This window comes from Lytechinus pictus, chromosome 4 (assembly GCF_037042905.1).
Source record: "Lytechinus pictus isolate F3 Inbred chromosome 4, Lp3.0, whole genome shotgun sequence".
Taxonomy (NCBI): Eukaryota; Metazoa; Echinodermata; class Echinoidea; order Temnopleuroida; family Toxopneustidae; genus Lytechinus; species Lytechinus pictus.
This window is the reverse complement of record NC_087248.1, coordinates 3713719-3857897: the sequence shown is the minus strand read 5'-3', so window position 1 is coordinate 3857897 and position 144179 is coordinate 3713719. Positions and strand designations below refer to the sequence as shown.

General features: G+C 36.2%; 7 protein-coding genes across 9 annotated transcripts in view; 4 read left to right on the top strand and 3 right to left on the bottom strand.

The window, feature by feature from the left end:
• Positions 1–28734, bottom strand: part of LOC129259694 (WD and tetratricopeptide repeats protein 1-like) — a 39008-nt gene extending 10274 nt beyond the window's left edge. Inside the window, exons 1-8 of the mRNA XM_064098100.1 lie at positions 28364–28734; positions 20026–20139; positions 12540–12623; positions 12138–12184; positions 3058–3169; positions 2129–2320; positions 1066–1198; positions 214–381 (exon numbers count right to left, since the gene is read on the bottom strand). Coding sequence (XP_063954170.1) covers positions 214–381; positions 1066–1198; positions 2129–2320; positions 3058–3169; positions 12138–12184; positions 12540–12623; positions 20026–20079 — 790 coding nt within the window. The 5' untranslated portion in view covers positions 20080–20139; positions 28364–28734. The remainder of the gene's footprint in view (positions 1–213; positions 382–1065; positions 1199–2128; positions 2321–3057; positions 3170–12137; positions 12185–12539; positions 12624–20025; positions 20140–28363) is intronic.
• A 4892-nt stretch (positions 28735–33626) lies between these two features.
• On the top strand, positions 33627–41234 carry LOC129258551 (protein jagged-1-like). The gene is made up of 5 exons (XM_054896806.2): positions 33627–33822; positions 34560–34745; positions 35328–35467; positions 37013–38930; positions 39397–41234. The coding sequence occupies exons 2-4, from the start codon at positions 34573–34575 to the stop codon at positions 37153–37155; spliced, it is 456 nt and encodes a 151-aa protein (XP_054752781.2). The 5' UTR covers positions 33627–33822; positions 34560–34572; the 3' UTR covers positions 37156–38930; positions 39397–41234.
• A 10942-nt stretch (positions 41235–52176) lies between these two features.
• On the top strand, positions 52177–65599 carry LOC129259166 (caspase-3-like). 3 transcript variants are annotated; one of them, XM_054897466.2, is made up of 6 exons: positions 52177–52570; positions 58698–59004; positions 59214–59491; positions 59887–60062; positions 62346–62490; positions 63243–65599. In XM_054897466.2, exons 1-6 carry the CDS (start codon positions 52423–52425, stop codon positions 63479–63481), a joined length of 1293 nt encoding a protein of 430 aa, XP_054753441.2. In that variant the 5' UTR covers positions 52177–52422; the 3' UTR covers positions 63482–65599. The 3 variants fall into 3 exon arrangements, with proteins under 3 accessions (XP_054753441.2, XP_063954167.1, XP_063954168.1); XM_064098097.1 differs by lacking the exon at positions 52177–52570 and adding an exon at positions 58251–58324; XM_064098098.1 differs by lacking the exon at positions 52177–52570 and adding an exon at positions 58252–58409.
• A 1894-nt stretch (positions 65600–67493) lies between these two features.
• Positions 67494–80589, top strand: LOC135153947 (DNA polymerase zeta catalytic subunit-like). Its single transcript, XM_064098901.1, has 8 exons — positions 67494–67662; positions 75346–75526; positions 76084–76270; positions 77384–77458; positions 78132–78213; positions 78848–78971; positions 79574–79780; positions 80465–80589. Exons 2-8 carry the CDS (start codon positions 75388–75390, stop codon positions 80587–80589), a joined length of 939 nt encoding a protein of 312 aa, XP_063954971.1. The 5' UTR covers positions 67494–67662; positions 75346–75387.
• On the bottom strand, positions 69528–70529 carry LOC135153949 (uncharacterized). Its single transcript, XM_064098903.1, has one exon. The coding sequence runs from the start codon at positions 70527–70529 to the stop codon at positions 69528–69530; it is 1002 nt and encodes a 333-aa protein (XP_063954973.1).
• A 9636-nt stretch (positions 80590–90225) lies between the features above and the next one.
• On the top strand, positions 90226–118856 carry LOC129259167 (serine/arginine repetitive matrix protein 2-like). The gene is made up of 26 exons (XM_064098900.1): positions 90226–90256; positions 90778–90871; positions 91450–91583; positions 92458–92574; positions 93230–93358; positions 93766–93883; positions 95656–95777; positions 98502–102837; positions 103697–104654; positions 105827–105955; positions 106180–106574; positions 107127–107242; positions 107811–107929; positions 108295–108413; positions 109282–109423; positions 110151–110395; positions 111061–111204; positions 111702–111771; positions 112272–112379; positions 113039–113148; positions 113830–113944; positions 114715–114852; positions 115472–115662; positions 115959–116256; positions 116663–116824; positions 117309–118856. The coding sequence occupies exons 1-26, from the start codon at positions 90226–90228 to the stop codon at positions 117462–117464; spliced, it is 8796 nt and encodes a 2931-aa protein (XP_063954970.1). The 3' UTR covers positions 117465–118856.
• Positions 118857–124049: 5193 nt separating this feature from the next.
• LOC129258553 (L-xylulose reductase-like) lies at positions 124050–133515 on the bottom strand. The gene is made up of 9 exons (XM_054896810.2): positions 133330–133515; positions 131808–131947; positions 131344–131436; positions 130519–130657; positions 129852–129892; positions 129448–129517; positions 128475–128511; positions 127756–127819; positions 124050–126566 (listed from the first exon to the last, which is right to left on the bottom strand). The coding sequence occupies exons 1-9, from the start codon at positions 133391–133393 to the stop codon at positions 126399–126401; spliced, it is 816 nt and encodes a 271-aa protein (XP_054752785.2). The 5' UTR covers positions 133394–133515; the 3' UTR covers positions 124050–126398.
• Positions 133516–144179: the final 10664 nt, after the last annotated feature.

Genomic DNA, 144179 nt, shown 5'->3' with positions numbered 1-144179 from the left:
AAAGTAAAAAAATATATATATAATTTTGCTATAATTGTAGTGATATTCATCAGCACTGATTCACAAAAAATAAATAAACCACAATGCCATAATATCACAATGTATACATTACTTCTTTTGCCCGATACAAGTATAAATTAAGTGAACAAAGAAGCCTAGAAACTCACTCACATATTTCACTTATCATGATCATTGAATCCTAAACCTTCTCACCTGCTATGAAATATTGCACACATCCCCTTGGCACTTCACCATGGTCATCTGGTTCAGGGGCCGGGGTCCTCCACGCTGACCTCAGGACCTCTTCTCTTGAGAAGTGAACGGCATGAGGGTTCAACATTCTAATGTCGTAAAGCCTAATGAATGGATCACTGGCCCCAACTAAAAGAGAATAGAAATCAGGAAAATATTTTTAAAACAGCATTGATCAAGGTGGCAAATTATAAGTAATAAGATATAGTTTTATAATATTGTAGTCTTTGCTGGTTATAGTGACAAAAAAAGAAAGTCTTGAAATGAACTGATTGAAAGCCCCACCACAATAGAACACAGATCAAACATGGGAAAATATAAAATTGCATCATTCAAGGGAAAAATTGTAGAGTTTGTGCTGATAATAGTGAAAGTTGTGTCATAAAATAAGCCAATGGGCAATTCCATAACACAATCAGCCTTTTTGTATATATATCCAACTTCTCTCCATCTCCATTCTTACTTCACTTCATTAACTCCTCATGCCCTGATTTTTTAATGGAGATAATACAACCTTTCATATCAACTACAAAACTGAGACCAATCACTTCAAGGAAAATCCCACATATAGAATTCAGGACAAATCCTTTATTGAATTGCCAATAATTAGCCCTTTATATTTATATGTCCGATCCCTACTTTTCTTAATTTTTTCTTTCCTTTATCAACGACTCATGCCATGATAACTTGAGAGCATTACACTTTTTCATATCAAGCACAGAGTGGAATGTAATCATTTCAAGAATGTCCCGCAAAGAAGATGTTGGATGTAAATACACTGTACATAAAGGAAATCAAGTTTGAATTCATTACCTGCTAGCTGTTCAGGTCTGTATGGGTTGATTGCAAGGCACTTGCATTCCCCATGTTTGCCAGTGTAATAGTTGAGATTAATAAGAACATTGTTACAGCTATCACTACACAGGTGGGGAGATCTCAGATCAAACTGCCTGAAATTCAACAACAATAAAACAAGAAACAGATAAAAAGACAAGTTTATATCCAGTTCAACAAAGGTGTAGCATACATGCCATACAGTGACTATGCAGACTAACGGGGTAATCACATATCACATGTTTGGTTTGCCCCTCAAGTTGGATGGAATAAGAACCCTATATTTGATTGTGGGGATTTTTTACCTGATTGCTAAGAAAGCATTAATGCTTGTAAGCAAGCAACCAGAGGACCGACGGCTTAAGGTCCTCTCCGAAGGACCTGGTAATGAGGATTAGTGCCTTACCAAAGGGCACTAGCGCACCAAGTGTGAATCGAACCCGGGTCACCAGAATACGAATCCCCCGCTCTACCGACTGAGCTATCGCGCCTCCTCAGAATTTTGTCTATTTAATTTCAATGTGTTTTGACAAGGCACGTATTGCTATGGTAGGCAAGCCCTATAAAAATATATTGCAAATCGTTGTAAGCTACTAAAAGCCAACTTGCCAACTTCTATAATAAAGGGTTTTCATTGCATCCCACTTCAGAGACAAACTGCAATGAACCACAATCTAAACCAACAAAGTGTGATCTCCCTTTAAGAATGATTCTACATCTTTTTACTAGTCTATCATGAATCATATATACATCGAGCCAATTTAATTCTCTGTATACATGTATATGCAGCCAAAGGGCTAGAGTTCATTGATATGAACAAAATGTTAATTTTGATTCTTATCAACAAGGTAGCAGTAATATTGAGCAAGAAGTCCAAACCGGGTTGCTAAAGGACCATTGTCTGTGATAGCTGTTCATAGATTTTTGTAATTATTCTCCATTCAGTCACATCATGCATAATAGGCACAATGCCTTGTCCAAAATATTTTCTTCTGTGGATTCACAAAATTTCCAAAATAAAATGAAAGAGAAACAAAACTACATGCCTTATCGTCCCATCTTCTCCTGCACTCCAGAACATGTAGGGAAGATTGGGCACCACTGCAAGTCTTTTGACACGACCTGCATGGCAGCTAAAGGCATAGGTAGTCTCACCCCTAGGCACGTTGTGAACCCGGACTTTGCAGTCAGCAGCACCGGTGGCTATGGTCTCATCTTGAGAGTTTGGCAAGAACTGTCAATGAAACAATGGAAGATTTCTTTATTGAAAGATCATATTGCATCACCTCAACTGCATTTCCACTGATAAATATCATTTATGGAGATTGGCTTTTAATATAAGGCTCTGCCTTTCTGCCTCTCCTAATACTTTTATTTGTACATTTGTATTACTTGTTCTAAATGCTTCCCATATCCCTATCTCTATATTCCTTTATATGAGTGAATATATTTTGTTATGTTTTTAATAAAAGTATTGCATAAATGAAATGAAATATAAATTGGGCTGCAGCAATTTCTTGCACATATGCCAAAGACAATCTTAGTCAATGATTAGATAACTCATTGATTAAAATTTCATGTATAAAAAATAAAAAATTGCTAGACATGAACATAGAAACCATCACAACTTTCACTTGAATATCAAACTAAATTACTTTCTTGTACATATGCCTGGTGTTGATTCCAATGTTTAATGCAAGGAGGGCGAGAGTTTTAGCAACAACCAAATTAAGTGACAGATTAATAATGCTTTGATAAGAAATTACAAGCTGATGTCAAAATGTTGCACATCTATTAATTTGAAACAAGTGGAAGACCTCCGGCAGTCTTGCCTACATTACATGATTCATATAGCAGCAGTGCTGACTTTAAAAACAGCTATTAAATAATCATTCACAAAAGAACCACTTAGCAACAGCAACGAAAATGTCTCCCCAAAACAACATGATATCATACTGACTTGTTACTTACTTTAAGAGAGAAGATATTTCCAAGGTGACCAGTACGGATAGTTGTTAATTTTCTCCTTCTGTGGGGATCCCAGATCATAGCAGTAAGATCATCTGAACCACTTCCTAACAATCTAAAATTGAAAAAAAAAAGATAATGATAATCATATTTTCTAATGTATGAATTATGAATTACTGTCATGTTAAAAATTGATTTTCCAATGTAAATTAGGGTGTTAGTATTATTCAAGTTTATGTTCAGTACCAAGAATGTCTGCAACCTGCCAAGTGTCATTATCTATATTTTATTCATAATTATACACTGACTTATAATGGGTTAAAAAGAATCATATTTCATCAAGAGAAGCTAAACCTATTCATAATAATAATCTTCATCAAATGTCATGGAAACTATTAAACAAATTTCACAAGAATTTTGTCTAATGTACAAATGAAGTGACAGATTTAATGATTTGAAAAGAAATTACAAGCTGATGTCAAATTCTTGCACATCTATTAGATTGAAACAAGTGGAACGCCTCCGGCAGTCTGGCCTGCATTACGCGATTCATATAGCAACAGTGCTGACTTTGAAAACAGCTATTGAATACTTATTTACAAAAGAAAACACTCCATTGATAATAAAATACTATGTCCGTTGACTCAACAAGACCTTTGATCATAATCATGTGACCTAAGACGGGTGCAAAACATACTCGATAACCCTTACATGTATGTCTATGTTTCATGAACTACTTGTTTAGATCCATAAAGTTTATAAGTTATGGTGCCAATTCATTAGATACCCCCAACACGGCCAAAGTTCATTGACTTTTTAATAAATGACCTTTGATCTTCGTCATGTGACCTGAAACACACACAGGATCAGGGATACATATCGTTCTTGTATCACACAACTCATTTTCACCTGTGATGACCTTGCCAACCGACTTGACAAAGGCGAACAGCACGACATGATCCTTTTAGATTTTTCGAAGGCTTTTGATGAAGTCCTTCACCACCGACTTCTATACAAACTGAAGTTCTACAGCATTCGTCTTACTACCCTGCGCTGGATTCAAGACCTCCTCCACAACAGAACTCAAAGGGTAGTCGTCAATGTATGTACCTCAAATACTATCCCTGTCTTGTCAGGCGTGCCACAAGGCAGTGTCCTCGGCCCTCACCTGTTTCTACTCTACATCAATGATCTGCCTGATTGCATTTCATCTCAGACAACAACCAAACTGTTTGCCGATGACTGCCTACTCTACCGCAAGATCCAATCTCATGATGATGCCAACAAACTTCAAGAGGATCTTGACTCCTTGCAGAAGTGGGAGTCAGACTGGCTTATGAAATTCAATCCTCAGAAGTGTCAAACTATCTCAGTAACCAACAAGTGGAAACCACTAAACATGACATACTCCATTCATGATCAACCTTTACAAAAGGTCAGCTCAGCAAAATACCTTGGTGTTCATATTCATCAGAACATGAAGTGGAACCACCATATTAGCATGGTCACCAAGAAGGCCAACTCTACATGTGCCTTCTTGCAACGTAACCAGCACTCATGCCCAAGAAGCGTCAAGGTTCTATGTTACAATCTCTCCTCAAACCTGTCCTGGAATATGGATGTAAAGTGTGGGACCCCTTCACCAAGGACAACACCCAGAAGCTGGAGATGGAGCAGCGACGATATGCTAGATTCACCATTGGAGACCATCATCGCACTAGTAGTGTCACTGATATGCTACGACAGCTACAGTGGCCCACCCTTGAAAAGAGAAGAGCCCAGTTCAAGGTGGTGATGGTTTATCGCTTGGTAAACACAATTGTTGATGTACCAACGGTACAGTACTTCAACCAGGCTGCTACTTCCACCTCGCTTTGTGGTCATCAGATGAGGTTACACGTCCCACATGTTCGCACTGTTACTTATCAGAAAACTTTTATTCCTGATGCCATTAGACTGTGGAATATTCTCCCTGCCATTGTAGTCCAGTAGATATGTGAAAAAGATGCTCGAATCTGGCAGAAAGTGTGAAATTTGGCATACAGAGGTATTTTTGGACGCTGATTTCAAAAATTGCCGGCCCCAAGCGATTTGACCATCAGGTCGGCCGCCATTTTGAAATCCAAGATGGCCGCCATGAAAAATCATTAAATGTCGATATCTTGAGTTTTACATGACATGTGACACTGAGATTTGGCATATAGGGGTATTTTGAGGCACTGATTTCAAATATTGCCGGCCCCCAGCAATTTGACTATTTGGTCGGCGGCAAAATGGCCGCCATCTTGAAATCCAAGATGGCCGCCATGATATATTATTGCAATCATTTTCTCGAGTTTTATATGAACTGCGGTATTGAAATTTGGCATATAGGCTTAATTTGGGGTGCTGATTTCAAATATTGCCGGCCCCAAGTGATTTGACCATCGGGTCGGCCGCCATTTTGAAATCCAAGATGGCCGCCATGAGAAATCATTAATGTCATTTTCTTGAGTTTTACATGACGTGTGACACTGAAATTTGGCATATAGGGGTATTTTTTGGCACTGATTTCAAATATCGCCGGCCCCCAGCAATTTGACCATTTGGTCGGCGGCTATATGGCCGCCATTTTGAAATCCAAGATGGCTGCCATGAAAAATCATTAAATGTCATTTTCTTGAGTTTTACATGATATGTGACACTGAAATTTGGCATGTAGGGGTATTTTGAGGCACTGATTTCAAATATTGCCAGCCCCCAGCAATTTGACCTCCAGGTCAGCGATAAAACGGCCTCCATCTTAAAATCCAAGATGGCCGCCATGAAATATCGTTGCAATAATTTTTTTTAGTTTTATATGAACTCTGGCCCTGAAAGTTGTCATAAAGGCATATATTTAGGCACTGATTATTGTCAGACCCCTGTTTGGTTGCCATTTTGAAATACAAGATGGCCGCCATGAAATATAATTTGCTCAAGTCTTACGTATGGCCTGTAACACTTTGAATTTGGAGAAAAACTTGATCTTTGCATCCTTGATCAATGAAAAAAACATAATAAATAGATGCTATTTTGAATTCCAATATGGTTACCAAGTTTTAATGATGTACAACATTATAATGGTGAGTAAAACCCATTGTATTGGCACTGAAAACAAATCCAACACAACCACATCTTTGTCCGTTGCAAAGATTATAATACTTTTGCACCCTTAAATGCTGATATAGATGTTACGTAAGTATGAAGCACCATAAATACACAAACCAGCTAGCTTCTTCTGCAGTTACACATTTGAAGTGGCTTTGGTTGAATAATAACCATCCGGAACAATCATTTTCTATTGAGAGGCTGTAAAATATTTCTTTGAGTTTTATATGATCTGCAGTATAGCACTTTGACATATCGACGGATTGCGGGGTGCTTATTTCAAATATTGCTGGCCCTCAGCGATCTGATCCCCTGAGTCAGAAACAAAATGTCAGCCATCTTGAAATCCAAGATGGCTGCCATGAAAAAAGATCATTGAAAAAAATCACTTTATCTAGTATCACGTAATGTATTATTTTAAAATTTGGCATCTAGGGATATTGAAATTTCCCCAGTAATCTGTCCAATAGATATGCTGCAAAATGGCCACCATCTTGAAATCTAGAGAGGATCGACTGTCATGAAAATTCATTGAAATCATTTTCTTGGTTTTAAATAATTTGAGGCACTGCATTTTAGACAAACAGGCAGGTTTTTGGCCTGCTGATTTCAGAATATTGCTCCAATAATTGTGATATTTTATTACAAATCGACATGAAGAAAACTGCTCCAGACTTGAAGTACTGATGTTTATATAGTGGTATGATCATGATGATGATGAAATTTATATTAATAATGGATGATCATAATACATATTTTATTGTTCAAAATAAAATTCAGTAACAGAAATGCTCTGAAAATGTATTTTGCCCATACCCTGTAGATCGTGAGCCCGGCAGCAACTTAGCAGCGCCACATCGGACGTTGCTCTATCCCTTAAAAAGGGAAGTACACCCCGGAAAAAGTTTATTGTAAAAACACAAGAAAATATGATATAAAAAAGATATTGGTAAATCCATCAAAGATATTAGAATTTTAAGTTTTTGATTTGTGACGTCATATACTGTACGAGCAGCTGCCCCATTGTGTTGTGTGATATAAAATGCATAAATGGTTCATCATGGGTAATTTTTTTTTCTTTCTGGAGCAGGTGTGAAATCATTTGTATGTTTATATACCAAGGGTTCAATAAAAAACATTTTCATTTTTTTGAGGAGGCTACATTTCATTGATTTTTATTCTATAAGAAACATGGGGGAACTGCTTGCATCTGACGTCACAAATATACCAAATGAAATTCCAATAGCTTTTTAAATATTTGATGGAATTTCCTCAAACCTTCAATATTTTTGTCATTATTCTGTTATTGTTTCAAAAAACTATTTGTCAGGGTGAACTTCCCCTTTAATTCTTTGACCGCCAAACAGGGTAGAAGCAACTCCCCTCTTTTAACATCTTTTGGTCTGATGCTGTCGGAGCTTGATCTCCCGATTGTGAGGCAAACATGCTCCCATTCCCGACCTTTCGTTGGAAGAACGCGAACGCTTATTTACGACGTTAGTTGATTTTGGAAGAGACTTTTGGGCCTGTCGTCATGGTCTTAAAACTCTGTCCTGCAATGCAAATTGTGTGACATGAGATTTTTTTTTCGTTTCGCATCTGGAACGGAAAAATTAAATTTGCGTTTCGTGTGCAAAATTCTGGTTGCTAATATGGTAACAGCGATATATCCGATTAAGGACGACTTTCCAAATCCACATTTTGGTTCCTCCAAGAGCTCGAGAAGCCGCCCGGGGGGCCCACTTCCATTGAAGAGTGGATACCAGGCGCAACCACGCGTAAAAAGGGAAAGAGTGGGTAAGTACGTTACGTATAGGCCTATGTAACGTTATAAAGGTGTCAAAATGATGATTAAAATACTGAAAAAAGGGATATATTTCCAATACTTGTAGGGTTTCACAAGCCAAATAATTGTTAAAAGATGTATTTTCATAATCTGGAAAAGACTTGCTTCCCTTGTTTAGGGTACTTTTCGAAACCCCATGGTCGTGCCTGGTATCCACTCATCAATGGAAGTGGTCCCCCCGGAATTTGAATCTAATCCCCATTTTTGGGAAAGTAAAACATAATGCCCATTACATCTTGTGCTAGAGGCTTATCGTTTGTGTAGAAGGAGTAAACAAAAGAAACAAAAGAAGCCCGCATGTTCAAACGTATTGCATACGCTGTGTACATATCAACGCATGCGAAATGGGTTCAGCTGGAGAGGTGATCTGACCCATGGAATCAATTGCCAGTCATCCACCAATAATCCACATTAAATGCAATATCGATTCGATGGACTGTAATATCTACGCCTTAATTCAGTAAGTTTTTCCTCACTCAATATGTACTTGATTTGTTTGAAAAACCACTTCCTCATCCATGTCATATTCTATTTTAGGTCCTGCATTTCGAATATCTCCAGCCATCAGTCGTAATACATGCATGTATGGTGCGGGTGTCGCGGGAAAGAATTTTGCACACGAAAAGCAGATCTGTAGGGCCTGTAACCCCCCTGTAACACAAATCTAAGCATTGATTATAGAGCAGTTTTCTCAAATTTGATTCTATTGACTATAATGTACAATCAATCTTAAAAATCAAGTGTATGATTAAGCGTCAACTTTTGTGTTAGGGGACCCTAATATTAGCGTCCGTGAGGATTGCGAAAGGTGGCAAGTAATTCCTGGAGATTTGTAAGATTCACTGTCAACCGCCTAGCATATAATCGATTGATAGCAATAATAAATGGATTACCATCAGTTATACCATACATTAATTTTGATTCGTGCTATCATATTGTACTTATTCCCCCCCCCCCAATAATCAATATTTAGAACTAAGCTAGGTAATCATGTCCTTTGTGTCATGATGGGTCATATGGGAATTTAAAATGGCAGATAAAGTGTGTTATGTGTTATATGTTCATTATCTATCCATATTAGAAATTAACATACAATACAAGTTTTTGCTTCATAATACCAATTTACAGTGTCACAGGTAATGTAGAATTCAGGAAAACATTTTTGAAAGATATTTCGTAGTAGCCATCTTAGATTTCAAAGTGGCGGTCATTTTCAGCTGACCCGGTGGATCAATCACTGGGGCAGCAATATTCTAGAACCAGCAGGCCAAAACCTGCCTGTATGTCTAAAATGCAGTGCCTCAAATCATTTAAAACTCAAGAAAATGATTTTAGTGAATTTTCATGACAGTCGATCCTCTCTAGATTTCAAGATGGTGGCCATTTTGCAGCATATCTATTGCGGACAGATTACTGGGGGAAAATTTCAATACCCCAAGATGCCAAATTTCAAAATAATACCTACGTTATAATTATGATACTTGATTTTTTTTTTTATGATTTTTTTTTATGGCAGCCATCTTGGATTTCAAGATGGCTGCCATTTTGCAGCTGAGGTATCACGGGCCTAAAACATTTCCCATAGACTCGTGTGTTAAAGAGGCGCTCAAAAAAAATAAAAAGGGATGAAATTCGAGAATTGATAGTTTATTTTATTTATTTATTTATTTATTTATTTATTTATTTATTTATTTCTGCATGTCATGACAATGTACATAGTGTGACCATCACAAAATTGATTACGTTAAATTTTACATAATACTAATGTATAATTATGATGATTAACATAACATTAACATACTGATTATAACAAGGTTGCAGACATGCAGTGGTATGACAAAATAAGCAGATGCTTGAGCTGTTGTCAGACCTTTGGATATATGAAATACATACATGAATATAAAAACAATACTGAAAAGTCAAAACTAACGATTACACAAAGAGGGGAAAAAAAAACAAAAAAACTAACAAACAAACAAAGAAAACCAAATAACAAATTATTATGTTCCACAACTATTTACAAATATTTACAAGGAGTGTGTGAGGCGTAATAATAATTGAAATTATATCAATATTTAAGTTTACTACCTGTCCAGTGGATAGGATATATGTCTGACATTCCATATCTGACCAGAAAAGGGTACCTCGACCAGCTCATTTTAAAAATAAATTGGCATTTATGAAGACTACACCTGAAAGGATCAAATTAATCACTTGAGACAGTAAAATGGCAATACTTCTCCCGCCAGTATAAAAATAGTTCCAAAGTGGTGATATATCTTCCCAATTTGAAAAAAGGAAGTTCAGTAAAGTTACCCTCCCTAGAATCAGTGTTAGATTATCAATCATTTTAATTCATTTTTGTCAATCAGCAATATCAAAATTAAAAATTGAGAATTAAATGGGTTGGCTCGAATGAATATCTTTGGCGCGTTTAACCCTGACTCAGGGGATCAGATCACTGAGGGCCAGCAATATTTGAAATAAGCTCCCCACACTACTTCTATATGTCAAAGTGCAATACCGTAGATCATATAAAACGCAACGAAATAATTGCAATATTTCTATGGCAGCCAGCTTCGAATTCAAGATGATGGCCATTTTTCCGCCGACCAATACTGTCAGATTGCTTGGAGCCAGCAATTTTTTTAATGAACTCACCCAGATACTGATATACTACAAATTTCAGTGGCACATGTTATGTAAAATTCAAGAAAATGAGTTCAATGATTGTTCATGGCGGCCATCTTGGATTTCAAATGGCGGCTGATCCTATGGTCAAATCGCTTGAGGCCGGGAATATTTGAAATCAGCGCCCCAAATTAAGCCTATATGCCAAATTTCAATACCGCAGTGCATATAAAACTCGAGAAAATGATTGCAATAATATATCATGGTGGCCATCTTGGATTTCAAGATGGCGGCCATTTTGCCGCCGGCCAAATGGTCTAATTGCTGGGGGCTGGCAATATTTGAAATCAGTGCCTAAAAATACCCCAACATACCAAATTCTAGTGTCACATGTCATGTAAAACTCAAGAAAATGACATTAATGATTTCTCATGGCGGCCATCTTGGATTTCAAAATGGCAGCCAACCCGATGGTCAAATCACTTGGGGCCGGCAATATTTGAAATCAGCACCCGAATTAAGCCTATATGCCAAATTTCAGTGTCACATATCATGTAAAACTCAAGAAAATTACATTTAATGATTTTTCATGGTGGCCATCTTGGATTTCAAGATGGCGGCTATTTTGCCGCCGACCAAATGGTCAAATTGCTGGGGGCCGGCAATATTTGAAATCAGTGCCTCAAAATACCCCTATATGTAAAATCTCAGTGTCACATGTCATGTAAAACTCAAGAAATTGACATTTAATGATTTTTCATGGCGGCCATCTTGGATTTCAAAATGGCGGCCGACCCGATGGTCAAATCGCTTGGGGCCGGCAATTTTTTTAATCAGCGCCCAAAAATACCCATGTATGCCAAATTTCACACTTTCTGCCAGATCCGAGCATCTTGGCCATTTTTTGTCACATAACCGCTTTACTATTACAGTTAACTGCACTTCAGTAGCCAGCTTCAAGGCTAAGGTGCAGAAAATCCAATTGCGCTAAGACTGCGCTGATTCTTTTTAACCGCACGTAGAATAGATCTTCCACAGCACTGTACATACTCCTGCACAATTCTACAAGTACCATGATACACCAACCTGGTGGACTGTACTTTAACGGATGATGATGATGATACATGGTTAATCTTACCTCCAAGTCTGTTGATCCTAAATGACCTTTGACCTTGGTCACGTTAGCTGGAACTCTAGCAGGATGTTCAGTAATACTTGATTACTCTTGTATGTCCAAGTTTCATGAACTAGGTCCATATACTTTCTAAGTTATGATGACATTTAAAAACTTAACCTTGGTTAAAATTTCAATATTGACGACGCCGCCACTGTTGGAAAAGCGGCACCTATAGTCTCGCACTGCTATGCAAGCGAGACCAAATTAGATATTCAAGATGTAACTTAAGTATTGAAAAGACCTCAATATGCAAGGATATGTTGGTAAAGCTGTCAATATTTCATGTTTTGTAATACTTACGATCCTGATTCATTCCATTCTAAACAGTTCACACATCCATTGTGACCCTGAAAAAATACAAAAATTAAAGTCATCACATAAGAATACATGTATCTGCAAGCATTATTTAACATACTCATTAAGAGTCAAAACTTTTTAAAGAATGTGTTATTATTTTCACTTGGTGTACACTAGCAGGTACTCATCATTTTGACACATGATTTGCAGAAAGAAAATCATAATTTGATCTACATGACTAATACTGAACATACAGTAGTCAGTTTTTCAAGTAGCGATCCAAAAAGTTCTCTGAATAGCTTTGCACCTCCTTCATGTGTGTATCAAGATGAATTACAACTTGTTTGGTGAACTTATCCTAAAAGACTAAATAAAAGAAATACATGGATTTCAATAGACTCCTACCTCTAACTCATGTTCCAAGCCAAGTCTATTGATGAGTGTTTCTTCTACATGATGAATCTGTTGAAATCTCCTTACAGAAATATCCTACAATCAGAAACAAGAATGAAAAACATTAAAAATCACTCAAAATATGAGAAAGGGCATCAATCTATAAAATACAGGTCACACTTTATCAATGAAAAATTTGAAAAAAATAATTCATTATTTTGTCAGGTAAAGGGGGGAAAATTATCTTTAGTAGAGCGGATTAGCTCCAAAAATCACAACAATTGTGCAAATTTTGACTAAAGCATGAAACTTTCACAAGTATTAGTATATGCCGTAAGATTTATTTTAAAGATGGGAGGTAAATTTATGAATGCCATTTTCGGCCGTTGCCATGGCAACGGATTAATTTCTCAAAAATAACATACATTCCCATGTAAATGGTAAATAAACATGATATAGATGACCAAAATGATAATTTTCAGGCTTTCAATTGAATACATATGAAATTTAGAAATATTCAAGATCACCAAGATAGTTCCAATTGGTCCGTTGCCATGGCAACGGCTTGTTTTTCCCCAGGAAAATGAAATTTTTGATTAAAAAAACGTTGTAGAATATGATTTATCTCTAATTTTCCCTAATTTTATAGTGTTAAACAAAGATATTTTGGTTGCTAAATATATCAATTACATCTCAAGCCATTGCCATGGCAACCCAATAACATCTAATTTACAAAAATAACATGGTTGACAAGACAATGGAAAGGTGGAAAATACAATAAGAATTGACTTGATCTGTATGCTTAAGTTTTGACCCCCTCATTTGAACAAAAAATACAGAAAGTGTTCTGCAGGAGTTCTTAAAAAGATAAAAAATTATGTTGCCTTGGTAATGCTTGAATCAAACTAAAAAAAAAACAATATTGCAAAGTGTCCGTTGCCATGGCAACAGCTTATTTCCCTCTAGAAAGGTAAAAATACTGATAAAAATGTAGAATACATGTATGATCATCATTCCACTTTCAATAATTTTAAGGTACTAATCGAGATATGTTTGTGACTAAATTTATAAATATAACATCTTAAGCCATTGCCATGGCAACCAGATAACATCTAATTTAAAAAAAAACCATGGATGACAAGGTTATGGACAGGTGAAAAATACAATGAAAATTCACTTAATGTACATGCATATTAAAGGTTTGACCTACTCAATCAATTTAGGGGAAATAATACAGTGAGTGATCTGCATGAACTAATTAGAATGATAAACGTTTATGTTGCCTTGGTAATACTTGAATTCAACGATAAATATCAATGTTGCAAATGACCGGTTGCCATAGCAACGGCTCATTTACCCAAGAAAGTACCAGTTTTTATTAGAAAAAGGACTGTAGAATCTGATTTTTCTTTCATTTCCCCTAATTTTAGGGTAAGAATGGATATGTTTGCTGTTAACATACAAATGACGTCAAAAGCCATTGTCATGGCAACCAAATAACATCTAATTTGAAAAAAAATAACATGGTTGACATAATAATGGACAAAGCGCGAGCAGAAAATTTTTATATACGTTTTGAACTGGTACCTGTACCTGAACTGGTACCTGGACTGCTTGCACTTAGCCATGGAGGCGTTACATATTTCATCAATCAAAAAATGCGAGCGCGACGCAAGACCTGAACATTTCTAAAGAAAGAATGGACAATTTTAATCAATTTTTGTAATCGTGAACAGGATAGCTATATAACTCATCAATTGATGCGAGCGCGAAGCGCGAGCGGAAAAAAAAATCGAGATTTAGACTTAAAAATGGGCCACTCTGTTCATGTTTTGTAAACAGCCATAGGCTGATCGAGGGCTTTTTACCGTGATTAAATAAAATAAATCAATCAAAATCAATGTTTTGTAAATAATGAAAAGGATAAGTAATAGGGGGTCTTCCTACATTAATAATGCGAGCACAAAAGCGCGAGCAGAAAAATTTTGATATTGTGATCTGAAACTGGATAATGATTTGAATAGAGAACAAGTTAAGTATTTGAATAAACATGCGCGCGCGTGTTTCATATTTAGACCTAGAATCTAGGCATTCTAAATACATCTTTAATCATGAAAATCATGAAACTTTGATATTCCGATCCGAAAAAAGAGTCAATTACAGCTTTATATTTCAAGCACTTTGTAGGAAAATTGTAAGGTGGATATGGATCGCACTTAATTTTTTTTTTTCATTATTATTACTTTGAGTTTTGACATAGGACCGGGACATCCTTACGACATGTCATGAAAATGATGACTGTCTTCCTATTCCTCTTGCCAAGCGCGAGATGAAACAAAAGGGACAATTTAATTATTAAATTAATATCATATTTATTAATGCCTAATGAGGGCGCGAAATCTGATGATATTATGGCATAAAAACTGGACATTTCACTTTTGTAATTAGGAATAGGATGCATCAGTTAATATATATTTAACCATTTATGCGAGCGCAAATCGCAAGCTAAAACTTTTGATAAACTGTCATGAAAAGGGGATTTTAAGGAGTTTGTTGTATAATCAATATTGAAACATACATAACTCGCCAATCAAAATGCCAGCGTGCAGCGCTAGCTGATACGTCTTGACAATCAGACCTGAAAAGGGATATTTTGAAAACTTTATGGAATACACGAAAATAATAGGTACCTGATAAATCAAAATTTGCAAGCACGCAGCGCAAGCAGCAAATGTTGATACAATTATTCAGATCATAAAACTGACATTTTACAGAGCCCTTAAAAAAAAAATTGTAAATCACACAAAATAATGAAAGATCGATTTCCGAGGTGAAATATGTTCTGTATATTGACTTCCAAACTTGATATTTGAGCTCCATATTGAACAAGATATGTAAATCACCTAACAGGCAATGCGAGCGCGAAGCGCGAGCGAAAATTTTATATAGTGGCACGAAAGATCCTTTTTATTTTCCAAGTCTGCCCCTCATCTTATGTTATGCACTCGTCGTCCTTCTCTTCTTTTTATCCTTTCTTTTCCCTCCTTTTTTCCTTTTTCCTTCTGGAGTGCTTAAAATTATTTTCAACCAGAAAGAGGGTATTTTTGATCGTATATTTTTTTCATTTTGGGTATAGTATTCGTAAAATAATCATATTTCATCCATCTCTTTCTCCATCACTTTCTCCGTATTTTTCTTGGTAATGATTTTTTGGTGGGAGTAGGGTTGCAAAATTCCCGGGGATTTTCTTGATGGAAACTTTCCATGGGAATAAACGGGACTTTTGTGGGAATTTTGGAATTTTCGGAAATTTTCAGGAATTTTTAAGAAAGGATGGGAATTTTCAAAAAGTAACAATTTCCTGATATTCATCTGCAGGAATTGAAAGGCGTATCCGGGCAGATGATGCTTGATAGTGCTTTGCCATCAAATTTCAAGCCAAGTATTATGCTAAAACAGTCAGACAAGGCATAATTTTTATGATTTCCATGTAAAAATTTGATTTACTGTACTTACTTTGATTAGGAGTTTAAGACCATGTCAACTCCTCAAATAGACTTAAGATTTTGATTTATCAACCCCTATAATCCCCTTATATATTGATATGATGAACAGCTTTAAAGCACAAATCACCCCAAGATGCTTTCTTCAAAGTGGCCGCCTGCGAATACTTTGAACGAAATTGTCCAGCATCAAAATTATAGTTTCGGGAATTCATTTGAGCCCAAAAAGTCTGATGTGATTTTTGTAGGTCTTATTTCGATGCCATGTATAATGAAAAAAGATGGTGCTTATCATTGAGCATATTTATGTTCAGCACCCCCAAATAAGGGAAAAGGAAATAAAATAAACAGATTTTTATCAAAATTTGTACTTTTCTGGGGCCATTTGCAACACTGATATTTATCATTATGTTCAAGCACTACCAAAACAACAGTAATTTTTATCATCCTAATGAAATAATGCATAACACTTAATGTGACTTTTGTTCAAAATTAAAAGAGTAGGTCAAACCTTACGCATATTAAGTTAATTTTATTGTATTTTCCGCTTGTCCATTATCTCGTCAGCCATGTTATTTTTTGGTAGATTAAATGTTATAATGTTATTGCCATGGCAATACCTGAAGATGTTATTTATACATTTAACAACAAAAATGTTTGGCACCCTAAACTTAGTGGAAATAAATACAAAATAAGATTCTACTAGGGTATTTTTTTTATCAAAGATGGTATATTCCGGGGAATAAAGTGATCCTTTGCCATGGCAACGGAACACACATTTGCAAACATTCATATCATTAAATTCAAGCATTACCAAGGCAACATCAGTTTTTATCATGCTAATGAACTCATGCAGAACACTTACTGTAATTTTTGTTCAAAACTTAATGACTGGTCAAACATTATGTAGATTAAGTAATTTTTACATTCCACTTGTTCATTATCATTTAAACCGTATTATTTTTTTGGTTTTATAAATTATATCTTAATTGGTTGCCATGGCAATGGCTAAAGATGTTATCTATGTATTAACAACAAGCATATATATGCTTAGCACCCTAAAATTAGGGGAAATGAAAGAAAAATCAGATTTTACAATGTTTTTGTTTATCAAAGCTGCTGATACTTTTCTGGGGAAAATGAGCTGTTGCCATGGCAACGGGACATTTGAAACACTAATATTTATTAATAAATTCAAGTATTACCAAGGCAACATCAATCTATTATTCTAATGAACTCATCCAGAATACTTAGTGATTTTTTTGTTCAAAATTAGATGACTGGCCAAACCTTTCGCACATTGAGATATTTGTAATTGTATTTTCCACCTGTCCATAATCTTGTCATCCAAATTATTATTTTTTGTAAATTAGATATTATTTGGTTGCCATGGCAATAGCTTCAGATGTTATTTATACATTTTGCATCAAACATTTCTATGTTCAGCACACTAAGATTAGGGGAAATGCAAGAAAAATCAGATTCTACAGTCCTTTTTCTAATAAAAACTGGTACTTTCTTGGGTAAATGAGCCGTTGCTATGGCAACCGGTCATTTGCAACATTGATATTTATCGTTGAATTCAAGTATTACCAAGGCAACATAAACGTTTATCATTCTAATTAGTTCATGCAGATCACTCACTGTATTATTTCCCCTAAATTGATTGAGTAGGTCAAACCTTATGCATGTACATTAAGTGAATTTTCATTGTATTTTTCACCTGTCCATAACCTTGTCATCCATGGTTTTTTTTTAATTAGATGTTATCTGGTTGCCATGGCAATGGCTTAAGATGTTATATTTATAAATTTAGTCACAAACATATCTCGATTAGTACCTTTAAATTATTGAAAGTGGAATGATGATCATACATGTATTCTACATTTTATCAGTATTTTTACCTTTCTAGAGGGAAATAAGCTGTTGCCATGGCAACGGGCACTTTGCAATATTGTTTTTTTTAAGTTTAATTCAAGCATTACCAAGGCAACATAATTTTTTATCTTTTTAAGAACTCCTGCAGAACACTTTCTGTATTTTTTGTTCAAATGAGAGGGGTAAAACTTAAGCATACAGATCAAGTCAATTCTTATTGTATTTTCCACCTGTCCATTGTCTTGTCAACCATGTTATTTTTGTAAATTAGATGTTATTGGGTTGCCATGGCAATGGCTTGAGATGTAATTGATATATTTAGCAACCAAAATATCTTTGTTTAACACTATAAAATTAGGGGAAATTAGAGATAAATCATATTCTACAACGTTTTTTTAATCAAAAATTTCATTTTCCTGGGGAAAAACAAGCCGTTGCCATGGCAACGGACCAATTGGAACTATCTTGGTGATCTTGAATATTTCTAAATTTCATATGTATTCAATTGAAAGCCTGAAAATTATCATTTTGGTCATCTATATCATGTTTATTTACCATTTACATGGGAATGTATGTTATTTTTGAGAAATTAATCCGTTGCCATGGCAACGGCCGAAAATGGCATTTATAAATTTACCTCCCATCTTTAAAATAAATCTTACGGCATATACTAATACTTGTGAAAGTTTCATGCTTTAGTCATAATTTGCACAATTGTTCGGCTAATCCGCTCTACTACTTGGCATCTCACTACAATATCTTTTTTTTTTAATAATGAATGCTCATGTCCACTGTTGAGAATGTGGTCTGTGAAAAAATCTTGTTCTTATTTTTTTATTACGACGAAAACTAATAAAATTCAAAATTAAGATTTTTTTCATTAAATACTATAAATCCAACTAATCTTGTACATTTAAGGTGTTCCTTAAAGTGATCATTTCACTTTGTTCTGATTTAAAAAATTCTCCTTTTACTTCCTGAAAATGGGCTAAACATTAGGCTTATAGTGTAAAAATACCATCCCAAAAGTTTCAAAGTATTATATTTACAGGATCAATTTTAAAACCTTGGAGATGTAATAAACCAAAGTTTGAAATAATTGGGAGTTGGTTTCAATGACTACAGGTGTATGTGTATACAGGGAATCTGTGCACCACAACACATTAATTCTAGATGAACACAGCATGACCTACATACAGTGTGTACAAGGTATACTCTGAATGTACAGTGCAGCTAATAGTGTGTGTATAGGAGATACACACAACAGAAGGCAGTCAAAATAGCCAACTGACTTTTTGAATTGGAGAAAACTGGTCATAAGCCGAACCCGTCTACTAGACGGTTCTCAAAATCAGGCTAATAAATTGCTACTTGTATCGAAATTAGAGTTTTTCATCCCATATTGTGGTCTGTTTCAGGGTTTTTGAGGACAAATACAGGCACTCATATGCACGTTTCAACTCAGTTTGAGAATTTTTTTAATCAGCTGCTCACAAAGTTAAACGATCCCTTTAAACAACACTTGTAAACCAAAATGTTTAAAATGATGCACTTCTCATATACATGATTAAAATCAGAAGAACTTAAGTTAAACCACAAGATAGCATACCCCCTCCTTTCCCCCTCTCATTACTAGTACTTTACTATGAATTTTGTTATGAATAGAATCGAATCATGTGATATGTACATAATTATTATATCTTGTTTTATGTTTGTTTATGTAAATTACCGTACTGTTTTCATTCTATGTTGCCCATAATAATAAATTCCGCAGTGACAACTTGTCAATGCTCCGGGGCAAGTAACACAAAGCTCAGCCATTGATCGAACAGTATGTATGCTTGATTGCACTGATTGCATTATCAAAGCCATGCATCTCATAATCTCCTAAAAGTGTGGACATCTCATACAGAAAGCCCAGTATCTCAGTAGGCCTACTATATTGTCAGAAAACAGCTTCCTACTCCGAACTTATTCTAGGATAATGAAAGTTGCCACTTACATTGTATGTGATAACTCTATTACAAAAGAAAGCTATTTTTGAACTGTACTATAGAGTTTTCAAATTTTGATACAAGGTTTCACCAGCCCACGGAGGATATACTCCCATCACTTACCCTAATCTCTCTTCTCCTTGCATGATGTAAGACACTAGATGGCCTGGTGTCCATGGTGACCCTTAAATGACCTCTAAAGTGACCTCGCGAACTCTACCATCTGATCCATATGCCCTGTATAATACAATTCAACATGAGTAATGTATAAATTGTCAAGCAAAAAAATGATATCACTATTCTGTAAAAATGCTTAAGAGAAGCAAACAAACTACCCCCCCCCCCCCCCCCAAAAAAAAAAAAGAATAAAAAAAACACAGCATGTAATTTTGTTATGGGTGATTCATCAAGCGAGAGTTCTTTATAATTTACAATGAAACTACCCTGAATAGTGAAAGATCAACTCTAGTGAATGCAGTGCATCCTCGCCCCGCCCAACAAATTTTCATTACCAGCTTGCAAATTGCTGGTGTCAAAGGCACTGGGCAGGCTCCAGGATGGGGCCGAGCCAGGGATGCTATGAATTTTTTTACTTGACTGCATAGATCTAAACGCAACTGTGCACATAGACAGGAATAACTGTCGTTCTGGGGATTTATTCAAAAATTTCTGACATTTTATTGTTATCCCCATTGAGTAGAGCCAAAATAGTTCAGCAGAACTATGGGAAGCACTACACACACGCCGAATCCTTGCCCAATGTTTCCTCTTTCACAAAATCCACTACCATCATGTCTTCATAACTCGTCCACCTATCGTCACCCCAGCAACATTTTTTACAAGACATGATCACAACTTGAAGTACATCACTCCTGAAGCCACAATCGACCCCTTCAAGTTCTCGTTCTATCCAAGAACGATAAGGAACTGGAACAACCTACCCAGCTCAGCTGTCAACACCAAAGGAATGTCCAGTTTCAAGGAGGCTGCTCTCCCTACCATCAGAATGATGCAGCCCCCTGTTGGATCCCATATGATTTAAATTCAAAAGCTTGTTTTTTACTTGCACTCAGCATAGCATGTTTTACTGTACATATACAAAATTGCTATGTCTATCCATCACCATTTCTGCACTTCATGACACTCCTTCCAGTGGCTCACTTTATTCATCATCCCAGTATAGCTTCTGTATGAGCTGCCAAAGGGATTACTACATGAAGTATCAAGTATCAAGAACAACCAATTTACAGAGACTGAAGCTTTTGGTCTAACTTGTTACCATGCAAAGTGTCCGCCTTACCAAAAGCACTAGTACAGTAATACATAGATTATCACAAGTACTGCTGTCTTAAGTTACACAGTAGCTTTAATAGTATAGTCACGTATTGTATTAACGGACACTGTTATGATTCCGGACGCGCATATTACTGTGTACAAAAACAATTTTGTATCGCAAGACTTCCGCAGTTCAATTTCACAGAGCAATACACAGAACAAGATTGCTAGTAAAACCAAGGCGAAAAAAATCAAACTTTTACTTTCTTTATCTTTTATATGACAGAAAATGCTTAAAATATCATATAACATAGTTTTGCATTAATAACTGATTTATTTTCTGACGGAAATATGAGCCCGTTTTGCCGAATTTCAATCCCTTCCGCTCCTTCGATTGAGGTGTGGTGTATATTGTGGGTGATCGTCGACGGCTAGTTCTCAAGGTACCCGTGTGCGAGGTTTACCGTGATTAGAGCCGTCGACAATCGACAGCGCATCAATATAACTTGATGAGCGTCACGATACGAACGAGCATACATGTAATATTGGAAAGTGCCATGGAACATGCAGTTAAAAAGAAAAAAAAGAAATTAGTTAGCAAATACAAATTTCTTACCAACATCTGCTCAGATTCGATATAAAAAAGCATACAAAACTTAGAATTTACTCATGATATATATGAAAAAAAAATCACACCAATTCTTTTTTACATCATTATAATAAAAAATATCTTAACCCGCCCAGAATCATGATGTAATTTGTCGTGCACGAAAATAATTGTTTTTCGTGGAGGGGTATGCGTCAAGTGCGATGCAAAGAAAACGGTTGGTAAATATAAAATAATTTTATCATATTCATAATTTTCATAATATTTGGAATAGCAAGTGCTATTTTTTCTTGATTGTATTTCTTCTAGTTGTCATTTTTAAAGCACTGAAATAAAGGTTCGTGTAGGCTCCACTAGACTTCACTACCGCTACGCCTACCCGAACCTTCTCAGGTGGCAAATTCGCTCTCATACTACGAGTGACAAACTGTCACTGTGTCACTTTTTGTGGTTAAACGCAACATGTCGTGTCAAAAAAAGACTACGCCCCGGGGGGGCCACTTACATTGACGACCAAAAAAACATGTAAAAAGGATGTCTTTTTCAAGATTGGGCACGTTACGTATGTAACGTAATAAGGGTGTCAAAAACACTAAAATAATGAAAAAAGGGTATCAATTTCGCTAGGAAAGCTACGTGTTTAGGGTCAAATTTGCGAGGGTATAAAAAATTAAGACTTAAAATGTTTTATAAAGGATGTACTTTCTGCCCCAAGAGTCAACACTATGTGTTTAGAGTACGATTTGCGCGAGGTGTGGGAGGTGGGGCTGTACTATACCCAATGATATGTAGCTAGGTATAGGTAAAACCGACGGCCGACGTCTGTGACATAACAATTGAAATACTTGTTTAGGGGTTCAATTCAGGGAATACTTGCCAAGAGTATCGTTTTGTTTCCAATATTTGTTAAGGGTAGGGTTTTACATAATACTTGTAAAGGGGTGCATTTTCAGTATATGGAAAATACGTGTTTACGGTGCTTTTCGAGACCCCATGGTCACGCATGGTATCGATCCACTCCTGCCCCCCCCCCCGGGCCTTACGCTTAATCTATCATAACTCAACTTACATTCCTCAGTCTCACCCCTTTCCCTTTTTTGTATCCATCAACTATCAGTCTCAAAATCGGTGATTTAAAGCCAGTTGCCAATTCCTCACAGTCACACGTATTATCAATTTACTGCCGAATCAAAACATCGCAAACGCAAATTGCGCATGTGCGGGGATCGCAGCTAAAGATCAAGAATATTCACGAGTATGACTTTAGCTAAAGAATAAAAAAAAGAGAATAATTTAATACTATTAGTAGTATTACTAAATTTATTTAGGCTAGATCAAATGAAATAGGCAATAGTCTATGCGAATATCGATCATACAAACCTTCACCTGAGGTAAGAACTGGTACTACATGTAGTATGGCAGTGTATCCTAATTGCCGGACACCTTTATTTCAGTCCTTTAAAAATGACAACTAGAGGAAATACAATCAAGAAAAATTCGCACTAGCTATTCCAAATATTATGAAAATTATGAATATGGTAAAATTATTTTATATTTACCAACCATTTTCTTTGCATCGCACTTGACGCATACCCCTCCACGAAAAACAGTTATTTTCGTGCGTGACAAAGTACATCATGATTCCGGACGCGCGCTGGACGGGTAAAGATATTCTTGATTATAATGGTGTAAGAACAAATTTGTGTGATTTTTTCTTCTTATATCATATCATGAGTAAATTCTAAGTTTTTATTTGCTGTTTTTATATCGATTCTGAGCAGATGTTGGTAATAAATTCGTGTTTGATAACTTATTTTATTTTTTCTTGTTAGCTGCATGTTTCATGGAACTTTCCAATATTATGCCCCATATTATGCTCGTTTGTATCGTGACGCTCATCAAGTTCTATCGATGCGCTGCCGATCGTCGACGGCTCTATACTCACGGTAAACCTCGCGCACGGGTACCTTGAGAACTAGCCGTCGACGATCACCCACAATACACCACACCTCATCATTCGATCGAAGGAGCGGACGAGATTGAAATTCGGCAGATCAGACCCATATTTCCGTTAGAAAATATATCAATTATTGGGCCATTCTCCGAAAAGGGGCACCAAAGGACATTTTCGTGTCTCCAACCTTCTCTAGGCTATAAACCATAATTTAATTCATCAGGAAACCAATTTTTTGACTTTTATTTATACTACAGAATATGTTGAGTAGAATTAAAATCAACTGAGGTCACCCCACCTCATGAAAAAATTATATATGACAGCACAAAACATATATGTGCTCATTTTACCCATGTCTCCAGCGACCTGTGTGATTATATTTCATACTCCCGCTCTTTACCGTAATATCCGAACTTCATGTTTTGTCCACTAATTTATAGTGCCTTCGGTGCCTAAGTAAAAAAGCATATTGCTTAGCGAAAAAACTTTTGTATATTTTTTCCTGCGGTCTTAGCGAAGGTGTCTCCAAATCGGGATAAGATACGTTACTTTTTGTATGATGCCCTAAAAAGAACGAAGACAATAATGCAGTGATCTGTATTTCGGTGTAGTGAATGAAGTCCATTTCAAGGCTATATAAATACAAATAGTGTATACTGAATCTCTATAATAATGAATATATTCAGACACAAAGTTTTCAATTGTGTATGTTACCATAAGGTAAAATAAGATACGTTACTGAAACTTTGCTCTATTACAGAAAAATAACTTGGTTAACAAAGTTATAATGTATTTTGTTTTAGAGCACTCTACATTGCTTATGGTAATACATGGGAGTTACGAAAGAAAAGGTTGTTATTTTGTGAAAACAGAAGGTTGATCCTAAAGGCCGTCAAATACGTTACCGTCAAATACGTTACCGCATTGCGCGTTGATAGGCCCATTCGCGCATTCTCTAATTGTGCACACGCTTTTAGCGCTTCTCCACCCTTCAAAGCATTGAGCGTTACGTGCTGAGAGTCTGAGGGAGATGTAAGGCTTCTCGCCGTTTGTTATTCATCCCAGCTACGTGGTTGGTAAGAACTTTCATTTTTTGAATATTGACAGAATATAGTTCATTTATCTGTTTGAGTATTATGATACATTTGAGAGTTATTTGAAGTTGATGGAACAGTTATAGGCATAAGACATCTAACACGTATGCATGCGATTGTTTAGTGTGTGTGATAGCTCACATGAACATTAGAATGTTACCAGATAGGCACGGTAACGTATCTTACCCGACTGGTAACGTATCTTATTAGATATTAATGTCCTGTTTTTACGTACACGACGACTAACTATTTTATATTTATTTGTTATTAATTATAAAATAATGTACATATAAAACTCCCATGCTGATATTTTTCCTCTCTGTCTGTCTCTCGTTTATTTCAGAGAAAAAAAAAGACATGGGTAAAACGCGTGCTGAGATCCGGAAAGTCAGAGAGAAAATCTGAGTTAACCATCAAACAGTTGACACTAATCGAAGATTTGGCCAAAAAATATAAAGAAGCACAAATTAAGTAAAAGGATCAATATTAGAATTTGCAGGTGACAAATATTTGGACAGCATTACTTGTATTTATGCACTTTCCATATCCTCCCATTTTTCGAACAATTTACAAAGAAAAGGAATCCTTTCCCTGTGATGCAAGAATGATGAAAATGGCATATTTTAATAAAAAAGGAAAATAATGACGTTATTAATTTTTTTTAGGAAAACATTTCTTTTTTTATGAGCAAGTTAACGATTTAATTCCCTTACAATTTTCTTCACATTTAATTTACAGAAATCCTTTAAAAAATCCATTTATCAAATATGATACAGTAAAGTTTTCCTATTCAACTAACCCCAAATTAAAACAAAATGAATGAGAGATGCTATTTGTTCTGAAATATTTGTTCTGACATATCTTAAAGGGGTATGGTTGCCTCAATGCTGGCAAAAACAATCCAAAATGTCATTTAAACGTGACAAATTATGAGGGGATGACATTAACAACTTGCTCATTAGAATATGTTTTCTGAAAATGTGAAATTTTGAAATATAATATTTTCCTTACTTGCTGTCGGTTGTTATCCGGTTTGTATTTTCCTTCTTAAATCATGCTAATCATTTTTTTTACCCGGCTTTTTGCTTTAATACGTGCCACATTATGTACAAGCGGCAACATAATGTTAATTGTCAACTGATATGTGGAAGGATAATATTTCGATTCCGTAGTCTAGTTGTTTTGTCTTGGCTCTCTGAATGTACAAAAATATGAAAAAGTAGAATCCGTCAATATAGTGTAAGCTTTAATGTACCGAAATATTTGAGTGGATGATGAATCAGATGTGCTACAAAGACATTTTAATTACTTGAGAGTTGTGTCTGCTACGTTACCACCATTATCTACCGTATAGCTCCTTGGCTCTCTTTAAATTTTAAAAACAAATTTTATGACAGAACATGTGGAAATACATTAATTTATACAAATCTTTTTATAACTATTCAGCGTGATTAATTGTTAAGAATGAGATCTTTTATACAATTTAAAAAGGTTCTTTTTTTAGGAGCAGAGCCGAAACACCAAGTATAGCCCAAGTGAAATAACATCGTACTTATAAGTTTAAATTATCAACAGTCAAATACGTTACCCTACGTTGCAGTTATATATTTGTCTAAACACTCGGATGTAATCAAATTTATCAAGTTTTTCCTAACTGCATGATGTTACATATTTCATTAAAAGTTAACAAAGCTACATAATAGACTGTACACATTAGAAATCAAAAGCTTTGGTCATATATTTGAAACAGTATTATAATTATGTCTTAGGTTAATTTTGTCTGTGTTTGTTTATCGATGCATAATTTTATTTACTGAACTATGTCAAGGTGATCATCATAAATAATCATTATGTTCGAGGTGGATATAACATTTTGATGTAAGACAAAATGCAAGAGTGAGTTTACGCATGTTACTATTATAAGTCACAGTAACAATAGTTTGTAGTAGTGATGTCTGTAAGATACGTTACCATATTGACATAGTACAGTTATATATTTGCCTTGCACTCGCAGGTAATAAATTTGATGATATTGTTCCATCTTAATAGTGTTAGATATCTTATCAGTGAGTTTATAGAAGGAAATGGACTACGTTGTGTACTTTAAATAAAAAGTTTAGCTCATACATTTCAAACAGAACATAATTATGTTATTGCGTCACAGTAACAACATTTTGTAGTATAGATGTCTGTAAGATACGTTACCATATTGACATATTACAGTTATATATTTGCATGCACGTATATATGCTATAGATGAATACATGACTTTGCATTACTGAGTGTTTTTTAATCGGGATTATAAATCTGAATGTTCGTAGTTGATAATTCGTTTGGATGTAAAATATATTGCACGATTGAGTTTATCGTTATCTTGAGATATAAACCACAGTAAACGAAATTTTGTGGAAGTATGTCAGATACGTTACCAATTTTCTCTTTTCTTGTAATTCAGAATGTATGAAATCTGTAGTAAAGTGTGCTTACAATGAAATTTCTTTAATAATTTCAGTATTTATGTATGATTTTTATTAATGTTTCAAAGCAATATAAGATCAAATTGTATTAGAGATATGAATTGCAATTTAGGTAATGTATTTTATCTGAAAATATACTATTTTTTTTCACGCTGATTTTGACTTACAGACTTCTAACATTTATCATTTTGATACATCTCGACCAATCAAATGTCAAGAATTATTTTTTATCATGTGTGTATATTAGTTACGTTTACTTTGAAATATTTACTGATACTATTGGTCCACAAATGATACATCCACAGCGATTTTTCTTGCCTAAGGCCTAATGGTAACGTATCTGACGGGTGGTAAAAACTATGTAAAAAGGTGTTCAAGTTCAATGCTATTTCTTGAAAAATATGTTGGGGTCAAAAATCACCCGTTTGTTGTTATGTGTTCTCGAAGTATTAAAGTTTCTGAATTCAAATGAGTTTAATTAATTTTCGTATGTCAAAATTTCAAAGTTTGTCCAATCCTATTGGTGCACTTTTGTGGAGAATGTACCTATTAATGCAAAACTATGTTATTTGATATTTTAAGCATTTTCTGTCATTTTAGAGATAAATAAGGTAAAGGTTGGATTTTTTCGCCTTGTTTTTGCAATCCTGTTCTATGTATTGCTCTGTGAAATTGAATTGTGGAAGTCTTACGGTACGAAATTGTTTTCGTACGCAGTAATATGAGCGTCCGGAATCATGATAGTGTCCGGTAATAAAATACGTCACTATACTACACTCCAGCATCATGACCCTTCAATTATCATCTGGATGATCTGGCTATACATCCACAACTCATAGCTCTTGTTCCATACACTTTGCACTGAAACTACTGAGTGACAATGACAGAGAAAAAAGGGCGACTTCTCGGTCAACAAACAACACTAACAGACAACACAATTTTAATTTTTATTCCTTCACATTTATTTCACAGCACAGCACACCAAAAATGCTTATATTCCTTCGTTGTAATCGATACACAAACATTATCTCACTCACAATCACATATTACTTACACAATAAAGTTTTGAGCAAGCTGATTTCTCAAACGACGTAGATCCTACATGCATTACGAGTACGACCTCTCCAAGATCGAGATGACATACAGTCAAGCAAGTCGGTCAACCTGCTGAAAAAAGGCAAAACAAAGCTACTGCGCATGCCCAGATCTATTAAAGAGTCAATCAGCTGATTTTGCCGAAGGTATCTTTGAGAAAAAAGCATCATAGATGTGTCAATTATGCTTGGATTTGGAAATTAATTCGAATTCCTTTAAATGCCTGTATTGGCTAAATGAGCTCGTTATAGTCCTTCCATTCTGTAATACAAAGGAGTTTAACCCTTAACGCCTTTGTCTTTGTGGTGGCACTACGCACTGTCACTCAGAGGGGTGGGGGAAAGGGGCCGCCGGGTGATGATGACAGGGGGAAATAGGGGAGAAATAGCAAAATCGCTTGGCGTTGCTTCATAATTCTAAAGAATTTCACACTCACTTTTCATGGTACAAACAAGGTAAATATAAGCTGTAGTCGGAATATCTTTATTTCAAGGCCCTTTTTTAATTATTATTTCGAGTTTTAATGAAATTAACCATGAATTGTGGGAACCAGAGTTCACCAATTGATCCAACTTATAGGTCCATGATCCAACATTGTCAAGAGGAGAGGGAGGGCAGAAAATTAAATTATCCACATGTACCAGATCGGCTGATTGTCACAGGGTAGATTTGACCATAGAGATATACAGTGGCGTACCGTGGGTCACGGCATGGGGGGGGGGCACCAGCGAAATTTTGAGTCACTTACTGGGCGCGCGAAGCGTGCTCAATTGCCAGTTATACTGACCTAATAGAAGCATTTTAAGGACCGTGTCATTAAACAGATATGTAACTCACCGATTAAATAATGCGAGCGCGAAGCGCGCGAGCTGGAAATTTTTGACATTCAGACCTAAAAAAAGGGAGATAAGCAATTTTGTGTAATCATGATACGTACCTGTCTCACTAAACAAACAAGGCGAGCGCGAAGCGCGAGCTGAAATTTTTGTACATATTAACCCCAAACAGGGACAAAAGGACCAGTTTTTAGGAATGAATGAAGAGCATACATATCTCACCAGTCATGTAATGCGTCGTCAAGCTCTTGCTGATTTTGTAAGAATTACACCTAAACACATGAAGCACTTTTTGTACTCATTGTAATCATGAACATGATATGTATCTCATTAATCAAATACTGCGAGCGCTTAGCGCGACCTGAAATTTTTGAAATTCAGACCTGAAGAGGGGCATTCTCAGACTTCTTTATATAAAAAAATTCACTTAGACCATACGTATTTCACTTACTAAAGATGCGAGCGCGAAGCGCGAGCTGAAAATTTCAGATAGAGTATTCATACCATGCAGTAAAAGGAAAATTTTAAGGACTGTTTTCAGGAATTCATGAAGAGCAGACATATCTCACCAATCCTCTTATGCGAAAGTAAACACTAACTGGGAATATTTTATATTCAGACTTTAAAAGGGGGCAATCTCTTTAAGTAGTCATGAAAGAGAAGCATGTCACTACATAAAACAATAACTCGAAGTGCGAGGAAATACATGTGTATGGTGTATATTGACTTGAAAAAGGGATGTTTTAGTACATCAGGATTGTATATTTCATTAAACAGAAATTGCGAGCACCAGGAATGATGAACACAATGTACTCATAGGCCCTCAGCAAATATGTTTCATAAAGTTATGAAAAAATATTTATGTAATATAATATATAATAAAATAATATAATATATATATAACTTAATATAATAGAATATACACTAGTTTATTCTTCCTCCACTACGCCTCTCCTTTTTTCTCCTTTTCCCCCGTCTTTTTTTTTTTTTTGGTCAGCCGATTGGGGGGGGGGGGGCACGTGCCCCCATGCCCCCCGTAATTATGCCACTGGAGATATATTATTAGTATATATCTATATGATTCGAGCCTACCTCGTGGCTGGGATCTTTTGACTGCAGTGAATGTTCCACGAACCGACATACTTTTGCAAACTTGTTAACAGGATACCAATCACACAAATCATTAGGTTTTAGAAAACCTTTATTATATAGTAAATTATTTTAACAAAGATTACAGGTTATAAAGTAAGTATATAGATATCAACAAATTGATACAATTCAATGATTAATGATGATGCTTAGCTATTTCTTCTTCTTCTCTGATTCTTTGTTTCTTCATGAGTGTCCTGACGATAACTATCTGTCTGACGTAAGCTCCTAAAGCTGTGTCTGAATCGAGACCTATAGACCCATGATTCCGTTCCGTCTCTTTAACTCCAGTTACAGATCATAAATCCTAAACACCCTGTCAAATTATATATAAATATAATCCATTTCTAGTGATTTGTTCAAACCCCAAACATTTATGGATATATCAAGTTAAAGTATCTTGACAGGTTCAACATATTATTTAGAATATATAATTTTTTTCCAAAAGTATGTTTCATACCATCAATCACTATTTCAGAATTTATGGTGGTATTATCAATTAACCTTGCATAATATGATAATATGATACTAACACAGTATTCTTAACATAATAATCAAACAAGAACATACAACATATTAACAGACTGTAATCACAACAATATTCATCGGAATAAAACTCAGTTATATGATATTCAATACAACACAATAGATCATGTTTATAATAAGTACAGGTAATCATAAAATACTAAAATAATATGTACCCACAACTTCCTGTTGGTGTTTACTTTGTATGCCAATCCAATTCTGTCAATGTGGAATCCCTAGATCCAGACTGGTTGACAGACAGGTTGTCCTTAACAACACCTTGTTGTATTCACCGAGAGCTGATTTATAGACCTAATGGTAAGGGTCAAGAGTAGTGGAACTCTAATATTCTTGGAAAGTATTCTGAAGTATACGCCCCTCTAATTGGCTAATGCCTGGTCGCCCATTTTGTCCCTTGTGGAATTCGATTGGTTTAGAGATTTTATTACCACTTACACCGGATTGAGTGGGAAACAGAACTATTATTTCTTCTAGGAAATGTTCTGACGTTTGTCTGGGTCAATGTTTACCAAAACAATTCTACCCCATTCATCCCGGTTTTCTTTTTATGGGTATATGGCTTCCTTTTTAGGGATATTCACAAGAAATCGAACTAAATCCAATCTAACGTTATAATTACTTGGACATCTTTCACCAGAAGTTTCCTTCTTCCTTCCCGTGAATTTCATTCATACCTTAGGAATGTTTTATTTCTAAATAAAACTGTACAGAATTTATATTGATATGAATAACCAATACATAACAGAAAATAAAAAGAAAACAGTAATTCTTCTTAAACTGCAATGATCGAGAAACATTTGCAAAAACACAATTTCATGTAGCAAACAATATGAGCGTTTCATTTCATCAAGGAGATATGATATCTCCTTGATTTCATTACATAACATTTATATATTAATTACTGCACAGTTATGCTTGACACTGATTAAAGAGCTAACCAACTTAGCCAGGTTGATGGGGGATCGGGCCTATATAAGTCCAGATGAATTAAGTATTTTCCAGCTTTATTTTCATAAGTAGGTTCATTAGGCCCACATTAATGCATACTAATATGCATCCCATCTCATTTTCATTGGTCTTTCTTTCGCCATTTTGTGACTTTGGATTCTGGAACCAATTGATTTGAGGGGCTACAGCCTCTTTGTTATTGAATGAATCTTTTAATTACTGATATGTGCTTGATAAAGATTATTGAAGCTAGCCTGTGTCAAAATTTTGTTCATTTTGACTGAATGGAATTTGTGTAGTGCGCTTGTGAATTTGATAAGTTTTTTTTTTAACTCAGTTTATGAGTATATTGTTTATGTTATGCATTCTTTTGCATATTGCATATAATCATGTCACATTGATATTGTATTATTTCGCAGTAATAAGAGCAAAAAACCCAAACAATAGAAATGTTATTCAAAAATGTATTTTAATTCTAAATTGCCCTCCGCACTGCGTCGTACCCCTCAAAGTTTCACCAAGCACAGATCCATGCCTTTATGTCATTCTTTTATATCAAAACTATACATGAAAGGTGTGCTTTTTCGAGGTACGCTCGGTATGCAATATCTTTATCAGAATAACGCCGAAGATAGCTTAATTTTGTTTCTTTAAGATTATTTCATATATGTTTATATGATATAATTCATAAGAGTCCGGACATCTTACCTAGGATTTGAAAAATAGAGTGATTCGGATGTATTGAATTATATAGAACATTTTGGGCGACTTCCCACTTTCTAACAAAAGGCGTATCTAAGGGCGTATACAGGAGCTAGGGTAAAGGGGCACATACCACATGCGCATCTTAAGAGGGGGAGAGGGCAACAGTATAAGAAGAAAATGGAAAAAAAGAGCAAGGCAATTTCCAGCTAGCGTAATCATGGCTGTACGCAGAAACTTTTTTTCCTGGGGGGGGGGGGGCAAGACTAAAAAAAAATCAAAAGAAACTTGAATGCTAGGGAGCGAAGCCACAAAGCTTGTCATGAAGTGCTTTTGCATATTCTAACTGTGAAATTAAAGGATTATATGCGTCCTTTTGGTTAATTTTGTGAAAATTGTTAGTAAAAACTATAATTTCTCAACATTTCTGGGGGAAGGGCAGCCGCCCCCTATACCCCCCATCCCCGATTGGGTACGGTCATGAACGTAAATAACATTGGAACCGGTGTTATTTTGTGTTCGGCGGGGCGTTGTTTCTACTGGATATGCCACTCTGGGATTCTTGTCTCAATATAGTGTTGTGAAATCGGCCTATTCGCCATTTCAATACCTTTATTTGTAGGCCTATTTGCTAAGTTTGTAAAGATACCACCTGAAACAGTGAAAAGGTATTGTTAAATTAAATAATCTTCCTGACGATGTGAAATCTTACCTAACATAGCATCAAGGAATGTATGCAGACTGCATTTTCAGCGTGTCAGTCAATTCAAAATAACAGGTTAGTGGAATAATTCGCCATCATGTATACACAGGTCTCCAGCTCAGTTATGTGTTTCACGAAACATTATTGTCAGCGATTTTTCACTGACAGATTTGCTTTGAACCAATCACATGCACGATTTCAGGAGGTCTATTTTAGGAAACTATTTTTTCATGAAATTCTCTTTATGTCTCAAAAAGAATCATCAGTGAATTTGGATGCCAGTCACCTGTCCGAAGATCATCAACAATGTCCGAGATTCCTTGTATTTTTTTGGCCTGGGCACGTGTTCTGGAAAAAAAGCATGCATAATTTCAGTACTTTATAACAGTTCTAAACCTTGACACGTCATTACTCTGGAACCATCCCGTATAAAGCGAGTCTGAAGCATCGAAAGTCTACGGTGGTAACACGAGGCGAATAAACGATTTAATGCTTCTGTTTTCTCATTTACAAACTTGGATACCATTCAGCTCGGTAAGTAAAATGTACCATCACTAGTATTGGGCATGCTTAAATTTAAAGGAGTTGAATTATTTACAAATGGCACTGGCATATATTTTGTCCTATCGTTTGGTTCTTTAATTAGATGTCATCAAAATATTATAGCGGTGCTGACATTGATAAAAATCGAGAAAAGCTAGGCCTATTTGTATCATAAATCAAAGCATTTTGAATTTAGTAAAATAAACTATATTCCGTCTTTTTGATGATTAAATGTGTTTAATATAGATTTTACCAAATCAGACAAAAATTTTCATCCTTGTTTGTTTGTCGTAAGTGAATTTTGTTGCAGCTCAAATGGTGCATATAATTTATATTGTTGTCATATATACAAATTTAACACTATTTCTTGTCTCAAATTTAACCAGACACAATGATTATGTTTTTCCCCATGTCCATGCATGTTGTCACAATTGATCAGGTTATTTGCTGCCCTCTTACAACATGAAAAGTTTGATATGTTGATAAATTAATATAAATCCACTGGCATTTAAAAAAAATGAATATGCGCGACATGATAATTGAAAATGGTAGAAAGACATAGAAAGAGAGACGGGGAAACCGACATCAAAGAGACAGACAAATAGATAAACAACACATCAAGAGAAAGAAAGGCACAAAGAATAATTACATTATCGCGTATGCCTGAATAATATAAGATATAGGATAAAATAACATTTCTTACATTTCAAAATTATTCATGTGTGCAGAACGTCAAGAAAAATGGATATCCGTTTGGCTAATACCATCACTGTCGGCATTGTGGTCTGTGTCTTCGTTCTCCTGATCGGTGGAGGGGTCAATGAAGTCCAGAGTCAGTCAACCATACGGTCAGCTCTGCTAACAAAAACACATACACCAGCGCCTCAACCACCATTCAGAGAGTGTTCCTGCAGGTAAAAAATAAATTTTGGGTGAAGATTAATGATGATGATGACGATGATGATGATGATGATGATGGTGGTGGTGATGATGATGATGATGGTGGTGATGATGATGATGATGATGATAATGATGATCGTGATGATGATGTTCATGTTGATGGTGGTGGTGGTTGTGGTGGTGGTGGTGAAAATGATGATTATAATGATTTTGAGGTTGGTGATGATGATGGTGATGGTAGTGATTATGATGATAATGACGGTGATGTTGATAATGATGATGTTGATGAGGGCGACGATGTTGATGATATTGATGGTGATAATAATATGATAATGATAATGATGCGTCTGTTGCTGATGGTAATGATGATGACGATGATGGATGACAATGATGACTATGGTGACGATTATGACTTTACAATGACAATTATGATCATAATGATAATGATGATTTTGATGAGTATCATGATGATGATGATGCATGATGGTTATGATTATAATGATGATGTTAATAATGATGGTGACGAGGATAACCGTAATCATGTTGATGATGATGATCATCATCTAAATTTTTACACCCTCTTTACCTCTTTACAGCTCCAGTCCTTGCCATCATGGTGGAGAATGTATCGACCGACGTGTGGGTAATGGAATCTCGGCTATCATAGACTTTACATGTGAATGCAAAGATCAGTGGGAAGGCAACGTGTGTCACACATGTAACAGTACAACTAACGGTAAGTTACAATCTTACAGACATAAGATGGGTGTTTGGATGTTGCTTTCACACAAAGGTCCGGTCGCAGACCGTAGGGCCTACCCAGCGACCGATGAAACCATGGTGTGAAAGCATGCATTTCATCGTACTCAGCGACCAATCGTTTTTACCAAGATGATCGGTCGCAGAGTCCGACATAAGAGGTCTTCAGCGATTGATCGCGACCGATGCAAGCTTGATGTGAAAGCACATCGTACTCAGCGACCGATTGAAATGCAATGACCCCCCCCCCCCCCATACACGCCCACGCGCTCTACTTCCGCCTTCGGCTAGGTCAGCTGTACAGCGACCGACCGCTCTGGGCCTGACCAATTTTGACGTCGGTGTGAAAGCACGTCCGATCGGTCGCAGGGTATGGTCTCTTCGACCGTACCTTGGTGTGAGTCTGACACTGAGGTTTTGAATAATTCATGAAAAAAAAAGTCGTGGAATGTAGAATAAAGGTTTATTTACGATGCAAATCAATATTCAGGTGACTTTTTGTAGGCTCTACTTTCATATCTTATCTAGATAGCTTGGGAGGACTGAAGGGCAAGTGTTTTTTTTTAGTCATTTCTGAAGCACGAACTCAAACGTGGAATTTGATACAAATTTCACTTGATGATCCCGCTGTATCTCGCGTCCCGGTCGCGTCCCCTAAACACACTTACCAATCTTGCTTTAAAAAAAAAATCATTTTTAAAATCTTTGTGAAACACCCCTATAGTGTCTTGATTTTATGTACGACATTGTTATGAGTGCGGCTTTCGAATGCACAATGGAAGGCAGGGAAGAAGGTAGGTTATAAGACTAAGTTGACCTCTGCATGATTATTCCTTAATTTACAAAAGGGTAAGCTTGCCCAGATCGATCCTTATCGCAATCATCCATCCTATTTGCCTTCCATTGTGTCTTCTTAAGCCGTGTATTGATACTACGTAGGCCAGAGGAATCATGGATAAAATATTCAAGGTGACATGATACGCGGTTTTATTACAAGACAGAGCTAAGCAAGTGAGCAAACTACTCCTTTGAAATAAAATCTAATTTAGAGGCAAATTTTGACATATCCAAAATATGATATAACATTAACCCTTTTCCTGTCATTTTCCCCTTTTCCTCTTTTTTTTTCCTCGGACATGTAATTTCTACAGGGAAATAGTATCCACTAGTCGCCCCCATTTGTAAGCCAATGATGTAGGCCTTCCAATCAATGAAATATTATATTTTCGAAAGGAGGGGACTAGTTGTGTATCTATAGTGAGAGGGACACTAGCTGATCACCACTTGCATGGTAAGAAATAGGTCAAAGCACGCAAAATTGAATACAGTCAAAATTACATTTCTCCATGATTTGTGGGATTAAAAGTAGGAAAAGGGCCCGATTTCGCGAATGATGTCGTTCCCCATATTCCAGGTTGGAGTATAGAGAATGCCTAAGATTTTTAAGGAATAATCCACATCCTCTCTCTTCTCTTCGGATTATTTATCATTTATTTCTCTGTTTTCATATTTTTTCCGATAGAGATCAAGTGCTCTAACCTGTGTTACAACCGAAGGAATGAGATATGTGAAGATGGAGGACAAGGTTCTGTGACACCAAGCCTTTGTGCTCTAGGTTCTGATTGCGATGATTGTAACTCCCGGTGTCTCCCAACAACATTGTAACTTTACCCGAGGGACGCATGCGCACTGGGGTACAACATTGGGAAGATCTTACCAGGAAATTGGACAAACTGGAGACATTTTGACGTTTTACGGTTTAACTCTGGTTCTTAGTATCCACCTAGGGTTACGTGGCGATCCTAAATAACTTTTCTTTTATTGATAAATTGACTATAAAATATCACAACTCAGTTTCATGAAAGTCACAACGTGGGGATTGGGCTCTAAGAATCCGGAACTAGAACGAATATTAACATTTTAAAATGGAATCCGGGCATATTTATGAATAATTTGGCAGAAAGTCACTAATACTATTTGATTGATCACAGTTACCTATCTATTCAATTATAGTTACTTATGATTTCTGCCAGGAGACAAGTAAACTATGTATGTCTATTTTCGTTTCTGATGACATCTGATTATACAATGTAATATGAAAGATCCTTCTGTATTATTTATTACAGACTATATCAAGGTAACATAACAATATATTATTTTATACCTTTCACTGGAAACTTTTGAGTAGTCAGTTTTTATTTTGTTTTAATGATTAATTTATATGACTGATTGTTTTCAATCATACAATTTCGCTCTTATATTATTATTCTGTGAAATATTGTATTTTCGGAATATACTTGTAATATCACCTCAAGTAGAATACGACAAACTCATTGTCAATATTATTCGGAATAAAATTTGCCTAATAAGGTATTCCTTTTCGATTGTTTACAGTTTTATGTTTAATATGTAATCGTAAACGCTTTCAAGAAATCTGTGAACATATATGAAGAGTGCCGTTTCGAGTGTAACCATATATTGAAAAAATAATATCGACTTCAAATAGTTGATCATTTCAGCTTAGACTGTCTGGTTAAAAGTTTTGAAGCATGGATAAGAATCAGTTTTAGAACTCAAAAATTACCAGTCAAAATGCAATGAGGAGTGACCATTAATTTCCCATCTGTCATATACATTTTGAAGATGCTGGATTGTATGAAAGCTCGAATCACGATTTAAACTATTAAGGGTTATTATTGTAAATCGAATATTCATTGTGTTGTCACCCTTCGCTCCTTTCATGTGGTGATTTTACTTTTAAATAAGTAGGACGTACTAATATTTTTGAAGAGAAAAAGAAATATCCTCGCTCTTTGACGAGACGTCCGTGAAAAACAAATATGGATATAAGAGGTCAATATTCCTACGCCCACTTGTACATTTCTGTTAAGAGACCTGTAGAATTTAAACACAAATGCCTTTCAAAGAAAAGGACAAATATTTTCACCCTCAAATCAGACATTTCTACATATTTGACCGAAGAGTATTTACATTATAAAAGAAAGACAGAATTAAGGGGGTTTAATATCTAAACGAGCACACTGTCCTCTACAAAGCGGCTACTGAAAACTGTCACTGCCATGGTAACTGAAATGCATTCATATTGTTTTTATCATATAAAATAAAAACATTTGCAGCATTCTATGGATCATTAATAATAACAAGAAATAAACAAGATAAATTAGAGTTAAGATAAAAAGCGTATAGAGGATTAACAATCGTAGATATTAATATCTGGAGGCCATTGGGGACAACTACCGAAAGAAAATCAGAAGGATATATTTCAATATTATATTTACTCTATGTAATACATTGTGACGGCCAATTTAAGCTTGATAATAAGAAATACTAAATCCAGCCAGCAGAGTGGTAGAAAATGATTATCAAATATTCTAGGCCAATGTGTCCTCAGAATTATATGAAACAATGTGGGATAAGAGGTGTCACCGCGTAAAACATTCCCCATAGACTTGTGTGTTAAAATGGCACTTAAGAAAAATTCATAAAAAATAAATGTGAAATTAGAGGGTCAAATGTTACTACCTTTGGATAGGATATATATCTGACATTCCATATCTGACCAGAGAAGGGTATCGTAGCAAGCTCATTTTAAAAATAAATCGCCATTTATGAAGATAACTATGATGGAATCAAATTCATCAACTGAAACAGTAAAATAGCCCAAATTCTTTCGCCAGTCAAAAAATAGTTCCAAATCATTGATATATCTTCCCAATTTGGGCAAAGGAAGTTCAGTAGTTACCATTTCTAAAATCAGTGTTAGATTTTGAACCATATTCATACACTTTTGTCAATCAGCAATATCAAATTGAAAAAAATCGAATGGGTTGGGTCGAACGAATATCTTAAGCCCTCCTGGTGTAATTAGGCTCATGGCACCAAGAGCAAACAAGAGTGATTATACATAACTATGTTTAATCTAAAGAGGGCAGATCCAATAGTGCAAAATAGTGATCTGTACAAAACTGAGAGGCTTGAGGTGAATAAGAAGCAAATATTAAGGGAAAATTATAATAATTCCAGAATCAGTATTGAGCTATCGTTCCGCTGACAATGACACAGTAACATGGCCAATTTAAAGTGTAGGCGCCATGAAAGATCATAATGAAAGTAGGCCGTGTCACGTTTTCATCAATTTTCAAAACACTCCAGATTCTTCTTCCCAGCATCGAGTGTTCTTATAAAATAGGTCGTGGGTTAAATCGATTTGTCTATTTTATTCATCACAACTTATATGTAATAACAATATAAATAGAACATAAAAAAGAAAGAAGGTATAGAAAACTGCGACAAGTTTCGACTTGCTCTTCCGAATTCCGTCGATAATCACTTCCCTCCTCGAAGCCAAACTGGACTTCCATGATGAACCCCAACCCCGGAAGACCCTCGAGGCTGTGGTCGAATGCGAGATCGAGTGTCCGTTGAGAAAATAAACAAAAATTAATTAACGGCGATGACGACAATAGGTGACATCGCCTCAGGGTCAGAAATCGAATGGTCAACAAGGCAGAATGACCAGGAAGTGACCCTTTGTATAGTTCAAGTTGGGGTATGTAGGCCTACTAAAGTTATGGGTTCAACATCAGTTTCGTTTTCAAGAAGTTGGCTGAGCGACCCACATTTATGTTTTCTATTTTTGTTTTGTTTTATTTATTTGGTGGCGATTGTAATTATTGATTAAGAAATATATTTAAACAAAAATCGGGACTCCCAACTCAGTAGGTATTAATTATAAGAACAGTTTGTTGTATGAAGTATACAATTGCCCGTTTTATTTTGATGTAAATGTCTTACTTCATGCGGCTACCACACACCTTAAGATTTTATTAGTGAGGGGGGAAGGGGGAACAAGGACAGTAAGAAAGGCTCGGAAGGGAAAGCAATAAATAGGACGTGTAACAATCTACCTTTTTTATTCTGAAAATAAAATGACCTTACTTTACCTTACCATTGCCCTCATCATGTCAAAATACACTACTGTCCAAGGCTCTACAATTTTTATTTTATTCATTCGTTGAATATTTTATTTGATTTGAGTTGGGCATTATGCAAATAATAGGCCTGCTAATAGCACATACACTTCATTCCGTCAAATAGGTCAAGTCCAACTCAACAGCAAGTTGACTTGTATTAATAGAAAACAACATCTCATCGAATTTAGAATGAAAAATTGATGCATTAAAACTTCTGCTTTATTTCACAAAGATTATGCATTACGCATGCGAAAAGCAAATGAGACTATGAGAGATTAATAAACGTCACACTGATTATTTTGTATTTCATGATACTGTAATATGGATGTACATATCTTTTTCATTAAACTAAAAAATCTGATTTTATTGTTGAATAAGTAACAATACTCATGACACTCACTTATTAAAAGGGCAGTCAAACCACATTGTAAATTTAGGTCATGTGACATCACTAGAACCAAGGACCTATTGCTAGAACCTTCATGTTAAGCATATGATTATGAAATAGGGCATATACATTTCTACCTTTATATCCGAATTTGATGAAATATTCGGCTTTTCTTTTCTATATATTCAAATAAACAGTTCATAAGGGTAGACTTAGAATGTATTGCGTGGTGTGAATTACTGAATAGATGAAGAATTTATTTCCATTCAATAAATATAACTCTTTGGGGGAACATACATATTTTCCATTTTGTATTTTGTAATAATGGAATTGATGCGGGATATCTTTTTTTCGATTTGGATTTGATAACCCTGATTTAATTTTCAAATAAGTCATAATAGCCGTGGCACTGTTACTTGCAAGATAGTAATCTCGCTTCTCTCCATTCGACAGTGTAATGTCCGCCACCATCATGACCATCCTAATTTCTCTGTATAAATCGAAACAAAACGCCTGAAGACAAATGGAAAGCAAAAATAAACAGCCATGCTTCGAGAATTAAAACCACAATCCATCGATCAATTTTCATAAGCGCACAGAGAATGTTTTGATAGTATCTGCTGAGTGTATTTCTATCACATTCCGAATAAATTAGCATGAAACTATTACTTCAAAATTGGTCCATGGATTGATTGGCATGCATCCCGAGTTACGAACGACACTGGTCAAGACTTAACCCCCCCCCCCCCGCCAGCGGGGGTTATCGACACACACTGATTTTTTGTCTCCCAAGAGATCACCCCCCCCCCCCCATTCTTCATCCAACATGTTATTCCATCCTGTCCGTTTCCGAGCCCTTTGCCATTCATTCCCCCTTTCGGTCTTCCTTTTCTCTTATATCATTCTTTCAGCATGCTCACCTCATTTTAAAGATATCCCTTTCCCTTCCTGTCTCTATCTTCTTCCTATTCGCGTGTCTTTCTGGCTTAGCTTGTCTGCCCATCTGTATGTTTGTGTTTCCGCCCCCCCCCCCCCCCACACACACATACACTCATCTACCTTACTCTTATCTAGCTCTTTTTCCGATGCCTCCCTCCTCTAAAAATTTCTGTATACATTATCAACCTACTTTTTTCCATTCTGTTAAGCTCAATCTACAGTCACACAAGCTAAACAGTCTCCTGACCGACAATGCCTACTCCATTATTACCAATGGCATATACTATCGGCCGTTTTGGAATCGGTTTCATTGATGTGACTGTAGATCATTACCCCCCAACCTACAATTCCTCTTTTCGAATACCCTCTCCTCTCGTGCATCAAGTGGTGTTCTCCATCCCTTTCTCCTGATCCTCCTTAAAATGAAAAACAAACTAATGGACACCGCTTTCATCGACCTGTTCACAAACCAGGATGCAGCAGGCATATTCATGTATGCCCTCCTCTAGCATCCACTTTATCAAGGTGTGTAGTATGAGTCATTGCTCTACATTAAAGGTTTAACACTCTTAAATGAGGTGACGAACCTTTGTCAAGGTCTTGTTTTCACCTTCCTCTTAAAATCAAAAGCAAATGCAGAAATTGTCGAATGTCATAGCCGTTTTATGTTTTAGTTTTATACTTTGTATTGGAAGTCCTAACATAATGCTGTATTGGGTTTTTTTTATTATTGCTTTGGCGATTGTTTTTGTTTTGTTACTCTCTATTGTTTCCTTGCGTTTATTATTATTTTTGTGGTGCCTGGTGGAGATAAAGTGATATCTTTTGACGTTATATATGATTCATTGAATTGATTGATTGGAAGATTGTGATGACGGTGAGAGTGGTGGTGATGGTGCTGGCAAAGGTGATTGTGGTATGGCAGTGGTAATGATGAAGTATGTGAAGTGGCGCAATTAATTCCACGGATAAAGTTGTATTTTGTCAGAGATGTCATCGTAATAAGGATAGAAAATACCGTGGCGGTGATGATGGCGAGGATGGTTAAGATGACAACAATTACCACGAAAATTTGATGAAGATGACGATAGCGACGACAAATAGCGAAGACAAATATGATGACGATGACGGCGATGATGATGATTTTGATAAAGATGATGATTATGATGATGACAATGACGATGATGACGATGATGATAATGATAAAGATGATGATAATGATAAAGATGATGATTAATTTCATGATAAGATCAACTATGTGGTATTTAGTTAAAGGACAAGTCCACCCCAACAAAAACTTGATTTGAATAAAAAGAGAAAATTTCAACAAGCATAACACTGAAAATTTCATCAAAATCGGATGTAAAATAAGAAAGTTATGATATTTTAAAGTTTCGCTTCATTTCACAAAACAGTTATATGCACATCTCGGTCGGTATGCAAATGAGTGAACTGATGACATCACTCACTCACTATTTCTTTTGTATTTTATTGTATGAAATATGAAATATTTTTATTTTCTCGTCATTGTCATGTGAAATGAAGTTTCATTCCTCCCTGAAAACGTGGAATTCCATTATTTCAACATTTTGTGCTTCAGGCAAGGAGGTCCTAATCATCAAATTCGTAAAAATTGAAATATGGTATAATTCAAACAATAAAAAACAAAAGAAATAGTGAGTGAGTGACATCATCGACTCTCTCATTTGGATGTAACTGGCCCGTTCATATAACTATTTTGTTAAAAATAAGCGAAACTTTGAAATGTCATAACTTTCTTATTTTACATCCGATTTTGATGAAATTTTCAGCATTATGCTTGTCTGATTTTTCTCTATTGATTCAAATCAACATTTTTCTGAGGTGGACTTGACCTTTAATATATCCAGATATATATGACTTTCATATTAATGTTAATATTAGCGTTAACATTTACGTTATACAATAACAAACAATCCACATAGCATTATGCTCAATGACAATATCTATAAACGGTTATATCGACCGATCCTTCCTAATTCCTCAGTCACATTTGCTCTACGGTGGCCGTACGGCGAGTCGAAAACAGCCGTTTGATTTTTTGTACCGGCTACATAGGTGGTTTGAATAAAAAAATAATAAGACGGCTGTTTTCGACTCGCCGCACGGCCGCCGTAGGGGAAATGTGACAGAGGTATAAATCTTCTTACCCCATTTTATGCTATGCCAATACATCTTTACAGTGTTTAATGGAATCTCACACCTTTTTCAGACATATGGATGCAGGACTTTTTTAATTGTTTGAATGCTCTTATTCAACTAAAAAATGATTTAGGAATCGTTTCATACGATTATTCTATATGACATTTATATCTTTGTGAATGCCCTCAAAACCGTCTAAACGCGCTATATGTTCCCAAAGGCTGAGTCATAAATCTTTGAAACACGGAAACCTGTCGTCCTGTTGCATGAGCAATTAGTTCGTGTTCTGCATTCTATCAATAGGGTCAAGTATTGATGCTGGAGGAATTGCCTTTCTTGATTTCTCCACGGAATTATATGGTCTCTCCTCTTTTATTCATAGAAATTCACGAAATGTCTCTTTATTTGAATGTCCCCGTGGCAGACGAAATGACGGGAAGCGAAGGAATGTTCTGACCACTTTATTTAAAGTTATGCTTTATCCATACACCTTTACAGTCGGGGTCTTCTTTCATTAATATACAACGAATTGATGTACGAAGTATGAATGTAGGACGTTTTGATATAGGACATACGGATATTGACATTTTTCATGTCTCAATGCCATAATCATGATTATGTCGAAACGACGCGTCGTATCGACGCCGTGGTGTTGCTTCAGAACAGGTCGATAAGGATGATACGTATCGTACTAGACATCGTACAAACGTACGAAAAGTTGATAGAGGGGTGTCTCTGGATAGACCAACACAGTAATAGATCTCATGCATCGATATCTTATCTTTATCACAAGATTGTTTTTGAACAATGGTGTGACTCATAATACCATCTTAACGCCATTATATCACATTGGTTAGACGTGGAAACAGAATAGACGTAGATATGTGGTTCAATATTCGTTTATACTTATATGATAGGCCATTCGCACCACTAACTACTCTTAAATCCAATAACTTTTATTTCATTGAATTTACAAGAGGTGTCACATTTTTAAACAGAATCGAATTATTCATAGTTCAAAAGTTAAGGAAACCAAGTTATCCCCTATGAAGTCACAAAACGCTTTTAAATGTTGGCTTTGGAAATACGAACATCACAAATGTAATGACACGGTTAATTATATATTTTTCTTCTGAAAAACCCCAGTCTGGTTTCCATCTGTATATAGATAGATTCAAGATCATTCGCATCAGGCCTTCGAAGACATGTTACTACCTTTTTCAGGGGAGGACACTTGCCTCGGTAAAGGTAACATGGGAATTTTAGTGAGAACAGTAGGGTATAAAATGTCAAACATGGCGTCAATCTTAGGCGCCAGTGCAGTATATCATCAATCGTTTGGGGGCTTATTAAAATTACAGATTGATGACATCTCTTTTCAGATAGACTTATTGATCAGAGGCAGAGGTTTAAATCGTCATACCTCTTTAGTTGAACCAGTAGATTCAGTAAAAAACAGATTGAGATGAAGGCACATCGGCAACTGAACAGTTCTTTGCAAGATCAAAGTATAATACATTACGTACTAATCTATTACCCCTTTCATAAACCCAATTATGCGGCTAATAGCAGCATAATTTGGTCGTAAAATTGGAGGAGGACCAGAGTTATCCGCATTATTCTGATGCTGCTATTATCCGCATAATAGCAGCATTGGGACAAGATTTTGAGTTTATGAACGCATTTCCAAATAATGCGGATAATTGCCATGGTGCGGTCACAAGGTCACCCTTTTCAAACACAACCGCATCGGAGGGGGCGTGTCCAGTTGTCATGACGATTATCCGCCTTTTCAGGACGGGCGCTCGTAAAAATAATGCGGCTTATTTTCGGAGTTTGTGAACGCAATTTTTATTGAATTATCCGCATTACTCTTAGGCGGCTAATTGGAGGATAGGTTTATGAAAGGGGTTGGCCATTTCTATACCCATAGGCCTTCCACCTATAGCTGTCAGTCTTTGGATCGTATCCAGGAGGTTTATATAATGATGCTCATCAGTTTGATTGTGAATGCCTATGTGCATAAATGGAACACTCCACACGGAGTGGTGAATGTGTATACATCCCACATGGCTTGGCTTGAATCCGAAATCGAGGTCAAAAGAAATAATCAATATGCTAAACCTTCACTATTCGTAGAATATCTCATTTAAAAAATGTCATCCTATTCGCGTCGGTTAAAGTAAAGAAAATTTGGTGTTTTTAACGAGGTCTACAATGCTATAGTTTGGCACATTTTGCATTTTTATTTATCAAAATTTAAAATATGAAAGCAAATATGAAAAGTAGAGAGAGATAAAAGGATTCTCCGACATATTCCATTAATTTCCAGTTTCCTAATCAATCATCATCAGTCTTCCAACCACCACCACCATCATCATCATCATCATCAGTTAACCGAATTTCTGTACCCTTCATTGTCAAAGATACTCGGAGTTAAGCATTAAATTTTTACATTAAATTTTTTTCGTGCAATATTTTTTTTATCCTGAAATACTCAACATAGTACTGCAGCTTTAACTTTCTATTTCTCTATCAGAAAGGTAAGGAGGATGAAGGCTTTATAAAGTCAAGCTAGCTAGCTAGGTGATCCCCGATTGAGATGACTCATACTTGCATAAATAGGACACTGCCACAAAACGTTACTTCCCCGGCATCCCCCATCTTCACTTTTCATACTAAAAGACTTGACAAGCCGGTAATGGAACCGTGGAAGGAGGGAGCAAAACAGAACAAATAATTTGACGAAATCCGGGGGGAGATGAAGAAGAGCCATTATCTATGGGTATTTCTACATCCGTTTTCGTTTCAGGATTGAGATTATCGCGATATACGTGGAAAATATCCGCGAGCGCCAGTCATGTAGGTCCCGCTAATATATATATTAACAGATTATAATAACAGGAATAATTATTGGTATACAAATAAAAAATCTGCAATACATGCACTATCATAAATTTGCGACACTTTTTTTTTAGTTACCGTGATCCGTCTGGTTCAGCAATTCACCAGTCACCCCATAACTTTTTTCTATCTACCCCCCACCTCCACCCGAATACCCCCCTCTCTATGTTATTTTCGATGTCTTTCCATCAAGAGAACAGAACATGGGTGATCCATCATCCTCGTTTAATCATTCCCCTATCAAACATATTCAGTTTAATAATCGGGAGATTGTAATGATGACAGAACTTGTGGATGGTGAGTTCAAATACCGATGAAACCTTTTCCATGTCATTTTAATTCAGATCCAGTGAAAAGGAGAAGGTGAAAGTGGTCTTACGGGCTTGTAAAAATAAGCCTATCATTAAACCAGGGAATTGCCACCCATTACAACATGAGTTTATAATTTTGGATAGTGAGATTCCGCACTATGGTGCAGATTATTGGGATTAATCTATTATCTGTGATGATTTATGATATCTCAAATTGAATCACTTTAGATATCCCAAAGTCATTTTATTTTCTGATAGGCATGGCACCAATTGAAATTCGAGCTGTAAAATAATATGAATGAATGTTAAAAGTACTTGCTGGGTAGATAAACTAAAACCATTTTATGATTTTTATCCCTGCATGATTTTGCCAACTATGAGCGAAACCAAACACTATAATGAACAGGCAGTTCCTATATTATCATTATCTTGTAAAATATAGAGCTATTTTTTTTCAAAGCTATAAAACTGTGACAAAATATTGCTGGGATGTGACATTATTCACTCATCTCTTAAGTTCTAAGTTCATCAGAAATATCTTCTCTTTTTTACTCCTATATTATATGAATAAAGAAACAATGATTTTGCAGATTTATCTTAATCATGTTAATGGAATATACCTGTTTTAAATGGAAATGCAAGCCATGAATTCCATCTAGCTCAACATCTCTGCTCAACGCGAATCAAAACATATCATTTTTCATGACAGCAATTAGAGATGCCGGTAGAATGAGTCATAGAACCGCGATGTTCCATTTCGAACCACAGCTTGACAGGATACGGCTTTACATATTTTATTCAGACCTAATTTAGAAAATTGTTTTTTGAAATGGTAAAAAAAAGTGGCCTCACAGTATAATTGGCATCAGATGAGAATGAAAATGGATGAATAAGAATCAAATATAATTAAAAAAAAATTGACTGGGAGATATTAAGAGGTGTAACAACAAATTAATGAAAAATTATGTGATTTAGAGATGGATAGATAAATAGATAGATAGATAGATAGATAGATAGATAGATAGATAGATAGATAGATAGATAGATAGATAGATAGATAGATAGATAGATAGATAGATAGATAGCTAGATAGAATAAAGAAAGGAGGGATTAAAGAGAAAGGGGAGGAGGGAGTGCGAGTGTGTGTGTGGGAGAGAGAGAGAGCGTGGTAGAGACAGAAAGAGAGAAAGAAAGAAAGAAAGAAAGAAAGAAAGAAAGAAAGAAAGAAAGAAAGAAAGAAAGAAAGAAAGAAAGAAAGAAAGAAAGAAAGAAAGAAAGAAAGAAAGAAAGAAAGAAAGAAAGAAAGAAAGAAAGAAAGAAAGAAAGAAAGAAAGAAAGAAAGAAAGAAAGAAAGAAAGAAAGAAAGAAAGAAAGAAAGAAAGAAAGAAAGAAAGAAAGAAATAGAGAGAGAGGGGCGTCTTTGGATAAAAAGTTACATGCTTGAATGTGTGCAACGAGAGAAAATCAGATAAATAGTCAACAGAGGGAGGAGAGAGAGCGAGAGAGGAGAGGAGAGGGGAGAGAGATATATAGAGATAGAGGGGGAGAGAGAGAGTTAGATGAAGACATATAATAGAAGTCATCTGTGTATGGACAAAAACATATGTCATGTCTATGGATGATTCCTATATAACACTGTGAATAATTTCTTAGCAATAGTGATCGATACCAATATTTTTTTGCGACATCATTGATTTATGCGACAAGCTCGATATAAAGACAGTTCTTTTGAACTCCGCGGTCTCTTACTGATATTATTGATATTAAAGAGAGCATACATGCATGGATGCATAATGTTTCATAATAGCCAGCCCTGGGAAAGTTGATCATGAGTCATGTTAATATATCATTAGAGTGCATTAACGCTGCATCATTATGGAACACCAACCACATGCTATAATTTTGAGAAACCTCTCACAGCAATGATCCTGCGAAATCTTTCCAAGCGATTCTATTAGTTTATAAAATATGAGAAGGGAAGAAAGAAGGAAATTAAGTGGGGGAAGAGATGGAGAGAGATAGAGAATCGAAGTAAAAGCAATCCTGTTTTACGACACTTAGCAGTTATCAGAAGAGAGGTTTTCACCGAAAAACTGTTCAACATGTGTGGGTTATTGCGTGCGTTTATGCGAGTGTGTAATATTGTGTGAGGGTTTCTGTGTGTCGGCGCATAAAATACGATCAGATTGTGTGAGTTTAGCTGAGGAAGCATTTATGTGATTTGATTTGAAATTATTCCTTGGCGTCAGAAAGCAAATATTGTCTTTATTAGCAGCCTCATCAAACTGAATTCGTTTCTCAAAATGTTTTCGCAAGATGGAAAATCGAAGCTTTATACGGAATTGAAGCGATTCAGTTTCCAGGGGCGATGTTTCTATACTGAGATAAAGCACTTAAAAAGGACTGCAAGTACGTTCCAATGCACTAAATTGTTTGCATTTTAAACCTGTACTTTAAAAATAATAAGTGATGATTAAAAACGAAAAATATATATGTTTTGTAATAAGGCATTGTTATTACATAGTGCATGTTACTCATATGATTTTCATGAAACATATATTTTGCCTACATATATCTTAAAAATCGAAATATCATTTGAATTAATATAAATTGTTTATATTTTGTAACTAAATCTATGATCATTATTAGAAAAAAGAACCTCATACAGCACCAGGTTAACATTAACAGCTTATTATTTCTCATCGAATGGAGATGGACTTGCTTAGTTAACCACAAACATTCGTTTCAGTAGTTGAATTAATTAACATTTATTCAGAATTCATATGGGCCAGCATCCAAGCTGATATAGAGGGCATGATTATTTTCTTTAATAATAATGAATTTAAAAGCACCATCTTTTTGACTGGCCTCTAACTTGATATATTCATCGATGAATCATCGTTTCGATACCAAAACAAGAACACACCATTCATTTGGCAGACACAGAATATTTTATGTACGGAGGGTTATGGCAAGATATTCTTTATCAATCAAAGCTTTTTTTTTTAATTGTATATTTGGCAAAATAAGTTAATCATACTTATTCTAATGATCTATCATCGGTAGGGATTATTAGCAGTTATAATGATGCACAGAAAACGAAGAAAAAGATGAACCTTAAATGTATTGTCCATGCATTCCAAATCGAATATTTCTGTCACGAAAGCAAAAAATTTCATACTGTTTCTGTTCCCAAATGTGTTAAAAACTTATTGATGTCTTATGCTGTTTGATCAACCTAATTCCATATCGCCACTCTCATTTATTCATTTTTTTCTGGTTACACTTTTGCAAGGTCGAATGGAGTTCACTCTTTACTATGTATTGACTGGCTGTTTTTTTCATCCATATAATATATCTTATTTGTTTGCAGTTTTGTCAATTTTATATGTGAATCTTTTCACATTGTATGAGCATGTGCGATTTAGCCTTTGGCTGCAAGGAATGTTTTTGATGTATCAATAAAGACCATTATATTATTCCATCAAACGCAATATATACACATATGCTGTTTTAAGAACGGCTTCATACCCATCAATGCCAATTTAACATCATTAACAAGAGCAAAAAAATCATTAAGTCATGCTAGTTGTATTCATCAAATGTATAGGAAATAAAAATACAATATACTTGCATGTAAACAAATATATTTATTAGTGTTAGTTGTAGGAGATATTTAAATAGTTACGGTCCAACAGATGCTCACATTTCTCATTCCCTCCTCTCATATCTAACTTCAATAATATTGCCTATGATTGAAATGTTACAATAAATCTACCGCCCGGGGGAGATGTTTCTATCAATATGAATGAGTGAAATCAATTCATTGCATTATATCGAACTTGCAAATAATAATCTCGGCTGCAATAAGATAATCGCATAACGGCAGAAGGGGCCTCGTTTTTAACGTCGATAAGTAAACTATGTTTATAGTGTATGTCATGATTTATTCATTGAAAATCATTCTTGTAAAATTCATGGAATCTGTTTTATATAAAACCATTCTTTCCCTTCAAAATTGCATAGAGCCGGTGTTTGCATATTGAATTCATGACAGTGTATTTTAAAGATATTCTTAGCATAATCTCTGTTTATTTATTCCTTAACTTTAAGGTAATGAAATTCCTCCGTATTTTTCTTGTATACATTTAGACTGCTTCTCATTTCCAGAGATTATTGTTATTTTCAGTTTTTAAAAAGATATGAAACTGTTTAGAACGAAATCAATTTACTGTGCCAACCAAACACGAGGGAGTAATGTGAAGAGAGAAAGTGAGAGAGAGAGAGAGAGAGGGAGAGAGAGAGAAAGGATATATTAGGGAAATACTTGAAGAATGAAAGAAGATAGAGGGAAAGAGAGAGTAGGAGAGAGTTGAAGGATAACAAAGAGAGAGAGAGACGAAATATAGTTAGTTGGTTTCTATCTGTGAGTTATGTTTATAAAACACACCCACAACACACACTTTAATCTCCAATTATTATATTAATTCCTTGCATTTGAAAACTAAAACACACACCCGCATACACCCGAATCGTCTACTTTCTACCAATACCCTGCATTTGGAAACTGAGATGAAAAGTCCACAAACTTCTTAAATGGGTTGTGACATTTCTTCTAAACCATCTATAATTTATTATATTGTCAAACACACAAATATGACTTACAGGCCCTTACAGGTAAACTAACAAGAAATGGTGTTTATCGTAATATAAGAATTTAGCAAAAATACGACCAAAGCAAAACACGATTCGTGAAGTATTTGAAATTTTTTTTCGGGGACTTTTCAGTGGGTTTATTAGATTAAATTAGATGGATTCCCGTTTAACATATTTTTCTTGTGATTATTGTAGAGGACTGCCCTAAATCATGTCATTACGTATACATATATAGTACATCGCTCGTGCCGCTTTTGCGCGCGAACAACCCAACAAGAGAAAGCATTATCGACACAAAGTCATCGTCACGAGCAGACGACAAAATGCACGTACAAGCTATCGGTACATCCACTCAGCAAACGATTGGTTTCATTCGATGCGGGGAATCAACACTTGGGGATAACTCACTGGTTTTTCCCCGCATTCTCGGATACAAACACTTCTCTCCGCTAAGCCGATGTGTGTATTTACTTTGGGTGTTAATCGTTTACTTTGTGGACAAATACTTTAATCTGATAAATATTGCGTGCTTAAGTGGAATATTACCAAATAAGTTATCATGGGGTCGAAGATGTCATCAAATCATCATTTAGTTGAAGAACAGTGTGAGGAGACAGACTGGAAATTGCGAAAGAAGACATATTCGATGTCGTCTGCTATGGAAGGAAGTAAAGGTTCGAACGATCGCGATGACGATTCGGTGGACGGTAAGGAAGTTAACAATCATGATCAATAATTTCGATAAGCTTTTTTTGCTACAATATACTTTGAAATTCTGACTGCTTATTATTTTATGATCGGCACAACCACTACTTTTTATTGACGTCAATTTCGTTTAATGAAGCGCAATATGTCTTCCTTTACAATACTCCATCTTCTCATTGGCCGAATACTTGTGACAATGTGCTGAGCTACATCTCCGTGTGATTTAAGGACTAAATGATGATTATTTATATTTTACAATACAACACATGAGGGTAATTTTTAATTCCTATACCCACGTTATTTGTATCGATATATACCACCACTGGAAATTAAATTACGTAATGAAAATGGAAGCAAACTGGATAAATGCGTGAGAGTAGTCAAAAAATGCCTATAGTGCATAATAATATAGCATTTATGCGGCGCAGATTATCTAGTTACTTGTTCAAGGGTGCACTATATGTATATATATATTCATTTATTTATTTATATTTATATAAACAAGTGCACACCTAATTACCAATAATACATTTAGCATTTTCATTTATTTGAAAGCAGGATAAAAGAGCATTAAAGATTGAATGCCTTACTCACGGGCAGAGGTGCCGCGGCCGGGGATCGAACCCCGGACTTTCCATGTATAGCCAGGCGCCTTAGACCACTCGGCCACGGCGCACTATTAATTACACCGGCTGTAGTTCCAGCTGCTAAAGGCGCTTGGTGAATTCAAGGAATTCATCCTGCTGGGTACCCGTTCACCTAACCTGGGTTGAGTGCAGCACAAAGAGGATAAATTTCTTGCTAAAGGAAAACACGCCATGGCTGGGATTCGAACCCACGTCCCTCAGATTGATAGACGAGATTCGTAACCGCTAGACCACGACGCACCCACGCTCCCCTGATAAGCCACAAATACACTGAACAAATTTTAAGATATATTTTACAGGTATAGTTACATAGAATCCAACCTTGGCCGTAATAAAGAGAGAAAAAATAAGGAAAACTGAATGTTGAAAGTGTGAAAGAATCAGGGCTAGGAATGAAAAGATTACGCTCTTAAACAATGTGATCACTAACTATATAAATATGCAACAAGTGGTCTGGACTACTCTCGTATTTGCCATTCACTTAATTTCAATTTTGTGATTTTGTTTTCTTCAGAGTACATATTACCTCTGGACGGTAATCAAATATATTAACAGATTACCATATTCTCTCATAAAAGAAATATACCATTATGCGTGACAGTTTTGAAATGATGATTTTTTTTTTGTGTGTGTGTTGGAGCAAAATAATAGAAGAATCGTCCCTTCCCTATATCACTGTGACATCACTCATGTGGCTAATATAAAAATAATCCCATATGGAGCATATAACTTTTTACAACTCTTAAGATTCTTAATTTACCTATGATTTATTGTCTTGTTTTGTTCAAACCTTCAATTTTCCTGGCTTCTTTTCCCCTTTCAGATAGCTTTGCATATGTGTAGGAATTTCCTTTAATCTATAAGAGTACAAAGATGATTGCATTCGGCCTTTAAACAGATCATACAATATTCAACGATTATTTTCCAATTCCGTTTTTCAATTTCAAGAAATTAATCTCCTCTCTCGATGAATCGTGACAAAAGTCAATTAGTCATGATAGTAGGCCTGACGGTAAAAAACTGAAATAGATACCAAAGTCTCCTTTGTCATCAGACTTTGATAAAATATGATAAGACCATGTATCCTGCGCGCCATGCAAATACAAACACCAGTAGGCCTTACATATACATACATTTCATAACGGATATTACATGGTCATAGTATGTGCACTGAGTGTAAAATCTCTTCATACCCTATGACTACAACTTTAAGCCATATTCGGCCATTTGAATCATAGTGGACAAATACATTTACTTGCAGACATGCAAATTGTTTCAATGAATCAACATCAAACATGTCAAAGTAAGGTCGCAAAAATAAAACATTGCCGAATGTTGTGCGAAACACACGAATAAATTGAGGAGTAACTCGAAGTTACGTCAGGGGCAAGTTTTTTTCTCAAATAACATTCTTTTCTTTCATAATGATAGGCAACTTCCAAAGCAAGAGATTACGTTAGCACACCTGACATAGCAGTATGCAGATATTGCATAGACCAGGTGACTTGTCTAGAATAGCACATCAACGAACTCTCTGTTGCATGTATACTTTGAATTTGAATGATGTTATTACAACTTACTTGGCCAACTGTTAAATACCAGTATCTAATTGAAGCATTGTTCTTTTCCAGTGGATCTAATGAATCAACATTCAACAGACTATATGAATCAAAGCTGGTGCTTGTCTCATTGAATATTATAAGAGTTAAACCACCATGCCATTTGATTTTAAAATGACCTTCTTCTGATCATGCGCAGAATGGAACTACGAATAATACTTGAAAGAGGACCGAATGCGCGTATTTTTTTTTAAAGTTTGCTTTACTTTTTTTTGTCAGTTGCCCGTTGAAAAGGGTTTTCTTTAAGGCACAATGTATGTGAATTTTTAGGATGAATAGCATCGATGATATGTGATGTATTAGTTGAATGTCAAACACCGTGGAATAAAAATTGTAGTGTCTGTAACTTAGGGGGAGAGGGCAGAAAAAAAACTTGAGGGGGCAAGTTCCGTTCGACCCCTCGGATCCGCCCCTTTATATCCAAAATAACAAGATCTGAAAATTGCAAGAACTTTAAAACTGAAAGCCTGCTTACTAAATGCCAAAGCAGCATAAACAACAATGTGATTTGAGAGAAAATGAACAAAAGCCACGCCGAAAGTTTCCTAAATACTAGCTGAGTTTTTATATTTTAAAATTTTGTTTAATCTCACAAGTCCTTTTGGCTATCTCTGGATATCGGTCGATGGGTCTTTGGATTTTCCTTTTGCCAAAAATAAAATGAATAGAATAAATAAAATAAATAAAATAAATAAAATAAATAAAATAAATAAAATAAATAAAATAAATAAAATAAATAAAATAAATAAAATAAATAAAATAAATAAAATAAATAAATAAAATAAATAAAATAAATAAAATAAATAAAATAAATAAAATAAATAAAATAAATAAAATAAATAAAATAAATAAAATAAATAAAATAAATAAAATAAATAAAATAAATAAAATAAATAAACTAAAAAATAAAAAAATAAATAAATAAATAAAATAAATAAATAAATTTGCATATTATGCTGGTCGTATGCTGTTATAAGCTACTAAAATCCTTAAATTATTTTGATTGGCTTAGCCAGCGCAACTGTTTTCAGTGAAAATCGGAGACAAACTATCACATGAAACGCTTCCTGTATAATATGTTGCACGCGTATAACCTATGAAGAGCTGATATAAACAAGCTGACAGCATAAGTATTTCAAGTCATTATCGATATAACTATCATCATCTCAATAACAAATCTCTACCCTGAATAGGTCCTATATATTTATGTGCTTTCTCGATTTATCTGCAGACGACACTGTCTGAGTATCTAACCAGAGTTCACAGAGTACAGACGGGGGAACATTATAGGGGATCACTTTCATTATTTAAAAACAACATTTTACTATAAATAACAATGAGGCTGTATGCTCCAAAGTTTGATATTTTCCGAATGTGTTCATGCTCTAAAAGGTATACTTTCCACTTGTTCTTTTTAAACGAAATGTTCTCAATGAGACAGGGAATTAAAAACAAAAACAAAAAATGTATTTTAAAACCGATCGGTTCAAACATATTTCTATCATTTCTTTTGCATTTGGTCATTTCCTGAAAAAAATACCTCTCCATGCATATCCATTATTGTAATTCACGAATCTCCATTTAAAATGGATTCATTACATTAAGATCGTTTTCTTGTCCCAATTTCCACAATCTTTCTTATTACCTCCATTTCCGTCTCTCTCTAACCTTGTCTCTGTACGCTTTCTCCATCTCTCTTTCGAATCTTTCTTTCTTCTCTCATTTCCCCAATCTCTCTTATTTCTCTAACTTTTCCTACCACCCACGCCCACACTCAATGTGTGTGTGGGTGTGTGGTTGGTAGACTGAGATGCAGAAAGATTAATGGGTAAGAGCCAGATACAGGAACCCATATACACACCAGTTGTCCCTCACACATGCGCACACACACACACAGCAGACACACTCATCCCAGTGCATCCTTTTATAACTCATAACCCTCTTTGAAGTACAGAGTTGTATAGTATTAGCACAATGGTTTGAACTTAATAAAACCGTGGCGCCATTGACTTCTGTTCTGGAATTGGAAACGGAATTGGCGAGGGAGCCACAATCCGTACGATCCATTTTGCAAATCAAATGACAGATAAGTAGTATGATTCGGATTGAAGCATTTGTGAGCGTTGCATTTGAAAATATACGATGCTATTAAACGTATTTCATTCCCTGATTCGCCCTTAAACACGTTAAACATCGCTATCTCTATTGAAGGGTTGTATTCAACAATTTTGTCTGTGGGGATAAATGATGCCGATAAAGTCAGCACAAATGCTTCTTTACTTAGAAATTTGTTGCTTATTTAGAACACAGAAGGAATGTGAATGAGCAACGATGAATAGCTATGTCTATGTATATTCATCTCAATTACTAGGGTAAACTTAAGCTAATACTGTAGATTTATATTAGTATATAGCCTGCGTTGACTACCAGTGCCAGCTCAATGCGTGGTATCTTTTGATAACGATTACAAAAAACATTCGCCCGAGATCGTATTGAAGTAGGTTGATCTGCATGAATGTTTGTTTACAAACTTCAAATAAAGTAAGCAGTAATATGAACTTTGCCCTATTAATTATTACAGAGAGATAATCAGATAAAGCTACTTTCAAAGATTTTTGCATATGTCCCTGATAATGATTGTAGAAAGTCGATACATCATTCATGTACAGCCGTTCATTTCATACATTTAAGCCTCTTATAATATAATCCTATCATACATAATAATTTTTTTTTAAATCCACATTTCATTGCTCGAAATAGAAATGAAGTACTCCGAAAATTTGTTTTGCCCAATTGATCGTGGGCCCGGCAGCCGCTGTGCAGCGCCAGATCGACGAGGCTCTATCCCTTTAATTATTGAACGCCAAAAGCAGGGTAGCAGCAACTCCCATCTTTTAACGTCTTTTGGTCCGACGCGGCCGGAGTTTGAACTCCCGACCTCCCGGTTGTGAGACGGACACTCTATACCAACTGAGCCAACACACTGGTCAAAAAATTTGGGCAGAGTTTCGTGCAGAAATCTCTACCTGCCACGCATATAATGCATGGCTCATAATTGAGCATTGAAGCTTGATTAACTGTACCTCTTGTTTATAATTTACACTCTTTCTCATTATGCTTTTCTATATATTTGAGTATTTATCTATTTTATTTATCCATCTATTTGTTTCATCTATTCACCCCTTTCCCATTTTAATTAGGTCAGTTTCATGAATTGATTGTCTCGAATTCTCCAATGACATGTAAATCAGACTTACCATAAATAATACACAGCGGGCCCCAAGTGCTACATGTATGTAATTTGAGAAGACTTATCATGCTCGTGAAAATAAAGCAAAGAGTTATTGGTAAGCTGAAAAATACCTGCAAATATAAGGATACGGTGTTTTATTTCGTCATGTAAATTGACTATAGACCATTACTACATTAAACAACGTAGATATTTCGACCATGTTATACTTTGGCGAGGACTTTTAGTCTTTTGGTGTTGGTAATATTGCACTCTGTCGTTAGAATTTAAAAACTTGAATAACGATATTGGTAATATTCTTAGGAACTTTTATTTACATAGCGTGGTGAGGTTTGTTTAGGATTTCTCATTGCTTTGTCGTTTGTATGATGTCATATCCTGTTCTGACAGCCTTGAAGTAAACTGGATGTCTGAAGCTTACTTTTTCGAAGAATTCTAATGTTTATTATGTATATTCTTTATATATGTGTCTTCTTTTGTGGGGAATGAGCTGAGTATCATAAACATTATCAATTAAAGCCAGTACATTCGACTCAATAACGGAAGGCATATAGCTTCTGTCCAAGTTACAATACTAATGTCAAGTTTTACTTGAACTACTGTTGTCTTGCAGGACATTCCACTAGTATGAGTAGAATCTCAGCTGGTCTAAGTCACGACTTTGGTGAGGATTACGCTGGAATGCGAGGAGAGGAGGAAGAACCCGCTTTCGACATCAACGAGAACTTCGACTTCGATTCGGACCGACTTACTGTCGACTCAGACATGATGACGATGGACAGTATATGTGATGGGTACGACGTGGTTGAGATCGGGGACCATCGCGATGTCGGCATCGGAAAACGTCAACGTCCGAGTAGGGCAGCCATTCTGGCCAGTGACAGATCATCCGAGAAAAATAGTTCACCTGAGAAAGTGAGGTAAATTGAAATTTTGATCTCTTAATTGCATTCACAGTGTTTCCCCCTACTCCCTACTCATAGATGCATGAATATGGTAGTTAGTCGGAAGAAGATTATCTATAAATTCACACCCTCCAACCTTCGCTACTGATGAGCCACGTGGACTAGTTAGGCAACCAGTCCTGTAAAATAAAATGAGTGGTTCATCTTTATGTTTCTTCCTACAGAATGCCTAACGGTGACATTTCACACACTTTACAACAGCTTCAGAAACTTAACATCAAGAGTAGTGTTCAGCCAGTCGTTTATAAGATGGACTATCCGAGTCGAGGGAAGGCGGTTATCGTCAACCAGACCCGTTTCGATCCAATAACTGGCATGTCAAACCGGGAAGGAACCGACCCGGACTTGGAAGGACTTGACAGAGTGTTTTGCCATCTTGGATTCCGAACGAAGGCTCATAGTGATTTGACGGTAGCCGAATTTAGAAAACTTCTTTTTGAACGTAAGTTGACTCTGGGAAAAGACACTTCTGAAGGCCTTTATACTATATATCAATTATTATTCAACAAATAGTAGCAGTTGCGTCGAAAAGTATCAGATGAACCTCATCATGATTTGTGCCATGAGTTTCCAAACACTCTAAAACCAAAGGAAGTTCTTATTTTTTATTTGCTTTGCAAACATACCGCGTTAGACGGAAGCATACCTTGCCAATACCGTATGGATGCTCCTTGTTTACTGTGACGTATAGTCTTCATTGAGGATTGACTCAAAAGTTAAAGAGACCCTTGTATTTTAGAACCGCAATCATCAGAAGTATTTTTTTGTGTGCAACATTCATAAAGTAGAATTAATAAAGTGCAATGTGACATTCTTTCTTGCTTTGTCTTACTTCAGTCAGCAATGAAGACTTTAGCAGTGATGATTGCCTACTTTTTATCGTCATGAGCCACGGGGAAGATGGCGCCCTATACTGTAAAGATGGCACAGTAGCAGTTGACGAATTGGCCTTCCGATTCAAGGGCATTATGTGTCCAACACTCGTTGGCAAACCTAAGCTGTTCTTTATACAGGTAAAGACTAATTTTCAATTTCACGTTCAGACGGCTGACAAATTAAAAGCATGTAAACATGAACGACCGCTACCCCGTTGCCCGATTGAGTTAAAGTCTTATCCATGTGTAGGTTTATGTTTGTGATAGGAGAAGGGTGGAGGAGATACCTGAAAGATATCTTATCTATTCCTTTATTGGTATATGAGTGTAAATATAAATAATGACCATGCAGCAGCAAAGCTATAAGGACTAATTTACAATAATGTGAATTAGAATGTAATTACAAAGCAAATGATCAAAACATAATTTCAAATTTTCAAATCAATTAAAGTGGCCGGGCAGGAAAAGGCTAAGGCACTGACGCCATGACATTTTTGAGAGGTCATAGTTTGTATCATTCAATGGCATATGTGTTTGATTCACGAAGAAGGATTGAAACCTTCTAGTTTCCAATGTGTTTCTTACGGAATACAAGTATTTTGATTCAGTGCAGGGCAATTGACTGCGTAAAAAATGAATCAACATAATTGTCGCGTAATAAACCGCGAGAAGGGAAGCAAAATGCCTAAAGGAGAGCTCTTAATTACGGAGCAAAGTCATTGACATTTTGTGATGGTGATCAAGAATCCTTGAGATGCGGAACTGTGGATAAAATTTGTTTCTGTCACGATAAACAGTGTATGCTATTATGGGTTATAAACGTAAGTTTATCTCTGCATTGACTATTGTACGGACCACGGTGGCGTGTATAGAAATAAGGGGAAGGGGGAATTTAGCCTTTCCGACCTCCGATGATGGTAGCAAACAATGAATCATCCAATCTTCATCACTTATTAAACTGCGGGTCTTAAACAGCCCTTCTTTCTCATACTGCATTAGATGCTATGGCTTTTCATGACATTAATCTTAAGGGGGGTCTTCCCTTTCCCCGTTTTTTTTCTTCCCTTAGTTTCTGTAATTCCCTCATTTTTAACGCTATATGAAAGGGCACCCGGACCTAGTGCTCCCCTTATCCCCCCCCCCCCCCTCCAGTACGCAACTGATGAGGAACCATAAATTATAATTTCTTTCGTTATCTTTCCTAATCCATTATGCAATGCTCTTTCTTCCTCTTTCTCCAATGCATTTCCTTTATCCGATATCGTATCAACCAACACATAACACACACACACACTCACAACTTTCTAACTCCATCCTAATATTGTATTAGGATACGCGCATACACCCACACCCTCACCCACATACACACTAACCCCCACATCGTTCTTTTAATAAATACATTCTCAATTCATATGCATTAACAATATGCAATTCATTACAATGTTACACACACACACACTCAACGTACACCTGCACACTCACTCAACATACAAACATACACATGGAGCCACGTGCAAAACTCACACCCTCACCGACCCTCACTCACACGCATATACCCCCTTATAAACACCATAAGTTATCCACCTTTCAATTGCGTGTATCTACCCCTGGCCGACACCCACGTCACTTACACATAAACACATTATCACCTTCCCACCTACACACCCACACGTTAAAAATGCCTAAGACACAAACCCACACAAAATCCTTACGATAAAATAAGTTTCTTCATTTTTCCTCATCTAAATATCAACTCGCAGGCACATCTTTCAAAGAAAAATTATGTTTAGTAAGTTTCATATCTCCTCCAATCTTTTGCATACCACCCACCATTTTCATGCGTACAATCACGCACGCACACCTTTGCATCCACACTAAATTTCTACATTTCCCCCATCATCATGACTATACCCCCCCCCCTCCCCTCCCTCAGTCCCGTCGTCCGCCTCAGGCGATTCTTATTCAGTAATTTCTCTTCTCCTTTCACCCTATTCACTTCATTGCTATACGTACCAACAAGCGACTTATCTCGTTTACCCACAGTGATTGTGATCGTTCAGCTATATAATCGCATATTTAAACTTGAAATCTTCGATATAAGTCGTGATGACGATTCAGATTAGAAATGTCAAGATATTTATACTTCCGTAATTACACTATTTTGTTATTTTGTACACTACTATTTGCACAAAAGACCAATATATATGGAAATCAAATCATGCACCTTCAGAGTTAAGCGGGCAGCCTTGCCAAGGACATCATTGACAACATCAAAGGGCAGTTGTAAGGGGGAGATAAAGTTCCATTGTTCATTGGGACAATGACAGTGGATAAACAACAACAACAAAATATCTTGTTATGTTTAACAATGATCTCTTTTTGTAATGGTACATTTCCTATTTTCCCCTATAATCTGTCTAGGCATGCCGAGGAACGCAGATGGATCACGGTGTTCGTACTCCTGCCGTTGAGGGCGACGATGAACCTGATGCTGCTATTGCTCAGAAGATGTTCTATACAATCCCAGTGGAAGGTGATTTCCTCATGGCATATTCATCAACTCCAGGTAAAACAATAGAATGTATATATTTTTCACAATCATGAAGTAATGTAATAGATCTTTGTGAATTCTTCGATTTTCTTCGCCTTTCCTTACTTTGGTATTATTCTTTGTGCAGATTTGTTCGGATGGCATACCAATGACTTTCTACATTGTAGTCCTAGTCAGTTTTTTTAACTACATTTTCGGCAGAAAGATTGACACAATATTAGGAATGTTCATTTGATTAAAAATACATCATGTGGTTGCAAAGGACAATATTGGCGATAACGTCATTTTGAGAAATAAACTAACCAAAGCTAACAACGGGGTTGTAATTATGGATTTAGTGTAGTAGGTTTCACGGTACACCATGTATCTTTCTTGGGCAAGTGTTGGTCCTGAAAAGGACCACCCAAATTCGATGTTTCGACAAGTGTGTTATTGTCGTCTTCAGGAGAATTATGGATTTGTTTTGAAAAAAAAAACATTTAGGGCCTAACCCATGTTCAAATTGAGGGACTTTTCAATCATTTAATTTATTCTATGTCAACAATGTCTCGTGTGGCTTTTAAGTCAGGTAGGACCATAAGACAGTGCTTTGAGCTACATTTCTGTAACAAGCCTTAACGAATGTTTACCCACATTTCCCTTGAAAATTGTCCGACTGGAGAATTCTGTTCAGGCTCATGTAGTCCCTATTTCGTATCCTATCATTTTAACACTGATTTGAGACGAATAATTATTGTCCTTTCTTGTTCTCCTCTTCTCTCCTGCAGGTTACTACTCGTGGCGAAGTCTCAAGGAAGGATCCTGGTTCATACAAGCTATTATCACAGTCTTTGAGAAATACGGAACATGTATGGATGTAAATCAAATGATGACACGTGTGAACAGAACAGTTGCCTATCGATATGAATCGATATCCAGTGATGTGAGATATAACGGGCGAAAGCAGATGCCATGTTTTGTGTCAACACTCACGAAAGAACTCTACTTCATACCAAAGAAACAATGAACGTATTATATTTTATTTTTATTTATTTGTGACATTATATACCGATAATGACTGTCAGCAAAAGTTTTACAGTTCATATCATGAATGCATATAGTGACTACCACGCATGCTGCATTTTCAACTTTCTTGAGTGACGTTATTTCATCTGACATGGCAAGGAAGCAAACTTTGACTTTAGAGTTCCACGTCACTATAGTATGTAGGCTAATGAGCACTGCGTAGCGACGTCAGCTAAAAGCATTGGACCTGTATCAAACATAATTGTCGTCGACTATACACAATCAACGTACTTTTACTTTTACATAGTCCTAAATTATTATGTCATCTCAAGCCAAGATGTATACATCCGCCAAGTAAAATCTGAAAGAACAGTGGACGCCATATCCTCTTCCACTCATTTCTAATACTGTCAACTTTTATCAAGTAGGAGATTGCTATTTTACCTCTCTTGATTATGTCCAATCAGTGTCTTTTCAATAAGTACATTGATCTTCATACTACGAACTTCACACTTAAAGTGCAACTGGTCTATCTACATTCTCCATCTCTCCAACCTTCAACAGAATAACCAATACTTCTCGATATAGATTTGTTTTATACAATTGAAATTTGCAAATTGATAATCGAAAAGGAAAAATTTATATATTCATGATTATTTAAAGATTTCAGAATATGTGCGTGTGTTACAACAATTTTTATTCAAATGATTTGTTTAGTGTCACTGCTTTAGGTTGTATTAGTTATGGAGTTTAAATTGATCGTATATGTCAGCTTTAAAGCAATGAAAATATTACAGCGTTGATGAGTCACGTTACACTAAAAGTAAACAGTACATGTCGATATGGTTAGTTTATCACAAGTATATGTTTGAATAGAATTTCAGACTGGTTTCACAAAAAAATAGAGTGTTAAGTTGAAAATATACGTTCCTTTTGCAAAAAGTGATATACTAGTAACCAGTAATTAATTTTGGTGATGGTTATGAAACAAAATCCCAAAACAATCAAAAGCGAGAGTCAAATCCCAACAGTTCTTGGGGACATGACCTCATTGTAGAACCAACGAAGTTGAATTTTGTAAGAGAGTCTGAAACACGATATTGAAGAGAGTAGGCCTATAATATCAAAGGCTAAAAGTTACGCTTAGTTTGATTTCTGAGTGCCTTAAATTTGATGTTTTTCCTGAACTAAAAATGTTTTAATAAACGCAAAACATTTTAAAGAACAAACTAATGATGGTTGGATGGAAATCTATCGAAAAACAACAAAGTTGATTATACATTTAAAGAGATCAACAAGATTTTTTCAAAACACGACAAAAGAAAAGTTTGTTGATGAAAATTTTAACTTTTTGATTAATAGCATACGTGCCATTATAGTACGTTGTTCTAAAACTGGCGTCATTGACATCATTGAGTATTTCCAAGTTAGTGTTGCCGTGCTTACCATTTGGTGACAATGCATTGTTATGCAGTTGTGAACGTTTATTGGTATCAATATGCTAAAATGAGCAAATTATATCGCCACCTGCGCCCAAATAAAAATGTCATAATTTCCCTCAAACATTGACTAAACTTGCTAAAGGGTTTCAACCCTGAAAATTGACTTGATTTAATCCTCTCTCTTAAGGGTGGCACAAGATGAATCCCTAATCATCGCACGTTTCTAATTGTGTGCAATACTGTGCCCCATAGATGGGCACATGATCTTTTTTTATCCCCGGGCCCGCCCTGTTGATAATACTTTTTCACAAATCACTATGAGGTTTCTTTTTTCTTATACATTTACCACAGTAAGTTAAATTTAAAGGTGAATCCATTGTGTTCGATATTATACCCAATTTGAGTGCATATACTTTCAATGCAAAATAAAACTGACGGAATTAGCTGAAATTTTGTTTGGACTATACCTATATCGGTTATTTTAGATGGACCATTAGATGGACAAAAATTGAGAATGATAGGCTTACAAATCTGACAGTTCCTCTGCTCTACACCTTTATACTACATGTAATAGTGTTATTAACAAAATAAGTAAATTGAATGTCAGGCGCTAACTATTCAATGAGTGATTATGAATGTGTATCATGAAAAGAATTAAAGCACGCATTTTTATAAAATCTTGTGGATTTTCAGTTGTGTTAATTGTTTTTTGTCTATTTGTTGTTATTTCGTACTTTTCAATTGCAAGTCTTCCCCTATACAATTAGTATGACTAATCAAAATATCGGCAAATTATCATTAGAAACCTGAATAATCAGAGAGCCACTTTTGCTCAGTATGTTTTTTTTTTTAAGAAGAAAAGGGTTAAACATGAGGTGTGGGGCATGATACTTTTGAGTGCCTTAAAAGACATATATATATTTATTTAAGAAAAGTTGTCAAAATGACGTTTCTAAAAGATGCCGTGGTCATAAAGGCCTCATGAGGTCTCTATCAGTTGACGCCAAAACAACTGTCCACACTGACTTCTTTGGCAGGGTGCATCAAATTGATTGAACCTAAGAAATTGATACAATGAAAACAGCAGTTTGAATTAAGTACCAATTAAATGAACTGTTCCTTACATGATAAATGAACGTTTTATTCTTATTCCATAAAACAGTTTCATTTCATTTAATTTTATGCATAATTACGCCTGAGGGTAAGTAATGTTTGATAACCGCTTTCTGAAATGGGAATTAAGTTTACTCAAAGTACACAAAATGCGACGAATCAAATAAAGCAATATTTTTGACATTCTTTGATATTTTTCAGTCATGAACAGCCCATTCTATGCTGGTAATTCAGTAAATGTCTGTATTATTTTCATGTATACCCAGCAATATCTTGAGGATAATGATTACTGACATAACACTAATCCTCAACCAGGCAATAATACAAGCAAGCCTATTAGTACAGTAAAAACAAATTGACAAAAAAATGATACATAATTGCAACATAATATTTCATGCACCTTTTTTAAGGGGGGGGGGGGTGTAAGACTTTGAAATCAGTGCTCTTCTCCCTCTAATGGAAATACTATAAATACCCGATGGCACAACCCCTAGCTGCCCCGGTAGACCTACTTTTGAACTGTGCACTTTTCAAAAGAATAAAGAGGCTCTTCTAATTAAACCGTTAGACTTGATCAAGATAACTTAAATAAAAAAAGACTTGATCATGATGTCACACCAAGCGCTGTTTCCAGGCGTCAGAGGTAGATCTGAAACACTACCGGGACTAAACCAAAGGTCTAAAGGAGTCTGTACTTCATATAACACCAATGAAATGAATTTATTACCGTAAATTGGTCATCTCGGGGGCCTTGGAACCGATTCGGGCGGGGGGGGGGGGCTTCTTAGAAAATGCCATCTGATTGTGATTTTTTTTTTCTTTTTGCATGGCTAGCCGGATCCCCCCCCCCCCGGCCACTTACGCGGCTCCATCTTACCCCACATCTTTTCCATTTGCCTCTAAATGATGGTTTCGAAGATAATTATAAGGGTAATACTATCCCCATTTTTTTCACACGCCAAGAAAATTTAAAGTTGTTTTTATTATTATTATTAGTTGTTACATTATTTGAAAAGTCTGAACTGAGAAAATGGAAAAACCTTGACGCACAAGAGGCAACGAGTATAGGTCTATATTGGTGACCCGTTAATAAATAATATCTGACGTCACGAGGGTGTCGCGTGCCGTCCACGCGTCCTTCTGGTAGAACAATGATGATTTCCCAAGCTATCACAGAGGAATTTCTAATTAGTATACGTGACGTCACAAAGATACCAAACCCGATCGTGAGACAATGGGATGAAAAATTGACAAAATCTGTCTACGAAAACTAAAATTTGTCTTAAATTATAGCTCATTTCAGTGTACAGCATGATTTGATATAGAATAATCCGGTTAAATGGAGTTTAGATGCACATATTTTTGATCTCTCTGCCCATAAATGGACACCACAAGACTCCCTTTGTTCAAAAGCCTCAAGCTGAGAAAATGTCTTTCGGACGTGCGCCCTCTCTCGTCATTATAAATAAAGGCTTGTCGATGAGTCACAAAAATAACCCTGGATCGTGAATTTGTCTTGGACCATGATCATGTTTTGACTCGCCTGCGCCTGAAAATGTAATCTTTTCTTCTGAATGTTCGACGAATTCAAGGAGTAGATAAAGTAGAAGCATATTTATAGCTTAAAGTGAGTATATGTTTTATTATATCTGTTCTACGCGAGCGCATATGCAGATAATTAAAAATGCAAGTTTGGGTTTTACTTCAGTCCCGTATGCAGTTATCCATGTCTGTAATTCATCTTATAAGTATGATGATTTTTATTTTTGCGATAAATGAGATTGTTACTGATTTTTGTAGGCCTAGGGTTTTTTTGTGTTTTTTTTTAGAGAGAGAGCGTGTGCTTGTACTTGTTAGTTATTATTTGGTAGTAGCAATTGTATGATGGGGTGACCATATTTTGCGCATATTTTAAAAATTATCATGAAGTTGATTTTCAATCAAAATTTCTCACCATAGGCCTATATCATATGGTTGGAACTACCCCTTATCGACCACCTAATTTTCTAAGCATCATATCTGCGAAAATATTTGTCAGTTTTACCTAGTTTTCGTCTCATTTGTGCAGAAAATTGAGCAGATCAGATTCCCATGTTTCGATCGGCGACTCCAATTCAATTCGCTTATATATCGGCGAACAACAAATACAACGGTTTTACATTTGCACCCTTCTTTTGAAACCGACCACCCGCGATACACTAAGTTTACAGCCGATTTTTGTCGCGGTTGCGAAATATTTTGACTCTTCCAAATCAGTTCTATGATGTCATCATCATCATCATCATCATCATCATCATCATCATCATCATGTTACGAGGTGAGGTAATCCTGTTGACCTCGATCTCTTCATCTGAAATTGCAGTCCATCTCCATACGATGTGTTATTACATAAGAACAAAAACTTGCACACGTGGAGGGTAGAGACGGTTTTGATCATTGGAGATTGAAACGCTCAGACCACCAAAACTTATCGAGTCTTAATTTTAATACTGTACATTGATGGAGCCTGAGTCAATAACTTCTTGGGGGAGGCTATTCCAGTCATTCACTACCCGGTTACTAAAAACGCATTTGCGTATGTCGAGTCTTGATCGTTCCTTGAATATCTTTAACGTATGACCTCGAAGATGTGAACTAGTTGATGGCAAGAAAAAGTGACTTGAGTCCATCTTGACCATTTCTTTCAGTATTTTAAATACCATAATGGCATCTCCTCTCCTTCTTCTATAATACAGGGAGTGTAAGTCCAATACTTTTAATCTATCTGTGTAGGGGAGTTCTTTTATCTCCTGCACCATCTTAGTTGCTCTTCTCTGGACTTTCTCAATTTTATCCGCATCTTCTTTCCATCGAGTGTTCCACAAGATGTTGCCATACTCTAGGTGTGGTCTTACCAATGCCTTAAACAAAATCCTTAGGGTCCTTGTGTCCAGTTGAGTAAAAGTCCGTCTGATAATACCAAGGAGCTGATAGGCTTTGCTTACTTCCATTGATATATGCTCATGAAATTTGAGTTCCGAGTCAATCAATACTCCCAGGTCCTTTTCTCTGGTGGATGAGGCAACTTCATCTCCATTCATGTGATATTTATCTTTCTTGTTATTTTTCCCAAAGTGAAGAACTGTACACTTATTCTGGTTGAAAGGAAGTTGCCATTTTTCAGCCCACATGGTAAGTTTGGACAGGTCTGCCTGTAAGGCCTGGGATTCTTCATCATTCCCTACTGCTCTGTACATCTTAGTATCATCCGCAAAGAGTAAGATCCTGGAGTTTATGTCACTAGGCAAGTCATTAATAAAAATGACAAATAGGATGGGCCCGAGGATACTCCCTTGCGGTATGCCACTCTTAACATCTGTCCAAGATGATGTCACTCCATTTATAGCCACTCTTTGCTTTCTGCCTTTCAGGAAGGCACTAATCCAGGCAAGAAGAGGGTTCTCAATTCCATAAGCTTTCAGCTTCAATAAAAGTCTTTCATGAGGTACTGCATCAAAAGCCTAGATATAAAACATCAATAGGTTGGCTATCGTCTAATATCCTAGTCCATTCTTCAATGACCAATAAAAGCTGGGTCATACACGACCGTCCATTAACAAAGCCGTGTTGACAGTCGGAGAGAAGGTTATTCCTTTCCAAGAATTTCATCACGGCATCTCTAATGATACTCTCAAGCTGCTTCCCATCAACTGATGCTAGAGTAACTGGTCTGTAGTTCTCCATAGCTTTCCGACTTCCCTTCTTGTGAATTGGCGTGACATTTCTTGCTTTCCAGTCCTCAGGAAGTTTTGCCTCTTCCAATGATCTGTTGGAAAGGACTGACATTGGTTCTGCCAGTTCTCTAGCCAGTTCCTTTATGAATCTGGGATGAATGTTGTCTGGCCCAGCAGACTTGTTACCATTCAGATTCCTGAGTTTCTTTTCTACTATGTCTGGATTTACCGTCACTTCCTTAATGACTGCCTCACCGTGATTAATTCCTGTTAGATCAGGCAGGTAATTCACATTTTCACTGGTAAAGACACTAGCAAAGTATGTGTTCAAAGCTTCTGCCTTTCCTTGGTCTGAATGAATGGGACTCCCATCATCATTATTCAAGTCTCCAATTCCAACTCTTGCTTTTTTCTTGTGGCTAGCATAGTTCCAGAAACCCTTTGGATTCGATCCAATGTTACTGATGAGATCGTCCTCATGATCCTTCCTGAGCTGTCGTGTAAGACTCCGAAGTTCATTACTAACTTCTCTATACCTGTCATAATAATATCTTGATCTTGACTTCCGGTACTTATCCCACAAGTGGCTTTTCCTCTTTTGGAGGATCAATGCATCTTTGGTCATGTAAATACTCCTTTTCTTTTGCTTCTTATTACTGGCTTTGGGGATATACTTCTCCATCAAAGAATGTAGCATGTCTAAAATCACTGTCCATGTCTCAGTGCAGCATTTATCCTTCAATGTATTGTCCCAGTCAACAGAACAAAGATCATCTTTCATTTTTTCAAAATCTCCCTTATACATTACATATCGATCAGGTCTTTTCTCCTTCGGAAGTTCATCATCAATGCAAACATCAATAACGAGGCTGCAGTGATCACTCTTTCCTATAGGTGACTGGTGGGACACTTCCTGAATGATATGGTCATCATCAGTAATGACCAGATCTAGAATGTTTGCTCTCTGTCCTTCCCGATATCTAGTAGGGTCTCTTACATGCTAGACCATATCCTTGCTTTGTAGTGCGTCGAGAAACATATGTGCTGGGTGATTACTAGGTGCTTCTACTTGCAAACTTTTCCAGTTTGTTTCAGGTAAGTTGAAGTCTCCAACTATCATTACGTGTGAATCCTGACTATCGCTTATTATACCTATAAGATCACAAAGTTGGTCAGAGTTTGCTTTTTCACTAGACGGGCTGCGATACAAACAACCAAGTAAGAGATGCTCCTTCTTCTTAAGCAAATTTATCTTGCACCAAATCATTTCCTGAAAATCAGAGTCGAAATGCACTTCCTTTGCTTTCAAGGCTTTCTTACAGTATATAGACACCCCTCTCTTAGCACCAGTGTCAAGATTGGAAAACATATCATAACCTTCAATACTGTACGAAATTGCTGAATGACTGAAGGCACTTGATTTTGGTAGTACTTCATTTATCATCACAATGTCTGAATTGTTCTGTGCTATTGCCAGAGTAAGCTCCTCCATTTTGTTACTTAAAGAATCTGCATTTGTGTACCATACTGTCAATTTTCTATTAGCTGCATGAGTTGTTTCTTGCGCTACTTCAAAATCTTTCACTTCTTCATGATCCTGTACTTGTGTGTGGACACGCTCATTCAGTCATTGCTCATCCTCCGAACCACCCACGGCTCCGAGCAACTCTTCCTCGGCTTCACTGTCATTACTATCACAGATCACTTCAGCACCATTCTGATTATTGGATTCATTCTGGGTCACAACCTGCTCATTTCCCTTTCTTGTTTGCTTGGTATTTCGGTTGGCCATTTGAACTATCCTTCCTCTTCGTATGACGAGATTCATTTCCCCACCTTCTCGTCTTTGCTTCAATTCTTGTCTGAGTTTGTATCTTTCTTGTCGCTCAAGTCGTGTGAGGTCAGGGGAAATGTATGTATTTTTCCATGCCTCAGAATCTTTTAGGCTTTTAGCTTTCTCCAGAATCTCCCTTCTCTTTCTTGTCGACTCCAGCTCTACTAAAAGAACCCTTGGCTTGGTCCTTTTGTTTTGGTTTCTTCCACAAAGTCTGATGGATTTGACTGGCTTCACATTTTTGATATTCAACTCTTTCAGAATGTCTTGGAAAGTACGGATATCTGCTTCTTGCCTCTCTTGATACTGGTCAGAGGACGATTCCTGAACGTTGTGGATAATCAAGTTGTTCTTTCTCTTTTCCCTTTCAACCACTTCTTCCATCGTCACCATATTCACCACATCTGAGGGTTTGCTAATATTCAGATCATCCTTATGACCATGTTCAGAGAAGGCCTGTGTGGTGCCTGATTTTGTATTCCGGCTAACAGTATGGCTAGCTAAGTTAGAACTTGCCACTTCCGCATATGATTTTCTCAATCTCTTCTCTCCTTTGCCTATCATGACCTTGATCGACTGTTGGGCTTGGGATATGATTTTGGCAACATTTTCATTAAATTTTTCTCCTACTTTGTTTGCCAACTTATCAACATCATCAGAGTTAATTTGAATTTGACTTCCTTCCTGGTCTATGTTCATTGATGTCAGAGCATTCTTGGCTACTTTCAGTGCTTTTTTGTCACAGTCAATACAGAACCAGTGTACTTGCTTGTTATTGCATGAACTAATAAATGAATACACTTCATCATTCATCTCTTGACATGGTAAGCAAGACCACTTATCACAAAGTTCACATTCAATCATACGGTTTGTCATCGTATTGCACTTGGAACATTTGAATCCATTCTTGGTATTGTCATTTCTGGGTTTAGATTTTGGTTTTACAGACTTACTGGTTTCTGCTTTCTTTTTACCCTTGCTTGTCTTGTGATCCTTCTTCCTGTCAATCTCTGGGACTGATGAAAAATCAACAACTCTTCTTGCTTTCTTTGTTGTGTCCTCTTCATTTATTGTGTAATCGCTGATGTTGATTTCAGACGAATCTGCAACAGTTAAATCGGCAGTATCTTCCACTTCGGCCAGTACTTCGGCCAGTCAACATGCTAAATCATTGTCTCACTACCCACACTGCAAGCTCCGGCACATGATTCCACGATTGACGACGGATATTTGTTCTAAAGCCGTTCCCTATCGGAAACGGGGCGAGTTTGGGTCTTGTCAAAATAATTTTGATAAATTCTACTAAATTTTTGCCCTTTCCCCTCTTTTGTTATCTCGTAAAATCGATTCTTACCATTCCTATGGAAACTGCGCCTACACTCCCGCACGTATCGTTTGTAATACACAATAATTTTAATGCGCGCAAGGTGGTCGGTTTCAAAAGAGGTGGTCGATATGTGGTGGTCTCACTATATAGTATACCATTAGTATACTAATACTAACCTCGCAATACGTGTGAGTGATTTCTCACAGTTCACACAAAATTGATCAAAATCATAAATACCAGATAGAAGGCAAGATCCTAAAGTCAAATTCGCTTGACGGAATTGTAAAGTAGGTCAAGGGTTTCGCTCGTATCGCGATCTCAAAATTCCATGGCGATCGACTAGTGCGCGCTCGGCTGAAAAAGTGTGACCTTAATTTGCGCACGATCGTTTTGCAAAACATTAGAAACAAAATCAAGCAGACAAAGGTAAGATAATTATATAAGATTGAGGTTAAAATGACATAAAATCGGATGGTATCCGATTTTACGTACTTATCTTGAGACCTCTGCTTGCAAACTGGCAATTTTTTTATGCTTGCCGAGAAGATCGGATTTTCTCGGAGTGGACGCAAAAGGTAACAAAATTTGCTGATTGCCAATATTTTCATGAATTGAGACCTTACCTAAAAAAAATAACGATACTGAGTAATTTTGGGTCGCTTTTTCTGTTGGTGATATCAGTTATTTTCACAAATTGAGACCTTACCAGTTTACCTAAAAAAAATAATGATACTGATAATTTTGGGTCGCTTTTTCTGTTGGTGATATAAGTTTTTCAAGATATTAATTAGATATAGAGATATTCAACCGTGCACAAAATTAGGTAGGCCTAAGGCACGAATTAAGGTCACACCACCATAGAAACTTGTCTTGGTGCAGATAAATAAATCTAACATTAGTAGGCCTAGTAACGTTATGGTAGAGTGCCCAAATATTGGACACTTGTCCGATCTTAAAGGTAAATGCTAGTTTTGGTAACGATATCAAAATGAGTTCGTACAGAATCCAATGAAATGACCACCAAAGTGTCTGTTTGTATAAATAAAACGCATGTGCCAAAGGATTCTGGAAGAAATTGTGTAATTGCTGAGAAATCAGCAAATAAGCACAGGATTCGGGTAGAGCGTCGGGCCCGACACTCAAAGCAATAATTATACACTGTCCCACGTGCACTTATCTGTGTTGGGGAAGTTCAGTCTGAACATTTTTCAGCGTAGATTTCAAGATTTCACAAAGTTTGGTTTATGTAACTGTACCAGATCTAGATCCTCGATGATATACTGATAATTAAGCCTGGTTTTACAGACTTTCTCATGAAATCAGTGTTTACTGCAACTACTGGAATTAAGCATAATTGGACCAAAACAAAAATACAATCATTGAATCAAATAAAAATCATGTGTATTTCTGTGGTACAAATATTGAATATTTATGTCATATAAAAATAGAATTGAAAAAAATATGGTTGAATAAAGTGCCCAAATATCAAACACTTAAGCATAATTGGACCAAAACAAAAATACAATCTTTGAATCAAACACAAATCATGTGTATTTCTGGAGTGCAAATGTTGAATATTAATGTCATAAAAAATAAAATTGAAAAATTATGGTAAACGGAAATTATTTACTTACTACCAGAAGCTTGTGTTTTGCCAAATATTGGACTCAATTGGCTGGTATTATGAGTCATACTTCTTATATCTTTTGTTCCTTGAAGCTAGCTGATGTAACTGATGGTTGGTCTTTTATGGTCAGGGTTTAGGAGTTAATGGGGGATTTGGGATTCTAAGATGACATTGGGGGAGTTTGTAAACAAGTGAAGGTGAATGACTGAGAGTTTAACATGAAGTTGAACTACATAGTATATATCAGTATTATTCTTGGGCAAATACTAAATATTCAAGGGATTTGGGTAACTCTGGAGGTTTGCAAAGAATGAGCTGTTGAGCCCTATATGCTGTCAGTGCATACAATAATGTGTCAAGCAGACAGTTTAGGAAACCCTGACAATATGATTTGATTTCATAAGTACATGTATCACTTCATGTTTCACAATAAGTAAAAGGTTACTATTTTAGTCACCATTATCACAGCAAGAAAGCAACCAATTGGTTTCAAAGTTTCAGGTGATTCCTGTCTTATGCAAATGTTTGCAAAATTATTATTACAGCCTTAGCAGCAAGATAAAAATATTTTAGCCCCTGTATGAAGCTAGACAATAACTTTAATGTCTTACACAACAGAACTGATAAAAAGAAAACACGGTAAATAGGAATTTTTGTGTGGTGCCTGGGTTATTAAACTGAACCTACTTAATACATTCCCAATCCAACAAATGAAGTTGCCAAAACTTTTTTTTTTTGGTAATAAAGATTAAGATTGATTTCTCATGCATGCACCATTTAATTATTCATACTTGTTATTTCTTCACTAGGAATAGAGATGATTGCAAACTGCATGTAGTCAACCAGACAAGATGTTTTCTGTAAGAATTGTGACCTTCAACTACTACCAGACTTCCCCTATTGAAGATTTGGATGTGACCTTCTCAGAATTCAGGGGGTCAGAGGTCAAACAGGTCCCAGTCATCAGGGTCTTTGGTTCAACTCCATCGGGTAAGTAGGCATACCCCCCCCCCTTCATTATTACTCATGTAGCAATACTTCTCATTAATTATGACAAATGGTTCTTCTGTAACAAGATACATTTGTATGTGTAGAAGTGAAGAGTTCACAAGCATCATGATAAACGATCTGCATTTTACAGTTACAAAACAGTAAGAATACAGTTTGCATTTGATTAGTGAAAATGAATAATCATGATTTTCATACAAATTTAAAACTTGCTATATCTTCTATATGAAAGGAAGTTTGAGAAACCAAAAGCTTTAAAACATATTGAGTACACATGCTGCTCCACTGAATTTGTCAATTGCTTTTCAACTTGTTTCTGATGTGAATTCTTCAAATGAAAATGTTGATAAAGAGGAATGAACAACAGAGCATTAGTCTGTATGTTGTGGAAAAGTTGTCACATTTTGAGAATTTTAGAAAAATGTATTGGCTTAACCCTCAGGCTTCTTCAACGTGAGGGTCTCTCTCCATGAATCATTTGAAAATTATTTTATAATTTATTTTTCATCTGCTTAACTGAATCAAATTGTGTCCTACAGGCCAGAAGACATGTCTTCATGTCCATGGAGTCTTTCCTTATATATACATCCCGTATGATGGCAGCCAGCCTACTGACCGCTACCTCCATCAGATGGCCAGTAGTCTGGACACTGCCCTGCAGGTGGCTCAAGGGAAGGCTTCTTCCTCTGTCCAGCATGTCTTCAAGATCTCACTTGTTTCGGGAATGTAAGTAGCCTTGCCTCCGTGGTGATACTGCTGATTTCGGGGGGATGTTTCACAAAACTTTAAGTTTGACTACAAGTCATGCAAGTGTCAATGCGCGATCTCATTGATTGACATGTGGTAGAGCACTTTCCAGCGTGATCTGACCAATGCAGTATGCCTTATAACACCACCTGCAAATCAAAATTGAAGTGCAGTTTTTAGTCAGACTTCAGTTTTTGTGAGACTCTCCCATGAATGCTTAAAGCTAAATGATAGTAGTTGCAGTAATACACTAATTTTGTGAGAAAGTCTGTAAAACCAAGGTTAAGTATGACTATATCATTGTGGATCTAGATCTGGTACAGTTACATAAACTGAACTTTGTGAAATCATAAAATCTAAGCTGAAATACAATCAGACTGAAGATCGCCAACACAGATAGGCACACGTGGGACAGTGTATTATTATTGCTGGAATAAAGACCCGACGGAAGTGACCGAATCCGCGCTTATTTTGCTTATTTCTCAGCAATTACACAATTTCTTCCAGAATCCTTTGGCACATATTTTTTATTCATACAAACAGACACTTGGGTGGTCATTATATTAGATTCTGTAAAAAGTCATTTTGAGATCGTTATCAGAACTGGAATTTATCTTTAAGCAGAGAAGTTAAACCAACATACTACATGTATAATTTATTTACATGTATCTCAATAGCATATGATTTATAACTTGAATTTTATTGGATATAGAGGGAAGATTGGATTCCATGTGTAATGACTTGTAATGACTTTGAATACTTCAGGATTCTATTGCTGGAACATAGTTAAAGTTGAATATGCAAATGATCTTGTCTATTTTGTTAAAGATACCTGTAAGTCGGGATTTAAAGACACTGTTTTAGTTTGGTCGAAACTTTCTTGAAGAAATTGTAATGTTTATTAGGAAGTTCATTTGTGTGACAATGCATCAGATTGTAATACTTGGGTATAGCTGCAAAATATCGTAATATTTAGCTGCATTAATGTCAATTATTCAAGTAAGTTGTTGTTTAAATTTTACAATATAAAATGAAGAAATCATACAAATATTTCCAATAATGTATTCCAAATGTGATTTAATATCTTTACAGACCTCTTTATGGATACCACAAGTCAGAGAGACAATTTTTGAAAATCTATTTCTACAACCCTGCTGTCAGGAAAAGGTATGAACAAAATCACTCTGTTGCTTCATCTTCAAGAACACATATCATGATTGTTCATTTATGCTTATCTTTTCGGATGAGGTGTTTGATTTTCTTACTAGTGTTTCTCTAATTATTCTGGTAAGGGTATGTTTGAAAGACCAGATACTCTCAGATGTTTAAGTGTCACATTGCAAGATTTTTCCGATCTCTGTTGGGGTCTGGGGCTATTCTTCTTACAATTCATTTTCCTTTCATTGATCATTACTGTTAAACCATCCATCCGCAATTTTCCTAGCCTTTATCTCTTGTGAGATAAAGACAAGAAAAAAAATAGAGCAAATGATTTGTTTAAAAGGGAAAAATGTACACAGGAACAAGATCGTGAATTATTTCAAACTATCACTTCAGATTTCATTGCAAAAATATTGATGATTGATCATAGTTATAGGAAAAAGAACAGGAAAATGTCAAACTGTCCCAACTGAGATTTGAACCCTGGCTTGCATGACCAGTGATACCATTCTTATTCAATTATTATTTCATATTATATGATTCATGATATAGAGATATTCTTGAACTAAAATTTGTTCACATTTTATTTATTTTTTGTTGTTGCTTTGGTTCGTTTTGATCTATGGTTTAATCATCTGCTTTTCCATCTAAAGCATGTAGCATTTCTTTCTTGTTTCAGAGCTGTTGAGCTTCTTCAGAATGGTGCTGTTATGAATAAGATCTTCCAGCCTCATGAATCTCATGTTCCTTTCAACCTCCAGGTAAGATTTGTCAAATAATTATTGCTTTAATCAATAATGATAAAGATGATAATAGTCATATGATAATGGTATTCCTAATTCATAGAGTACCTGATTATTCATGACTAGTTGTAAGCAATCTGAGAAATTTCTCTTTGGTTGGAAATTAAAATTGAGATATCCTCATCTTGATGTTAAGAGGCAATCAATAATCAATATCCTTAACCCTAACTGTAATCATATGCCCAATCTTAGGCTCAAAGCTAACTCTTCACCTAACCATTATCATTACCATAATAATAATAATAATAATAGGCATTTATATAGCGCCATCTATCTAGAAATATTCTATTCCGAGATGCATTGTTATTATTATTATTACCCCGGCTTTAGCTCGAGCTGCCATAACCATATTAAAAACATCATCAGTTATTATGAACTTGGGTCAAATTCTAACCAAAATCAAATTCTATATCTCATCCTTATATACGTATTCTCAACCACTTTCACCCTTATCCTAATCTCTTCATACATATATATTATTGTACAAGATACATATTATTTTGTTCTTTGTTTTAAATTTGTTTTTGAAATGAGATATTAGTTGTTCACCCATTGTAAGCATAATACATATTTATTTCCTTTCAAATGACAGTTTCTTATTGACTACAACTTGTATGGAATGAACATGCTGAATCTGGCTGCAGTGAAGTTTCGTAAGTCAGAGGAGGTTACAGATTCAGCCAATCAGAAGCCTTCATCACCAAAACCATCTACAAGTAAGAACTTGTGAAAATTTGACCCTAATCCACAATTAAATTTAGAAGAGGGGGACCTACATGAACATCAAAGTGTACCTTCCATATTGCACTGATATGGGAAGTATCGATATAACTAATTAATTGTGATTCTTCATTAAATGAATTGTTGTAGATCTACAGTTGAAATCGATTGAAAATATTATTTTGCAGGGAGCTGGGAGGGTTATATAGCTTCCTCTTCACATTTCAATAACTTAAAAACAGAAGAACCGGACATAGCATTTGTTTACAGGTTTCAAGTCTCTAAACGTCAACAGTGTAAAATCCAGAGCTTGATTTATGAAAGTCATCAAAGGCCATTATGGTTGATGCCCTGTGGACTGGCCTCAATTCCCATCTCATCACCCTTGGAAATTGTTATGCCTCCTTCACCCCCCCCCCCTCATTCATGCTGTAAAAAGGAGATTTACTTATAGAAAGTGGCCTTACCCTGAAAAGATTTCAGTGTAAGGCCTGTAGACCCCAACGTTTCCCCAATTCTCAAGAACTGAATCCATTACATAACGCAGTTCATTTTACCCTGATAATGATTTCCATTACATCTGCATCTTAATATTCAGGCTTCCAAGATACCAGCCTCCCTGGCGCCCCCACGCCCCTGAGGCGACGTCATAGCAGTGGTAGTATGAGTATCTGTACCCAGGTTTGGGCGGATGAGAACATTCCATCATCCCAATGGCTAGGGGAAGATATCAAGAGACAGAGCAGCTGTGAGCTTGAGGTGGATGCGGTAGCAGCAGATATACTCAATAGGATGGACCTGCAAGGTGAGTGGATTAAGATTGGATTAGGATTTAATGCATGTACATGTAGGTGTAGCATTCTTCCAATTCATGTATGCCGGTGTATCACACTCGAAAGATATGCAGTGGTCCAAATTACGTTTTTCTTTCAGAGTGTGTTTTAATTCAACAGGGATATGTTTTGCAATGCTGCAGTGATTCTTCCTATCAGTTGCTGTTGTGTTTCCAGGATCTCCGAACCCAAGCTTCTCCAGAAACATGGGTTTGATTTACTGTTTTGGTATTGTTAACTTCTTTGGTAAAATTGTGAACTATAAAAATGCAATATCTGAAACACGTTTTCTAGTCAGAAAGTCTTATTATAGATGTGCCTGTAAACAGCATCCGTTGCCAAAGTTAAGGCCCTATCTCATCATTCTGTGCAAGCCTTGCGTGTAAATTGCAGGTGACTACGTTTGCTACCCGCAGGCCGTTCGCATGTCGCCCGCATTCACGGTATCTAGAACATATCGCACACGTAGTTGCCTGCACTAGCACGTCTGATTTGCCGGCAACTCGCCTGTAATGCTTAAGCGGAATGACGTGACAGGGCCTTTGCCGAATGCAATGTTCAAAATGAGAATGAAAATTTAAAATGTTGTATTCTGATTGTGAATGTATAGGTCAATACTGAGACGAAATTTTCTATTCTTACTGTAATTGCACTAGATAATGCTGAGACGAACCCAGGCCTGGTTGGTATCTGGGAGGATGAGAGACAGAGGAGAGAACAACTAAATCAGATGGATCAACTACTACCTCCATCTTCACCAGGTAAATTATCAAGGGACTAATTTGTAGCTAAATCCAGAGCCATTTATTTGCCTTACAACCATATTTGAACCCAGTCAAATATAGGTGGTGAAACTCTTACTTTCTAGAGCTATAGTTCAGTTTTAGCTAAACCCAGAGCCATCCATTAGGAGAGATTGGACAACTTGGTCACAATATGATGTATTATCAAAGGACATATTTGGAGTGAAATCTTAAGGGATTAATTAGGAGAAATTGGTCAACTTGTTCACAACAAGGCATAAACTCTTTCTTCAGAGCTTACCTGACATATCATTATCTGCCACATTGGCCCGAATTCTCGAAGGGTGGCTAACTTAGCCCGTGCTAACTTAGCCCACTGGGCTAACTATCCCCCGTGGGCTAATTTAGCCCACCGAGCATTTCACAAAGCGTGGGCTAGTTAGCACCCCCGGCTAACTTAGCCCACCGGGCTAAATATTTAGCACGATGGGCTAAATATTTAGCACGGTGGGCTAAATCGATGACTGAAGTTAGCGCTCTATTTATCACTGTACTGAGCATGCTCAGTGTAATAAAGCAGTACTGAGCATGCTCAGCGCCGTATTGAAAGTTTAGTCTGCTAGGGACATGAAAACGTCGCCATCGCAGGGGTTATGAAGCAGGACTCAACCAAAAAAATCATGCATCAGCAACATGCACTTGAATTTCTTTGCGAGGTGGAATTGACAGCGAACATTGTCATTACTAATTTGTTAATTAACTTGGGCCAGCGTAGTCGTAGGTATATATTTACCGCCGCCGCCTGCGAGCGCTGCCCCTGCCTGCACCGTTCCGGGCAACGCATCGCGTAACCCATGGAGCTCCGGCCGGAGCTCCCTATGAGCTACGCATCGTGTGAGGACTATGACTGCTCTGTTCTACACAGTGGTACCTTAAATGCGAAAAAAATCTGTAGGGGCCTACTCTAATTTTAACCTTTTGTTAGGTATGTATAGAGTATAGGTTAGATCTAACCTTAGTCCAGATCGATCGCATATCGTAGTACTAAGTACGGAAAATGCAACTAAATAACTTGTAAAAACTTGCCATTTATAGTGCACATTGTGTGAAATACATCATCGATCTGATTCTGTTTATGAAGCCTACCCCCGGAGCCTACCTACCTTGTCAAAGTGGGTGGATCGAGTTTTGATTGAAATTAAAATGCCATGCTGCTATGGCTATCCTTAAAAATTGAATCTTGAAAAAAAATTGGGGTCTTGTATGTTACGTTTAGATGCATGTGAGAGATTTATGAGTTTGGGGCTGGGGCTGGTGCAAGCAACATGATCTCGACCCCATGCACTATCGGGTGCCATTTATTTCTATCCCTTAAACTTTCCTATTTGAAGTAATATTTTTTTTTAATTTTATGTTCTATCAATTGCATTTTTTCCAATAAGTTATATTTTTTAACAATGGGGTTTTGCAGCAGTATTTGTGTGAAATTCCATTTTCTATTATTTTTTAATTTAATTATCTTTCACCTTCAACAACAGAATTCTTTAGATTTGTTTATTTTGTTATTTTTATTCCTTTATTTATGCTCTACCTCTTATAATTTACTTAACTAGTTTATATTTTTTTCTTTATCATTTTTATTTTCGATTGATTTAATCTATTTGTTTTTTATTTATTTATTTTTTTTTTTGGGGGGGGACATTTAATTTCTGTAACCCATGATTGATGAAGTCCTGGATGAACCCAAAAATTTAAGGGGGCTTGATATGGCGTATCTGGTAAAAAGAATTTTTAAAAGTTGTGAGCGAGCAAAAACTTCAACATTTATGCCAGAGCTAACAACAATTTTGGAAGGAGCCAAGATATTAATTGGCAAGCTCCTCCAAGAGCACTCACTGGTCACTGAGGGGGGGGGGGGTTGACCAAGTTAGACACCATGCTTGCACATTCGTAAGAGCATGTAATCATTTTTTCAAAGGCAATACAATATTTTAGCCAGAAAAATGTTGACTTATTAACCCTGGATGAGTGAAAAGGGTATTCCACCGATCATAAAAATATATGTGAAGTTGGGGGAAATCATGACAAAATGTCCAAGGTACTCTTAGATTGAAAGATAATTGCTAATTATGGTCAATTTTGACATTATCAGCCTGGTGTCCACCTTGCAGGGGCTGCAGAACTGGGGTGGGGGGGGGGGGCTTGACCGATTGTGATTTTTTTTTAGCTGTACGTTCCACAGCCCCTGCCTTGTAATAACTTTGCCCCCCCCCCCTTCCCTCCCGAAGACCAATTGCTTGATTCAGGATATTTGGTCAAAGTGCCCCTGCTTTTAAAGAAAAATATAAAATAATTTCTGAGGGGATTAAATTTCCTACAATAAAAAACATTTAAACAAAGTCTTATGATATGCTAACCCCACATGTCATTCTCTCGGTGATATAGCTACCTTCCCTCCTTTCACTTCTCATTTGCTTTTATCACATGTACATTATCATGTATCTTTACATACCAAAAACTTTTCTCCCAATTAAAAGTTTATAATAAATAATATTGTAGTACCCCCTACAGCAATTTTCTCTAATTGTATCCTCTTGCACAAGCAGTCACTTTACTTTCTTCATACACAACCTTTACCAACATATCATTCACATTACCACCACCCCTGCCTTACACATAACCTTAATCTCTCCTTGGCACAATTTTAATCTTATTTCTTATATTAGTTTATTTTTTGCCTCCTGTAATAACTATGAACACAAGCACATGGAGAGAGAGAAAAAAAAAATCATATTTTCTGCTGATAACACACCTGAATTACAATATAAATAAACAAAACGTATGTACATTTATAGTAGATAGATTAGTTTATTCAGTACATTGTCGTTTTTTTAATTAGATCAAAACTCATTTATATGATACAAAGATTAAATTTACTGTCTACATTTATCACTAATAATGATAAGATAATCTGAAAAAATGTCAAATATATTTCTGCAAAACACTAAAGAAGGATGATTCAATCATAATAGTAATATTAAATTGATAATATTACCGGTAGTTTGCATTCATATAGTGCTCATTTCAGTGTACTGATGTGCCTATGAAAAGCTGGAAAGTAAAAGGATATCAATTCACCAAAATGAAATTATATGATTTAAATTTGACACATTAGGGAGCTGCATATGCCAAGGCAAATGACTATTTTATGAATAAACTGGTCTTGAAATTGAAATCATGAGGATTTAACCCTAAGAAGACGGGGGGCTGATTCAGCCCCCCCTCAACATTTTTCGTGATAAATCCGCCGCACGATTTTTTTTTACCGCGTCACTCGCTGACTTTTTACTTTCTAGTCTCGCGCAACTTTGGAGACCAGAATTGTGACCCACGGGTAAGCGGTTCCGAAAAAACACAACATTTTGTAATTGCATGCAGACCCAAAATTGCTCAAAAATGTGAATTTGTGTACAAATCCAATGCAAATAGTGTTTTTAGCCAAAATTCATAAAATGTATCATATTTTTCCTTTTACTGCTTAGAATCAATTAATCTTATCTTGTTTATGGTCAAAATAAAGTCTCCGACAATTTCCATTGAAAAAACAACAAAAATCAAAAAGTCGAAAAACAAAGAAATAAATAAGAAATTTAGAAAACAATAAAATACATACAAAAATAAATGTGATGTTGAAATTTTTTTGAAATAAATTTTATCAGATGCCTATAAAGAGTATGTGAAACAAAAATTAGCATTTTAGGGGCATTATTTTCTTAATTAGAGCAAACTTATGATTTTACGCATAAATTAACATAATAAATGAGCAATGAGATTTTTCGCAGAATTTGATATTACAGTTTTGTGGATAATGCCATGGGTAAAGCGAGTGCCAATTTTCGTCGCGATTGCGCGATAAACGGCCGAGATCAAAAGGGGGGGCTGAATCAACCCCCCCCCCCCTCCCCCAGGTCTTCTTAGGCATCAAAATAGCCCAGTCTATTTAGGGTTAAGCATCGATTCTTAATTTTTAAACAAGATAAGTGAGACAATAGACTTGAATAATAAGAATGACCTAAAGTCAGTCCATCTCTTGGCAAAACTGAGTTAAGTATGATACAACCGTTGCTTATTAGCCCAACATGTGTGTCATTTATATCCACCCAGAAGTACCTAACCTTTCATCAAACAAGAAAAATATTGTGAATTTGGGTTTTAAAAAGCAAGATGGTCATTAGATCACTATTGAAATACAGGAATGCATGGAAACACCCCAACAACAAAGAAAATATTATTTTCTTTGCAAATAAGTCATAAACCTGTCAATTTATTACATCCTGGTGTTACAAGGTACAGGAGTTTATGTCTTGAGATGGTGCTGTTCAAATTGGCTGTGGTACAGTAGCTTTCAAACTTCTAGGAATAACTAGCTGGTGACAGTCAAGAGATGTACGGGATTGAGCAAGCTACCAGTTTTAACTCAGTGTCCATGTTCATGCGTAGAATATGCCATGGCCAATGGAATGCTAAATAGCATGCTATCCACTAGTGTACCTACGGGAGGGGCAGTCTGCCCCCTCCCCTGACGAGCCACCATCCATGCAAAGCCACCACCCATGCATGTATCCCTGCCCCCTGACAAGCTTGAAAGACCTTTCTGCCCCCCCCTCCCCCCCTGACGAAAATCCTGGAAAATCCTAGGTACGCCACTGTTGCTACCTTGATTGATTGACAAGAGAATGCAGGCAGGAATTCATCAGAGAAGAAGAGCAAAGGATACCTGCAATAAGGAAAAAGAACAGAATACATATTACAAAATTTGCTCTTTAGTATTCTTTCTAGAAATATATCTTCATTGATGTAACAATTAATAGTAATACCCCTTTTACCTGAAGAAGCAAAATGCATTTTTTTTTTTCTATTTCTCATTTCTCCTGCAATAGAAAATTTTGCAGTTAACTCTTTAAAATTGTCTGATCATACATATGAAGAGAATCAAATTATAATAAAATTTGACTAACAACAGGACTGAAAAAGGATGACATACAGTATGTAAGGGCCAAGTTGACTGCATACATACAAGTAAGATCATGTCAGCTTGGGTCAAGTTGCATAACCGCTCATGATGGCTTTAAGCTCACATTGTTATTTTGTTTATACATGTATTATGGATTATTTTTACATAAGTTTGATTTGTATTGTATTAAAGAAAAAAAAACAACATACTATTGACAAAAGCTCATTATCATGGGACATTAAGTAGATGGGAAATAACTCACCAACAGCAAAAAAACGAAGTGAAGACGATTGTATCAAAGTACTGGAAAAGAACCCTTCCTCAGAAATTCACTCCCTGATACTGTTCAAGCATTCTGGTGATGTGCATGGCCGTTCTCTTGGAGAAGCATACCAGAGTTGAAAAGACTCATCTGTGCACCATTCAAGTGTTATTCTCCCCATATCTTGGTCCTCAAGGTGACATTCCAACATGTTCAAGTATCTGCGGGTTAGATAAATTAAGAAAAAAAAAAAATGTGGACGAGTTAAATAATATGGATTGTGGTCATGCATTCCGAGATCATCACCTTTTTGCCATATTCTGAACATCGTCACTCTAAAGGTAAACTGCCTACCCAATCAAAACAATAATGGAAAGGAAATTACAAATGACTTTAATATGTTCTGCAGCAAGTGTAAAATAATAAGATTACAGTTATCCATCAAACAGGTTTTCATTTATTGTGAGAACAAAAAAAGATGGCCCCTAAAATATAATTGGTTACATTTGGCATAAAATAGAAAACCGATATATCAAGATTTTCTTACGGTTAGAAAATTAATGAAATAAAAAATAAAAAAAAAACCTCTCTTTCCATAATCCATACTCAACAATGATGAGTGATGACACTGTTGGAGAACATTAGCCATTTCAGTATTGTGGCTTCGGTAGTGCCTAATAATGAAGAAATAAAAAGGAAATAAAAACCGTACTACGATAAGCATATGAATAACAATCAGTAGTAGACTTGATTAATTATGAGATATACTGTATGATATTTATCATTATCAAGAATTAGACAGGAATAACCATCGTTTTGGGGGATTTATTCAACAATTTCTGACATTTTACTATAATCCCAATTGGTAAGCAGAGCCAAAGAAGTTCAGCGGAACAACCAATGTACATAGAGTCGCAGACTGACGCTTTTGGTCTAATCTAGAATCTACTTGTTAGTACAAAAAGTAATATTTTGTGTGCTCCTGATGGTATTTTAAAGGGATTTATTTGATCTAGGGATCCATTACCACTATACCAAATTATTGTGATATATGGAAATAATAAACATGCACAATGACTTCAAAATTGTCTACCTGCATGTTAATTAAATGGTAGACGAAAAATTTCAGTCTCTACTCTCTGTAAATTGGTTGTTCCGCTGAACTTCTTTGGCTCTACAGTGGGGATGATCGATGGTAGCATTGTCTTTCCGTTAATGCCCACAATCATTATATTAATTATTATGGCATATGAACGTAAAGATTGACTTGACCTCAATGACCTGAATTTTGATGGGACCGGCAGGTGTAATAAATACTGTGACCGGGTGAACACCCATCTTTGACGAATAGTGTATTGGTTTTAAAGTGCATAGGTTGTGACTCTCCTATACACGGGACCAACATTTGCGTCCTTTTCGATGGAGTGTTTTCTAACTGCATTCACACCTGCACTGAATACAGTGGTAAGAGTCTGAGACATGCTAACTGGAACACACAATGCTATAGCATCAGATTTTTTGTTAGACACATTTTGGCTTGAACGGGACCATGGGCGGAAATCCCAGGGGGAGATATGTCCCCCCTACCAAAAATAGTAGGGGGGACACAATATCAAATGTCCCCCCTACTATTTTTGGTCTTTTATGATGGAGAAAATGCATCATTCACATTCGAAATAATACATGTATTTTGGACTAAATGACCTTACATTTTGGGTGAAAACCTTTGTTTTTTGGGCTTGTCAAATTTTCCAGAGTGAATAAAATAAGATAAGGGGAAAACTTGGAAAATAAAAAGAATCTTTCATGTCACTATATAAAATTTTCGCTCATGCTTTGCGCTCGCATTATTTGATTGTTGAAATATGTAACGTCTTCATGGCTAATTGCAAAAAGTCTTAAACAGGTACCTTTTCCATCAGTTAACCTCTGCTCGCACTTCGCGGTTGTAGTAAATATTCAGTTGTATATACATCTTTTTCAGGATAACAAACATTGCCCAGAATGTTCAAATTTTAGGAAAGAAATACATAAATTTTCCAAAAAAAATTTGCTCGCGCCTCGCGCTAGCATTATATAAGGACAATGATATCATATATTTATGTTGATTTATAAGAATAAAGCTAAAAAGTGACCATGAGGACTACTCCTTCAATGGAACGGACAAAAATTACCTTCAACCAGCCGATCGGGGATTAACATATGGCTGAAAATGTTTTCAACCCACCCCCCCATTGGCGAAGGCTGGATCAGCCTGTTGTCCCCCCTACCTTTCGGGACAGATTTCCGCCCATGAGCGGGACTCGAACCCCTCACATTGAGATCTACAATCTTATCTGAAACATGCGCTCTAACCGACTGAGCTACACTGCCTCCCAATGTAAATGAAAAAATTGTTAAATAAAACAATCCCCAGAAACAAAGGTCATTCCAAATAATCTAGATCTACATTATACACAGTACTAGGTGACATAAGTTTTAGAACATTATAGAAGAGATTAATATAAAAAAATAAGAAATACAGGGGTCTATAATTTATAATGATGAGTCATTGCCTCACGGGTGCATTTAATTTTTTTTCCAAGAAATATCAACATTCCCAAACACAAAGTCACAGTATTTTTTCTTCTTGGAGGGGGGGGGAGGGGTTGGGGACAAAACTTGATGAGTGGGCAGTTCTTTCTTATAGTTTTATACACAGGCTCCATCATGTGGATCAATCCACCACTATTTTTAACCTGGGTGAATGCCCCCCAAAAACATGAGTAATCATTCTATCATAACCTTGTTCTTTGAGTGATGAGTAATGACTCAAAAATTGAAATAAAGAAAACATCAAACTACTTTCAGTTCACTTTACTTAGCTTGTCTTTGCGATGCCAGTGACCGAGTGAGTTTTGCAGTTGCCATAATTACTATACTCTAGTCATTTATGATTACCCTGCCCTGGCCAACATGGCCATAGCTACATTGGCGGCGGAAGCCAAAAAATTAAGGGGGGGGGGCCCACCTGAAATTTTTGGATGGACACGGAAAAAATTTGACAAGCCCAAAAAAAGGCAGCGTAGCTCAGTCGGTTAGAGCGCATGTTTCGGATAAGATCGTAGATCTCAACGTGACTCGTGAGGGGTTCGAGTCCCGCTCATGCCGAAACGCGTCTAACAAAAAAATCTGATGGTATATTGTGTTAGCGTGCCTCACCACTGTATTCAGTGCAGGTGTGAATGCAGTTGGAAAACACTCCGTCCATCGGAAAGGACGCAAATGTTGGTCCCATGTATAGGAGAAACCCAACCTATGCACGTTAAAACCAATACACCGTCACTATTCGTGAGAGTACGGTAGGGTGTTCACCCGGTGTATTGCACCTGCCGGTCCCAGCAAAATTCAGGTCAAGTCAATCTTGACATTCATATGCCAGGCATAATCATCAAAATAATGATTATGGGCATTAATGGAAAGACAAGACAAAAAAAAAGGTTATAAACCTAAATTTTAGGAGGGGATCGCAAAAAATTTTGACAAGCAAAAAAAAAAAAAAGTCATCAACCTAAATTTTAGCGGGGGACAACAAACATTTGGGGGGACAGGTTCCCCCCCCCCCCCCGCCTATCCAATGGCCCATGCCATGCAGATCTAAGGCCAAGGGCATGAAGGACATTATCGTGATATTGGGAACACCGTTCACTTCATACAGCAGTTTTTCTGAACGCGATCGATCGTGATCCTGGCTTGGAGTGTGTATGGACAGACTGCACAGGACAGTCAGTCAGTCACACACAAAATTGAACGTATGGGACTGTTTCATTACTTCATGCTGTAACTCTTGATGTAAGACTTCCGCATCATCAGGTATTCCGAATCATATTCTGATATTTCGCGTTGGCACAGATAAATGAAAAATCAGCCGAAGGCTCTACAATGATCAAAACTCTTACGTCTAAATGCATACTTACGGTTTTGTTCGAAGATGTGAAGATAAATACGGCATTACGACCCCCTTACTGTCCATATCGTCGGCTCGTTCTCGCGATGCAGAAAATAAAACAATTATTGTTGATTTTGATAATCTGCTCTCTGATTGGTCAAAATCAGTGGGCTAATTTAGCCCACGATTTAGCCCATGGCCAAAGGGGTGGCTAAATTTGTGACGTCAAATGACGCGATTTAGCCCACGATTTAGCCCGGGCTAAGTTAGCCGAGCTTCGAGAAATGCAAAATTTAGCACCATGGGCTAAATGACGTCAAATGACGCGATTTAGCACCATGGGCTAAGTTAGCCACCCTTCGAGAATTCGGGCCAAAGAGTCCCACTCCAATTTGGATGTTGAAACTCTTCCATTCTACAGCTGTGGCTAAGCTTTAGTAAAATCAAATTTTAGTTAAATCCAAAGCCTCATGTTAGGAGAGATTGGAGAACTTGGTTGCAGTGTGGTGTACATACCTTTAACAGTGTTTGCCTAACTAAGCATTATTTGCCATAATAATGATAATATTCCACATTTATATAGTGCTTAATACATTGGAACGACATCTCTATAAAGCGCTTTACAGATATATTATTACCCCGGTCATCTGATCCTTGCATGCCCGCATACATTCCAACAAGAGTTCCAAGACTCAATTGGGAGGCATACTATACATAGGCTTTTGCATCCTACCAGGTACCCATTTAACGCCTGGTTGGAGAGTGGCAGAGTGTTGTTTGACACCTTGCCAAAGGATGCAATGCCGCGGTGGGATTCAAACACATGACACTATGATTTCAAGGCGAGAGTCAGAACCATTACACCACAACGATTCCGCCATTTTTAAAACCATTCAAATTTAGATGGTGAAAATCTCAAAGATAGATTTCAGTGATCAAGGCTTACCTTTTATATCTATGTTTGATCATTAGTAATGTGTATTTTTTATATGTTGTCTAAATTATGTGATTTTTAATTTCAGAGCGGGATGAAATTCAACTCTTCAGGGCAGAGGAGAATTGGAGAACAAGATTAGAGGAGATTGTGGAGAAGCAAGTGAAAGATCTTCAGGAAATGTAAGTCCATGATGTTATAATTAGTTTTTTTTTATTGTACTAGAAGACGAATAATGGTTCATAAACAAGTGAAGATGAATATATAGTTGACTCCATTGACATAAGATGCCATTGATGTTATGATATCACAATATCTTAAGTTTGATAAGGTAATGATTTTAGAGGTGAATATACATGTACAGTATGATGCTGTGGGTGAATGTTGATGTTTAATTGCATCAATAAAAGTTGGGATGATGGTTGTTTTGATAATGATGAAGATGAAAATCGATTACACTAATAGATTAATGAGATTTCGATAAGAATAATAAGTATGTATTAAAAGAGTGTTCAGCTTTTGTTTTGATTATTAAATAATCCATTGATGCAAATGCATATCGGTTCAGTTCATTTTAATCTATGTATTTCCATTTAGAAATCATGTTATAACACTTCATTAAACTAAGGAACACATGAGCAAATTTAGATTTTGTGAATATTATAAAAAAAAACGTATTTTGCTTTGCATCGTCACAAACTTGTATTTTTTTTTTCACTTGTTTGTAGCATTATGCATGTTTCCTCCCATTTTTCCTCAGGGAGAGTCAAGTCATCAGTAGTGAGGATGAGCCCATGGACACAGATAATAGTCAGGAGGATATATCACCCTCCCAGCTAAGCATCCCATGCACCCCTGCGAATGAAGTGGAATATCACTACTCACAAAATCCAGGTGAGTCCCCAATATTATATATATTTATTAAAAAAATGTTGCTTTTTTATTGGTGATATTGAGAAAGAAAACAATTGAATGAAAGTGTAGAATTAAGTTGTAAGGAGAATGGCAATGTTATATATGTATATCTCGATCCCCTGTAGGTTTCAATAGAAACAATTGTACAATTTAGATTGTTTTGTGTTTTATTAAAAAAGATTACTTTTTTGGTACATATCAAAATCAATTATATGCCAACAAAATCAAATTCAGCATGTTTCCCATGATATTGTATAGATCTGAAAAAGAAATAACCCTGGTCAAGTTAAAGTGAGCTCTAAAACTTGAATTTCATGTTTTCAATACATTGGATTTATTTACCTGTACATATAGGTATGATCTAAATCTGTGATATTTTGATGATTAACCTTGATTTGAAAGACTTTCTCATAAAATAGTGGTTTTGTTGCAACTGCAATAGTGTAGAAACTATTTGTAAGAAGATTGTCAGATATGATATTCATGTTTGTATAACTTGCTCTCTCAAGGTTTCAACAGCAAATGTTTTGTAATTAAAATTGGTTTGTTTATTTATTAAAAACTACTCTCTGTGGGACATGTCAAAATAAAATGCCAAAGTATATAGTTTCTGGATTCAATTTCTCTATGTTTTGTTTTTCACAGTTATCTCAAAAGAAATTACCGTGACCAATTTAGTGCATTTTAAATTAGCCCTCTGCCAGCTTATTTACAAGCTATCATCTTTTGTTATTGGTCAGATAAAAATAAACCTCTGGCTTTCTGAATTGTTGATTTGAAACGTTTAAAAACATATACTTGTTTAGTGAATATGTGGAGAATGGTGATCATTTTCTCTGTATTTGTTGAGCAGACAGTGAACCATCTCAAAGGCAGACCTTCAGCGGAGATGTTGCACCAGTCGTCAATGAGGAGTTAGTTCAATCTATCCTGGAAGCTTCACAGAGATTGTCACAATCTCAGGCACAAGGTACAGTATTGGGCTGAAGGTTCAATTCAATACCAGGTGGGTGTTTCATAAAGCTGTTCGTAAGTTAAGAGCGACTTTAAGAACGACTGGTGATCCTTTCTTATGGCAAATGGTATATTCATTAGCGATGGTTTTGCGCGTAAGAAAGGATCACCAGTCGTTCTTAAAATCGCTCTTAACTTACGAACAGCTTTATGAAACGGCCCCCTGGATTAAGATAATCTCTTACTGTGTAATGTACTTGGTTAAGAAATATTACTTAAATCGTAATCAATTTATTACTTGGCATGATGAGTTATATTAGCCCTATTAAAGACTAGCTAGATTCATACTGAAAGCAATTTGACATTAAATTGTTGTTGGAAAGTAAATCATTGTAAACATGTCTCATCAAAATTACAAGGTTATAATTATTCTCAGCTTGCAATGAAGCTTAAAAACACAGCTAATTAGATTTCCAAATTAATAGGCTCAAATCTCCTCAAACTTAAAAGTAAAATACTCCAATTTTAGGGTAATCAAATATACAACAACCACAGTAGGATAATTTTATCTGTAATCGTGAGATTGTGCTTGCTGCATGAATAAAGAAATAGTAGATACCATCTTCATGTTCTGTGACTTGAAATATATTTGCTTATTGCTTTTGATGCAGATACATGTGATGAGGAGCTTGCTAATCTTCTGGTAGATCTTGTTCATGAGGAGGAGGAAGAAGACCTGGTACTATCTGGGAGAAGGAGCACCCAAAGCTCGAGAGGGAATCCTAGGCCTTCTGGAATTGGTAAGTGATGAAGATGATGATGATGATGGTGTTGATGGTGATGATGATGATGATGATGATGATGATGGTGATGGTGATGGTGATGGTGATGGTGATGGTGATGGTGATGGTGATGGTGATGGTGATGGTGATGGTGATGGTGATGGTGATGGTGATGATGATGATGATGATGATGATGGTGATGGTGATGGTGATGATGATGATGATGATGATGATGATGATGATGATGATGATGGTGGTAATGATGATGGTGATGGTGATGGTGATGATGATGGTGATGGTGATGATGATGATGATGATGATGATGGTGATGGTGATGGTGATGATGATGATGATGATGATGATGGTGATGATGATAATGATGGTTTGTCCTACATAATTCTTTTTTTGTATTCCATTTCCATTAGATATATCAGATTCTGATGATGAAGATAGCCCAGAGCTTGAGGCTCAGGAAGAGAAGGAGATGTCTCAGGCTTGGATTGGTCTTGATGATGAACTTGAAGAAGCAGATAACAGTGCACAGTGAGTTTAAATTGCTCAAGTTATAATATTTTATCAATTTGAATCCAAAGTTTTAGGTTCCTGTCAAAGAAAATGAAATTTAAAAAAAATGGTAGAAATTCCATATAGCTTACCATTTTTGAAGAACATAAAAATCTCACAGAAATTACTCTATAGCTCATTTAAAAACTGATGATTTCTGAAATTTATATTATTTTGATTTATAGTATACTGTATGTCTTGCGATGCTAGGGGATCCTCACAAAAAAAATTTGGCAATCAATAAAACAGTTAATTTGTATGATTGATTGCACATAATTGAGTACACAATCAATTGCTAAACTTTGTGTTGCAGGTCCATGTTTCTTTGTCTTCTTTCTTTGATGTGTAGCACAAAGATCGCCATAATTTGGTTTTCCTACAGCTTGTACCATGATAATATGAACCATCCACATTGTTCATGGGTAATGCCATAAAGTAATCAACCTTCTTATAAGTCCAACCCAATTTTTCTTCACTTCACGAACTGCAAAAGCCATGATAATTTAGGAGTATTATAATTCTTCATATGATCTCAGAGCATCCAAGTCTCCCGGATCCTGCGGGAGAATACTGGATTTCGATCCAATCTCCCGTTCTCCCGACCCCATGCCAAAATCTCCCGGATAATTGTGATTTTTAGCTGTTAAATTGTAAAATTCATAAAAACGACTGTTTTACGAGTCTAGCATGTTCAACTCCCTTTACACCCACGTGGAAACTCCTTATCACATTTTCATTTTACCCAGTTACTTTTACCAGTTTTTGTATAATCGTACATTGATTTCCAATGTAAATGAAGATAATTTTACCGAACGACTGGTGAATTAGTCTAACAAGCAATTTTTTTTTTCTGGTTCTGCAATGTGCGTGAGGGAAACACTTCAGCGGCACTCCATGCACATGCCCCCCCGACGCGCCCCGGTGCGGCTCTGCCTGGTCTCCGGCAGACTGCGCCGCGGCAGGAGGCTATGCGAGAAGGGAAGTCCGATGCATTTTTCGGAAGCTTGTCTGCGCTTTATTCGAGCTGAAACTGTGGATCAACGATGGGTTACTATTATAATTACACCCTGACTTTTAGGAATAATTTTATTGACAATCCTGAAGAACAGAAGCAAAGTGGAGATTTTTTTTGCCTACTTTTACTTGGGTAGATCGGATTCGAACATTTTCTCTTTCGTGAGTGAGCTAGCCTGGCGCTGGCTGGCTGTGCGTGCTTGCTACAAAAAGGCAATTTTCGCAGGAATCCCTCGGCCCTCTTTACAGGGCCAGGCAAGCTCATCTTCCACTACTGCAGCCCTTTCCCCCTCTGGACAATAAAGGTATTTTCATGTTGAATGCATTCTTTTATGAATCATTTTAATATGTTCTACTGTATTGCCTGAAGCTTGAACTTATTTTTTAGTCAATGACAATTCATGATATCTCTCTAATGTGCATTAAATCTAGACTATGTGCCAAAAGTTTTGATGGTTTACTTAAGACGGCTGTCGGATACTATCAAATGTTGTTTCTTAATGAGTTTTGCTACCCAAAACTCCCGTCCGTGGGACATTTCGCCGCGCGCTCCCTCACAAAATCATACCTCCGCGAAATCTTCTGGATTCTATCATCCCAATGTTGGCAGCTCTGTGATCTAGAAAATATAGACAAATCATTTTGGATAGGTCCCACAAATAGGGGTCAGAGGTACATATACATGGAATCACCTCTATTATAACTTCTTCTTTCTTTCATTCTCCATCTGTTTGTAGTTTGGATAATCTCATTAGTGAGATAGAAGATGGAGGAGGAGATGCATCTCAGAAATCAACTCAGAGAAGTGATGTGATAATCCCTCAACTTGATGGAAGTTCAGACGTCAAACCAGAAGAAGGTCAGTCTCATTAATCCATCGACTACTGAATTCTTAAATTCCTCAGGATTACTACAGGGATCACTGATTCATATCTTAAAGAGAAATTTTATCTAGGTTGAAGGGGGACTCGGCAGAATTTATCAGGTTTTTTTTTTCTAAATGAAATTAACTAGAACAAGGCTGCAAATTTCAAGAAAATCATATGAAAAACCACAAGTTGTTTTTTAAAGTTATGTAGTTTTTTTATTGAGCAGTTCTATGTGTTTCATCTAGAATATTGGACCTGATGACATATTCTTCCAAACTTTTGGTTCACCAATGTTAAAAAAAAAATAGGAGTGACTACTGATTTATTGTATAACATCATCATTTAAAAACTTGTTTTGTTACAAGGGATATGTTTTTGTAGACATGTAAAAAAAATAGAAGTACTATTTAAAGGACGAGTCCACCCCAACAAAAAGTCGATAACACTGAAAATTTCATTTAAAATCGGATGTTAAATAATTTTAACGTTTTAAAGTTTCGCTCAATTTCACAAAACAGTTATATGCACACCCTGGTCAGTATGCAAATGAGGAAACTGATGACGTCATCCACTCACTATTTGTTTTGTATTTTATTATATGAAATATTAAATATTCTAATTTTCTTCTCATTGTCAAGTGAAACAACAATTAATTTCTCCCTGAACATGTGGAATTAGCATTGTTTAATACTATATGGTTTAGTCAAGTTGGTCTTTATTGTCAAATCTGTAAAAAATGAAATATTGTATAATTCAAACAATTAAAAACAAAAGAACTAGTGAGTGAGGGACATCATTGTCTGCCTCATTTGCATGTCACTGAGTTTTGCAATTCACTGTTTTGTAAAAAATAAGCGTTATTTTAAAATTTCATAACCTTCCTTTTTTACATCCGATTTCGATGAAATTTTCACTGTTATGCTATTTTAAATTTTTCTCTATTTATTCAAATCAAAATTTTTCTGGGATGAACTTGACCTTAACATAATAGATGAAACAAATATTCATTAAGGGCTTACATAGAACTATTTCACTGAAAAAAAAATTAGAATTTGTTCTTTGGGCAACTTGTAAAAAGTCAGAGCAGCGTCTTTCTTGCAGAAATCATTTGAGTGGCTTTTTACTACCAATCTTCACATAATATAAAGCCTGTCTCACACTATGCGATCCGGTGCGACGCGATTTTTCAAGAAATCGCATTTGCATTAAATATGATAGTTCCAAGAAGTAAAATTATTTAAAGTTTGGCATATTGTTAGGAAAACTAAAATCATATTTTTAATTTGCCGCAAGCCTTATGGTCGGAGTAAACAACATCGGCTTCAAGTCGCAGCCGATGATGACGTCATTATGATTTGGAATTGAATTTGTTTTTATTGTCTCACCTGCATAGCAGAGCAAGACCATAGGCGCCACTTTTCCGACGGCGGCGGCGTCAACATTGAAATCTTAACCAAGGTTAAGTTTTTGAAATGTCATCATAACTTAGAAAGTATATGGACCTAGTTCATGAAACTTGGACATAAGGGTAATCAAGTATAACTGAACATCTTGCCTTAGTTTTAGGTCACATGACTAAGGTCAAAGGTCATTTAGGGTCAATGAACTTAGACCATGTTGGGGGAATCAATATCGAAATCTTAACCAAGGTTAAGTTTTTGATATGTTGTCATAACTTCGAAAATATATGGACCTACTTCATAAAACTTAGACATAAGGGTAATAGTGTATCACTGAAGATCCTGCCTGAGTTTCAGGTGACATTATTAAGGTCAAAGGTCACTTAGGGTCAACGAACTTTGGCCATGTTGGGGTTATTTGAGTAATCATCGTCATAACTTTGAAATTTTATGGATCTAGTTTGTGAAACTTGAACATAAGAGCAGCAATGCATCCCTGAACACCCTGTGTGCGTTTCAGGAACATGGCCAAGATCAAAGGTCATTTAAAGGTCAATGAACGCTGGCCATGTTGGGAGTATGTGTTGAATTGGCATCATAACTTCGGAAGTTTATGGATCTAGCTCATGAAACATCGACATAAGGGTAATCAAGTATGAATGGTTGTTTTGCACATGTCTTAGGTCACATGATCATGGTCAAAGGTCATTTTGGGTCAATGGACATAATATTATATTATCATATTAGTGTTTTCTTCTGTGAATAATTGTATATATTCATTAGCTGTTTTCAAAGGAAGCACTGCTGCTATTATCGAATTGCGTAATGCAGGCGAGACTGCCAGAGGCGTTCCACTTGTTCATTCAGGGAGGCTCTAACTGGACTGAATTTTGATATTTTATTAGTTGGAATATCCATATCAAATGTTATCACAATTAATTTGAAATTCGGATCGCAACAAATCGCATAGTGTGAGACGGGCTTGATAGACAAAATGATGGAAAATGCAGGAAAGCTGGCATGAAAAAGATATGGCCAAGACTTTTAACAAGTTGCTTTGTTACATGTAGTTATCATCTGAAATCAATAGAAAAATTTCAATGTTTGCTTTAATACTCACTATGATCAAATTGTTTAATTTTTAGCCCAATATACCTACGTGTACTTAATAATGATCTAGAAATAGAAACCCCATTGAGCTTTCTATATTTAGTCATTAAGTTTACAAAGAGCTGTAAGGAACACCTCTTGTGTAGATTTTGATGACCAGACTAAAACTTATTTCTCTTTTTGCTCTTTATATTTGTATACCAGGTGAAAAGAAGAACAAATCAAAGTCCCTTCTGGGTAGTGGCAGAGGAGGTGCAAAGAGTCCCCGTAAGCAAGATGGTGATGCAGAGCCTGAAAGACCGTTAGCAGCAGATAAAATTGCCAGGAATCCCCACATGACTGTCGATGGTCCTCTAGGGGAAATCAGTGATGCTTTGCTGGCCTTGGAGGAATCGCCTAAAAAGAAAAGTAGGAGCAGAAAGAGGAAGGGACTCTCACTTTCATCCAGGAGTCCAAGAGGTCCAAGAAAACTCTTGAATGGGAAACAGGACGAAGCTTTCCCTGTCTTCGAAAGATCCGGCAAGGTCCAAAGGAGAAGGACCAGTAATTCAAGATCAAGAGTGAAACGGGCCAAGCGGATACTACAACTAGAAGATAAAGTTGAGGAATCTGCCGAGAACTGTATGCCCAAACCTCTAGTGTCACTCGGAAGAGGTAGAATGGGAAATAAGAGCCCTCGTGTGTCATCAGAGAAGGAAGCTTTTCCGTTCTTTGCCGGAAAGGTGTCCAGAAGTCCTCAGAAGCCCTTGCAGGGTCCGTTAGAGAAGTACTCCAATGCGATTGAATATAACATTGCTCCTTGTTTCCAGTATGCTGAATCCTTGAAGCCAAAAGATCATAAGAAGTCATTGCAACAAGGGAACACCTCACCAAGGCCCATGGATACCAAGAAAAGGAGAAATAGGCAACCTTCTGCAAATGAAAAACATTCAAAAACTAGTCCAAGGCAAACTAAACACACCGCAGAGAGCCAATCACCAAGGTTAAGAAGGAATGGTTCCAAGGCAGAAGATGATGAGACTTCTCCTTCAAGCAGAAGGAGGAGACTCTCGATGAAAGAGGAGTCCTCCAAACAAAGGTCTAGTGGGACAAATAGCCATGTTGCTAGAGTCGGGCGAACAAATTCAGAGGTTTCTCCCAGGAAACGAGCATCTCAAGAATTCACAAGACTTCAAAGTGTGTCCTCAGACGAAGACTTTAAAGAGAGTAAACCGCATGCATCATTCCGTAGAGGTAATGCTGCAAGCAAGGACTCTCGCAAGAAGGTAGAAACAGGAAAAGCAACTCGGAAAATGGCCAAGGGGAAAAGATCAAATAACAGCTATCGTCAAATACCTGATTCACCAGATGTTGTTGAAGGTAGTCCTGTTTCCAACCCTAAAGAAAAGAGTAGGTCACCTGGTAAGCATGGCATTGGTAGAGGGGGTAAAAGGAGCCCTAGAAGTCAACAGCAACAAAGTGATACACCATTCATCTCAGACAGATTAATACGTAGCCCTCACAAACCAATGGAAGGACCCGTCTCTGTTTACAGTAACTCCATTGGTTACAAGATAGCACCTTTATTTCAATATGCAGAATCTGTTAAACCCAAGCCCAAAGTGGTCTTAACTCCTTTAGAAATCCCAACACACAGCCCTTCAAAGAGTCCAAATATCCTGAAGAGAAGTAATAGTATAGCTATTAGTGCCTCTGAGAAATCTCCAAAGATGCCAGCCAATGTTGTTCGTAGAAGAAGTGTGCCAGCTGGAAGCTCCCCAGACAAATTGATTAGGAGTCCATCAAAAAGTCCAAAGGCTCAAAGAATCTTGTTGGATAAGTCATCTAAATCTCCTGGTAAATATTCAAACAGAAATAAAGATAAAGTTGCAAAAAGGAGTCGTCCAACTACAAAGGCTGAAGTGAAAGTATCTCCAAAGCAAAAGAGGAGCCGACAAGAAAACTCTGTTTCCAATATGGAATTAGATTCTCCAGAGCAATCACAGTCTCCCTTACTTGGTCATTCATTTGTCTTTGATGGAAAGATGACTAGTCCAGTAACAGTTGGAAGGGGACATATGGGCCAAAAAAGGCGGTTGAAGGAGATGGAAGACAAAGGATCACCCGTGCTTTCCTCAAAACAGATTGGAAGGTCACCTCTCAAAGCCATTCGGGATCTCTCTGGAAAACTAGTGAAGCTGCCATTCTCTGATTATCAAGATTTGGATTTGGCAGAATTTAAGAATGAAAAAAGCCAGCAAGGTAAAAAGAAGAATGTTTCTGATAAGAGCAAAGAAGTCAAGCATAAACAGGCAAAGCAGGAGGCAGGTACTTCTTCCAAACAGCAGCATTCTAAAGATGAAAAAAGGTCCAAAAAGACTGCATTGCAGAGAGATGCGAATGCAGGCCAGAAGAAGAAGAAAGATAAGTACCTTGATGGAGGGAGCAAGAAAAATAAAAAGGAAAAGGAACCTGAAGTAAAACCAGTGAAGAAGAGTCGAAAGCATTCTACTTTGAAATTTGATCCTGTTACGATGCCTTCCGTGAGGCTGCGGGTAACTACGTGGCCAAAGTTGAAAGCATGCAAGGAGCTTAACCCTAATCTTATCTTGAAAAAACTCTGTTTGGATGAGGCAAGTTGGGATGAAGTTGTTAGGAATGCTCTCTACCGAGATCTTGATCGGCTGTCAAAGAGGAAGATAAGTCAGGGAGATGATGAAAATATAGACGCGAAGAGAACCAAGAATGGCATAAATGCCCCATGGGGGAGAGGCCCAGCATCATCATCACCAAGGAAAGAGCAGATGAAAGCTATAATGGCTGCAAAAGAAGGCAAGGATATCTACAAGAGACTAAAAGGAGCAGGTCCAAGGAGGAGAGCGAGATCCAAGATCGAGGATATCTACGGGGGTGGTCCTGACAATAAAGTTTGGAACTTTGTTCCTCCAATCACTCCTCCAGATGATGAGATCACAAAGAACCCTATTCCTGAGATATCAGAACTGAGCAAGGATGAGTCAAGGGATGTGATGTGGCGGTTGGCGTGCTATTCACCGCAGCATCCAGAGAATATTAGTTCACCACCAAGATGCTGGTCTCCCCTAAGCAAGATCTCTGATGTTGAAGCTGAATATGAAGACGATGACTACATAGATGAGGAACAAGGAGTGGAACCTCTGAAAGGAGAGGATGGTGGAAAGGAGGAAGTGACTGTCACTGTACCGACCTCTGATAATGAAATGGATATCATTGAGAGAAACCTTGGCCAGATCTCAGATTTCAGCGTGTATGAAAAGATGTTGGGTGGCACAACTGCTGGAAGATCTCTCCAACAAGAAACAAAGACTAATAACGAGGAGTTTGCCCTTGAACATTTCCAGGAAGATGTCTCTGGAATCTATAATCATCTTCATGGAGACTCTGAAAAGGATGCCATCTCTGATGAATTTGCCAAACTTGATAATTCAGCTCATAATAGCCATGTGAACATCAAGAATAGAATACCATCTCAACAAGGTGGTCAGGTTTCTAATCTGCAAAGACAAATAAACAAGGTTAATGGTAATCACCATACTACCAAAGCGCAGGTTCACCATCATGTGGCAAGTAGCCAGAGTCAGCATACTGGAAGAGGAATTGAAAGCCAGTCAAGACATTCAATACCACACAGTACCCCTCTTCTACCTCAAAACAATGTCAATATGCAAGCAGCATCACAATCCAATTCTGAAGGTAGTGGAAGCAACAGTTCATCTCAGATAACTCCAGGCCAGAAGACACCTACCTTTTCTGCCGAAACAAATTCTGGATCATCATCTTCATATACAGCTCATTCCCCACGTGGCATAGAAAGACGTACAAGCAGCTCCAGTCAGTTTACAGTCCATAGCCAAGGAATGACCTCCCAGACACCAGGATCACAAGAACCAACAACCATTCCAGAAACAGATTCAGAACACAGCAGTGGCAGCCCTCCTCAGAATCAGTACAATTCCAGTCAGCCTACACAAATTGCCAGTCAAGGCAGTCAATCCAAAGAACCCATTGTCCATCCAGGAAACAGTACCAACAACCAATCTATGTACTATCATGGTGCTTCCCATGCCAGCCAAAGCATGTATGAAATGTCCAACCATTCGTTCAATCAGTCAACAGCGTATGGTAATGATAGGGTGTCCAATCAGAGTCAGGGGTTCAGCCAGTCCCATCTCCCACCCTACCCATCTCCTGGTAGTAACCAATCTCATGGTTACCCACCATATCCATCACCGCAGTCCTCCTACCCCAACCCTCCTCCCCAATCTCCAAACCATCAGAGCCAACCCTCAGGATCCCAGTCCCCAGCCTACCGAGTACCCTACCAGCCTGGTCCCCAGCAGCACCCGTACCAGGACACCAATGGATCATCAGTCCCGGCAGCTAAGCCCAAGATTTGGCGGCCGGTGGCTATGCCTCCGACAGATACCATGGTCAGAAAGAGTCTTCAGGAGTACGGATTACCCGAGGTTCACCATCAAGGAGCATACTGGGGGAACCCTCAAGATCATGCTGGAAGACAGAGGTAAGCCCCCCCCCCTCTTTTGGTCTTATCTGTCTCAAGGTCAAGATCAACATATTGCATGAATTCTTTGTACCAAAGGCCCAGGATAACTTTGGTTAGGATGTGTACTTAAGTATTGTTCAACAGGTGAAGAATAACCAAGTACATATCAACTTACTAGATTTCTTCAGATTAAAATATTCTTCAAAAAGATTACTGATATGTTATATTGCAAAATTATTCTTATGAAACTTTAATTTTAGTTGCTGTAGATAGTTCACGTTTTTACCCTCAGTGTGATTATGAATATCTCGTGTTTGATACCACCAAAACTTTTAATGTGAAGAGATTTGGCAGGAAAAAAGGTAAAAGTAATATGTCATTTTCCCAATTAATTTCTTACTTTTAAATTTATTTTGTGTTTTTTATGAAATGACCTAACACATTATGATATGTTAATTATGCATAATGATTACTCTTACCCAAGGATGTGGAGTGATTTATGAAAAATACTTTTTATTTTTATTTTCTTAGTATGACTAAGGGGGTGTTGCAAGAATTGATCGATCAGTTGTAAGATTACAACAGAGTATTTGCAATTGATTGCAAACATTCTGTTATAATTTTACAATTTATTTATCAGTTTTAACATTAGCAAATGAGATAACACTCCTTCTTTCAAGAAGCACAAACAATCACAAATTTTAATCTATCGCTAGGCATATGATTCATTTAAGGATCGAAAATCAACATGCAATTGACCGCAAGTTTCTTGCAGTCCCCCAATTGTCTTTATTTGTATCATCTACACTGTACATGTATGACCTTTAAAATGTGTTTATTTTTACATATTGTTTTGTTTTCTTTTGGTGTCATTCAGGGAGGGCCTTGGCCAAGCACATGTTCAGACCATGCTTCCCTCGTCACTACAGCCTGCTGACACCCCTTGTGGTACAATGGGACTGAACCATTGGCAGACAGTTGTCCAATCACAGGGAGAAACACCTTCTTCCCAGGGCTATTCCACTTCTAATCAGGGGTACAACTGTGATGCTGTGTGGATGCCTTCAAAGTATCCTCCACCCAGGGCTTCTGTTACTGGATGGCTGAATAACAAACAGCAAGGAGAGCAGACACCCGGTATCAGGCATGACAATGGGTCAGGTATGCCAGGGTACCAACAGAATCCAGAACATAGTCAACATGCTGTCACGCTGCCACACAACTCACCGGGACAGACTAGTACGCCTTTCTTGCCTCAACAACACAACGGCACCCTGCACAGTCAGAATAACCAGTTTACAACGCTACAAGGACAACAAGCAAACACATTGAGTGACAATCACAACAATGCACATCATCTACCAGGCCATCAACCCGTTGTTTCCCCTCAGGGTACTTCACCCATGCAATCTGGTGCTTACCCAGTACAACCATCTACTCAACAAGTTGCAACTCCGAGGCAACAACCTCTACAAGCAACTCAACCACTTTCTGTACCAGTCACATCTTGTGGAAGTAGCAGTGGCCTCACTGCACAGGACCAAAAGTATTCCTCTTCTGCCACCAACTCCAACAACCTTGCAAGAACTCCAGGGGTTAAGCAGAACACTCAACCAATTCAAGGTTCCAGCATGAACACTCCTGTGGCAGGGATTCCCAAAGGGGTGCAGAGTTGTACCCCTCCTCTGTCAAGCACCCCACTCCGTCCATTGGCAAGGACTTCTGTGATGTCTCAAGAACAGCCTGGTGTGACACCCATTGCTATGCAGAAGCCTACACCTCTCATGGATCTTACAAAGTTGAAGAATCCTTCCTATCCAAACACTCCTGCACAGGTAACAATAAAAATCATTCAATGTTGCTTCTAATTTAGATTTTGCTCATATATGTTCATCAAGTAAATCATGTAATAAGCAGCAATTGTATTCTGAACATCATTTTTATTTGTGTTATTTTGTGTGGTACTGTTTTTGTTATAACTTGTATTGGAAGTAACCAGATTATAACATCACTAAAGTGCTAAAAAAAACCTGGTTATCTGTAAACCGTTCTTTTACACCTTTTCTTCTTCCAAAAGAAATTTTGCGTCAAGAAAGTGGAGATAAAAGTACTTTGGTTTGTGTGCAGGTTGAGTCTTTGCAAGTCATCAATACTGCTCTAATTACCAAAATAGTTTCCAAATAGAAACTTTGTATTGATAAATTGAATGAACACTAGGAACCATTAGAGTACTTCCTTGGGGCTAATGATCTGAAATATTTAAAAGCTTACGGACAATTTAAACTTGTGTAGGGCATGTGCAGTTCATATCTGAACAAAGAAAATGAGGAGGAATGCAAGTTATGTAACATATAAAATAGTTATATCAGAATACCTATCTTCTGAAATCAATTTTTTGCAAAAGATAAAATGTGCTCAGACTACTATCCCAGAGAGAACTAAGAGAATGGGATTATATTATAAAATATTTTACAAAAGTAATTTTTCTTTGTTTATTTTATTATTTCAGAACTCAAAAAGAGTATATGTTTATAATTATATTTGTTTTATCATACCTGTACATGTTTGTATATAATACGTAGTTGATTTCATATGCTTTGTTATTTTACTAAGAATTAAAATGTCTTTAGGATACCGGTATTTTCCTCTCGAATCTATGCAGTCCTTTTGAACTTAGGATCCCGTTGGTGTATGCACTTGAAATATAAATACTTCATCCATTTATGTTGTAAAATTTGCCTCCCATTCAATTTCCTCTCATGGAAAAAAAATTATTGCATACACTCCCATGTAGTCAATAAATGGAAGGAAATAATTTTACTTACCAAATCTGGTAAGCCTTTTGGGTCATCACTTAAGAAAATCTCTCAACTAAAGTCTGAACAGAACATATGCAAAAATATGCTACACAAAAGACTTTTTTTGTAGCAGGCTTTATAAATGTGGAGCAAATTGCGATGTGATACAAAGAATATTATTCTCTTTATGCTATATTCTTTATCCACAGGTGACACCTGATGTTGGGATGCGAAGAAAACGTTCTCTGGTCTCTCAGATAGAGGGACCAACCCCAAAGAATACGTATGGTTTCAAGGTCAGTCAGGGGAATTCCCAAGATGCTAAAGCTCTCCATGTGGTAAGTTCATTGTACTCTATATTTTTTTATTTCTTATAAATAATTCCATTATACTTTCTCAAAATATCTGTAAAATGTATTATCTTGAATATGTAATTTTGAATCTCCAATCTTTCAAACTTTTCTTCCTGTTAATTCCTGTATAATTCCGTTTTCATTATAAATTTGCCCCTAAGCGATAAAACCGTGTAAGTAATAATGTCTTTTAAATGATGTTTTCACAGGTTCAGCATCTGACCACGATGAGTCTTGAAGTCCATGTTCGTACCAGACGAGACTACCACCCCGACCCTGACTTTGACCCCATACGGGCCATCTTCTACTGCATCCACAAAGATGGCCCTGACAACAAAACCCCACCCAGCAACCATCACCATGGTGATGCCGAGGATGGGAGCAAGGACATCAGTGATGAGGGTCACAGCAGTGTTGGTGTGATCATGGTTGACCTCTCTAAGAAGGGGTCAAAGAGTGAGGAGGGTGCCGGAGGGATCACGACAGACTTGAATGCAGTGACCCAACGAGACTGGATGACCAGGTCAGGGGTCATGGGGTTAGAGGTCACATACGTTGAGGATGAGAAGGAAATGTTTGAGGAGTTTGTCAAACTTGTGAGGAGGTAAGAAAATCATATTTTATTAAGCAGTCAGTAGGTTTAGATGTGAACCTTGCATGCATGTAAAGTCTTAATAGGAGATTCACAAGCCAATAAATACAGGAGCAGCAAAGGGTGATTTGTCCTCAAATTAAAAAACAACACATCTAAATGAACAGTAGGAATAGACCTTATCAGTATTTTGCAAGGACTTTTTGCCCTGTATAGCATCTGTGTCTGTCAGATGAGATTTTTTTACACTCAGCTTGTGCAAGGATTGTATTATAAAGAGGAATATTATTGATGGAGATGAATTACTGCCACTTACCCATTTCCCTAATGTGACTTTGGTGCGGCAAATTGATATCTGGCCAAAGGATATTAATGCCACAACGGGACTCAAATTCAAGCTACAAGCACAAGCTCGATGATATAACTGGGCACACAAAACTGCTGTATTTCATTATAAAGTAATATAAATCATATAAGTACAAATTGCGGTCTCTAGAATGTGGCCTTGCTACCAGGTGTTTGCTAACACTGGTTTTGGTTATTCTGTTTTCTTTATACTTTCAGACATGATCCTGACATGTTAGCAGGGTTTGAGATTCAGCAGCTTTCCTGGGGTTATCTCTTCCAAAGGGCAGCATTCCTTGAGGTACAGCTCTGTCAACTCATCTCACGGTTACCAGGTCAGTCATAACCTTCAAGATCTGTGTTAGTCACCAGCAGTTTTTATGCCTTCGCCAACCTTAGAAGGTTGCCAGTAGCATGCTTCAGGTCCTCCATTTGTCCTGTTTTTTTGTTTTAACTAGAGAACCGTTTGATGGATCACCTACAAACTTGGTCCATGTATGCATATTGGAATGCTGATGATCTGTTAAAATTTTGCGGAATCAAGATGAAGATCGGAGTTTCTGAAAATATCTTGCTCTCAGCCTTCATCTTCTTGAGATTTAAAGTGCTCCAGTTTAAGACTTTTGACTTTGCAAGAGTAGGTCTGAGAACAGTCTCACTCCATTCCACAAGATCACAGAGTGCTGAAACACTTAGAGTTACCTGGATTTCACTCTAAAAGTACTGTGAACTCATGCCCATATTGTCCATGCACATCCTTCAGTGTATTTATACCTGAGAAATCTGGGACAGGACTTACATTTCTTTTGTAAATTAAGATATCTTGATTTATTTGATCAATTCATTATCCAGAAATGATTGTAACATGGAGCTTTTTTGTGTGCATGTGTTTTCTTTAATTAGATGAGACTCGTGAGAGTCATTTTTCAGCAGATAAAGATGCTTATGGTGCAGATCACATGTCAGAGATCACTGTGGCAGGAAGAATAGTTCTTAATCTATGGAGGATCATTAGACATGAGGTAAGTGAAATACTTTTACCAAACATTTCAGCTGTCTTTTGTCATATATATAAATAATAGTTTGTAATAAAGTTGTTTTTCACCCCACCCCCATAAAGAAAATAACTATTAATTTTGATGAAGTAAGTAAGTTTGTCAAGACGATAATATCGTCAAGGGAATATTTTGATACAACAATGTTAATTCACTTTCCACTCTCATTCTTAATTTTTAAGATCAAATCTAAAACATTGTCAAGTATGCTTTTGACAGGAGCACTGTAAAGACATCCAATATCATAATTATTCTCATTTTATCCACTACTACAAAATGGTATTGTTTAAAAAGTAAATATCACTGAAAATCACATCTTATTTTGATTTTAGGTGACTCTCAACATCTACACCTTTGAGAATGTAGCCTACCATGTTCTTCATCAGCGGTTACCACTATTCACATTCCGTTCATTGACTGATTGGTTTGATCATAATACTGCCTGTTACAGGTTTGTAATTCATTCGATTTTATCTACTGTATACATGTATAATAATTTTTGTTTTTTGCTCATTTTAAACATATTTCTATACTAGTTAGACTCCTAAAATATGACATGATATCATTGCTGACATTATAAGGGAGTATATAAATAAATGGTGAAATCAACCACTAAATTTCCTCCCTCCCCCCTCCACCCTAAAAGAATATTGAAACAAAATAGGATGTACATGTAGGAGAAGACTCATGGACATTGCTTATGTAAGGAAGTTCTTGATACACTTACATGTATCTTGTCTCAACCTTTGTATTAATAATATTTATCAACTTGACTTGGTCGTGGGGGGGGGGGGAGGTTTCACAAACCCCGACTAGTGAGGAGAACTTTTTAACAGAAACTATTTTTTTCTTTTAGTCATCCTCAGGCACTGGTTATTTCTTCCTGTTGTACATATTCTTGTTGTCTTTTGCCTGGAAATAAAATAAATAAAAATAAAATAAAGAGTTAAGGATAACTAAAATTCATGCTTAAATGTCAATGTGTACATGATATTTAAAACGTTATCTCATTGATAAATGTGAGTTAGACTGCATTCATAAACGTGATCTGACCAGTGTGGTGATGTGTTGTGTATTTGAATAGGAATTTCATGTGCGATTCTCAGTCAGACTTTTGTCATGCTTTGTGAAACATCCCCAGATAAGTTATTCAATCATTTTAGGTTTTTGTATAGAAAAATGTGCTACTTCAATTTAAGGAATTCATTCCTCTTGGTATCAGCTTCTCCTTGGAGGTAAGTGCTTATTTTATGATTGTGTGTTCCAATAATCCACTCTGCTTTTTACAACTTTACTATTAAATTATAATTTCTTTTCAGATGGAGGACAATAGAGTACTATGCTGAGAGAGTTAAAGGGAATGTTCAGCTTATCAAGAAACTAGATCTTATTGGAAGGACTAGTGAGTTGGCCAGACTGTTTGGTATTGAGTTTTACTCTGTGCTGTCTAGAGGATCTCAGGTAAGATCACCATCATCATAATCTTTATCATTTTTGTCATCATTATCATCACATCACCGTCTTCATCATCATCATTATCATCACCTTCATCATCATTATCATAATTTTCATCATCTTTGTTATCAACATCACCATTGTCATCACTCATCCTCATTATCATAACCATCATCATCATTATCATCTTCACAATCATCATCATCGTCAACATCAACCTCGTCATAATCATTAATTTGTTTACCTGATAATTCTTATTTTGTACGTATGTTTTTGCTGTAATTCACTTATTGCTCATTCTTGTTAGTTGGTATGTGGAAGCTAGTGATATATTGATTCTGGCTCTTGGCTTATAATCAGAGAGTTTGAATTCCATTGCAGCCTGGCATCATTTGGCTTTAACCTACAGTTTGCCACTCTCTATCCAGGTGTTAAATGGGTCCACATTAGGATACTAAAGCTTAAGTGTAATATGCCTAGCGAATGAGTTTGGAAACTAATGTTGAAATGCTCACCAGGGAATGGTTAAGTGCATACATTGTACATGTATGTGGGCATGCCAGAATGTAGTCATTGGACGTTATCATAGTTAACCTTTGGAGAAGAATTTGCTGAATGGTTTCTATGACGTAATGAGTTCATACCAAATTCTTCTAATCTCCGTAACAGATCATTTCATTTCACATGAATCTACATGTAGTTACAAATAATACACTTGTTTTTCACCTCACAGTATCGGGTTGAATCCATGATGCTACGGCAGGCTAAGTGTGCCAATTACATCGCAGTATCACCCAGTGTTCAGCAGAGATCGCGATCGAAGGCTCCAGAGTGTATCGCTCTGGTCATGGAGCCAGAGTCAAGATTCTATGAGGATCCTGTCATAGTACTCGACTTCCAGTCACTCTATCCGTCAATGATGATTGCATACAACTACTGCTTCTCTACTTGCCTTGGTCGTGTGGAACATATTGCCCAGTATGTATTTTAATTGTATCATTGTATTCTGTTAATGTTTTTCTTATTCTTGTTCTCAAGTTGCTTCTTCTCAACATTCTTACCCCATTGTTTACTGTACTTGGTGGTCACCATACAAAGCCTGCAGGAATCACTAACTTGAGTAATCAGCAGAAAGGGATCGTAGGAATTACTAATTTTTCTAATCTATTTGAAATTTGTAATGAATGAATCTGAAAATATTCTCAACATATTTTATAAGATGAACTCTTGAGCCTTATGTTTTTATATATATTTTTTTTAATCAATTGGAAGAAATCAATTTAATTGAAGTTGGAATATGTATAATTCACTTCAACTTGAATATCAGGGTCATTTTCCTTAATACTCATCTTTTTATTAGGAAATAACTTACTAGAGCAGAACTTGTTTTTTGTAGTGTCTTTGATCAGTGAAAAGACATTCGCTCCTGTGACGTTTAGATTTAGGATTATAATAAAGTTTTTGGTTCAGAATAATATGAATATAAGTATTAGGGTTTAGTTATTGTTGGAGGTTAGATTTTATGTTTGGCTTACGCGCAGATTTTCCATCGGAGCAATTGTCGCCGGAGCAAATGTCATGGAATCCTTTGATCACTGATAGATACTTTGACCATATTTTCATTGATCTTCATTTTCTTACAGAGGGGGCGAGTTTTCCTTGGGATGTCATTCTCTCTCCATCCCTCCAAAGCAGCTTGATCAGCTTCTTGCCTCAGATGGTATCCATGTATCTCCAAATGGTGTAGCCTATGTGAAACACAGTGTCAGGCATGGTGTCCTACCCAGGTACGTTGGTTGATCTGATCTATGACCCCTCAGATAGGATGTAAACTGAATTATCATGCCATCAGGGCTGTTTCATTACACTGTTGGAAGTTTATCAAGAACTGGTGTATGAAGTGCCAAAACTGAGTTCACGTTATGGCAATTATTGACTTTCTTATGAAAATATATTCAGTAGTTCACATGTAAATAATGGTTATCAACATACAAACTTTCGCTGATGTGATGAAAATTGAATCATGAAGTAATTTTTTGTATTTTTCTCACTCATGTTTCTTAGTCCCAGTTCTTTTTTTGTTATGCATTGTGATTATGTTTGATTTTTTTTTTTAATAAACTATATATTATACTGTTTCTACTAAGTGCTTTACAAGCAAGCATGTCCATTTTAAATCATCTTTGGCCAATCTTGTTGAGTTTTGTGTATATAATATAGATATTTAAAAGAGTTTATTAATGTGGGTTTTAGAGTTTCAATTTACTATCCATTTATCTTTCAGGATGTTAGATCAGATTCTCAATACTCGTATCATGGTCAAGAAAGCTCTTAAAGACCATAAAGGAGATAAGGTAAGGCTGGTCAATAGATTTAAATAAATGAGGTGTATAAAACATGAAAATAGAGGAATGTGTTTCACGTTTGATATATTAGAGAACAGAGTCAGTTTCAGGAAAGGAAAAGCATTGGATGAGAGTGAGATTTTCTTGAATATAGATACAAGATGTACTGTATGCTGACTAAATAGGTTCATTTGTTAATATAACTAGAGAAATGGTGGCAGTTAAACTAATGTTCTTGTACTTCTTATATATAAAGTATAATTTATACAGATTTACTATGATGTATTTCTATTAACTAAGCAATGATTCCCACGCAATCTAGTGAATTTAAGCCAAGTGTGTCGACAGGTTTTTTTAATCTGGCCTGCTTTTGCTGTGTGACATAATTAGATTTCATATGAATTCTGTTAATTTAAAGATGTTTTATTGAGAGGAAAGTATTCATAGATTATGGATCTTTTTCCGGTCAGTAGGGTTCATGGACCACATTCGATTATTTATTTATTCAGGTATTGGAAAGGATGCTTGATAACAGGCAGCTAGGATTGAAGCTTATAGCAAATGTGACATATGGCTATACATCAGCTAACTTCTCTGGAAGGATGCCATGCATTGAGGTAAGTGATTTTGTAGTTTGCTCAAGAGAAATGACTGTTGATTTGAGGGGGTGATTAAGTTGAGGATGTGTTTTCATGTAATGGTGGTGTAGTGAGGATGAGTGATGGTAGTGGCCAATGTGGTGATAAGCAGATACAGGATCAGAATACTGATGGTAATGATTATGGTGATAATCAGGATGCAGATTATAGTACTGATGATGATGATGATGATGATAATGATGATGATAATGATGATGATGTTAATGATGATGATTTTGATGAAGATGATGATGATGATGATGACGATGATGATGATGATAATGTTGACGATGATGATAATGTTGACGATGATGATGATGATGACGATGATGATGATGACGACAACGATGACGACGATGATGATGATGATAATAGTAAGGATGATATGATAATAGTGATGATGCTGATGAGGGGAAGGAGGAGGAGGAGGAATATTACGATTATAATGATGATGATGATTGTGTTCAAGTTGATGGTCTTGGTGCTGAAGGATAGTGGAAGAATCAGCTGTATCACTGATGGGACGGCAATGTCTGTGAAATTTGTTACATCCCTTGTCTTGATCAGTTTTAATACTCTTGTGTGATTATATTATTAATAACATAAAAATTACATTCTTTTCGTTGTCATGATGTTAGGTTGGTGACAGCGTAGTGAGGAAGGGACGTGAAACCCTTGAGAGGGCTATTAAGATGGTTGAGACCACAGCTAAATGGGGTGCAAGAGTAGTATATGGAGACACAGACAGGTAAATCTTATACTATTTACCAATGAATCCCTAAATCTATTCCTCTATTCTTCATCATATCTCTCTCTCTCTCTTTCTAATTCTCTCTCATCTTACTCTGTTGCTTACTCTCTCCCTCTGTTGGTCACTCTGTCCCTCTTTCTCTTTTTTTAAAGTCATATTTGGAATGTCATCTCAATTTTGCATAAATGCATATGATGCTTAAAGCGTACTTAATATTTCACTTATTTAAAGTATATAATCTGGCAAACATAGAATCAAATATTATTCAATATGAATTAGATAATGTAGGTATACATGTATTAATAGGGGGAAAGGTGGGGTACATTGCAAAAAGTTGCCGAGGAGGAGTACAGGATATGACATATTCATTACTAATTTATCAATTTAAGTTACTTTTAGTTTCAAAGGAGTTCCAATGTTCACTTCTATTTTTCTCTCTTTTGATAGAGTTGGATAGGTAAACCTTCCCCATCAATTATGTTTTTACTTATGAAAAACCTTAGAAATATTCAGTAATGTACCATTTCACAGTTTAAGTAGTCCAATACTTCTATATTTGATTATTCATGCTTTATGCCAACATAGAATATGTGCCTTTTCATGACCAATAGTGATTTGTTTTAAAATATTAGATTAACATTACTTTAATGTTTTTCTTTTTTTATCATTTTTACTTAGTTTGTTTGTGCTGGTGAAGGGTGCCACCAAGGAAAGAGCTTTTGAGATTGGGAGAGAGATCGTTGCAGCTGTGACAGCTGAGAATCCTAAACCTGTCAAACTCAAGCTAGAGAAGGTTAGCTTTCTATATATTCACCCTTTCAGTGGCCCCTCAAAAGAAAGTTCTGTACTGTGGAGTATATTTCCTGAAGGATTAAATATAATTGGAACTGTGTTGTTATGGTAACTATTGTGTTAAAAGGGCTCAGCAGCTAACCAAAATCAAGTTTCAATATGGTATTTTTCATAATGGAAAAGTTTTCCTTATTGTAATAATGTGGCAGTCTTAGGCCACTTAGGCCACATTTTATGATGGCAACATCAGGCCCAAAGAAAAATCTAAAAAAAGAAAAAAAGAAGAGAAACAATATGAAATGAGGCCTTAGTTTCATGAGGCTCTTTGTCATTCAAAATTCACAATCATCTGTTAGAAGCACCTGACGTGTACCAGATGGTTGACTGAGAGGATTGCCTTGGAATCAAAATATTATTATTCATAACAAGTTTTGTGAACTCAGCTAAAGTCCTTAAGGAGTCTGTTGGTTTAAATTGATCTCAAATTATTTAGAAAAGTATAAACTTTAGGTTTTTTTTAAGCATTAAAAAATGTATTTTTTCCACTATTGATTTAAGTGCTTTTTGAAAATATGTCTCTTTCATTGGACATGATTTAAGAGTATAATTTGTTTTTTTTCCTGTTTAATAGTTAAATTTTGTTTTAATTTGAATTTAGTAAAGTATGAATCTGGTAAAATATGTTAGAACACACTGTAAATAAAATAGAAGTATTGTATTGTTATTTTCATTGTTTTCAACATTAATCCATAATATGTGCTTCCTGTTTAGGTATATAAACCATGTGTTCTTCAAGCCAAGAAGAGGTATGTAGGATACAAGTATGAGTCACCAGATCAGAAAGATCCAGAGTTTGATGCTAAAGGAATAGAGACTGTGAGAAGAGATTCCTGCCCAGCAGTTGCTAAGGTATGGGTATAGTTGGAGTGACAGTTGTTATATGGTTCAGGGTAGAGTATGGATGTTTTGGGTGTTGTGACTTTCAAATAGATTATATAGTTTTAAGAGAATGAGAGTCCTGTGTGTTTTCAAGATAATGTGGTTATGTTGATTATAGTGGAGATATTGGTGTTGGTGATGTTATCTACTATGATGATGATGATGATGACGATAATGATGATTATGATGATGATGATCATCATCATCGTCGTCATCATGGTGATGGTGATGACAATGATGATGATGATAATGATGATGATGATTATGGTGGTGGTGGTGGTGATTAATGATGATAAAAATAACAAAAATTATGTTAATTATAATGATGGGGGTAATAATCATGATATTGATGATGGTGTTGAAATTTGTCATTATGGTGATAATAGAGTCCTATGGTGGTAATAGTCCTCGGTATTATGCAAATTGCTATCCATTAGTTTCTTTCAATATCATCAATAATGATAATTGTAATAATAACAAACAATTTTTATGTAGTGCATATCCAGCACATTTATTGTCTATTTTTTTGATGTTCCAAATTACAATCTCCATTACATGATATGCATCTGTGATAACCTTTCTCTTCCAGATGTTGGAGAGGTCACTCAAGATCCTCTTTGAGACCAAGGATGTGTCAAAGGTAAAGCGTTATGTCCAGCAGCAGTTCCAGAAGCTCAATGCAGGTCAGATTGGTCTCCAAGATCTCATCTTTGCCAAGGAGTATAGAGGAAGACAGTACTACAAGCCCACATCTTGTGTGCCAGCATTGGAGATTGCCAAGTAAGTTAAGTTGAGCTGTATTATTGAAAGATTTTGATAACAAATTTTATAGTTTGTTTTACCCAACTTGGGAGAAACATGCCAGTCCTTGCGAGTATGCCACCATGGAATGTATGGCTTTACACCGTCTTCAACAAACAAAATTAAATCTCTAAAAAGTAGAACACTAAAGATTACAATGACTTTTTTGTACTGTGCAGGATAAATATTTCTGGACTCTTTATTTGGTATTTTATTGCATTATACACGTACCAGTTCTAAACCTCCACACATCCTTCCTTGTACATGTACCTCAGGCGAAAACTTGCAGTGGACCGTCGGTCGGAACCCCGGGTAAGCGAGCGTGTACCCTATGTGGTGGTCCACGGGAGCCCTGGATTACCCCTGATCCAGCTGGTCCGTACCCCTCAGGACTACCTCCAGGATCCCTCCTATAACCTCAATGCCCCATACTACATCACAAGGCAGATCATCCCAGCATTGAATAGGGTGTTTGGTATGATGGCTGTAGATACCCTGGAGTGGTACCAAGAACTGCCCAAGGTGGTCCACGTCAACACGGTCCCTAGCAAGGGCTCGGCTAATACCAGGAAGGTAAGATGAATTGAAATGGAAGGTTTGATGACTATTTTGTCACAGTCATTTGCTGATTGCAGGAAAGTTGATCAAAGAGAGATTTTGATAAGTTGTGCTCTGTCTATAGATTGATGTTAAAATTCCTGCTTAAACTTCAATAATCCCTTTAGCATTAAAATTACTCTTTAGCATTATTTGCTGGAACAATTTTAAGAAAGCATAATACAATTTATTCACAAATTAAGTGTGAGAAAAGATTAAATAACTTGTATATATTCTGAAGAGAAAGATTTCTAAAATCATTTATTGATAATTTTTTTGTCTTTCGCCATTAACATTTATTCAAGCAAAAGTATACATAATCCATTGAATTATCCATTCTGGTTTCAATGAATATATATCCTTGATGATCTTGCGCCCTCAGGGCACCATCTCCCAGTACTTCTGTAGCCTCAACTGTGCAGTATGTGATAGATTGACCCAGTCTGGTCTGTGTGACTCATGTCGGTCAAGCCCTCAGACAACGGTCACCTCGCTGATGAAGAGAATCCAAGACTGGGACAGAGAGAGGACACAGATAAACAAGGTAAGTCAGTATACAAATAAAACGTGAAAATGAGTGCGTGAGTGGTTAAAGGTTTGTTCTGTTAGGTGTCGCACTGTGCACAAACCTGAAGGCCCTGTCACATCGTTCCATGCGGGTGACTAGTTTTGCTACCGGTATCTCACACGTAGTTTGCCCGCAGAAGCACACGCAAACTGTCTGATTCGCACACAGAAAAGTTTTGAACATGCTCAAAACTTTCTTTTGGGCGAGTTGCGGGCGAGCCTTTAGGAGAGAACCCAGTATACACCATCCGAAGAAACCGGCTTTTACTGCATGTACATGATAGAGCTAGTGCATTATTTGTTTTATACAGTGACACAGAAATCATGAGTTTTTTAGGTTCTTGCTATACATTTTCATTTCTTTCATGTAAAAATAAATTCACTAAAAGGATTTGTAGGGAAATTAAACAATAATACTATGAAATAATAAAATATGAAATATGTTTTTTTTCTACTTGAAGATCTGTACCAGCTGCTGTGGCTTTGCTGATAACAAGCAGCATTGCACCACACTAGACTGCCCAATCCGGTTTCAACTGGTCAAATCCGAACACAAGATGGAGAAAGTGGAACACTTCCTCTCATTGGTGCAATCCATAGAACCACCTAGTACGTGAGCTCTGATTGGCCAACTGCCCTTCATGTGTGTATGTATCAACCAATCAAATTGGACTGTTGTGTTGTTTTCCTACACAGTGATTAAATCAATTTCTGACTGTTCAAATATATTTTCCTGCATAAGAAGGTCAAAATGTGGTAAAGCTGAATTACTTTTATATGCAAAGGTGTACTGTATTTTGTGTGTGCGTGCCATATCTCGCTATGTTATATTATTTGCCAATAGTATGATTTTGATTCTCAGTGTATGTAGAATATGCGTGTATAGAATGTTCATGATAACTTTGCACATGAAGTATAGCAACAATGTGAAAGAAAATGGGTAACTGCATTACAATGTTAAACACAATTCAATGAGCATGATTATAAAAAAAAACTGTTTCTTTGTTATATACTGTACAATTACTGTGATGCCTTTTTACTAGTTTTTAATAAATTGTATATATTGTTTATAAGTAGCATGACTTCAATAGATTTGTTCACACACCTTGCATAATGAGCTAGGAATTGATTTGTGTATTTGATTTCATTGTTTCATTTCATTGTGTTTGAATATTAAAACTACAATATTTGCTGCATTTTAGGCCTACCTCCTTTTCTGCCATTGAGTTACATGTATAATGGTCAATTTACTTCTTCCAATTTAATTTACTGCTAAGCATTGTATGTTCATTGAATACCATTAGAGTACCTCTGAGATGGAGTGGTCATGAAGTAGATTCAGTTGCTACAATAATTTTCCTTATGCACATAAATCAAAGAGGCATAAACTATCCTGAACCTGTATAAGTGTTATGAAAAGAGTTTATTAAACCTCCCTATCTAGCACTACATTTTCCCTCAATCTTCACAAGTTTATTTCCAAGTATGCTTTGGAAAATGTCTGAACATGCCAACCCCCCCCCCCCCCTTTAGGTGCATGTACCTTTCTTTGGCTTCACGATCTTACATCGGTTTGATTAGTTGAGTCTAAAGCTCTAAAATCAGAATTTATGGTGAAAACGTTAACGTCATCGGATTCACGTGCTTTATGGAGTCAAGTTTATATTCACTCGCCAAAAAAAGGCATTAATTAGGCATACTAACTCGGAGTCGATCAGGTTCTAGTTTCATGTCATCATTATACTTGCAAACAACTTTGATATTTCACATTCTTAAATTTTGGTGGGGTGCAGAAAAGGCAGGTTTAGTTTCCATCCGTGTTGTAATGAACACTTTTCCAGTTAAGTTGATAAAATATTCTACATTCAATAGGCTTCCTCTAGACATAAGGGTTGTATTAATATTTATCGTGGGAGTACTTTTGAAACAAATGCCAAGATGTTTGCCAGCCATCTTGGTTTTTTTTGTAACCCAAAACATATTTGCCAATTTCCATCTTGGAAGTACTTGAAGGTCAAGTCCACCTCAGAAAAAATGTTGATTGGAGAAAAATCAGACAAGCACAACGCTGAAAATTTCATCAAAATCGGATGTGAAATAATAAAGTTATGACATTTCTAAGTTTCGCTTATTTTTAACAAAATAGTTATATGAACGAGCCAGTTACATCCAAATGAGAGAGTCGATGATGTCACTCACTCACTATTTCTTTTGTTTTTTATTGTTTGAATTATACAGTACAGTATTTCAATTTTTACGAATTTGACGATTAGGACCTCCTTGCCTGAACCACAAAATGTTAAAATAATGGAATTCCACGTGTTCAGGGAGGAATGAAACTTCATTTCACATGACAATGACGAGAAAATCAAAATATTTCATATTTCATATAATAAGATACAAAAGAAAAAGTGAGTGAGTGATGTCATCAGTTCCCTCATATGCATACCGACCGAGATGTGCATATAACTGTTTTGTGAAATGAAGCGAAACTTTAAAATGTCATTACTTTCTTATTTTACATCCGATTTTGATGAAATTTTTAGTGTTATGCTTGTTGAATTTTTCTCTTTTTATTCAAATCAAGTTTTTGTTGGGGTGGACTTGTCCTTTAAGTAGATAATTGATACTGTGGCATGTACACTGGTGTGAGATAAAGTAAGCCAAGTTCCCTGGCTATGTGTACATGTAGTAGCTACATTTACATGTAGTAATTTTATTAATTTAGGGCCCAATAACCCATAGGTTTGCGATCGATTGCAAAATGGAATAAGACATTCAAGATAACTGTTTGTTTTCAGATTTTGTTACCAATACCACCCGTTACCCCATCAGGAAACATTTTGAATTGATTGTAAACCTTTGTATATTGGGTTACTGGTATGATCAATATAATCTTTCGTTGGAATAGGATTTGATTTGTAGGAGTCTGCTACAGATACCAAGTTTATCCCATTTTCTTGCCTTGTTTATTACTGTAGATGACTCGGTTGTCGACCGCATGATCATGCCCAAATTCGGTATGCATGTTGCTCATGGTGTAATCCATGTGATCAAATTTTTTTTTTTTTTCCAAAAATGCGTGATTTCATTAATTACACTCATTCATGCATGAAATACTTTTCTACTCTTAATCAATAAATAAAGTTTGAAGGTCTAATTTCAAGAATGCTGAGGTATTTGTGTTTGACTTCTTAGTATAATTACCTTGCAGTCATGTTAGGGAATACAATATGATTTATGTTTATCAAGTGCTGCAATCGTGATTGATAGATTTTGTATCTGATGGTGTATACGGTGCCAAAATTATATGCAATGTCTAAACAAGTCTCACTGTCTCCAGCTATTTCTATGCATCTGTGTTTGGATCATTTTAGTTAAAATCAGTGGCAAACTCATCCTGTCTTGCTTAATTTGGATTTGCATTTAGTTAATAATTTTCCCATTTTAGATATTGTGACCATTTCAATTGAAGTAATTGCAGAATTTAAGATAAGAGAAAAATTAGGTGCTAACTTTTTTTCCACTGTCATGTATGACACCATTCTCTGTATCAGGTATTTGCCATTTGTATCTGGATATCAAATAGGTGCCCATTACAATGTCAAATGTAACAAAGTAAGGGGTGTTATGCCTTTCTAAGATTAAATTGAAAATGTATTTTCATTGTATTGAGCTAATCCAGTATTCTTAGATACATTGTGAAACATAGTTGATGTATCTACTGTACCAGTACCACCAAATTTTATGAGATTATTTGCCGGTATCATTGCTAGTTTAATATTCAAAATTGATAAAGGGGTATTAAAGTTTGGGAATTACAAGGTAAGTTTCTTAATGTGACCACCTCCACCTACCCCATCATCATCATTATAATCATCATCATCGCCATCATCGTCGTCGTCATCCTCATCCCCACCGTCACGATCATCATCACATAATCATTATCACCATGATCATCGTCATCACTATTATCATTATCATCATCATTATCAATCAACACCACCATCATCATCATCATATCTGTAGTTCATGTCCATCAACATCACTATCACCACTACCACTAATGTCATCATCATCTTCCAAACTCATCCAAAACAACTTAGTTAATTTCTCTGGCTTCCTCTTTTTGTAATTATTTTAGTTTGTGACGCGAGTCAAATGGACCATTGACTTAATTTCAAACTTTTTTTGGTTACATTATACATGTATGTGTAATAAACATACTCTGAACTTGCCTGCAAATTTTTTGTCAAGTCATTTTACCTCACATAATTGCAGCTCCCAGCTTGTATAAATACATGTATGGTGTTCATTTGATTATTAATATTCTAGTACAATTTATCGTTTTCAGCCAAGAATCACAGGACATATTGCTCCATATCCTTTCCAAAGGACATAGAATCACAAATTAATGCTGTTCCCAAAGGTACCAGTTCATATTAAGTTTGTTTGGCTGTGAAATATCAGAAAAGTTTACAATTGGTTGAGTATGAATGTCTCTCTATTGAGAGCTGTAAATATATATTAGTTTGAACAACAATGAATCTTTTTGTAAGATACTTTGTATTTTTAGCTTGCTGACTTCATCGCTGTTTATAATCAGGTCACAAAAATGTATATCGGATTTGCTTACTGTATAGATTTATGACACTGCCAATATAGCATCATAATGTCTGTAATTTGTAATTTTGTTTGTTATTTTCATAAATTTGCTGTAGATTTTTTCTATAAAATCACTAAATATGAAGTGTTCACAGCATGTTAGAAGCATAGACTTTATAGAGAAATGTATTATTACTTGCACTTGTTGGTTTAAAAGGTCTAAACTTAATACTCTTCTGAGGCAAATTGGCTATTAATGTATAGTTTATGACAGGCTAAGTCACATCTAACAATCTTGTACTATATCAACAGCATATTAACACTTTCAGTCTCGTGACTTTTGTCTCAATGTATGACATATAAAACAAGACTAGTGACAAAATCTGAGCAAAAAAATTGGGCATATAATTGGCAATGGCTGGTTGTACTCAAATCTGATTTTGCTATATTTACAGAAAGTCAGATTTTATTGAATTCTTTTAAGTAGAGTGTGATCTATGTGATAAGTACAGGAAAATGAGTAATTGCTGAGTTTCATTGTCATGTATGTATGAACAATTGAAAAGATATCATGCTCATTTTTATGAGGGACTTGCATAAGAAAACAATGCATTGAAGTTATACCTTACTATTTTGTGATCATGAAAATCACAATTTTCTAGCTAGCTCTGTATTCATGATAATATTTTGTTGTTGTAGATATATGTAAATATCTTTATTTTCAAGTGATACCTAAAGGTAGGATTCTTATATCTTATATTTGGTGGCCCACTATGTGTGATTCCCCTGATGTAAAAGTAATTCAGTTTTTGCCACCCAATGTGGTAAGTGTTATTTCAAAATAAATTTAAAACACCATATAATCAGCTTGCTGTGAATCGTCAACCATTAGTGAATGGAGAAGAGTAGTGGAAAAGGATGAGCTGACTGAGATCAGCGCATGTAGACGGTGGATAATTTGGATGAAAATTACAATGCTGAATATATTCATGATTCGAATGAGCTGTAAGTTTCCTTTTGCTGGAGTGAATCCGACCAAAATTTATACAATATTTTCACCATAATTTTTTCATTAGTTACAGGTGTGAACTAAATGTTTTGTTGTCCACGATATATGTACATTTCAAATTATGTTTCTGCCATTTTGAGATATTACTTTGTGCTATATATATCACATACCAGAACAGTATTTTGCAAATGGAACAACTGGATTACCATTTAATCATGTGGATTAAATCCTATCTTATAATTATCTTGTGTTCACTCAATAGGTTTATGAATATTTGATGTTGATTAGATTTGTTCTGTGTATTTGGTTGGAGTACATGTTACTGATAGGTGAATACAGACAGAGTCATGTGATGAGCCAATGTCATGTAGACAATTTTTTTTTTAAAGATAAACATTACAGATATCATTTGAATGAATGAGAATGTTGCTGAAGATGCATTTACATGTTATGTGCTGGATTTTCTTTTTCAAATCACTTGAAGCAGTTCCCTGAAAAGTTGTGTTGCTAGTAAGGTGATTCCACATTAAATCAACTTTAAACAGGAATACAGACTTGCAAAAATCTGCGTTTTTAGGAAAAAAAATGTTTTGTCTAAATGTTTGCATGCTTAAGTTTTCATCTAACAAAATTTGTGTGTAGTCTTTTCTCAAGTTTATGGGACATTAAATTTGAGTTAGAATCTACATGAGGTGCAATAGATACATGTAAATTTGTCATTTGTTGTTTAATGATTTCAGAAATAACCTGAGTTTGGTGTTTTTCATGTAATATATCTCATGATGAGAATATTAGTGTAGATCGAGTGTACCATGTAATTGTTTTCTCCAAATGAGGGGGTTATGTGTATTCTCTTTTTTTTCTTTCTTGTCGTTTTATCTTGGTGAAATGATTAATCGTTAAGTATACAATGGATAGGATGGTTAATTATATGGTAGAGGTACAACAATTAGGGATTATGATCACTTTAAGTACATGTGTTTATGTATTTTTTTTACAAAGAGTCACATGTATTGATTTCTAGAGTAATTTCCCATACAGAAATGGTTGGAATGTAGACCTTCATGAAAGGTATAAAATAGTTGGGGTCCCAGTATGAATCCATGTGGTACTCACAAATAAAATCAAAATTTATACAATGTAGCACACATTGCACGTTATGTTTTTCCTTGCAGAGTTTGAATAGTATTTATACCTCACTGATGGATTTATTATTCAGTCCACATTGCAGTTAGCTAATTCATTTAAGCTTGCATGTTACTCATTCTTGTATTGTCCATGCTGTTTTGTGTCGTCAGCGATTTTTTTTTTTTCTTCTTGTGATGTATCGTTTGTTTTCTTATTTGAAAGAATGCACTTTTGCAACCATTTCTTTAACATACTTTGCCAACAAATGTCAATTAGTTATGTTACAGTATATTTAAAAAATGTAGAAATTAATGAATCACAAGTTAGTATTCTTGATTTAAAGCCTCACAGAGATGAAGTTTGTCTATAGTTATAGAGTGTACGTTAAAAAAAACGGAGGACACTTCTTCTTGGAAGCACTTCTTACTGAATACTTTCTATCCTCCCCTGATGAAATATAACACTTATTCATCATTTATGTACAATTATGATATCTGAACAGACGGTACAATGAAACTATATTACAAGCTTTAGCAGGATTTGTGAACGAAACATGTAAACTAAGGCTTGATGGAGAGAGTAGAATTTTGTTAGTAGGTGTTCATGTATTGTGACCATGTGAATAAAGAAATGATTTATGTTTAGTTATGTGAACAAAACATGTCAACCTAAAAATAGCTTGACATCTATAGAGAAATTAGGATCTATGTATTTGAATAGATGTACTGTGACCATGTGAATAAAAAAACATTAATTTTGTTTTTAAAGTTACGTTAATATGTTATCGTCTGCGCAATGAATCATGATGTGTTGCCATTCTTATATTTTGTACATTTTTTGCGCTAGTGGTGGTTCCTACATGTAGTGTTGTAAGGATTGGATAAGAAAGTTGTTTGGCTGAAATAAAAGGCTTACTTTTGAAACGCCAAGTGATTGTGCAACGACTCTTGTGTTCACTTTTTGCCCTGTGTTGTGAGGCTAAGATTATATTTTTAATAGGGAACTCATTCTTGCAGGTTAATTGCAATTATGGTAGGATGAGCACTGTATTACTAGTAGGATTTATGGTCTTGCATTTTTAAATGATTTTTCAACCTTCCCTTCCCTTTCATTTTTTTTTTTGGGGGGGGGGTCTGCTTGTCAACAGCAGTCAGACCTATATATTACATGTATGCCCCACATCTGTATATTTGTGAACTGATGCAGAGGTTCAAGAAATGGTGACATGTACATATGTAACACGCAATCTTATTGATTAACAAGAAGTAGTGTGCAGCATCATAGCATGACTTGACCAATGGGTGGATGCCTTTTATACAGCAAGCAACTGTGAATTTACGTGTGACTCCAATTCACGCCTAATTCTTTGTGAAACACCCTCCTGGTCATGTCTTGTGTATGGTGATGTTAAAGGTCGGTCCCAGATGTAACTAATCATATATTAATTGGTACATGTCTACAATCAATCAAACACACATGCACACACAAAAATGACAAAAATCATAATTCACATGGATACGTGCATTATTTTAGTTAAAAATACATAGCCTGTATATAGTAAAATAAAATGAAATCATCTCAGAACTATTGCAAGTATATATTAATTTCTTATTAATTGAATATTTGGTTGAAAATAAACTAGTATTTTTTAGTTAAAATAACGTATGGAAAAATAAGGCAAAATTAAAAAAAAAACTTACAGACTATATTAGACTATAGGCTTAATTATTCTTTAGATTAAAAATTTACATGAAAATATATACTATTTCAGTTTAAAATGACCGGGTATATATATATCAAAATAATGTAAAATTATGTAGAAGCTAATGTAAGCAAATAGATATTACTTTTTTATCATTTCAGATATCTATGTCAAAATTAGTATTTTAAAAATACTTATAATTGATATTTGCATATATGAAAACTCACAATTCTATTCTGAAAAATATTATTTGGTCCACTTTTATCATTGTTTCATTCTGATTTGTGGTGAATCTGTAAGTAAAAATACTGTCTGGTAAAAGCAATGTATGTTCAAACCATGTAGCTACTACTCAGAGTATACTGTAGGTCCATGTTCAAACGTATCATGCTGGTTATGCTGCATGCAAGTGCTGTGACTTAACTATATAAAGTATGCAGGTTGACATACCTTGTCCTGCCAGATTATTAGGAACAAAATTTGAAGAAAAAAATCAAATTTTATTCAAATTCAAATCAATATCAAAACTGACATTTTGAATGAAAGATATTTGATATACATCAAAAAATCTAAAACAATCTAAAAACCTGAAAAGGCCAGATCTTGGTCTGGCAAGAGAAGATAACATTAACACACATCAAACATGTGCCTGGTAATGACAACAGGATTGTATACCGGTAGTATTTAGTCACATTAAATTGACAATGTAATAGATTCAGTGTTCAATAAGGTCCAATATTTCATCTTATTTCCCCAGCCAAGAAATTATTAATGTCACATTCAATACAATACTTGGAATTTTTATTTATGAGGTAATCTGAAATAAGAATAGAATTTATAAATCTGTCTTTGAGATAGAATTAAAAATATTTATGTAATAATTGAATGTCGGTGAGGTATGCAGTCCTTCCATACCCAAAGGATGAATGTGACATATTAATCAGAGTTAATCATACTTTCATAAATGTATTTCATCTGCTCTTCTGGGATTAAAAATGATCCTACTATTAAAGAGAATGAGAGATACATGAGGCAAAACATTATTGAGTTGATATCAGCTTCTTCTTGCAATTCATGGGATCTATTTCAAAGGTAGAAAACTAATATCTACAATTCTACAGGCCTGATCAGGAGATGGCGTCCTCCATCTATAGTGACGGTTTCTCCTGTCGTGAAGGACGAGTCACTAGATGCAAGGAAAGCAATGAGTTTGGAAACCTCGTCCACAGTACCCACTCTGCGCATAGCGTGAGTTGATTTAGAATGCTCCAAAAACTACAAGAATATGAAAAGAAATTTGGAAAATAAAAGAAATTTCAGTCAAATAGATATGCAAACAATAGCAGCAATACTTGTTTTATTAGCAGCAGCGGCGATGGTGGGAGTGGGAAGAGGAGTAGTAGTAGTAGATGTAGTAGAGGAGCAGATTAGTAGTAGTAGTAGTTGAGTAGTAGTAGTAGTAGTAGTAGTCATAGTAGTAATAGTAGTAGTAGTAGTAGTAGTTGAGTAGTAGTAGTAGTAGTAGTAGTAATAGTAGTAGTAGTAGTAGTAGTAGTAGTAGTAGTAGTAGTAGTCATAGTAGTAGTAGTTGAGTAGTAGTACAGTAGTAGTAGTAGTAGTCATAGTAGTAGTAGTAGTAGTAGTAGTAGTAGTAGTAGTAGTAGTAGTAGTAGTAGTAGTAGTAGTAGTAGTAGTAGTAGTAGTAGTAGTAGTAGTAGTAGTAGTAGTAGTACAGTAGTAGTAGTAGTAGTCATAGTAGTAGTAGTAGAAGTAGTAGTAGTAGTCATAGTAGTCGAAGTAGTAGTACTACTAGTAGTCATAGTAGTCGAAGTAGTAGTGGTAGTAGTAGTAGTAGTAGTAGTAGTAGTGGTAGTAGTAGTGGTAGTAGTAGTAGTAGTAGTAGTAGTAGTAGTACAGTAGTAGTAGTAGTAGTCATAGTAGTAGTAGTAGTAGTAGTAGTAGTAGTAGTAGTAGTACAGTAGTAGTAGTAGTAGTCATAGTAGTAGTAGTAGAAGTAGTAGTAGTAGTAGTAGTAGTAGTCGTAGTAGTAGTAGTAGTAGTAGTAGTAGTAGTAGTAGTAGTAGTAGTAGTAGTAGTACAGTAGTAGTAGTAGTAGTCATAGTAGTAGTAGTAGAAGTAGTAGTAGTAGTCATAGTAGTCGAAGTAGTAGTACTACAAGTAGTCATAGTAGTCGAAGTAGTAGTGGTAGTAGTGGAAGTAGTGGTAGTAGTAGTAAGAGTAGCAGTAGCAGCAGCAGCAGCAGCAGCAGTAGTAGTAGTAGCAGCAGCAGCACAATCAGTAGTTGTAATCAAATTAGTTAGTGTAGTTAAAACAAATAGCACAGATAGTAGTAGTAGCAATGTAATAATTACGATACTATGTGAATAATTAGATACCTTGAGAGATGAGAGGATTGCAATGAAATACCAAAAAAATGGAGTACAGACCCCTGAAAAAAACTTACCTTTTGATACTGTTCTTCAGACATCCCTGATCTCCGTTGGATTTGAGTTATAATCACACCAGGGCTGTAAATATATGGATAGTAAAATGATTTTGTTCAACAATTTGACCCATCATAAAGGAAAATTCACTGTAAATAAAAGTTTGATCGAAATATAGAGTGTGGGATACCACACTGAAGAAGAGAAACTAAATTTTATAGTGATGTTAATGAAAGACTACAAATTATTTGCCTATGTTAGAATAAAATAACTGGGAATCCTGATTTCATTTTTTGTGGGACACATTCATAACAACAGTTTTCAAAAGACATTCATAATACAATATTCAAGTTTCAATTCATTTATTTGAATTATTTGGAAATCATGAGAATATGGGACAGTTTCCAATCAGAGCTCTATGATATATGACAACATTGTGACCATCAAAACTTATTGTCCCTTTCATAATATTCATATTTAATTTACAGTTCATACATTTAATTGTTCTTGGAATAAGCCACTTGCTTGTATTGTATGATTTCTGAAACATTTTACTTGTTATATTGAGACCCCAAATTCTGATCGATTTGCTGCAACTCCCATAGATAAGCACTGCACATAACACAAGTTTGTATCCATCATATTGTTCTTTAGTTATCAAGCAATGTACATTGAACAGAAGGAAAACTTGCAATCTTTTAAGTTGGTGGAGGTATTATAAAATTGTGTGGAAACTTACTTCACGGCATTGACTCTGACTCCATGAGGGGCTAATTCTGTTTTAAAAAATATTGAAGAATAATGAAATAAACTATGGTTAGTAATCACTTTCAAAGAGAAACAGTGATTAATGCATGGTGTTGTATACCCAGTCTCTGAGGATTATCACAAAGGGGGGGGGACATGCATCTTTTATGAAACAAAGGATGTAAATATAAATGTTTTGTGAAAATAACTGAAAACTATAAAGAGGCCATTCTTAAAATTTTACTCCAATTATTCAGTTTCAGTTTGGTTTATTTTCATATCTCATAAAATATCAAATACACTGTACAATGTAACGTCTATCGAAAAACAGTAAATCATTGATAATAAAATAATACAATACATCACCATAATTCATAATAAATCAGACAAATGTTATACAATTTGAACGTTTGGATTGGAGACAGATATATCAATAAGATGAGAAAAAAAACTATTTAAAAAGCAGAGCTTGTAATTTATAGTTTCCCTATTAATTAAATATAAGTAATTGTCAACTTGTTTTAATATCAATATGTAAAATTAAAAAAAAAAAAAAAAAAAAAAAAAACGAGAGAAAGAAGGAGACAAAAAAAACACAAAAAACAAAGGGAGGTGGACTGACAATAGTTAAGGGGAACACTTGTCTAGGGAGCCGATGAATTGTCATTTAGATATTTGTTTAAAATTTTCAATTTACGTTTAAAAGTATATATAGAATTGCAATTTTTGAAGTCTGATAGCAGATCATTCCAAAATAATGGACCTGTGACAATAATTGTTTTATGTGAAAAAGCTGTACGAGTACGTGGGAGATGATAATAATGACTTTGACGAAATTGTCAGCACCCTCCTTGTCAAATTTTTAGTCATTTATCATTTATTCAAATAAAATTGATGGGGTGGACTTGGAGTTTGGGTAAGATTGAGTGACGTTAACCCCCTCATCACAGAGAGCACATACATACCTTCAGCTATACATCTTGTCAAGTGATCCAATGCTGTTTTTGACATGCAATAGGTTACTAATCCCGGCATCTGAAATAAAATGGTATACAATATTAAATTCAGGAAACATATGTACAACAGTTAGATAAAACAAGCTTTTGTTTCACTTAGGGGATTTTTAAACTTTTGCTCCACTTGTTTCTCTCTCTCTCTCTCTTTGAGAGATCATGCCATAAACATAACCAATAATACAAAATACAAGATTGTTAAAATTCAAAACATCCAATAGGATTATCTTACTTCTGATACTGATGAAAAAAAGAGCATTAAAACATCACAATACTGGGCATGGCTTCATATTTCTGTTTAGTACACACAAGTAGACTAAAACAAAAAAAATACTTTAAAATCAGTTTATACTTACAGCTCTGACTCCATTCACACTTGAAATATTCACAATTGAGCCTGTAAACATAGAAATGATAATTATGGCATAACTTCATTTCAGTTATGCTGCCACCATATTTCGTTGAGTCTAAGCTGTGTTTACAATATTTATGCCAGAGTTTAAGAACATTTAGTGGTTCCAACATTTTATAATGTAAAGGAACCATTGGAGTGTTTCATACAGCTTACAATGACAAGCGCATTGTATCATTGTATGTGGGAAGGAAGACCGGTGGGTCATTGTAATTTAGTTAACCTTTTCCAAACCCAGGCAGCCCCTTCATCTCTATTCAGGTCCTTTGTACTATGTCACGTATGTCCTATTGTTTATGTAATTTGTATTGTACTGTAATATATGTATTTTGAAATGCCGAATAAATAATAATAATAAATCAAGCAAAATATGTTTCATGAAGTCAAATTAGTGTTGCATAAATATAAACATCATGGAATGAATTAGATGTTGACTGACATACTTAACTGTTACTTGTAAAAATATGTGGTAAAGCCATATTCTGACCAAAGTATACAATATCGTTTGAAATAAAGTTATATACTTCATCAAAGTACAAGCATATCAACATCAGTCAAGTTTGTAGAGCTTTTAAATCATGAGGAAATGCAAAAACCTCACAATGACTCACCTTTAGTTTTGATGAGATATGGGCTTAAGAGTTTGCTAAGCTGAAGGGGTGCTCTAATATTCACTGCAAAGGTCTTATCTAAACCCTCCATGGTAACTGTCTCGACTGTATCTATTACACCCATTCCTGCGTTATTGACCTGTGTTAAAATACAAATAGTGTATATAATACGACTAGTTGGGACCTATGGGATATTTTGGTTCAAATTCTTCAAATAGAGCCAAATTTAGCTCAAAATTTTTCCATAGCATCTGAACCATAGCTGCTCTTATTTAAATGAGCATGGTAATAGCGCTTTGGGCCTAATGGGAAAAGCGCAGTACAAATAATAAGTAATAATAATAATAAAGTAATAATAATAAGAATAAGTAAGCATTTAGATACTCTTGTCTTCAAAAGTTACCTAAATATAGGAAGAATGTTATTATCATTCTTTTTGGAATATGAGAAATGATCTAGAGCTTTATTTTTTATACTGATAGGTCCGAGAATAACAATCAGTTCAACACAGACTGGAAAATCTTTAGTTTCATAGGCAGGGGGACGTAAAAATACAGTACATGCAACCATTTCAGATAAAAAGTACATTGAAAATTAGCAAGTCTTTGTGTTGAATAAAATATTTACCATAGAATTAAAGTTATTATTAAAAAAACGTGTGAAAATTTCTTTCAGATAAGGGGAGGTCAAACAGAGGCACCACATATGTGTTTTATAAATCCATTTACTATCTTTATATAAAGAAAAAAGGGAAAATCCCTAAGAATAATACAATGCCACTTTTATCACCGATTCAAAAGGGGCTGATGCAGTGGAAATTCTTACCAAAACATCAAGTTGATTGAATTTCTGGATGGTTTCTTCTGCAGTTTTCTTCACATCACTTTCTCTTTCAAGGTATGCTTCAATCATGAGGATCTGGGCATGTTAATAAGGATAAATAAATAAATAACAGAAATAATCAGGAAGGAAATCACATTCAATTCAGATTTCATCACCTCTTATATAACGCTGATTTTCTGTACCATTGCAAGAACAAGATTTTGAGGATTTGTTTATCTAGACCTTATGTAGGCTAATGTACTATTAAAATGTAGTTCACACTCCAAACACAAAAGGCAAAAACTGTGGGAAATGGCAGAAGAGTGAGTCTTCCACCCATATTAAATATTCTGTCATTCCTCAGTCCTTTTAATAGGTGATTTACCACTTTCCATCCTTTCATTTTTAGAGTGTTTTATTAACCCCCTCACCATTTCTCTGACATTTTCATGAAATTCTGTAATTACCTGATTTCTCTCTAATCCTCTGCTTACACATTCATCCGTAACTGCTTGAAGAGCATCCATGTTCCGTCCTGTCAATGCCAGTTGACATCCTAGGGAAGCAAAATAACGGGCTGCCTCTGCTCCAATTCCTGAGCTTGCTCCTGATATCAGTCCAATAAAAAATAGGGGAAGAAGTAGATTGAGACTGAGAACTTTCTGTCTCATCCTTTTTTTTTTATAGTGTTTCCATAACACGATCCCACTTTTTAAGACAATTCAATTTAATTCAAGTCAAGAAGGCTTTATTCCAGACACAGCTGCATATGCAGAGGTCCATATCAACAAATAACATACATGTAATATACATCAAGACAAACATACAAAGACAATACTGGAATAAACAAAGAACAAATAAAGTATAAATAGTCGAAAAGGAGAAAAACAAATCACACTAATAACTAGGAACAAACAATGAATACCTAAAACAAGTGGTTAAGCAATAAGTGAATAGTACAATGGAAATATACATATGGCAAAATAAGTAACTTGTCACGAAAAAGACAAAGATACAGACTAATATTAGTAGACCACTAGTAATATTATGTCATACCAACGCTTCCACAGTTCCAAGGTGTACCTCGTACAGCTCTGACAAGACACATCATTTTTCAATTCTGTTTAGTAAAAGGTAGTATTTCCATTCTTTGGTGTCAGAAAAATTAAAATCTGAGGTGTCAGAAAAACTGGGGTCATGTTTTGGAAACACTGTTGTTGGTTCCACTGGCATACAGATGGGGGGGGGACATGGGGACCATAACCCCCACCCACCCCACCCCCCCCCCCCCCAAATAAAAAGTGGGGAAACAATTCCCAACCAAGAAAAAAAAATACAGAGAAAGGAAAAGAAAAGGGAAAGTGAAATATTATACAATTTTTTTAATATTATGTCAAAACTTATAAAAATATACAATTTTTGTATAATAAACCCTAAAACTTTGCTCGCAGCTATTCAAAACTCTTTTTCTAACCACCATATCTGGTCCCCTCAAACCTCTGGGCTTATTATGCCACTGGTAGGTTTACATTTTGAAAGTTTTAGTAATGTATTGTACATGTCAATGACAATTTAATACAATTATACTCTGTTTTTTAATAAGTCTTCATAATAGACAAAAATCAATGCTAATGGAATATTCAGTTGAATTCAATTTTATTTCTCATCTCATTCTCATTTTTTTTTAAATTCATTACAAAATCATTTGAAAAATAAATTACTTCCAAGTATTAAAATGTATAAAAAATTATGATTTATCGTAAGTGGCAGAGCCCCCTGGATTAATAATATCTAGTTTTTTAATATGATGATGCCTGATGCATGGCCTGTTATATTTAATCCCCAAATGTTCATATGGTAACAAACATCAAAATCTTAAAATACATAAATACATTGCAGAAAAAATTCTGATTTGCAAAAAAAATGCAAATCAGAATGAATGAAATGATTGTCGATTGAGAATTTTTGTGAGATGTGTTTCAAACAAACCTGTAATGAGGGCAACTTTCCCTTTCAACGAGTCACCAAGCATCGTAGCAGCTGCAGATGTCATTTCTTGGATAAACTATCTCGTAAAAGACTAAAATTCACAAGAAGAAATCGACTCTGTATGGCATCTGCCTCAACACGGGCAATGATTTCTCGCACAGCTGGTTTGTGATCACATGACTGATCAGCTGATCGGAGAAAACACTCGTCACGTGATCTTGCTCCGTAAATTTCGAGGGGGCGAGGCCACTTCTCTAGTTCAGTGGGCGGGGCTCACGCATTACATTGGCAGGAGCATAACTTGCATTCAATTCAATTTAATTCACTTCATTTATTTCCTCTTTCAATCTTTTTACATTTACAATGTTAGTTCAATGTACATATTTACAAAATTACGAATTTTTTTAGTATACTGACCTGGAAACGAAAGGGAAGGAGACCAACTAACAAGCAGCGCTTGTAGGGTGAAGGCCCCCTTTTATAAGTACATTTTATGAATAAAAAATAAGATAAAATAAAGTAATAAACAATATACAGAAGCGGATCTAGAGGGGGGGTTGGGGGGGTTGCAACCCCCCCAAAAAAAAAAAAATCCGGGGACCATTTTTTTAAATCTTATCTTTTTTTTTAAACTTGTAATTTTATTTTATTCTATTTCTATGTATTTATTTCATTTATTATTATTATTATTATTATTATTTTTTTTTTTTTTGGGGGGGGGGAGTTGGGCAAATGTTACATTGCAGGAAAATGCAACTTAATTTTACAAATTTTCATGGGGGTTAATTTGGCAACGACCTCTATACCAAAAAGAGTGGTGTTTTAGATGCAAGAAAACGCCATTTTCACACACAGATTTTCAAAAATTTTCCCTACTGTGGGAGGGGGACACCCCCCTCCCACACCCTCCCCCCTCGCTCGCTCCACTCGCTTGGACTCGGTCGCTACGCTCCCTCGCATACCACCCCAACCCCCCCCCTTTATAAAAAGCTGGATCCGCCCCTGATATATATATATATATATATACACACACAAATTTTAATTTGTTGGTGAGATATGTGTCTCTTTCTCATGAGTCATATATATATATATACAGAGTGAGTCAGAAAAAATGTCCCACTTTTGTAAAGTTGAATTGTTTAAAATATGAATATTTAATCATTAGTTTCATGATATGTCTTGATAGAGGTATCCTCCAAGTACATTCAGGTACCATTTTTATTTGATCCCGTGCACGCATGACTGAACATCGGACAATCTTTAGAAGACTGTCAGATCTCACTTGCGCCAAGTTACTGGGTGATGAATAAAACAGTGCTTTAGACAAAGACAGTGAGACAGACAGACTGGCATGCTCACACACACACACACACACCCGCACAACACACATGGTAATAACTGGTTCATAATTTTCTCTTTTCTGATTAAGCATTGATTTTTAGCAAGATCGCTGAATGTTAAAGTGGCAATTCCCGACAATTTTCCCCTTAAAACACATTCACTACCACCATCATATCATCATCCAGGCGCGGATCCATGGGGGGCCGAGGGGGCCTTGGCCCCCCCCCCCCCTTCGGCTAAAAAAAAAGAAGAGAGGGAAAGAAAAAGAAAAGAGGGGAAGAGGGGAAAGAAAAGAAGAAAGGAAGAGGGGGAAGAGGGGAAGAAAAAAGAGAGAAGAAAAGGGGGAAGAAAAGAGGAAAGGAGAGAGGGAGAGGGGGAAAGGAAAAGGAGAAAAAAAAGAGAGGAAGAAGGAGGAAAAAAGAGAAGAGAGAGAAAGGGGGAAAGAAAAGAAGAAAAAGGGAAGAGGGGGAAGGAAGGGAAGAAAAAGGGAGAGGAAAAGGAGAAAGAAAGAGAAGGAAAAAGAGAGGGAAAGGAGAAGGAGAAAAAAAGAGAGAGGGGGGAAGAGGGGAAAGAAAGAGAAGGAAAAAGAGAGGGAAAGGAAAAGGAGAAAAAAGGAGAGAGAGGGGAAGAAGGGAAAGGAAGAGAGAGAGGAAAAAGAGGAAAGAAAAGGAGAAAAAAGAGGAAGAGAAGAAAAGGGAGGGGAGGGAGAGGGGGAAGAAAAAAGAGGAAGAGGGGAAAAGAAAAGGAGAAAAAGGAGAGAGAGGAAGAGGAAGGAAAGAAGAGAAGAAAAAAGAGGGGAAAGAAAAGAAGAAAAAAGAAGAAGGGAAAGAAAAAGAGAAAAAAAGGAGAAGAAGAGGGAAAAGAAAGAGAAAAAAGAGGAAGAGGGGGAAGGAAGAGAAGAAAAAGGGAGGGGGAGGGGGAAGAAAAAAGAGGAAGCGGGGAAAGAAGAGGGGTGTGGAAGAGAGAGGAAAGGGGAAAAGGAAAAGGAGAGAGAGGAAGAGGGAAGAAAGAAGAGAAGAAAAAAGAGATAGAAAGGGGGGAAAGAAAAGAAGAAAAGGGGAGAGGAAGAGGGGGAAGGACGAAAAGAAAAAAAGAGGAAGAGGAGGAAAGAAAATGATGTTCGAACCAAAAGGGCGCCGAAATGATGTTCGAAGGAATGTCAAAATGATGTTCGAACTGGGGGCCGAATTGATGTTCGAACAGGGGGGGGGGGCGAATCGATGTTCGACGTAGGGGCGCCAAATTGATGTTCGAACTAGGGGGCGCAAAATTGATACTCGAGCTAGGGGGGGGGGTGAAATGATATTTGAACTAGGGGCGCCAAATTGATGTTGGACCTACATGTAGGGGCGCCGAATTGATATTCGAACTAGGAGGGAGCCAAAATGATGTTCGAAGGGATGTTAAAATGATGTTCGAATTGGGGGAGCCATATTGATACTCGAACTAGGGGGGGGGGCGAATCGATGTTCGAGCTAGGGGCGCCAAACTGATACTCAAACTATGGGGCGCCAAATTGATGTTGGACCTACATGTAGGGGCACCGAATTGATATTCGATCTAGGAGGGCGCCAAAATGATGTTCGAAGGGATGTTAAAATGATGTTCGAACTGGAGGCGCCAAATTGATACTCGAACTAGGGGGGGGGCGAATTGCTGTTCGAGCTAGGGGCGCCAAACTGATACTCAAACTAGGGGGGCGCAGAATTGATGTTCGAACTAGGGGGCGCCAAATTGATACTCGAGCTAGGGGGGGCGAAATGATATTCGAACTAGGGAAGCCAAATTGAGTTCGAAGGGATGCCAAAATGATGTTCGAACTGGGGGTCGAATTGATGTTCGAACGGGGGGGGGGCGAATTGATGATCGACCTACATGTAGGGGCGCCGAATTGATACTCGAACTAGGGGGGGCGACGAATTTATGTTCGAACTAGGGGCGCCAATTTGATGTTCCAACTGGGGGCGCCAAATTGATGTTCGACCTAGGGAAGCCAAATAGATGTTCGACGTAGGGGGGGGGGTTGCACCGAATCGATGTTCGACGTAGGGGCGCAAAATTTATGTTCGACATCGGGAGCGCCGATTGAATGTTCGAACTAGGGGCGCCAATTTGATGTTCGAACTAGGGGGCGCCGAATTGCTATTCGAACTTGGGGCGCAGAATTGATGTTCGAACGAGGGGGGCGCCAAATTGATGTTAGAACTAGGCGGCGCCAAAATGATGTTCGAACTATGGGGCGCCGAATTGATGTTTGTACAAGGGGGAGGTGGTGAATTAATTTTCGAACTAGATGGGGGCGCCAAATTGATGTTCGAACTGGGAGGGGCTCCAAATTGATGTTCGAACTAGGGGAGCGCCGTATTGATGTTCAAACTAGCGGGGCGCCAAATTGATGTTCGAACTAGGGGAGCGCTAATTTTATGTTTGACCACAAGGCGACAAATACATATTTCAGAAGGGGGAGGGCAAAGTGATGTTTCACATGGCGCCAAATTCATGTTCAACCGAGGGCGCCAAATTGACCTTGGACTTAGGGGGCTCCTTGCAAATTCATGTTCGATCGGGGGCGCAACATTGCTCGTATTGCCTGTTTATAGTGAAATTGATTTCCTGCCCGAAAAGGCTAAATTAATGCGGCTGAATTAAAATATCCCGTTTTTACGATAATAGACAAAAATTAATGTGCTCGAGTTTGAAGTTTGTTTGGCGAGATAGGTATCCTGTTCAGGGTAAGAAAAGGGGTTAATATCAAATTCAGCTGGCGCTACGCGCTAGCAATATTTGAATAGTGAGGTGTGTATCCTCTCCATCGATCACACGTACATAAGTCGTTAAAATACTAGTGTTTTTCAAGTCAATATACATAGGCCGATCCAGGGGGCAAATTTTTTGCCCCCCCCCCCCATGGTGGCGCAAAAAAAAAGGAAAGAAAAAGAAAAAAAGACGAAGAGAAAAAGGAAAAACTTTAAGAATAGGAATTATACCCTAAAAGAGTCCTTCTTAAGTCAGTATAAAAAAATTGAGCTCGCGCTTCGCGCTCGCATCACTGTTTAGTCATATACGCATCCCGACCTCACAGGTTTTTTTATGCGAACGAGAAGCACAGGCTGAAAATATTTTATATTCTAATCTAACAACTGAAAATGTCCTTTTCATTTCATCATTAAAAAAGTTATCAGCTAGCGCTTCGCGCTCGCATTTATTTCTTAAAGGACAAGTCCACTCCCAAAAAATGTTGATTTGAATAAATAGAGAAAAATCAAACAAGCATTATGCTGAAAATTTCATCAAAATCGGATGTAAAATAAAAAAATTATGACATTTTAAAACTTTGCTTATTTTTCACAAAACAGTGATATGCACAACTCAGTGACATGTAAATGAGACAGTCGATGATGTCCCTCACTCACTAATTCCTTTGTTTTTATTGTTAAAATTATACATTATTTCATTTTTTACAGATTTTACAATATGGACCAACTTGATTGAACCATTTAGTATTAAACAATGCTAATTGCTCATGTTCAGAGAGGAATTAATCGTTGTTTCACACGACCACGGAGAAAATTTGAATATTTCATATTTCATATACTAAAATACAAAAAGAAGTAGTGAGTGAGTGATGTCATCAGTCTCCTCATTTGCATACCGACAAGGATGTGAATATAACTGGTTTGTGAAATTAAGCGAAACTTTAAAATGTTGTAGGCCTACCTATTATCTTTGTGTATTTCATATAAGATTCTCAAAATATTCCTTTTCAGGTGTCTCGATTGTCAAAAATGAAGGCCTGTGAGCTAGCGCTGTGCGCTCGCATTTTGATTGGTGAGTTCTGTATACCTATACAGTGGCGTAACTACGGGGGGCATGGGGGGCACGTGCCCCCCCCCCCTTCGGCTGCCCCCCCCCCCCCCCCCCTTAGTAAATTCCTATAAACAAGCCTTAGAATGCCCCTCTTCAGGTCTGAATTTCATAAATTTTCAGCTCGCGCTTCGCGCTCGCAGTATTTGATTAGTGAGATGCGTATGATAATCATGATTACAATGACTACAAAAAGTGCTTCATATGTTTAGATGTAATTCAAACAAAATCAGCAAAGGATGGCACTATCATTAGATGACTATGCTGAGATATTTATACTCTTAATGGAACCTAAAATATAGTCCTTAAAATGTCCCTGTTTGGGGTCAATATATACAAAAATTTCAGCTCGCGCTTCGCGCTCGCATTGTTTGTTTAGCGAGACAGGTACGTATCACGATTACAAAAAAATTGCTTATAATGTCCCTTTAAGGTCTGAATATCAAAAAATTTCAGCTCGCGCTTCGCGCTCGCATTATTTAATCAGTGAGATACTTATCCGTTTAATGGCATTGCATATCCTTAAAATTTCTCTATTAGGTCAGTATACCTGGCAACTGAGCGCACTCCCTAAGTGACACCAAATTTGTGGTGGTGCCCCCCCCCCCCAATGCCGTGACCCATGGTACGCCACTGTACCTATATATTCTATAACAAACTACTTGAATTCCCCCCATTCAAAAATTTCGTATCGCGATTTGCGCTCTCATTATTTATAAATGCATCAACCCATGAATCCTGTTCATGATTACAAAAAATATAAAATATCCAGTTTTTCAGGCCTCATGCACTGTCAACAAATTTCACGCACTCATTAGGCTTATTAGATTAATAAATATGAAATAGATTTTTTTATGAATTCATAACTAAATTGTCCCTTTTTCAGAAAAAAATATCGACAAGTTTTAGGAAGAGGAATAGAAGATAGGCATCATTGTTATATAATGACAAAATGTCCTTAGGCCTAAAATGTCTCGATCCTAGTTTAAACAATAATAAAATATCAGCTCGCGCTTCGCGCTCGCATCATTTATTAAGTGCTTACTACATTCACTTCACAATTCCCCTATACACTCAGTGCTTTAATTTGACCCATTTCATATCGGAATTTCAAATATTATATATATCCGCGCTCGCATTATTGATTTTCATGATGAAAAATGAAATGTATTCAGAATGCCCAGATTCTGTCTAACTCTAAAACACGTGCACGCATGTTTATTGAGATACGCATCTTGATCTTATTCAAAACGTGCTAAAATTATCCAGTTTCAGATCAGAATATCATAAATTTGCGCTCGCATTATTAATGTAGAAAGATACCAAAAAACTACCCATCATTTTTCATGAGTGACAAAACATGAATCGAGTGTCCCGTTGGGGGTTTGAAATCTAATTTTTAAGGTTGGAATATCAAAAATGTTCAGCTCGCGCTTCGCGCTCGCATTATTTAATCGTTGAAATATGTATCGTCTTAATGGCTAACTGCAAAATTTCCTTAACAAGTCCCTTTTCGACCAGGCTAGAACGCACATTAAAAATTTCTGCTCGCGCTTCGCGCTCGTAGTAATTATCTAGTTACATACGCATCTTGTTCAGGTTCACAAACATTGCCCAGAATGTTCAATTTTCAGGTCAAAATACATGAAATTTAATCATTTTTTTATCTCACATAGGGCTTATGAGATTATTGCACATTAATGTTGTTTATAAAGTAAAGCTAGGAAATGATTGTTAGGACATGAGCGTTTTGCCCCCCCCCCAAAAAAAAAAAATATATATATATATATATCGCGCTTCGCGTTATCATTATTTAGTTAGGCCTTGTGAGATACCTCAATATGTTTTGAAGAATAAAATTTCGGAATTTCTTTAACTTCTACCCCCACCCCATTTTTTTTTCTTGGTGCCCTCTACAAAAGTTCAACAAGCCCCCCCCCCCCCCCCCCGTGCAACCCTGCTGAATAAATCACAGCTTTGCCACTGATGAGGAGATTGAGTCGATTGCTTCGAGATTGCATTATTCCCAAGAGGTTATCATTGATATTATTGAAGGCTATTCTAAACAACTAGTAAAGAAACTACAGCTCCCGTTCACACAATATTCTAGTAGGGCCTACTCTGGTGAGAAGTTAAACCAAATTGAGACCCCCAAAAATCGCTCGCGCTTCGCGCTCCCATTGATATTACATTATATATTCATGGATTTTTTTTTTCAAGAACACATTAAAAAGTGGTCTTTAATTGCCTTTTTTAAAATGTGGTTGTGTAATAAGATAATTCAAAATACATTTACATTTAAGTTAGCCTGGCCGGGAGGGAGGGGGCGCCATTTTTCGAAAAGTACACATGGGCGCCAAAAATCAGGTCAAATTTGGGCCCCCCTCCCCACGAAATCTTGGATCCGCGCCTGGTTGAAGAAACACGCATTTGGTATCTCACTAAAACAACATTGTAGCTCGAATGCTGTTGTTGCTCAGTTGACTTGAAAATGGTATGAATTTAAGCGTCATGTAAGAAATGTCTCATTGAACATCAGGCAACTCGAGTGGAACCTGAAAGATTTTATTGCCCCTTTTTATTCCCCTCCCCTTATTTCAATCTCTTTTCTCATCTTTGTTTCTTATCTCTTTTTCACCTATTTCCCCTTTTTTTCTAGGCAAATCACTGTTGGTTATTCTTTTTTTAAGAAAGAAGACAATTCACTTCTACAAAGAATTTAAATATCCTATTGGCAGGGACGTCACTACATATGGGGCGGTAGCCCTGCACCCATGAAATAAAAAAATTAGGAAAAAATAAAAGGGGCAGGAAAAAGAGAAGGGAGAAGACTCTGGTTGAGCTGTCAGGGTCGTGTAGATCTACATCATTTCTGTTATTTACTTGAGAGAATTCACCCTCCATTCAAGATAATGGTGCCGCCCTGTTTTTAAAATACGTAGTCTGAAAGTTCAATCTCTTATATAAAATAGGAGACATATCGGGAATAGCATGTTAATGTTTGAATCCCACATTTTGTCCAATAAAGCCATCTTATAGCATATAAAAATTGTATATACTAGTACTAATAATGACAAACATGCTATGGTAATAAATTATATTAATGATTATAATAATTCTGCAATTACAACGCCTTGATGCATTTTGGTAATAAGACTAAGATCGTTTCAAAGTGGACGTTTGTTACACCTATCATTACAAAGAAGTCTTCCAGAAAGCTATAGAAGGACAAGCAATGTTATAAAAGAAATCTAAGCTACTTAAACAGATTGCACTTAAATCAATAGGATCTCTGTAGTTCAGAGGTTATGGTCAATGGTGGAAGGGGGGGGTCTGCTCATGATTTCGTATAAATACCAACCGCATTTCAATTATCTTTAGATTCGTCTCGCTGTGTTGGTGAGTGAACTCCATTTTTATTTTGTAGGGCCTATATACATCATATACCTTTCTTTTCATGTTTATTTTGGACATGATCTAAAGTTTATAGTACGAACCTATTTGAAATCAGGATATAAACCTATATACTTTTATTGCTCTATTTATTTTACTTATTTGAATTCCGCAATAATAAGGGCGTCATATCTGTGGCGCCGCTTTGAACCGGTCATGACGCCAATATGTGGCGCCATATTGAAATACTTTGTAGTTCTTTATGCGTGTATCAATTAAGATGTTGTTAATACCTTTACAAAGTGCATAACAAAGGTGTATGTGTATAGTATATTTTCTCGATATCGAGGACCTTTCATTTAATCATGTGTACATTTAACTGAATGTACGCCATTTGAAAACATGTATATAGGACTAGTATATATATGATTAGTTGCGGCCCATTATTGCAAACCGTGTGTACAACTGATGCATTTCGCAGCTCAATTCCGCAACAAAAAGGGCGTCATAATGTGGCGCCTCTTTGAACCGGTCATGACGCCATTATGTGGCGCCATTTTGAAATACTTTGTAGTTCTTTATGCGTGTATTAATTATGATATTAATACCTTTACAAATCATGTGTACATTTAACTGAATGTACGCCATTTAATTTTGAAACATGTATATAGGACTAGTACATATAATTAGCTGCGACCCATTATTGCAAACCGACGGTGTGTACCGGTGTGTATAATTGATGCATTCCGCAACTCAATTCCGCAACAATTATTAGGGCGTTATATTTGTGGCGCCACTTTAAACCGTTCATGGCGCCATTGTATGGCACCATTTTGAAACACTTTGTAGTTCCGATATGCGTGTATCAATTAAAATGTTAATACCTTTACGCTGTATCGCTGGATGAATGTTTTGTCGATAAATTATTGTTGATAAAATTATAATCACTATAATGCTTAATTTTCATTAATGCCTATATACTTTTTTTATAATATATATACCTGTCCTTTAATACATACCAGTTTCAAAATGGCACCACACTAACAAAAATCTCGTTCGACGTGCTAACATTTTGATTTTGATGTTTTCTTTATTCTACATAGTTTGAAACTTTGTATACCTTTTATTCAGTTCAGATCAGTCCAATTCAAAACTTTGTATTTTTATGTTTCACCGAATTTTGACGTCACGTTATATATTAATAATTGTAATTTTCTTGTTTCATGTTACGTTGTACTATTGTGCACTACGTTATATCGTATTTTAAATGTATTTTATTGTAAAAACAAACAATAAAAATGATTCCACTTCGTGCCGCGATTTTAGTTTGATTTGAATAAATAATTTTGAATTTAATTCAATTGTATACCGTAGGCCCTGTCCCAAATTCTAATACACGTGACGCCATTTTTGGATGCTATCAGGAAACTGTAGTGTGTACGCAGCACATAAGTCGGGTCAATGATTTTGACCCCTAAAACTTGCAACAAAAATGATTTCAATTGTTTCTGGAACTTTGTCTTACCTCAGTCATAGCATCAAGTCCACCTGAACAAACAAAAAATGATTCGATTAACCTGATTAATAAAAAGGGGTTAAGCATAAGGCAGAACATTTCTCCTAACTAGGATGTAAAATATATTATGACGTTTTAATATTTTGTTAATTTTACCCAAAACGGTAACAAGCTCAACACATTGATATGCAAATGAGAAAGTTGATGATAAAATTTAATAACTATTAATAACTATTTGTTGTGTTTATTTGAATATGTATATATATATATATATATATATATATATATATATATATATATATATATATATATATATATACTTCACAATATGTCTCTCCATCGATAGGCTACGAGAATGGTAATTGCACAAGTTAAGGGAGTAATTATGTTTCATCATAATATAAAAGTATTTCTTATTTCATACAATAAACAAGAAATACTGAATGGGTGACGTCATCATTTCGCTCATTTATATACTGACACAAAACCATAAATAATTGTTTGTATTTTTTAATTTTTATTATTATTCAGGCGAATCTTATGTCATAACTGTCTTACATGACATTCTAATTTAAATGAGATTTATAGCGTTTTGTTAGTTTTATTTTTCTACTATCCAAATCGACTTGTTGAGGGTAGACTTCCCCTGTAAGAATCTACATTGGAATATCATGTAATTAAAGACAACTATTTTCAGGCAAAGTTCACCCTGTTATTTGATGAAACTCCGTCAAAC

What these genes read in the sequence shown, in the direction of transcription:
- LOC129258551 (XM_054896806.2), top strand. Translation starts at nt 34,573, where the DNA reads ATGGATATCCGTTTGGCTAATACCATCACTGTCGGCATTGTGGTCTGT. An exon ending in TTCAGAGAGTGTTCCTGCAG is followed by an intron (nt 34,746 to 35,327) that starts GTAAAAAATAAA and finishes ACCTCTTTACAG; the next exon opens with CTCCAGTCCTTGCCATCATG. An exon ending in ATGTAACAGTACAACTAACG is followed by an intron (nt 35,468 to 37,012) that starts GTAAGTTACAAT and finishes TTTTTCCGATAG; the next exon opens with AGATCAAGTGCTCTAACCTG.
- LOC129259166 (XM_054897466.2), top strand. Translation starts at nt 52,423, where the DNA reads ATGGGGTCGAAGATGTCATCAAATCATCATTTAGTTGAAGAACAGTGT. An exon ending in CGATGACGATTCGGTGGACG is followed by an intron (nt 52,571 to 58,697) that starts GTAAGGAAGTTA and finishes GTTGTCTTGCAG; the next exon opens with GACATTCCACTAGTATGAGT. An exon ending in CTAAGCTGTTCTTTATACAG is followed by an intron (nt 60,063 to 62,345) that starts GTAAAGACTAAT and finishes TAATCTGTCTAG; the next exon opens with GCATGCCGAGGAACGCAGAT.
- LOC135153949 (XM_064098903.1), bottom strand. Translation starts at nt 70,529, where the DNA reads ATGAAAGATGATCTTTGTTCTGTTGACTGGGACAATACATTGAAGGAT.
- LOC135153947 (XM_064098901.1), top strand. Translation starts at nt 75,388, where the DNA reads ATGTTTTCTGTAAGAATTGTGACCTTCAACTACTACCAGACTTCCCCT. An exon ending in ATCTCACTTGTTTCGGGAAT is followed by an intron (nt 76,271 to 77,383) that starts GTAAGTAGCCTT and finishes ATATCTTTACAG; the next exon opens with ACCTCTTTATGGATACCACA. An exon ending in ATCACCAAAACCATCTACAA is followed by an intron (nt 78,972 to 79,573) that starts GTAAGAACTTGT and finishes CTTAATATTCAG; the next exon opens with GCTTCCAAGATACCAGCCTC.
- LOC129259167 (XM_064098900.1), top strand. Translation starts at nt 90,226, where the DNA reads ATGTTAGGAGAGATTGGAGAACTTGGTTGCA. An exon ending in GAAGCAGATAACAGTGCACA is followed by an intron (nt 93,884 to 95,655) that starts GTGAGTTTAAAT and finishes ATCTGTTTGTAG; the next exon opens with TTTGGATAATCTCATTAGTG. An exon ending in AGACGTCAAACCAGAAGAAG is followed by an intron (nt 95,778 to 98,501) that starts GTCAGTCTCATT and finishes TTTGTATACCAG; the next exon opens with GTGAAAAGAAGAACAAATCA.
- LOC129258553 (XM_054896810.2), bottom strand. Translation starts at nt 133,393, where the DNA reads ATGACATCTGCAGCTGCTACGATGCTTGGTGACTCGTTGAAAGGGAAA. An exon ending in GAAAGTTGCCCTCATTACAG is followed by an intron (nt 131,948 to 133,329) that starts GTTTGTTTGAAA and finishes GACTGATATCAG; the next exon opens with GAGCAAGCTCAGGAATTGGA. An exon ending in GAGGATTAGAGAGAAATCAG is followed by an intron (nt 131,437 to 131,807) that starts GTAATTACAGAA and finishes TAACATGCCCAG; the next exon opens with ATCCTCATGATTGAAGCATA.